The sequence below is a fragment of the Balaenoptera physalus genome, assembly GCF_965194825.1.
Source record: "Balaenoptera physalus genome assembly, chromosome: 1".
Taxonomy (NCBI): Eukaryota; Metazoa; Chordata; class Mammalia; order Artiodactyla; family Balaenopteridae; genus Balaenoptera; species Balaenoptera physalus.
Genome location: NC_138882.1, coordinates 194,853,169 through 194,965,849, shown reverse-complemented (window position 1 = coordinate 194,965,849; position 112,681 = coordinate 194,853,169). Strand labels below are relative to the sequence as shown.

Below are 112,681 nucleotides of genomic sequence, written 5' to 3'. Positions count from 1 at the left end.
GCTCCCGGGAAGGGAAGGGGCGCCGAGGTCCCTCCCGCGGCGGAGGCGGAGGCGGAGGGCTCCTGGCTCAAGCCTGCCCCAGCCCCGGGTGTGTGCGGGGCACGGTGGGTGGGGACAGCCAACCTGGGACCGCCCCGGCCTGGGCGGGCCTTCAGGCACGTTCTGGGAAAGGGGTGGGGTTACGCTGAGACCAGAGGGGCGTCACCTTCCGGGAAGCACCGCCCCGTGGGGGGGGGCAGAGGCCGGCCTCACGCGGAGAGGGACCAGAGAGGAAGGTCAGCGGGCAGGGGTGAGTGGTGACCACAGCAGCCTGCGGCCGCCTTGTAGATGCCGCTGCTGCCTCTGTGTCTGGAGCTGCCCCAGATCATGGAGTCATGAGCCGCTCCCACCCCCATTAAGGTGCCCACCTCTGAGCCCCCTGGTCTACACTCAGGATTCTAGTTACCCTGTCTACCAGCACATCAGTCCTTTGCGGGAGGGGACATCCCCAATGGGCCATCCCTCTGCCCCGTTCCCTGGCATGCAGTAGGTGCTTAATAGATGTGCGCTAAACAGAGCACGGCTTTCTGGAGGCTTGAGGAGCCTGGACTCAGGGTAAGGCCGCGCTGGCTCAGGGCCCTCCAGCTTCCCTTCCGGGGGGGAGGGTAGGCAGAGACCGTCAGCCACGCAGCAGGCGACCACTGGGTGCCTGGGCCGCTGCCCCCTCCTCTCCCCCCAGCCTATCTCAGGGCCTTTGCCCAGGGGCAGGGCTGGGGCCTCGGGCATGCCCCCTGCTTCTGGGTCACTTGGGCAGTTGGTCAGTGTGGCTGGCTGGCGAATCCAGGGATCCGACCTGTCCCCTGTCAGATATCTCAGCAGCAGTATGGGGGGGGGGTCCCCCTGACAAGATGGATTATTTGGGGGTCGATCGAGGGCTGTGCGGAGGACCTTCTGTGGGACACAGGAAGGCAGGTGTGGGAGGCACACGGAGTGGGGAGCGGGAGAGCAGCCCGGCCCTGGGTGTCACAGCGTCTCCACGGATGTGCGTCAGCGTGTCCATTTCACAGGTGGGTGGGGACTCAGGGCTGCCCCACAAATGCTCGAAGGGGCGAGAGAGAAGGAGTGGGGGATGGGGAGCATCTCACCAGGCTGTTGCCACACCCTGATCTCCGGAGGCCTCAGCCTGCAGAGGCTTGAAGCAGGATCTCGGTTCCCGGACCGGAGATTGAAGCCAGGCCGCAGCAGTGACAGTGTTGAATCCAGGCCCCTAGACCACGAGGGCCAGTGGCCACCGACAAGGCCCTGGCTTGTCTGCTTTGTAGAAATGAATTTCAACAAAGAGACGGAAAGTAGTGAAACAAGTAAAGTGTTTATTAGGAGGAAAAATGTACATGTGGATAGACACATACAGGCCGGCTCAGAGAAAGAGTCGTGCCCTTGGGGTAGTTTGAATCACTTATACGCGGCATTTCTTTCGGTTCCCTCTGGCCAGTCATCTTGCTTTGCCTGGCTCTGAGTCCGTATTTGGTTTATCTCAGGGTCCTCCCCTGTGTGCGTGCGCATCTCTTAGCCAAGATGGATTCTAGCGCAGAGGCCTATGGGTAGATTGGTATCACCTACTATGGGGTGGCGCTCCCTCCCTCTTGACCCCCAAGGAGCCTTTCTGCGCATGTGTAGTCGGGAAGGTCTCCTTGACCTCTAGAGTGAGGAATATGTGGTCTCTTTGTGTTTCATCTGAGCAGGGCTCGGCTCCTCCTTGCTCCTGTGATTATCTTTATCTTGGAGTATCTATCCACAGGGGACAGATCCCAGCTGCTCAGCCTGGGGCCCATCTATCTCCTGCCTCAACACCAACATCCCCTTCATTGTCCCAGGTTTTCTTTGTGAAATTACATCCTGTGACCATGTTTAAACAAAGGAGACAGGCCAGGGTGAGCTATCTTTTTTATTTCCTGATGACAAACATGATTATGGGGAAAAACATGTTCAAGGTTCACATCAAAAAAAAAAAAGGAAACTATAGCTCTTGAAGACGGAGGACAGGACAGGCACTCCAGGCCCAAGGGGCCCAACCCTCCCAGGTCACCTCCTGGGGACAGTGTTTCCTGTTTCTGGCCGAGGACCGAAGCTGGCGAAACACCCCGGGTGGCATCTCCGAAGGTGCGAGGTCCACGGCCCGTGAGCTTGGGCACCTGCTGGCCAACTTTTCCTTTGCCTCGAGTGCAAACTTCAATTCACAGTGCTTCCCTTATATTTGTATTCTTTTAGTTGAACGTTTTGTTTGGAGATATTCACAGGGAATTGTAAGAAACAACACAGAAGGATCCCATGCACCTTTCACCTGGTTTCCCTGTTAGTAATGTCTCGCAAAATTCTAGTACAGGGATGAGAGCAACGGGCACCAATCGGGTCGAGATACAGAACATTCCATCACCGCAAAGATCACTTCTGCTTTCTTTGGAAAAAAAAAAAAACTTTATTGAATCATTGATTTCAGATAGTGATAAAACATACATACATAATATAAAAGTTACCACCTTAGCCATCTGTAAGTGTACAGTTCTGTGGCCTTAAGGACATAAACATTGCTGTGCAGCCATCGCCACCATCCGTCTCCAGAACTTTTTCACCATCTCAGTAGAAACTCTCTCCCCATGAAACCCTCACTGCCCCTTTCCCGTCTCCCGGTGGCCCTGGTGGCCCTTCTTCCACCTGCTGTCTCTGTGAGCTTGGCTACTCCGGACACCTCGCGTATCTGGAATTAGTCGGGACGCCTCGCGTATCTGGAATTAGTCGGGACGCCTCGCGTATCTGGAATTAGTCGGGACGCCTCGCGTATCTGGAGTTGGTCGGGACGCCTCGCGTATCTGGAGTTGGTCGGGACGCCTCGCGTATCTGGAGTTGGTCGGGACGCCTCGCGTATCTGGAGTTGGTCGGGACGCCTCGCGTATCTGGAGTTGGTCGGGACGCCTCGCGTATCTGGAGTTGGTCGGGACGCCTCGCGTATCTGGAGTTGGTCGGGACGCCTCGCGTATCTGGAGTTGGTCGGGACGCCTCGCGTATCTGGAGTTGGTCGGGACGCCTCGCGTATCTGGAGTTGGTCGGGACGCCTCGCGTATCTGGAGTTGGTCGGGACGCCTCGCGTATCTGGAGTTGGTCGGGACGCCTCGCGTATCTGGAGTTGGTCGGGACGCCTCGCGTATCTGGAGTTGGTCGGGACGCCTCGCGTATCTGGAATTAGTCGGTACTTGTCCTTTGGTGATGGCTTATTTCACGTAGCCTCATGTCCTCGAGGTTCATCCACCCTGAAGCAGGTGTCAGAGCTTCATTCCTTCTTCTGGGTGAATAACCCTCCCGTGTACAGGGGTGCCATTCTTCTGTGGCTGGATTCCCAGGTGTCTTCCACCTTTTGGTGATGGGGTGACTAATGCTGCTTTGCCACACGGGTGTACAAAGCCCTGGATGTGGCCGGGAAGGGCTGGGCCCGATTCATTTCCGAACTCCGCAGTCCAGGGCTGAGGGGTGGGGGCCCAGCGTGGAGAGTGGGGAATGGGGGGGTGCAGCAGACAGGGAGTGCCTGGCAGGGTTCCCTTCTGGGGACAGCATGGGGCCCCCCGGGGCTGGCTTGGTGACCCAGCCTTGACCAGCAGTGAATGTTAATCTGTGTCCTGATCAGCCTTTTTCTTGTAAAAAGTGAAACTTACGATTACCAAAACTCACACCATGTGGAAGGGGATAGAGGAGAAAGCGGATGTTGTCTGTTGCAGTCCCCTATCCGCCCCCCCCCCATTTCCCCCCATCGCCCCCAGCCCCAGCCCCGGAAGCACACCTGGCGTTTTTCAGGACGTGGAGAAGCACACGCACGCAGGAGGGGCTTCTGTGGTCCACAGCCTCGGCCGGGCCTCTCTGTCCCTTCTGCCATCTCTTGGCCTCCCGGTCCTCATGGCTGGGATGTGTGTGCACACACGTGTGTGTGGATACTAGCGCACACTCGTGTGGGTGGGTGTCCCAGATCTTTTAGCAAGTCGATCCCCCAGTTCTGCCCCAAGGTGATCACCACAAGCAAGAGGAAGAGCGTCTGTTCATCTTGTTGCTACTTCACCCAAAGAACCCAGATATTAGCCAGAGCGCTGCAGCCAAGTGCTGGAAGCACACCCACATCCCATAAGGATGCGGTGATGGCCTGGCATGGTGAGGGTGTCCTGGTGAGGGTGTTAGACAGGAATTTGGGGTCTGGGGGTGTGCAGGGTGATTGGGGGAGGGTTCAAGGGAGCAAGCTGTGCTGGATGGAGGACTCCTGATGCCGAAAACTCGGCCTCTGTGCACCGAATCAAATCTCAGAGACAGAGTTTGGGTGAAGTAGAAAAGAATAGCTTTATTGCTTTGCCAGGCAAAGGGGCACAGTGGGCTCATGCCCTGAAAAATTATGTCCCAACCTGGGGGGATTTGAGGAGTTTTATAGCCATGGTTCAAGGGTGGGCTTGCTGTTAAGGATCAGGGTGTGTGCAGGGCCTGCACTCCTTTAATCTGGCCTCAGGTGGTCTCCTCCCTTGTCTCTGCATCCCCTCCCTTCCCTGATTAGCAACTGCTCAAATCTGCCCTTTGGAACTCAGGGAAGGTCATAGAGGCTGGAGTCTATTCCCTACAAACAAGAAACGGGGGACACAGAAAGGCTTCCGTGCCCAGGATCCCCACAGGCTCCTGTTCGGTTTCACTGTCAGGGGCGGGGTAAGTCCGTGATGGGGCATCTCAGTACGTCTCATCCAGGACGTCAGTGGATGGAGCGGGGCTGGAGCTGTGGTGTGGAAGGAAGGAGCTGAGGTCACCGCATCAGCCTGGTCACTTTTGTGCGGAGACGGTGTTTGAGTTCAGTCTGAGGTCAGACCTGGTCGGCATGTCCTTGCAGGTGTTGACGTGCTGTGACGTGGTTCAGTTCACCAGGAGGGCAGTGATGCTGGCAGAAAGCACCGGGTGGCTTTCCTCCACCTCACCATTGCCCAGCGGATTTGTTCCGAGTGCCCTCTTGATGCCAGGTGCTGGCGACATAGCACTGAGCAGGGGAGAGAGTTCCCTGCCCTTGGGAACTGGCGTTCTGCTCGGAGGCTGTTTGCTCTGAATTCACGTGTTGAAGCGCTGACCCCCAGGGTGGCTGGATCTGGAGACAGGGCTCTCAGGAGGTGGGTCCAGTTAAAGGAGCTCGAAAGGCAGGGGCCCTAATCCCATAAGACTGGTGTCCTTGTACGAAGAGAGACACAGGGATGTGCACAGAGAAAAGGCCAGGTGAGGACGTGGCGAGAAGGCAGCCATCGGCAAGCCAAGGAGGGAGGCCTCAGAACCAACCCTGTGACACCTTGATCTCAGACTTCCAGCCTCCAGACCCGAGAGAAATAAGTTCTCGTTGTTTAAGCCCTCCAGCCCCAGGTACGTTGCCATGGCGGCCCTTGCCACTAACCCCGGCCCCTTCCAGGCAGGCCCCAGCCCTGGTCCAAGCATCCCTGATCGGCTGTCACTCTAGATTATATCTGCCTGCTTCTGAATTTCACGTCCATGCAGCCGTGCAGCCTGGCTCCTTTGGGCCTGGTTCTTCACTCAGCATAGTGACTGCAAGGTTCCTCCGTGACGCTGTGCGTATCAAAATTCATTTTCTTATTACCGACTAGTATCCCATTGTACGAATATGCCACACTTTGCATATCCACTCACCTGTCTGTCTGGGTGGTTTCCTGCTCCTGGTTATTACCAGGAAAGCTGCTCTGAACTTCTATAAACGAGTTCTGGTGTGGACACGTGGTCTCATTTCTCTTTGTTATTTACCCAGGAGGGGAATTGCTGGGTCCTATGGTAGGTGTGTGTGTAACTTGGTAACAATTTGCCAGTCCGTCGTCCGAAGTGTCCGTTCCATTTTCCATTCCCACCGGGAGTGTTGAGAGTCCCAGCGGCTCCAAATGCTCGTCAACACTTGGTCAGACTTTAATCTCAGCCGTTCCTATGGTTGTGGTTTGGGTTTCCCAGCTGACTAATGACGTTGTGCCTCTTTGCTGCTGCTCTCTATGCATCTTCTCTGGTTTGAAGGATCTGTTCAAATCTCTTGCAAATTGGGTTGTTTGTCTTATTGAGTTGGAAGAATTATATCTTTTGGATCCAAGATATATGTGATGTGAATATTTTCTCCTGGCAGGGGGTTTGCCTTAGCTCCAGCCTCCCTACAGGATGGGCCATGGCCTGCACTGTGTCGCCACCCGCTCCAGGCCTCACCAGGAGTGGGCCCTGCCACATTGCTCAGCACACATCCTTCCTCAGAGAACGCCTTTCTCACCTTGTCCCTCCCACCCCCGCAGGGCTCCTAGTCATCCTTCAGAGCCCTGCCTGGCATCTGCTGCCTATAAGTGAGCCTTCACCACATGAAGCTACTCTGGCTTTTAGACTTGGCTTCCTCACTAGACCATTAGCCCCAGGAGGGCAGGGACCAGTCTGCTTTGCCTCTCAGCCCCATGCCCAGCCTGGGGCTGCCACAGAGCAGGGGGAGCTGAGGCTAGCCTGAACGCAGAGGAGAGGAAGGGGAGCCTCCAGAGTGGGGCTTGGGATGCCTCGTCCTCCCGCCCCCCAGGACTGTGGCTCATCTCACAATCTCTCTCCACCCTCAAGACCCTGGAAATCTCCCTCTCAAGAAGAGAGGGGAAATGTGATCAGGGGTTTCCAGGAGTCCATCTGGAGGTGTCTTGACAGGGTGGCCGGGGTGTTGGGTGACACAGTGGGAGAGGCAGCCCCCTGGAGGGCACAGTTGGGGCTGTGGGAGGATCTTGAGGGGACAGCAGGTGATGGGGGCTGGAGTTGGGGCTCCTCCAGCTGCGGTAGAACTGGGATGGGGGAGAGGCTCAGCCTTGTGTCAGGGTCTGTGATCCTGACCGGGCACAGCCCTCCCCTGGGCCCTGAGGGTGCAGGGGGGTCCTTGGCACAGGCTCTGGCTCAGTCAGGAGAGGGGAGAGGAGGCCCTGGGTCCCAGCGCCGCAGTCACACAGGGAAGTGGAAGGAGAGGACCTGGGATGCGGGCTCTGCCTCTATCCCCCCAAGTATAGATTGGGTGCAGATACCCGACAGAGCCTCAGACGGACACAGGGCTCTCTGGGGGACACTGTCCGACGCTGCCCTGCCTGCTGATCCTGCGGGCCTGGGGCCGAGGGAGGAGAGGGGACACCCAGCAGGTGACAGCCAGAGATGGGGACACATGGTGAGTGGGGAAGGGCCCCGGAAGGGCCCCGCCCCAGCCTCCTCCAAGGATGCAGGGGTGCCCCTTCCCCTTTACTGGAAACCCCCAGGTGGCCCGCAGGCAGCGGAGAGGTAAATAGCAGGGCAGGAGCCCAATCTGACAGGCCCTCCCAGGGGGATGGGAGCCTGTGCTGGTGGGCGTCTCACAGGGGCTCCCAAGCTGCTGGGTCACACTTGTCCTCCACCCTGCCTCAGACCCCTGGAGTCTGTGGGACTGGGCTGGATGTACTGGGGGAAAGGGGCTGGTGGTTAGCTCTGCGTCTGAGCTCTGGGAAGCTTTGCAAACAGGAAGGTAGTCAATCCCCCCCCCCCAACCCCTATGACTGCACCCCTGCCCTGTCCTTTCCCTGGCACCCAGGCTCTCCTCCCCAGGCTCCCCTGGGAATGGAAGTAGGTGGTGACCATGAGGACGTGGTGGCCGCTGGCCAGTTCTACCGGTGTAGCTCCTGCCGGGGGAGATCGAGGCAAAGCTGGCTGACCCCACGTGCCTGCAGCCTGGCGACCCGCGCACCTGCCGGTGGAGTCCCCACCCTCCCGGCGTCCTGCTCCGGTGTCATGTGAGGTGGGGCTCTTCACACCCTCCTTCTGCAGCCCGGAGGTCCAAGAGGGCGGCAGTGGTGGTCCCCACCCCCAGGCCTGCCCCTGTCCACCAGCTCTGAGGGCAGTGGTGGAGCTGAGAAGCCTGGGTGGGAGACCCCTGAGCCCCACTGGACGGGAAGATCGGGGTTTGGGTCTGAGCACAGTTTGCACAGGGGACTCTGGGCAAGGCCCGTCCCTTTCTGAGCCCCTGTCTCCCCTTCAGTGAAATGGAGCAAAAGTACCCAGCCCTGCCGCTTTCCAGGGGCAGGTGGGGTGTGGACAAGGTGGGGAGGCCCTCTGGTCATCGAAGATGGCGAAGTATGCCCTACCGCACTCCCTCGGACTCCGCAGAGCCGTGCTTGGGAATGCGCAGGAGGAGACAGCCGGACTCACAGCCTGGCGGGGGGAGGGGGAGGACGTGCATGGGGCACACTGCATGGGGGCGGGGACTTCTGTGAGGCTGGGACAGGTAAGGGGAAGCCAAGCTGGGCCCCCTTTGTGGGCTCAGTGCTGTGGGGTCAGAGCACCGGGGGGAGCGCAGATGACCTTTGGGGGGCCACCTGCTTCTACAGGAACAGAAATGTGGCTGCTAATGCACAGGGGCGGGGCCAGGAAGCTGGCACTGGGTGGGGCAGGAGGACCTGTGCCCGGAGACTGCACCAGTGGGGGCCTCACCTCCCGGCTTACACGCCCCTCCCCTCCCCCCCCACCCGGCAGTCCGCACCCCCCGCCTGACGCCGGTCTCCCCGCCTCTCCCCTGCACGCAGCCTGCACCCCCGTCTGAGCTGTCGCCGAGGGGGCCTGCTACCCCAGCAGCTGTGGGCCCAGGGGACCCTGGGGGCTGGAGAGCAAACACTTCCTGCTGCAGGCGACCCCTCCTCCCTGGCTTTCTGGGGGACTGCAGCCAGGGTATGAATGGTCCTGTGGAGGGACACGGAGCCACTGCGAGGCGGAGGGCTGCCACCCTGGTGCCCGGTGCCCAAGGCTAACGCTTGGAGCCTGGGGAGACCCCTGAGCCTGTCTGCCTGTCCCACCACCCAGCAGTGTCCCCACTCCTGCCCCCTGGGTGTGCGCCGGTGACCCCTCCCTCCCCATCACGGCCTGGGCCATGTTCCTGTCTGACCTCACATGGGCCTCTGTCCCCCAGTATCTGGCTCTCCTGGGCTGACCCAGGCCCTGGCACCCTGTCCCCCTGACCTCAGGAGAGCCAGGCCCACCACCGGCAGAAACTGCCCTCTGCAGGCCCCTGCGCCGCAGCCCCACTCAGGAGTCTCGGGTGAGCTCCCTGCCCTGGCTGCCCCTGGAAAGCCTGGCTGGGACGTGCCCTTGCGGTGGGGCCCTGCAGCAGGCAGCCGATCTCCAACCGCAGCCGGCAGCCCCGTCCTGGGTGATAAGTCCAGATGTTCACGCAGCGGGGCGGAGACCACCTCCTCCCGGCCGGTGTGGCTCCCCTGCCGGTCCAGATCCAGGCCATTACTCCTCAGGGAGGGCCCCTGACTGCCAGCCAGAGCCAGCCCTGGAACCAGGGCCTCAGCGTGGCCGCCCCCAGCCCCGGGCCCAGAGCAGCCTGTCTCCCCGGCTGGGCAGGCCTGGGGGCCTCCCCTGCTCTGATGCTCCCGGATCCCCAGGGCTCAGCAGGCCCAGCACGGGCCAGCAGGGAGGCTGGCATGCTGTCCAGACCACAGGGCCTTGGGCTCCCTGAGGGTGGCGTTCCCACACTGCCAGGCAGGGGGAGCCAAGACCTGAGCGGGGTAGTCATACTCAGGCGTTCCCGGAGCCTGTCCTGGGTCCACCTGTGGCATCCCTGCAGGGCATGGCCAGAGGCAGGGGCTGCTGCCCCATTTCACAGAGAGAGAGACTGAGGCTCGGTGCCATCTTCCTTAGGTGCTGTACCTCCTCCTCCCAGGCGGGCTCCCCTCTGGGCCCTGGCGATGACCCCGGGCAAAAAGGAGGAGGTGGAGGCTGAATGCTGCCCGAGTGCAGCCCTGGAGGGACCCTCTCTGTGGGGCTGGTTTGGGGGTCCAGCACTGTGGGCTGAGGACAGACCCCCCTGCCCATTTCCTGTCCAGGAGCCCCTCTGTTCACAGCGCCCACCACCAGGGGTGGCATGAAGCCCCTGGCAGGGGGCACAGACGGCAGGAGTGGGCCATGAGCCCCGTAGGGCGGCCCCTGTGACAGAACCAGGCCCAGGTGTCCCAGGAGGGCTCCACGTTCTCCCAGAACGATCTGACTTCCCCCAGCATGCTCACCATGGTGGGGGGGAAGAGCCCAGGTGCCTTTAGGTCACTGCGGATGGGGTCATACCTGCTGGGGGTGTCCAGTGATGGGTGGGCTCCCTCCGGCCCTCCCAGCCCTGAGTGCCCTGGATCCCTGGGCTGCAGGGTACCGGGTGAAGCAGCCCTGTGAGGAGTTGCTCCCTGCAACCCCAGGACCTCCATGGCCCACCTCAATGCCTGATCGAGGGTCTGCAGTGCCAAGTCTGTGGCCCAGGTAGGAAAGCTGACCCCAGCCCCTAGATCCTGCTACTGCCCCACCCCCAACATGTGGAGGACCAGGTGCTGCCCCTGGCCCGGCCCCAGCCTGCCTCCTAGGGATGTTCCCTGCCGGGAGCCTTAGACCTCTGTCCACACCTGTCTGACCCCCAGTGGAGGCCAGTGCCTCCAAATGAGGAAATGGAGCAGAACACGACTCTAATTCAGAAATCCCTTCCAAATGTGATAGTCACATAAAGCCACATTCAGGCCCATCCAGTCCAGTCCCAGCCCGGGGAGGGAGGTGCCCTCAGGTCCGTCCTCCGGATGAGCACCTGGGGCTCAGAGGGCCGCAGACTGGGGGGTGGGGCGCCAGGAAGGGCTAGTGGCTGCCCCCTCACAGGGCTGGCTCAGTGCTTGGGCAGCTCAGGAGTGAGGGGGGCTCAGGCCTCTTGCAATTGATGAGAAGGTGTGTGTGCGGGGGGTCTGCCAAGCCCCCTGAGCAGCGGCCCCTCTCTCTGCTGGGTGGAGTCTGAAGCGAGCTCAGGAGGGGTCCCACCAGCTCCCCTCGCCTCCACACTCGGGCCTGGGGGTGCTGAAGCTGCCAGCAGGCACGGCCCGACGTATCTCAGGCGCCTGCATCCCGGACCCATTTATCAGCAGGTCGGCCCCTCGCAGTGAACTCGGTTTCAGTGTCCTCCACAGCCTCTGCGGTGACATCCGGCAGGGCCTGCAGAGCCTGGAGAGCCGCGTCCACTTCTGCATCCTGCTGGACACACTCACCTCCAGCCCGGCTCCAGCCCCCAGGTGTCGCAGGGACCCCGTTTCTATGGGAGGAGTTGTGTCTCTCTTCCCAGCTTAGCAGGCAGGGCTGTAGACTAAGGACTCAAGACCATCAGAGGCCTGGGAGCGGCTACCCAGCCCAGCAGCATCACCTCCAGATGGGGGGACAGGTATTAATACCTGGAGGGAGAATCTCCCTTTGGCGGGTCTTCCTGTGAAACAGAGACACACATCAGGAGGAGCCAAACAGAGATGTGGGGCGTCTCCCCAGGCGACTGAGCTTTTCAGAGACAGGCAAGGCCAATGTGGACAGGGCTTCTTGCTGGCCTGACCCCCAGGGGCCCAGGACACATGAAGAGATATAGGCGCAAACCTGCCCACCTCCTCAGTTGCCAAACCCTGGTCCCTAACTCCAATTTGACCATCAGGCACAGACAGGGGGTCAGCACTTCAGAGGGGAGGGTCCCCCCCCACCCCTCAAGGAGCAGGTGCCACAGAATTGGGGTGAGAAGGGACACTGGCCACTGCCCGGCCGGTCTGCTCAGAGCCTGGAACCCGAGACCTCTCTGCACCCTGGGGGACTTGGGGTGAGGACACAGCAAGGATTTGCTGACACACCCTGAGATGGTCGCCGACCTCCCTAATTTGGATATCTTTGCTGAGTACCTGCTCCCTTTTGGGTGTGCATGAGGCATCCCAAAGGCCAGAGCTGGGTCTACACAGGCCGGATCTTGGTGTCCAGCTGGGACCTGGTGCAGACGAGGAGCCCAGAGTAGGGCAGATAAGAGAAGAAGGGAATAAATGAACGAACCAGTAAAGGAATGAAGGACACTTAGGCTCTGGGTGGGGACACAGCCTTGACAACGGGGCTTCTAACCCTTTATCCCAGTGCCTCTCCCAGCTGTTTGCAGCCTGCCCTGTGCCCCCACTGCCCCCTCAGGGAGGATGGGAGCTCAGAGTTCATGGCTGTGAGTGGGCATCAGGGAGGAAGAGGGCTCCCCATCCTGTCCCCCTACTATTGAGAGATCCCATGACACGGTGGCTCTGGCTCTGTGGGAGGTCCACATCCCTAAGGGGCAAGGAATGCTTGGAGATACTCTTGGGGTCTTCCTCCTCTAGATTTGAGGGATAGAGCATGGAGGGTCTCGGGGCTGTTACTCCTCGGGACCTGAGCCCTGACAGGACCACAGGCTTTGCTCACCAGGTAGCCTTCTGGTTTTCATGCGTTGCCAGTATATTATGACAAGTCCCACAGGAACGACGGGGATGGTAACCACAAGATAAATGCTCCAGGAGGAACATGTCATGCGACGTCGTGCTGCTGGTCCCGGGGTTTGCTTCCATCTCGAAAGGGCTGCTGCACTTTGGAGAGAGGAGAGGCGGGATGTAGAGCCGCACACGTGGCACCAGGATGCCTGATGCTCACAGAGATCCGGGAGGTGCCTCGGCCTCCGGGGGGCTGCACTGCTGGGTTTGGGAACTGTGGCATTTTCTCCTTGTTTCTCCTTCCCTGCTGGGCAAAGGGCCCCCTGCTGCCTGCCCTTTCTGCCTTCAATACCCAGAAACTGAAATCCTTCTCTTTTTGGCGTAGTAACTTGGTTTTGGGGCCTGGACCTTCAGCCACTCCCAGCACCCTCATCCTCCCAGGCCCAAGGGCAGGCTAAGGAGGCAGCAGCACCCCCTTGGGTCTCAGTTTTTCCCCTCTCTCTTGGGAGGTCCTGTGGAATACAGTGTGGTATCAAGAGGGGGACTCCCCTCTCCCCAAACCCAGGGCAGGCTGCTTGCTGCCCCTTCATTCTCCAGCCTTGTCCAGGGCCTGGAGTTGTCTGTGGGCCCTGGGGAGTGAGGCCGAGTGCCAGGAACCGCAGTCCCTCGGAGGGGGGCGGGCCATGCCCAGGTGGGACCCCGCGGTCCGAGTTGCGTTGCTCCACCCCTCAGCCTCTGTGCCAAGGGCCCTCATCCGTAAGATTGGGTGATACTGAAAGGTGTCAGAGGGCTGTCGCGAGGAAAAAACAAGACAAATTGGCAAGGCACCTAGTAAACTGCTGTTATCCCTTTCGGGTCCCTTTCACCCAAAGTTTGGGGGTTAAAGGCAGATATTTAGCTGGCCTGAAATTGACAGTATTTTATGATTAAAGCCAACACGGACGTGTAACTGAGAAAACGCTGCTTTCTCATGGATTTTCAAGATGAAACAAGACCAAGGGAAAAGCTAAGCCCTCGGACTCCTCCACCAGATGGGACCCCCGCCGGAACCCCGGGACCCCCACCGCTCCGTCCCTTATCACTCCCGCACTCCACGACTGACCCCGCCCCAGGCCGGGCGCTGCACTCTGCGCAGGCGCACCGCGTGCCTGCAGCCCAGACGCCAAGCTCCGCCCACTACCAGCGGCGCCATTCGCTGACGGGCTCATGCATATACAAAATGCGTGACCGGGAGCCTATTTTGCTTACGGGCAGCTGCGGTAGGCGGGGCCGGTGCCGGGGCAGGGGCCAGGGCGGAGGGGGTGGGCCGGGGCGGTGGTCTGGGGGCGTGTCCGGGGCGGAGCCGGGCCGCGCGCAGGACGGAAGGCTGAGCGGACTGCTGGAGAGCGGGCTTGCTGCTGCGATCCGGGGCGGCAGCAGCCATGAGCACGGTGGACCTTTCCCGCGTGGGCGCGTGTGTCCTGAAGCACGCGGTGACCGGGGAGGTGAGGCTGGACGGGCTCAGGGCGGTGGGTGCGCCCCGACACCTGGCAGCGGCATCCGAGGCCGGCGCCGGGGCACAGGGCGGAGCTGGGGGCGCAGGCTGGGCGTGCGCGGCGCTGGCCGGGGGCACGGGGCGCGGGAGCGGGGCCGGGGGTGAGGACGTGCGCACGGACGGTGGTCCGGCAGCGCCCCTCACCCGCCCCGGCGCAGGCCGTGGAGCTGCGGAGCTTGTGGCAGGAGCAGGCGTGCGTGGTGGCCGGCCTGCGGCGCTTCGGCTGCATGGTGTGTCGCTGGATCGCCCGGGACCTCAGCAGCCTGAAGGGGCTCCTGGACCAGCACGGCGTGCGCCTGGTGGGCGTGGGGCCCGAGGCCCTGGGCCTGCAGGAGTTCCTGGACGGTGGCTACTTCGCGGGAGGTGCCTGCACTCCCCACCCTCCTCCCCCTGCAGCACACACCTTCCCCCCACAACTGCCCAACCCGCCCTGAGACCCCTCCTCAAACTCAGGGCATTCGCTGCCTCCTCCTTGCCCAGCCTAGGCCCTTCTCTCTCCAGGAGCGGCCTTGATAGGCTCCTGTGTCCCCTCCCCTTCCCTCCCCGCCCCTCCCCTCCCTTCTCCGGCTGTGGCCTCTACCCGCCTGCCCCAGACATGATGTTCTTCCCACTGTGGAGGGCTCAGTGGTGACTCTGGCCTGCAATCCAGGCCAAAGGTCTTTACTGGGTCAGCTGCCAGCTCCTTGCCTCCCCAGGAGCCAGATTCTGAACTTCCCCGATGCTTTCCCCAAGGAGTATCTGGGACCAGAGCCCAGGCTGCGCTGCCTCCCGACCCCACCCCGCTGGACCCCTCCCCTCACAGAGCCCTGGGCCCAGTGGCAGAGTCCAGACAAGTCCTGCTTCTCCCTTTCCACCTGTACCTCTGGGCCTCTGCCTCTCCTCTAACAATGGGGACAGTCAGCCCTGCTCTGCCCCTCCTGGTCCTTAGTGGGCGAGCTGGGTACCAAGGGTGGACAGAAGGGCGGATGTAGGAGGGTGAGCCAGGGGGGCAGGTGGCCTGGGGCGCCCACCTGTGGCCTCTGCTTTTCAGAGCTCTACCTGGATGAGAGCAAGCAGTTTTACAAGGAGCTGGGCTTCAAGCGGTGAGCTGGGGGCTCGGGGCGCCACCGCTCCCTTCTTCCTCTTCTCCCCTCCTGCCTCTCCCTGGCCACACGGGCTCTGGGGGCATCCACTGCTCCAGCCAGCCCTGCCGGGCTCTCTTTTGGGTGCTGAGTGTCTATTATGGGCTGTAGGTTAGGCTTCTCACCCAGGGCCTCCCCACAGCTGGCTGCAGAGGGCACCCGGGCCTAGCACTCCAGTCAGGGGCCGCCCTAGCCACCTCGGTGCATCTGCCACAGGCTGGCCACCTCGTCTGATTGGCAGTGCCAGCTGAGCGAGAACCCCCGGGCTCACCCAGCCCGCACTCCCCACACCCTCTGTGGGGCCCCAGGCCTGCCAGCCCACAGGCTGGGTGCCCCATGGCTCTGGCAGCTGTTCCTGGCTGGGCCAGCTGCTGGCCTGGCTGCCCCGTGCCTCCTGAGCCCCTGGTGAGATGGGGTGGGGCCTGCTTGTCGGAACTGGTCTGTGCAGAGACTGGGGGCAGGCGCTGGGGCTCGGTCTTTGGTGCCGGGTCAGAGCCCGGACAAGCCAGCTGTGTCTTGGCAGGTACAACAGCTTGAGCATCCTGCCGGCCGCCCTGGGGAAGCCTGTTCGTGACGTGGCCGCCAAGGTTTGTGACGGCCAAGGTCGTGTGGGACTCAGGTGCAGGGGCTTCTGTCTAGGACTGACCTGGGCCTGCTCCCCTCCCCCCAGGCCAAGGCTGTCGGCATCCAGGGGAATCTCTCCGGGGATCTGCTGCAGAGCGGAGGGCTGCTGGTGGTTGCCAAAGGTGGGCCAGGGGAGGGGCGTCAGGGGCCACCGCGCGGTCACGGGGTCGGGGGTGTGGGGCCGCATACTCAAGAAGGTCTTGATGAACTTGACCCTGCCCTGCCCCTCCCTCCCTCTGGCTTATTGATCTCGGCACAGTTACCCCCTTGGTGGAGTGGCCCAGCTCTGAGTGTCATCCTAGCTGGGCGGGGTGTGGCCAGAAGAGCTCACTCATCTCAGTGTAACCAGGTGGGGTAGTGGCCACACAGGGGCACCCTGACGACCCCCCCCCGCCCCCGCCGGCTGCAGGTGGTGACAAAGTGCTGCTACACTTTGTCCAGAAGTCTCCAGGTGACTACGCCCCCCAGGAGAGCATCCTGCAGGCCCTGGGCATCTCTGCGGAGGTCTGTACCAGTGAGCCGCCCAAGGTGAGCCCAGGCCTGGGGCAGGCACCGGGCTAAGAATGCCCCCCCACCCCCCCACCAACTCCCCTGGGTTGAGCACTTGCTGTGGCCAGATGCTGAGCTGGACCTTGTTGGCTTTAGGTGATTCTGGGCTCACAGCAGCCCCAGGATGTCACTGCCACCCCACTTTGCGGTGACGGGCCAGGGGCAGGGTGGCCAGATGGGCAGGCACAGCAGGGCCCTCTCCAGGGGACAGGGGGCTGGTCAGGGGCTGCAAGGCAGAGGAGGGGCCCGTCCTCTCCGCCTGGGAGGGCTGGGGTTTGTCCCAGGTGACCGTTGCCCACGTTAGTTTAGCATGGTGCTGGTGGCCTCTCTCCTGTGCCCCGAATGGAGGGGACTGTCCAGCACACTCCTCTTCCACTTGGGCCACAGACCCCTGGAGGGTGGGATCAGCTGCTCTTGGCCCAGGGAGTGTGGCCAGGCTGATGGGGCCTCTGCTGGCTCCGCAGTGTGATGAGGAGGCGTGCTCAAGGTGAAGGCCCCGGGCCTCCAAGGATCTGGGCGGCGTCTCCTGCCCTGGGCACACTGGGAGTTGGATGTGAACAAATTCCAGAATCTCTGGGCTGGGGCTGAACTCTGCCTGGTCTGCAGGCAGCGATGAGCATTAAACTGCAGTTTCTGGACAGTGTTTCTTCATTGCCTCTGAATCTTGCGTCCTTGGCAGCCCTGGCCACCCCGGCCTTGATCGCTCTTGGTTTCATCCAGGCCAGGGGGGTGGTCATGCATCCCGAGGCGTCACCTTCCCCGCTAGCAGAGTCGCTTTCCCTGGTGGGTTGGTGGTGGTGGACGCGCCCCTGCAGCCTCCCTGGAGACCTCAGGCCTTTGGCACATGTAGGTCAGGGGTCTGAGCACAGGTCCAGGGTGTGGGAGACGAGAGTGGGATGGGCTCCGTCTCATAGTGAGGAAACTCCCCAAGCCCCAGGCGGGAGCCTGGCCTGGAGGGGTGGGGGTCAGAGCTCACGTCCAGTGGGAGCTAATGGTTTCCGGGGAGGAGATGGTTTCTATTCCACCCGCTGGAGTCTGGTGGACAGTCGGGGACTTTTAGGGAAAGGGCTGCTCTGCCGGCAGGCCCTTTACTCACGTGAGACTTGTCACGTGCGCCCCGCTGGGGGTGGGGGCTAGCCTGGAGGGATTGTCCAGCTCCCCCGATGCCCCGTCACGAGAGGGGGAGGTGACAAGCACCTCACACCTAACAGGTTTAGAGCAGAACTCCTGTCCTGCCCCGTCAGGAGCTCTCTCGTCTGAGTTCAGATGACTTTCTCAGCACCCTCCATGCCCCCTGGTCCAGACCTGGACAACCACAGTGGCCTTCTAGCTGGCGTCCCAGCGTCCCCGGCCCCCAACAGAGTCTCTGTGGTCATTTAAAAACTCAGGGCAGGTGACAAGGTTTAACCCCTCACTGGCTTCCAGTTACACAAAACCCAAAATCCAGATTCTGGGCTGCAGCTCGGATCCCCCCGCCCCCCTCCTGGAACTCGGCTCCTTCCTGGGTCAGGAGACCCTCTCCCTACCTGAACTGTGACCCCCGAGGGCGGGCATTTGGGGGCATCGTGGTCATTGCTGTGCCCCCAGCACAGAGACCCTGGGGAGATTGTCAGGAGCGCCCTACCATTTCCTCACTTGGCCACCAGCAGTCAGCGGCAGGTGCAGCGGGAGAGTGGGGCACTTTCTCAGGTACTGTCACCCTGACGGCCGGCCCCGGGCCCTGCTACACAGACAAGGCAGCCGACTGCTTTAAAGCGTTTACTTGGCTCAAGTCTGAAGCTCGTGGACATCTGAGGAGGACGCGCTTTGGAGAGCGGGCAGAAGACTGATAACTGTGTCTACAGGGCTGCGGTGGGCGGTGTAGACCCTCGCGGGCGGGCGCGGAGGGGGCTCAGGGCCGGGTCGCGCTCCAGGCCGGGCGCCGAGGCCGGGCGCGGCGCGGGTGGGTCGGCCGCCGGGAGCGGGGCGCACGCCGGGTCCCCGCTGGCAGCACTGTCTCCGCGCGGACGGGACACATCGGGTGGGCGGGTGGGCGTGGGCCGCGCAGCGCGGCTCGGCCTTGGCTACCAGACGCGGCATCGCACCTTCGGGTGCATGGGGGAGCCCCGCGCGCAGTGGAACGCGTCCGCGAAGGCGGCCAGGTTCTGCAGCGAGCCCAGCACCCTGCGGGTGGACGGAGGGGCCTGAGACGGCGCCGGCCCGGGCCCGGGCGCGGGGCGCGGGGGCGCGGGGGGCCACTTGCCTGTACTTTAGGGGGCTGTGGACGTCAGTCTTGATGGACTGGATGGCGAACTCGGGCCGGTAGGAGCCGCACCACACCTGTGGGCGCACGAGGGTCGTGGCCGCGGGACTTGGAGGAGGGGCGGGGGGTGATGGCGTGCAGGGGCATGGAGGACCAGAGGGCATCCTGGAGGGGGCGGCGCGGGCCTGGGGAGACGGGTGCCCCTAGGGCTGTGGCGCGGAGGGAGCGCGTCCTGGTTCCTCTCTGGGCACAAAGGAGTCCCGCCAGGGCCCCCGCTGCTCCTTCTTGGGTCGGGGGAGGGAAGCCAGCGGGTCGCCCTGATCCTTCCACAGCAACATCTGAATCTTCCCCAGCTCCCACGCCGCCACCATCCTTTCCCTCCAGGAAGCCTTCCTGGCGCACTGGTTCTGGTTCTGCCTGGCTTGCCCGCCAGGGTGTCCCTGGAGGCGTGCGTTCGTGGGGGCTCGCCAAGGACGCAAGCGGGGAGCCGGTTTGCAGCCAGTGGGGCAGGGGACTGTCTCGCACCTGTGCGTAGCTGATGAAGAACAGCTGCTCGTAGGTCAGCTCCAGTCCCGGCAGCTGCTGGTCCTTGCCGCCTTCCGCCACCCATTTCAGGTAAGCCTGCAGGCACCAAACGGGTGCTGGGCCAGGGCCTGCCCTCCTGGGGGCAGCACCGGGCTGGCCAGGTCTCCGGGGTCCTTGGATGGGGCGGAAGGGAGGTCTGGCTTCCGGGCCTCCTCCGGGGGGGGTCCTGCCCCTGCAGCGTGGGGCCTCTGAGAACCCCAGGGACCATCTGAGCGCCGACCCCGGGCTCGGTGGGAGCCCACGGCCCGGGCAGCCCGCCACATGAATGAGCGCCCGACACCCAGTGCCCGAGGCTGCTGGTGCAGGGGTGTCGCTGAGGCTGGCGGGCGTGCAGTGACTGTCACTGCCTTACTTGGCAACGGACAGTGGTCTCCCCAGAGCGCGGAGGCCTCAGCTAAGCTTGGGGTAAAGTGTGGGCCTGCCCGCCTGTGGCTGGCAGGCTCCCCCAGGGCTCTGCCGCCTCCCCGTCAGACAGAGAAGGGTCCCAGGATCTGCCTGGGCTTGGGAGGGGGTCAGTCCCTGCCTGGACCTGGTTGCTCCCCACCCCACCTCCTCGGGGGCCCTGCTTGGACGCACCTTGTAGGCCTGCCGCACTCCTCCATTGTCTGCGATGTTTTCCCCGAGGGTACTGAAGCCATTGACCTGCAGGCGGGAGACAGGATGGCGGGGACGCCCGGGCTCCCCTCCTCCGCCCTCCCCCAGGCCAGGGCTGCGGTGTGTCCGGGCCGTGGCCGCTCACGTTCTGGTCGTCGGCCAGGTCCCAGGAGTAGTTGCCATACTGGTAGACCATGCACTCCGACCGCTTGCGGAAGTGCTGGGCCGAGAAGTTACTCCACCAGTCCATCATGTTGCCATTCTTGTCGAAGTTCCGGCCTGGATGGGGGCGGGGGGCTGCCCACGAGGCCCGGCCTGCCCAGCGCCAGCCTCTCCCCCACGTCCTCCCGGGAACCCCGGTGTCTGGAGCCCACGTGAGCAGAGAATGGGCCCCCTGTCACGGGGCTGCTCGGGCCCTGGGGGACGGAAGGCTTCAGTGGTGTCCATGCCATCCCCCAGGTCAGGGCCCGGGGTCTTGGGTCACAGGACCCCAGAGGCACCGTGGACTAAGGACCCGTGCGGTGGCGTCCATGCTCTCTAAACCCCAGGGGAGGGGAGCACTGGGCCCTGGGGACACGGGGCTGCCCTCAGAAGGTTTCGGAGGTCTAGCCCTATGGGAAAGCCAGCCTCGGTGGCAGCTGGAGGCCCCTGGAACCGGGCAGGAACCAGGCAGGGGGCCCCCGCGCAGCGGTAGGCAGGGTGTGTTTGTGACTGGAGGTGCAGCTCTGACCCCCAGGCAGCCCCGTACCGTTGTCATCAAAGCCATGGGTGATCTCGTGCCCAATCACCATCCCGATGCCCCCAAAGTTCAAGGCCTGTGGCTGCTCCTTGCTGAAGAAAGGGGGCTGGAGGATCCCGGCGGGGAACACTGGGGTGAGGAGGCGGTGGGGGACGGAATGAGCTGTGGGTGGGCACACCCAGGCGTCCTGTCATTTAACCTCACAGCCGGGGAGGTAAAGGTTATGATCCCCTGCCCCATTTTACAGAGGAGAAAACCTAGGCTCTGAAGGCAAGAGGGCAGTGCTCGTGGGGGGCGGGGTGAACATACCAATCTGGTTTCGGTTTGGGGAGTAGAACGCATTCACCACGGCGGCCCCGATGTTCCAGCTGTGATAGACAAGTGGGTCATTCAGAGCCCAGGTCGCCCGGGCCTGCCCTCCAGGTCCCCCTACTCAGCTGACCAGAGCCCACCCTGACCCATGCACAGCGGTCATGCCACGGGGCCAGCACGGCCAACGGCCAGGTCAGGGTCTAGGCCAGTCCAAAGCCCTGGCTTCTCCCTGGGACCCCACAAGCAGAGGGCGGGTGCAGGGGGGCTCTGAGTCAGACCCACCGCCCTCCCCCGCTGGCCCATTCCCCCCCCCCCTTCCATCCCCACTCACAGGTTTTGGTCCACCTTCTCCCGAAGCTTCTTGAGGCTCCGCTGGGCGCCAGCCTTGAGATTCTGCAATCCGTTCTCAAAGTACAGGTGCTCCGAGAAGTTCAGCTACAGGAGACGGGTGGGCATGCGTGTGGGGTCCTCGAGGGGTCCGGGGGTAAGGGAGGTCAAGGGCGGCTGGGGACTGGCCTCAGGACTCCCCAGGCAGTCCCAAATGTGGCCCACAGGCTCTGGCTGCAGGTGGATTAGGGGCCAGCCCTGGCTCTGTGCATTTACTGGGCGAGATCCAAGGCCCTCCCGGCCGTGGTTTCCCCACCTGTAACGGAAGGTGATGCTAGAACCCCTAGAGCATGTGGCCAGGTGGCTGAGGTATGCACGGAATCCACCCCGGTAGTTGAGGGCCCAAGGTCCTTGCGGGCTGGTTCAGGGGCGGGTTGGGTCGGGGCGAGGGGACAGGTGGGCTGTCTGGGGTGGCACGCACATTGGAATACTCCTCGTCCAGGTGCTTGTTCCCCTCCTCCAGGATGTAGTCGGGATACCCAATCTGCTCCCGGATGCTCATGGCCTAGGGACGAGAGGGGGGCCGGTCCATGCCCGCCCCACTGTGGCCATCCTGGCATTGCCCCCGCCACGTGGGTAAGGGGCTAAGGGACTCGCCCTCCTTGCAGGCTGTGGGGAGGCTAATGGGGACAGAACGTGGAAGGGTGAGACCGACCTTCGCACCCGGCCGCCAGCCAGGAGTCTGGTGGGGAGGGGCCGAGCAGAGCTGCTTGGCTGCTGTCTGTCACACTAGCCCGGAGGGGCTCCTGCTCCCTGTGGCCGTGGCCACCCCCACCCATTGCGGGGGTGCTGGGGGGTCTCACCTCTGCCCACAGCCCCTTCCCGAGCGAGCCCCCCACCCCCCAGGCGGTGGCGATGATTACCCTGTGCCCCTCGCACTGGGGCCACCCTCCCCCAGCCTCCTGCCCACCTTCTCCTGGGCCTTCTTCTTGGATGACTCATCCATCCAGCTCAGCTCGTCCAGGGTCTCCACGAACACTGCCCGCAGCTTGTCGATGAGCTCTCCGACCTGGGGGGAGCGCATGACCCTGGTGCCTGGCTGATCGGCCCTGGGGTCTCTGCAGGGGGCCACTCTGAACGTGGTGGGGGGTTGGGGGCGGGATCTGACCCCCTGGGACAGGGTCCCCACGGCAGCACTTTGTCCTGGGTGGGCCTAGGGCCTGCCAGGCCCTGGACTCACGCCTCGTACAACTTGTCCCCTTCCCAGGCAGGCCCGCAGGGCTGGGGGTCGGGGCCGATAGCTGTTGGGGGGCCAGAGGCCTGGGGTGGGCAAGGCTTCCCCGCATCCCGCTGTGTGATGGGGCGCCGGGCAAACACGTGCTCCCCGGTACCGCTGAGCACACAGGTGCTGCTGGGGCGAGAGGTGCCACGGGCTGGTGTCCCCTGGCCCAGGGTGGGGTCGCCAGGCACGTACCATATTCTTGCTTTCCCCGGGGAAGGCCTCCTTGACGTAGAGTGAGCCCACGGCGCTCTCCATGTTACTGTTGACGTAGCTGACGCACTCCCGCCAGCGCACCTCCTCTACCGTCGTGCCGTACAGCGCCTGGCACGTTTCATTTCACCACGTTTACCAATGTCTGCTTCCCTGGCCTCGGCCCCAGCGTGCCCAGGGGCCAGTGGGGGACATTGGTGAACTCAGACACTCCCTTTGAACACCGCCCCTGGTGTGGGAGGACCGGGTGTGCAGTTTGGAGGCCTGGACTCCCGGCCCAGGCCGACCCCGGGGTGCGGGTGCCCTGCTTGGCCCCGAGTTCCTCCTTGTCCCCTGTCCCTGCCACCCTGGCCTGGCTGTCTGGCCGACTCGGCTCTCAAGGACTCCAGCCCTACCCCAAAGCACAGGCTGGGGTTGACCTTGGGGGCCTTGTCTAGCTCAGCCGTGAGCCGCCAGCTGTCTGGGCCCTGGTTTTCCCATCTCCAGAATGACGATGAGAATATGTCTGCCTGTCTGTCCCTGGGGACACGGCACAAGATGGAAATGTGTCCCCCGTCAGATTTCTGGCCCCACATCCTGGCTACCTCGGAGCTCCGCCCAGCATCTGGCCACACGTTCCGGGGCTGTGGGGTTTGCTGCCTCTTCGGAAGTCAGTGTGACTCATTCTCTGTCCTCTGAGCTCTGGGCTTCAGCTCCCTGCTCCATGCTTGGCTCGTAGTGTCCTTAGCCCAAGATGGCAAAGCAGGAGGCCTGATCGCCACAACCTGTTCTGCCCCCATCTCCCTGATCGGGGCCGGACCTCTGCCCACCCCATGTCCCTGGTGAAGAACCTCAGAGGCCCCCGACTCCCCCGTTCCTCATCCCCCCCCATCCACACCTCAACTGCCTGTCGTCAGCACCTCCATCTAGTGCCGACGCCCTGGTCTACCCTCCCCCCCCGATGATGGCACCTGCCTCCACTCGGCCTGTGCCCCCGCAGCAGCCAGAATGACCACACCAGCAGGGCATCGGACTGTGGTTCCCACTCTTAACGCCCCAGTGGCTCTCAGTGCACGTGGAATCCGCATGCTGCTCCGGCCCATGGTTGCCTCCCCCTCCTCTGCGACCTCATCTCCTTCCTTACCCCATGTGACCCCGGGGTCCCTGCCCCAGGACCTCTGCACTCGCTGTTTCTGCTCCTGGGAATCTGGCCTGGGTCATTCGTGCCTTGAGGTCTCCATGGTCACCTTCACAGAGAGGCTCTCCCTGCCCTCACCCCCTCCCCTCACATCCTACTTGCTGGTCTTGAAAGAGCAGATTGTGCTTTGTCGATGGCTTATTGTTAGGCTGCCCCAAGAGGGCGTGTCTCATGAGCCTGGATCACAGCTCTGATCCCAGGGTGGACTTTGGTGCTAGGCCCACAGCAGGTGGTCAGTGTTATCAAGGAAACAGGCCAGGCTCGGTGCAGGGGCAGGGCGTCGCTCACCTTGCGGTAGTTTGCGCGTGCATCCTTGAACCTCTGGCTCAGGCTGCTGATGCGGTCCAGCACCAGGCGCCAGACCAGGTAGTTCTGCATGGTCCTGGGGCAGGAGGCAGAGGGCAGCGGATAGAACAGGTGCATGCTGTTTGCCCAGGGAGAGGGTGTGGTTTATGGGCCCTTGGACAGCAGGCTCCACACCAAACAGAGACTTCAGGGTGGTGGAGAAAATCTCCAAGACGACCCCCAGATACATCCTGCCTGCCCCTGGATGACCCAAGGAAGGGTTCGCATCTCTAACATAAGGTTCCATTGGCCACAAACATTTGACCCCGTCCTGTCCCTCGCGCCTCAGAGTAATGCTTTATGGGGTCCTCTCCGGAGAGGAGGAGCTGTTGGGGATGAGGAGAGAGCAGGGGAAAGATGCTGACACCACCTCTTGGGGCCTTCCTTGAGCCTCACCTGGATGAGTAGACATCGATGATGTCTTCAAGATTCTGGAGGTAAGGGATGCCGTAGACCACCACTTCCTCATCTGGCAGCAGCTTGATTTTGACAGAGGATAGCACAGATTGTATGAAGAGAGTCCAGTTAAATCCCTGGAGAAGGAGGGAGTGAGGAGAAAGAGGGAGAGATGGAGAGGTAGACACAGTTCTTGGGCATCCAAGAAACCCAGCCCCCTCTAAAGAATATTCAAGAAATAAGAGAGAAGGTGCAGGTAATCAGAATCAGGAAAAAGGTGGGTGACATTACTACAGAGCCTACAAACAGTAACAAGAGGTTATGGCAATATATTGGAAAATTCAAGTGTAATGGAAGAATTCCTGGAAAAACACAACTTAGCAAAAAATGAAAGAAGAGATAGAAAATATAAATAGTTTTGTATGTAAGAAACTGGATTATTTAATTTAAAATATTTCCACATAGAAATTTCCAGACTCATCTGGCTTTTCCAGCGGATACTATCTGACATTTAAGGAAGACATACTGCCAATCTTAAACTTTCCAGAGAAGAAAAAAAGAGAAAACTCTTTCAACTTGATTTATGAGGCCAAGAATAACCTTAATACCAAAATAAGGATATTAAAAGAAAAGAAAACAATAGGCCAGTCTCATTTATGCTAATTGATACAAAAATTCTAAGCAAAATATTAGCAATCGGAATTCATCCATACCTATATAAAATGGATAATGTAACACAGCCAAATTAGATCTACTCAAGGAATACAAGTGTGGTGTAACATTTGAAAATCAAATCAATATAATTCACTATGATAACTGAATACAGAAGGAAAATCACATGGTAATTTCAATAGATGCAGATAAGGCATATTAAAATTGACTATTCATGAAAAAGACTCAGCAAATCAAAATGGAAGTTCTGTAACCTAATAAAAGGATCTATACAACAGCAGCAGTGACAACAAACAAAACCCCACTCTACAGCAAACAAAATTAAATGAAAGCTTGCAAAACGTTGCAAGCTTTTCTTCTGAGATCAGGAAGGAAACAAGATAGCTACTGTCATGACTTCAGCATTATGCTGAAAGTCCTAGCCAGTTCAATAAGACAAGAAAAAAAGAAAATCAACAAGGATTGGAAAGGGAAGAAATAAAACTTATTTTTTACAAGGGACATGATTCTGTGTCTATAAAATATTAAAGGATAAACTATTAGAACTACTACATGCTTTGAGTAAAATTGCTGTATACAAAGTATTGCTGTATACTAGCAACAAACAATAAGAGAAATTGCAAAATGATACCATTTACAATAATATTAAAAAACCAAGCACCTAGGAACAAATGTAATGAAAGATATGTAAGGCCTTGAAGTAGGAAACTATAAAGCTTATTGAGAGAAATGAAAGAAAACATAAATATATGGAAGTTTCATGGATCAGAAGACTCAACCTTGGAAAGATGTGAATCTTCCCCAAATTGATGCTTAGATTTCAAGCATTCCCTGTCAAAATCTCGGCAGCATTTTGTGTGTGTGTGTGTGTAATTGACTAGCTGACTCTGAGTCTTGTAAGAAAGTGCAAAAGATCAAGAATAATCGATTTGAAGAACAAAGTTGGTAGACATCAAGACTTATCACAAAGCTATAGCAATGGAGGCAGTAGGTTCCGGCACGTGAATAGACAGAGAGACCAATGGAACAGAAGACAGTTTAGAAATACACACACAGGTACAAACGCACAGACCCAGACGTGCACACAGGCACAAGTGCACAAAAAGACACTCGGTCTTTAATCAAGTTGGCACACAGTGCAATGGCTAATGGGGGAGTCTTTTCAATAAATGGTGCTAGATCATCTGGACAGCCACAAGGAGCACATGAAACAATTCCTTCTTCTCACTGTATACAAAAAATCAACTCAAGGTAGACTGTCGACCTAAACAACCTTGGCAGGCAAAGATTTCTTAAGCAGAGCACAATGAACGCTAGCCGTAGAGAAAGGATCCATCCGTCTTTGATCAATTGGACTATTTTAAGCCCTCCTTTAAAAAAAAGAACCAGTATGAAAGTAAAACAGCAGGCTGCCCACTGGAAAGGACATTTACTACACAGAAACTGACCAAGGGGTCACATCCAAGGTATTCAAAGAACTAAAAATCAGTGAGAAGAAGGCAGATATCCCAGTAGTACAGGTGGGCAAGAGACGTGAGCAGACACTTCACAAAAGGGGCCACCGTCGGCCAGTCAGTGTGAAGTAGTGCTCAGGGAAAGTCAAATCCAACCCAGATGAAATTCTGCAACATGTTCATCTGCAACACATCCATAGATGGGCTAAGACGGAAGGAATGAGCACCGCCAAGCTTTGGAGGGGGCGTTTCACACACTCCTGTTGGGGAGTGTAAATCTGTGTGATGATTTTTGAATGACTTGTGTCCTAAGACCTGGCCACTTCATCCCTAGGCGGACACCTGACAGAAATGCTCGCGTGTGCGTGCCAAAAGACGTGCATGAGAATGAACGTAGCAACATCGCTTAGAAAAGTCCAGAAGTGGAACTGAGTCAGAGGCCCAGCAAGAGTAGAACAGGGGCACAAGCTGTTGTGTGTTCTTAGGATCGATCGTACAGTGATCAGGGTGAGTGAGGGGTTGCTGCTGCCCCAGCGAGATGAGACGTAATGACGGTGAGATGTAGTCTCACCTACAGAGCGTAGAGGAAAGCAGCCCGGTGCGCGCGTGTGGTGGAAGCCGGGTGCTGGCTGCTTTGGGAGGAGGGCAGGGAGGGGGCTGTGCGGATGGGCTCACGTGTGGCGATTCTAAGCTCTATAAACGCATTAGAGTCCAGACGCCCCGAGCCCTGGGCTCCTGCATGTGGCCACCCCTGCTCTGGGGCGTCTCCACGGCACCTTCTGGCCATCTGCGTTCCCTTCCTCTCACTGCCCACGTTTGGTCCATTTGCAAGTCCTGCTGGTTCTCCCTTCCAAATGCATCCACGAGCCACGCCTCTCAGCACTTCCGCTGCCGCTGTCCCAGGCCGCCACCTGGTCCCGCCTAGGTTGTGCTGCAGCCTCCTGACCTGTCTCCCTGCTTCTGGCCCTCAGTCCCTTCCCTGTGTCCTCAGCAGCCAGGTTCTCTTCGCTATGAGTCAAGTCCTGTCCCATCAAAGCCGGTGCCTTCAAAATGGCCCCGGAGGCCCGACACGGTCCACCCTCTCTCCCCGGCCTCGGCTCGCGCCCAGCCACCCTGCAGCCCCGGCCTCAGGACCTTGGCACTCGCTGTTCCTCTGTCCCCCCCTTGCCTGCCCTCTGACACACTCTTTTTCCCCGACCCAAGCCCTGGGCGGGGGCTGCCTGCTTCGTCCATGGATGGAGTCGGTGCCAGAGCACGGCTGGCCCCTCAAAGTGCCCGCCTGGGAGGGGGCGAGCTGGCGGGGGTGCGGGGTGGTGTCACAGCAGGCCACCACTGGGAGCCGGGAAGGAAGTGTGGGGGACGATGGGGCCTTCTGGAGCACCAGGTGCAGGAGCCCCGGGCAGGGTCCCGAGTTTTCCCGTCTTGTTCTATGGCTCCAGACACTTAGGTTTTCTGGTCAGAGGAAGGAGCTTCGGGTCCTGCCTCTGACGGTGGGTTCCGTCCGCAGCTGCACCCTCCTCCCTCTGACTTGGGCCCCAGTCGCCGCAGTCAGCTGGCTCCATCCACAGGAGGAGGCCCCTCTGACCGCTCAGAGCAGGCAGAGTGAGTGCGGGGCCTTGGGGGGTGCAGGGCTGAGCTCCCCCTTCCCGGGCTGGGCTGCCCTTCCCCAGCCCAGGCCCCTGAGCCTAAGCCTGGCCAGCGGGAGGGGGAGGGTCCGGGGGTCCGGCCATGGGGCCCTCTGTCAGGGGCAGCGCTGCGCTGGGGCCCCGAGCTGGGCCTGGGGACAGGGAGCCCTGGGCGGGGGGCCTGCCTGACTCGGGCGGGCGGGTCAGCGACCCCCCCCCCCAAGGCCTCTCCCCTGCTCAGAAGACTTGGGACGTCGTAGCGGCCACGTCACAGGCGGGTGGCCCCGCATCCCCAGGCAGCCAGTTGACACCTGCCGTCCTCGTGGGGACATGTCCCCGTTTGGGTGACCGGTCCCGTGGGCCCCGCTTGGGGTGGGTGTGTTTGAGGCGTAGGGGAGAGAGGCGGGACAGGCACGGCCGGGACTCACCTTCAGACTGAACTTGCTCTGGAGCTGCTCCAGGTCCATCCTGTGGTACAGGGCGGTGACGTCGTGCCGCTCCTCCGGGGGGGCCGTGGCCTGCAGCGGGGCGGGTGGTCACAGGGGCGGGGCAGCTGGCCTGACCCCCCCGACCCCGTCCGCCCCCAGTCCGCGGCCTCACGTTGGCCAGCTGCGTCTCCAGCTCCAGCACCCGGGCCATGTCCTCCCGCACCAGGTCGCTGTTCTTGGGGAGGTTCATGTCCGCCCGAAGCATCGTGGCCACCGACACCATGAGCTGCAGGTAGGCCTCCCGCACCTGAGCCAAAGGATGAGGACACAGTCCGGCGGCCTCGTCCACCTGGGCCCCATGGAGCTCTCTGTGGGGGTGGGGTGGGCATGTGCCACGAAGCAGCCCCCGGCGTGCTCATCGGCTTGGGGGTTCCAGACGGCCCACGCCTCCCAGACCAGGGGCCCTCAGCGCTGGAACTCATGCTCCTGGCAAGCTGGTGGGTGGGGAGGCTGTGAGCCCCGTGGGTGGACGGCGCCTGCTCCCCAGACCTGCTGGATGGGCTGCTCGCCCACCCACAGCCAGACGCTCAGGGCCGGGCTCCCTGCTGCCTCCCTTCTATGTGTGACCCCGGTGCCTGAGCAGCTCGCACAGGACCGGAGACCTATTCCAGTGGACCGCACGGCTGCATATAAAGTGCGGGGCACACAGTAGGTGCTAGTAAAGGCCCAGAGCCATCGGGCGCCAGGGTTCAGACGGGCTGCCCTAGCCAGGCTCGCCTAGGCCGGGCATCAGGAGCTGGGCCCTGAGGCTGTGTGCTCCTCCTGGACCCGCCTTCTTGGGGCCTGTCTGGGGGGGGCGTTTCCTCGTTTGCAGGCAGGAACCACAGAGGACACCTTTCCCCAGTTACTTGGCATCAGGCTGGGCTGATGCCCCCAGGCCGGTCTTGGCCAGCAGCTGCCGGGCCTGATCCATGGCTGCCGGGCGTGAGCCCTTCCAGGGGCCCCAGTCCCTGCTGCTCTGAGTTGGGTTCCTTGGGCTGTTCTCCCAGCCCCACTGCCCACTCCACGGCTCCTTCTTTTGGCCACACTTGTCTTTTCTCTTGGCGGGACCCTCCCAGCCTAGCTCACAGCCCACCTCCTCCACGAGGCCCACCACACTGCTTCCAGGCCGTGGGCCACGTCACCCCTGTCTTTCAGTCTGCTGCCCCTCTTCCTCCCCGACCCTCCTTCCACACCCCCTGGCCCTGTCCCACGCGCCTTGCTGTTTGGTTCCCCATTTCTCTTCTCCTGGGTGCAGGAGTCGGGTGGCTCAGGGAGCGGGCTCAGGGCCCGGGTGGCCTGCATTCGGATCTCTACAGGCCCTGTGCAGTGAGCCGGCGGTGTGGACCGCAGTCCTGCCCTGGCGAGATGGGGATGGCAGGGTGTGCCCCTCGGGGCTGCAGGGCTGATCCTGCCTCTGGGGGTTCAGGGACACCCCTACGATGGTGACAAAGGCAGGGGTCCACGTCTGCGTGTCCAGCCCTCAGCGCCGGGCTTGAGCCACGCAAGTGCCCACAAAGGCTAGCTGGGGGGTTAGTGTCGAGTGGACACACAGGGAGCTGGGCCACAGGTGGGCCTGGAGTGATGGGCGGAGGGCGCCCAGAGTGGAAGGGGCCGGCGGGAAAGCGCCAGTGGGGGCAGGTCCAGCGTCGGGCTGCCCCCGACTCACCTTCTGGTCGCTGCCCGCACTGAAGTAGTGCTCTCGGGACGGCATGCCCAGGGTGGGCTGGTCTATCTGGAGACAGAGCGTGGGAACCTGGGCATGGAGCCGGGACACCCCTGGCCTTGCCGAGGTGGGCCCAGCCCTCTCCCCTCCACCATGCTGTGCCTGGCAGGAACGGGCGCTCCATCTGGAGCGTGTGCAGGTACTGGGCCCTGACCCCCGCTCTGGGGCTGGACTGCAGGTGGGCTGAGGGGTGGCCAGGGGGTGCGGGCCACCCACAGGGCCTCGGACAGCGCCCCTCCCAGAGCAGAGTGTATATTCCACGCGGGGTCCTCTGCGGCCTATCTGTGGCCAGTGGTGGCTCTCTGAGGTCGGGCTTTCTGTGCTGGTGCCAAAGGCCTGGACGGACCGTCCCGAGGACCAGCTCGGCACCTGGGCCGCCCCTCTGGTCAGGACACGGGCCCCGGGAGGCCCAGCAGAAACCCAGACCATCGGCACAGGTCCCCTGAACTGCAGGTGTGGATGATAGCAGGGCCCTGGGAGCGTACGCGGGCCACCCGCCCCCTGTGGTAACAGCTGTCCCCCCGCTGCCCTGCGGGAGCCCCCAGCCAGGCCCAGGGGACCCGGCCTACGCGGCCCCCTGGCGCGGCTCGTACGTAGATGATGTGCTGGCTGGAGTCATGGTCGTCGTTCCAGATGAAGAGGTCGATGAGGACCCGCCGGTTGAACCGCGCGTTCATCACGGCCAGCTGCTGTTCCAGCTCCCACCGGGGGCCTGGGGGCCAGCACCCCACGCTGGAGACCTGCCAGGACCTGGGGTCCTAGCCCCGCCCCTCGTGCAACAGGGGATCCCGGAACTATCCCCACAGAGCCCACGGGGATCAACAGGGCCCTGCGAGCAGCGCTGTGCGCCCCCCACCCCCCGAGTACAGGGAGCAGAGCCCACGCTGAGAGCCAGAGCCCGGGCCCTTCCCTAGGGCTCTGGAAGGAGCCCCTCTGCAGAGTGGAGGGCACCAGCCGCTGGGAGCCCGCCAGCAGCTGCTGCAAACTCTCCGGCTCGGGCCTGGAAGGTCTCTGTTCCAAGGAGCCCCAGGCCCAGGGCCACCCGCCCACACGAGGCGGCCACCAGGCCCTGCCTTACCTATGCTCTCGCTCCACTTGTCCATGGCCACTGGCCAGCCTCCTACCACCTCCAGGATGTCCAGCAGGGGCTGCGAGTCTCGCTTTTCTATCTCACCTGAGAGGGGAGGGAGCGGTCGCTCACCCGATGCCCTGGCGGGGAGGTGGGGGGGCGGGCGTGACGCCCGTGGGCACATGGACCCGCGGGGATGCTGGCGCCCAGCGCGGAGCCTGGCCCTCCCGGTGCAGACTCTGCAGCACAGGACACGCAGGGGCCTGGAAAGAGCAGAGACGGGACGCAGGCGGGAAAGGGCCTGGGGCTGATGAAAGCACAGGCGCCAGCAGGACAGGGGTGTGGAAAGGGAGGTCCCGAAGCTCAGAGAAGCCCAGGCGGTGCTCTGGAAGGCCGGGAACGGGCAGGGGCGGGGGTCCAAGCCGGCGGCTGGAAGCCCGCGAGCCCTCCAGCTCCAGCATCGGGTGGACGGAGCTGCTGACAGAGCACGGAGCACAGCTGCCCAGCATGGGGGCGCCCAGGAAGCTTGGGAGAACTTGGCACAAGAACCCGCAAAGGTGGGAATAGAGCTGGCCCGCTGCCGACGGGTGGAGGCTTCGGGGCGGGGAGGGCCTCGCCGGTTGGTCGCCTGACCTGGAGGGGTGGGCTGGGAGGGGAGCGGTCCAGGGGGAGGGGGCGGCTCCAAGGGCGCCCTGATGGGGGCTGGGGCCTGGGGGAGCGAGAAGCAGGGTGTCCCTCGTGGCTGGTGGGGGCACACTGGGCTTTCTTTCTTGGGTCCTGAGTTGGGAGCAGGGACAAAACCTAGGGAGCTGCCAGTGACGGGTCAGGTCGGCTTTCTTGGGCAGATCGTTACAGGAGTTACTGTTTGGCTTCCTGGGCTGCTTCCCGCAGGTGATGGCCTGGCCGCCTGGCTGCAGACCGGGGCTCAGAGTTGTATTTTTATACACGGTCTGGCCATTGTCCTGTTGTATATTTGGTCTCTCAGGCCAGAAACTCTATACAGGTGGGAACACAGCGCATTTCCTTCACCTGGCAGGTGCTGGCCAGACTGGACCACGTGACCTCCTGTTTCCATGGGGAGGAGAGGAGTGTGCCAGCCCAGGACCCCATGTAGACACCCCGATAATGCTGGGGGCCCTAAAAGTCTCGCTATTAGGTACACTAGAAACAAACCCCGCCCTCCAGGAGACCCCCGGGGAAACAGCCAGCCTCGAACCCTGGTGCCGAGGAGGGGAAGCGGTCCCCCAGAGCAGCCGGAACCACGGGCTGGGTTTGCAGGCCCCCAGGCAGGCGCCTGAGGGAAGACGGGCCGGAGGGGCCCAAATGTGTGAGTCCTCTTAACAGGAACCAAAGCACTGGGCAACTCCCCCCAACCCCTGCCGCACAACACACACATACACACAAACACACACTCAGACATACACACATACACACAAACTTACACACACATAGATATATATACCCATATACACACATACACACCATAGGTATAATGCCCATATGCACATATATATGTACACACATATACACACAAAACACCTAAATACACACAGACACACATATACACACATAGACATACACACATACCTACACACACATATACACACAAACACACATATGCCTATACACACAGACATACATATGCATATACACATATATACGTACCCACATATATACATGCATACACACATGCACATATAGACACACAGACATACACATAGACATAATACCCATATACACATATATGTACACACACACAAAAACGCATACACATAGACACACATATACACACATGGACATACACACACACACATACAGGCATACAGACACATATATATACCCAAACACACACACATAGACATAATACACATATACGTGTACACACATATACACACAGAAACACATAAACACACACATACATACACATCTTCCTACACACGTGCATATACACACACACAATAGACATGCATTTGCATCCACACACACACACACACACACACACACACACAGAGTATGATTATCTCTTGATTCTGTCTAAGTCAGGCTCCTGAACCTTCTGCTGGGCCCATCACTGCACCTCCTGGTAAAATCCAGTTTTAGCGAGAACTCCGCGTGGTCATTTTAACCAGAATGCCCCGCCCGCCCGCTGAATATCTGATCCCTCTCGGTAGCTGACCGGAGTCCTCGGCCCTCACTGTCCCCCAGGTGATGTCTGACTGCCCGGCCTGCCTTCAGCAAGAATCCCATTAGGCTAGTTTTGCCAGACATCACCTCCCCCCACACCCCATGTTTCCTGTTAGTAATCTTCCATTCACTGAGCCCCTCCTGCCCCTCGGCTATAAACCCTCCCCTACCTGCCCTTGCTGTATCTGGAGTGGAGCCCAATCTCCTTCCCCGTGCTAGACCCCACTGCAGCGACGCCTGCACCTACTGAGACGGCCCTGAAGAGTCTGCCTCTTACCGCCTTTACCAAGTGTCCTGAATAACGTTTCCTTCAAACCACACACAGGCACGCGCACGCGCACACACACACACGCGTGTGCGCGTGCATTTTCCCTGGGCCTCCCAGGCAGACTCTTCAATGTCTTCCTCCTGCCCGGGCACAGCGTGGCTGGCTGGGGTCAGGGTGTGAGCCGGTCCCGGGCAGCTGGCAGTCAGCCTGGACCCCATAGGGCACCTGGGCCCGGTGGCCAGGCAGGGGGGCACACAGCTCCCACCGGCACGAGTTTGGGGCGGCGCCCACTCCACCGTGCCCTGTCGCAGGGCCACGGGGTCCTGGAACAGGGTCCTGGCGGGGCAGCTCCATCGGCCACTCACTCTCGTTCATGCAGGAGCGGTACAGCGTCTTGGCCTTCTGTACAGCTGGCCGATCCTTGGTGGTGGAATTCTCCAGCACCCCTGTGGGCAGAGGAGAAGCTGGACAGAGGCCTGAGGAGGCTGCTGGGGAGGTCAGGTCAAAGGTGCCCGTGTCCCTGCCGCACCCAGTGGAGGCCTTTATCCCAGGGGACTCCCTCTCCCCGGTGCCCACTGGCTCGACGGGCTGTCCCCACTCCTCCGGTGGAGGCCGCGCTCACCTTTGAGAATGGTCTCCAGCTCATCCCGGAGGATGTCGAAGACGCTGTATCGCGAGTTGGTCTCGGGGACCACGTGGCGCCGCAGCCAGCCCCCGCACGCGTACTGGTAGAAGTCGTCACAGGGGTCCTTGGACGGGTCCATGTTCTGGAGGATCCTGGCGGCTGCTCGTCCCCAGGGGGTGCAGAGGAAGAGGGGAGATCCGGTGTGGACAGCCCGATGGGCTGTCGGGTATTCAGTCACGGCCCTGTGCCCTCAGAAGCGTTAGTCACCCCGGGACCTCAGGGAGGTCGGCAGCAGGGCCTCCAGTTCTAAGGACCCCGGTTATCAACCACGTGAGCTCGGACCCCGTGGCCTCTCCGATCCTCCGCTCACACATCTGCGAACCCGGGACGCCTGCGGTCCCACAGATGGCCAGGTGTTGGCCGAGCCCGCCCGGCTCACAGCCAGGGCTCAGCACTGGCCCTGCCCCTGGAGCCCCCTTACCGGTCAGTGTGTCTGTGGGGGAGGGCAGCTCTCGCCCACCACAGGGGTTTGTTTGCTCCCAGAACCCCATGTGGCAGGGACAGTGGGGGCCCCAGGTTCCCGGCAGGATGCTCTCTGCAGAGGTGGCCAGGCTGGACCCCAACCCAGGACCCTCCCTCGCCTTTCCGTTCCACTTGGCTGGGACCCCGCAGGGGGCAGCACCACAGGAGTCTATCCACTACCCAACGTGGGCAGAAAAATCACATTTCTGAGTTTTTACACTAGTGTTTCTTCATACCATTTTCACTGTGTTTTATCTGCAAATAATGGCACATGGTGCCCAATTTTAAGAAAAATTCCTGGGAGAAAACTTGAGAGAGTGTGTGTGTTTGTGTGACCTTCTTCCTGTAAATGCAAAAAAGAGCACCTGGGGTCCCTGTGCCAGCTTCACTGTGGTCATGGGGGCCTCTGCAGGCAGGGGAGCAGCTTCCTGGGGGGCAGGGGAGGTGAGACACCCGCAGTAGAGTCCCTGCCCCCAGGCGCATCCAGGGTCTGCCCACCAGCCCAATGCTGTGCCTCAGGAGTGGGGTGGCTCCCCGTGGCCTCGAGCAGTGCCTGTGCCAGCATCACTGGGGGTCCCGAGCCCCCTGGTGGGGCTGTGGAGGGCTCGGAGGGAAGGGGGCTTACCTGCCATCACGCAGCCAGGGGTGGTGCAGGTTTCGCCTGTGTCCTTGGGCTTTTGGATGTCTGTGGGCAAGGAGCAGTGTGGGCACTTGGCGAGGACGATCGGTGCCGCTGGGGCTGGCGGGGTGGGCGGGGCACAGGTGGGGTGGGGAGGGATAGGGCGGGCAGGGTTAAACCTCGGTCACCCCCACCCCCATGGGCGGTCCAGCCTGGGCCCTGAGGGCATCTGGAGGGCAGTCTGCATCCTCCCTGGGCGGCCCAGGCCTGGGGCCTTAAGTGAGGGTAAGCTCATTCTGGCTTGACCCCTGCAGTGACCTGGGAGCCCCTTTACACCCTCTGAGCCCCACGGCTGAGGGCTGAAGCTGGCCATTCTGCCCTCCTGCCTGTCGGCCCAGCCAGCGCTCACCCATCAGGCGTCACCTCCTCCAGACAGCCTGCCTGTGCGGCCCCGTCCCTGCACGCCCTTACTCTCTCCCAGCCCCCCACCCCCTCACCTGCTGGTTGTATCACTGTGCACCTGCCGAACCGCAGGAGCAGCTCCCTGGAGCTGCCGGTTCCCAGGCGCCCAGGAAGCATTCTGCATCCAGCAGGTGCCCACGGCTGCATCCCTGCCACTGCCCTTTCTCCCCATGGGACCCTGGTACCCTGGGCAGGGCCCCCTGTCCTGCCGCACACCCCCGGGCCTGCAGTGGAACCCAGCCTGGCCATGCGGGGTGCCATTTCCTAGCACCCCACTGCTCGGGTCGTGTTGGGAGGGAAGACAGGGCTACCTCGGGGTGTTCGTTTTACAGTGGTCTTCTCTTCCTTTGAGAAGCAAAGGCGGCTAGTAAAGAGTGGCAGCTGCTTCCCTGGGGAGAAACACAGCACTCAGCTTTCCTTCTGCCGCCACCGCTTCCCGGGTGCCTTGGGGCCGACCTGGGGCAGCACAGGCATTCTCCTGCGGAGGGGGGTCCTGGGGGCTCTGGGGATTCCTTGTGTAGGGCTGCGACCCCTTCCCGCTGTAGTGAGGGCTGGTCACCAGGCAACCAAGACACAGGGGCTCCAGCAGAGCTCAAACCTGAGCAGAGGGGGAGGGGGCTCCCCTGGCTTGTCAGCCCCACTCTCCAGGCCCACCGGCCCTGGGGCCGCAGCTGACGGGCCCAGAGGGGTCCTGAGGCAGAACCTCTTCCCCTAAGAAGTGCCCTCTGACATCCTCCTCTACCGCGGGGTCATGGGCCTCACCCAGGCCAGGGTGGGCAGCTCCTGGGGTCTACCAAGACAGGGACGATAGGCCCTTTAAGGGGGAAAGGATGTCCTCTGAGGGGTCTCTTTCTGACCCACTGGCCTCAGCTCCAGCCCCTCCACCTGTGCGGGCAGCTGAAAGCGCAAAGCCGCCCTCCCTCATTTGTCCACTACGTGGGGGGCGGGCACTGCCTGGTCAGCATCGGCCTGGAGGGGGTGCGTGAGTGGAGGGAAGGGGGAGGGTCAGGTCCAGGGAGAGAGCCCACCAGGCCTGGCCGCCTTCCCCATCAGGGAGACCCACGGAGAGTTGGGCAGGAGGGAACAGGGCCTCATCCAGGTCAGGGCCGTGGGCAAGCCTGGGACCCGGTTCAGCCCGGCCCCTGAGACCGCAGAGGGTGTAGGAGGCCCTGAACGTGCTGGGTGTCCCCTGGGGGCCTGGCCATTGGAGGGAGTGTTTATGAGACGTGTGATCTGGGGGGCGGGGGGGTGGGGAGAGGTGTTTCTCCTCCACCTGTTAGTGGCTGCTCTTTCCTCCCATCCATTTGTTCATCCATGAATCCAACATTTGCTAATATTATCGACCAGCCCTGGTGCTGGGCTCTGGAGATTCAGGTCTGAGTCTCACACGGGCCCTGCCCGTAAGGGGCCCCCAGTCCAGTGGAAAAGGAGAAAAGTGATGCATGGATTGAGGCAAACCGTGGACGGTCCCGTGGATCAGAAACAGAGATGCAGTGCTCGGTGGGTGCTACGTCTGTCTGCCCCACGGCGTCTGCTGGTCTCAGCAACCCAGGGCCTCTGGACAGGGGCCACGCCCTCGGTGGAAGAGTGAACTAGGCATCTGAGCTCTGGCCAAAGAGATGGTGGGGGAGAAGGGGTCTTTGCTTCTCATTAGGACGCAGAAAGTCTAAGCAGATTGTGGCTACCACCTAACAAGGACAGCAAGCTGGAGAAGCGACATGAGAGCTGAAGACATCAAGAAACCTGAGTGAACCGAATTCCAGAAAGGGCCGAGCCCTCCCAGGACCAGAGGGACCTGCGGCTATTTCACCTGCAACCGGGGCAGCAGGAGGGGCAGGCCTCCTCCAGGAGGGTCATGGAGTGCGGGGATTTTTAACAAGCCCTTTGCTCCTGCCCGTGGGCTGGAGGGAGGGATCCGGTTTCCAAGGAGCCCCTGTTACACAAGGCTCTGGTTCTTTCTCTGGGGCCTCCCATAATGCAAGGCGATAATGCAGGTGAAGGCAGGGCCAGGGCAGGAAAGCTGGGAGAAATCCTCCTGCATGAGGAAACAGGCAAATGTGGCCCATAACCAAGAAAAAAAACCCAAAACAGTTCAAAGTGGATTCGTTGGTGACCTGATGTCAGAGTTAGCAGACAAAGTCTTTAAAATCACCATGATAATTAAGATAAAGGGTCTTGTACAAAAGACGGAAAAATATGTAGATAGATGGTGAATTTTACCAGATAAATGGGACTCTACAAAAGAACTAAATAGAAATGCAATAAAAAGAGTGAGGAATTCATTTTTTAGGTTTAACAACACACTGAATACTGCAAAAGAAAGTATTAGTGTCAGCATATATAGGTCAGTATCAATGATCCAACCTGAAGCACAAAGGAAAAAGATGAAAAAACCGAATGGAGAAAAACATCTAAAAAACACCCAGAGCTGACATGGTAGTTAACAGTGAGAGACTGGGTGATTTCCCCTAAGACTGGGAACAAGCAGCACTGTCCTCTCTCATCTCTCCTATCCAACATCACATGAGAGGTCCTACTGGTTCAATATGACAAGAAAAGGAAATATAGGTAACACAGACAGGAAAGGAAGTAATACAACTCTATTTGCAGATGACATGGTCATCTATGTAGACAACAACAACAAAAAGCTCCTGGAACTAATAAGAGACTATAGTAGGTGGCAGGATACAAGATTAATATACAAATTGCTTTCTTATATATTAGCAACGAACAACTGGAATTTGAAATTATCAAAGCAATACCGTTTACAATAGCACCTAAAAAATGAAAAAGTTAGGTATAAATCTAACAGAATATGTACAGGACCTATATGTGGAAAACTATAAAACACTGATGAAAAAAATCAAATATGTAAAGAAATGGAAAGATATTCCGTGTTCATGGACCGGAAGACAGTATTATCAAGATGTTGATTCTTCTTAACTTGATCTACAGATTCAAAATAATTCCAATCAAAATCCCAGCAAGCTATTTTGTATTTATTGACCAACTGATTCTGAAGTTTGTATGGAAAGGCTCGAGTAGCTAGAACAGACAACAACAATGAAGAAGAATGAAGTTGGAGAGACACATGACTTGATTTCAAGACTTACGATAAGGCTACAAGTAAGCCTTGTAGGAATAAGGCTACAAGGCATAGTATTGGCAAAAGAAGAGACACATAGATCAATGCAACAGAATAGAGAGCCCAGAAATGGACCCACACAAATACAGTCAACTGACCTTTGACAGAGGAGCAAAGGCAATTCGATGGAGAAAGTATAGCCATTCAATAAATGTTCCAAAAGGAAAATTGGACATTCAAATACAAAAACAAACCAAAAAAATTAGACACAGGCCTTATGCCTTACACAAAAATTAACTCAAAATAAACCACAGACATAAATATAATATGCACAACTGTAAAACTTCTTGAAGAAGACAGGAGAAAACCTACATGACTTTGGGTTTGGTGATGACTTTTAAAATACGACACAAATAGCATGATCCATGAAAGAAAAAATCGACAAGTGAGACTTCATTAAAGTGAAAATTTCTGCTCTGTGAAAGTCTTGTTAAGAAAACGAAAAAAGAGCCACAAACTGAGAGAAAATATTTGCAAATACATATCTGATGAAACACTGGCATCCAAAAAATACAACGAACTCTTAAAACTCAAAAATAAGATAACATAATCCCAATTAAAAAATGGGCAAAGGATATGAAGACACCTCACCAAAGAAAATACACAGTTGAAAAGTAAACATATGAAAAGATGCTTAACATAATTTTTCATTAGGAAATTGTAAATTAAAACAGCAGTGAGAGGGCTTCCCTGGTGGTGCAGTGGTTAAGAGTCTGCCTGCCAATGCAGGGGACACGGGTTCAAGACCTGGTCTGGGAAGATCCCACATGCCGCGGAGCAACTAAGCCCGTGAGCCACAACTACTGAGCCTGCGCGTCTGGAGCTTGTGCTCCGCAACAAGAGAGGCTGCGACAGTGAGAGGCCCGCGCACCGCGATGAAGAGTGGCCCCCGCTTGCCGCAACTAGAGAAAGCCCTCGCACAGAAACGAAGACCCAACACAGCCAAAAATAAATAAATAAATAAATTAAAAAAAAACCCAAACAGCAGTGAGATACCATGACATGCCTATTTGAATGGACAAAATAAAAAACTGATGATGTCAACTGCTGGTGAGGGTGCAGAGCCCTGGGAACTCACTCATTGCTGGTGGGAATGAAAAACGGTACAGTGGGAACCGTTTGTTGTCTTGGAAGACAGTTTGTCAGACTCTTAAAAAACCAAACACTGTCTTACAATATGATACAGCAACTCCATTCCTAGGTGTCTAGCCAACTGACTTGAAAACTTATGTCTACACAAACACCTGAATGTGAATGTTTATAGCAGACTTATTTATAACTTCAAAAAACAAAAAACAAAAAACTAGAAGCAACCATGATGTCCTTCAATAGGATTATGAATAAACTGTATTACATTTATTGAATGGAATTATTATTCAGCAATAAAAAGAAAAAAGCTTTCAAGCCACAAAAAGACATGGATGAATCTTTTTTTTTTGAATGAAAAGGTAGTTTAATGTCAAGAAAATATATCAATAGATTGAAATCACCACATTTTATTTCTTTCATCTGTCTCTTTAAAAAATTGATAAGTACTTCTATTGCTCTCTCTTGTACTAGGCACTGTCCTAAGTCATTTACATATTTACTCCTTTAAACCTTCTATTATCCCTGGGCGAAGGTTCTATTTTGCTTCCATTTCTTAGCTACGACTCTAACCCCAAGGAAAGTAAAGCAACATTTGCAAGTTTTTGTGGATGGTCAGTGATGGGACCAGTACAGGAACATCCGAAGTCTGTGCTTGGAAACAGTGCCCCATGTTGACACTCACATTACAGATGAAAGGAAAGGAACCGTGCACTTACATTATAGATTAATACCCACATAACAGGTTAAAGGAAGAAAACATGTGCTTCTCTCAAAAGTTGTAAAGAAAGCATATCTATTTCTAAATATATTTCCCAATTTCTTTTGCTTGTTTTCTGACCTTTGTAGTGCATTTTGCCATGAGGAAAAATTTAATTCTTATATAATTAAATGTATCCTTTTTTCTTTGTATCTTAGAAAGGTATTCCTAATGAATAATTTACTTCAAGTCTCCCAGGTTTCTGATACTTTTACAGTTTCATTACTTTTTACTTTTAACTAGTTGCTGTATCTAGAATTTATTAATGATAGCCATATTTTCCCACTTCTATTGAATAAGTTTTGCTACTGATCCAAAATGTACCTTTTATTTTAATCTCAATTCCCTTATGCTCTTGCATCTAATTTTTTTTTGACATCTTTATTAGAGTATAATTGCTTTACAATGGTGTGTCAGTTTCTGCTTTATAACAAAGTGAATCAGTTATACCTATACATATGTCCCCATACCTCTTCCTTCTTTCATCTCCCTCCACCCCACCCTCCCTATCCCACCCCTCTAGGTGGTCACAAAGCACCGAGCTGATCTCCCTGTGCTATGCGGCTGCTTCCCACTAGCTATCTATTTTACGTTTGGTAGTGTATATATGTCCATGTCACTCTCTCACTTTGTCCCAGCTTACCCTTCACCCTCCCCATATCCTCAAGTCCATTCTCTAGTAGGTCTGTATATTTATTCCCGTCTTGCTCCTAGGTTCTTCTGACCATTTTCTTTTTTTCTTTCTTTTTTTTTTGTTTTTAGATTCCATATATATGTGTTAGCATACTGTATTTGTTTTTCTCTTTCTGACTTACTTCACTCTGTATGACAGTCTCTAGGTCCATCCACCTCACTACAAATAACTCAGTTTCGTTCCTTTTTATGGCTGAGTAATATGTCATTGTATATGTATGCCACATCTTCTTTACCCATTCATCTGTTGATGGACACTTAGGTTGCTTCCATGTCCTGGCTATTGTAAATAGAGCTGCAATGAACATTTTGGTACATGACTCTTTTTGAATTATGGTTTTCTCAGGGTATATGCCCAGTAGTGGGATTGCTGGGTCGTATGGTAGTTCTATTTTTAGTTTTTTAAGGAACCTCCATACTGTTCTCCATAGTGGCTGTATCAGTTTACATTCCCACCAACAGTGCAAGAGGGTTCCCTTTTCTCCACATCCTCTCCAGCATTTATTCTTTGTAGATTTTTTGATGATGGCCATTCTGACCAGTGTGAGATGATATCTCATTGTAGTTTTGATTTGCATTTCTTTAATGATTAATGATGTTGAGCATTCTTTCATCTGTTTGTTGGCAATCTGTATATCTTCTTTGGAGAAATGTCTATTTAGGTCTTCTGCCCATTTTTGGATTGGGTTGTTTGTTTTTTTGATATTGAGCTGCATGAGTTGCTTGTATGTTTTGGAGATTAATCCTTTGTCAGTTGCTTCATCTGCAAATATTTTCTCCCATTCTGAGGGTTGTCTTTTCGTCTTGTTTATGGTTTCCTTTGCTGTGCAAAAGCTTTTAAGTTTCATTAGGTCCCATTTGTTTATTTTTGTTTTATTTCCATTTCTCTAGGAGGTGGGTCAAAAAGGATCTTGCTGTGATTTATGTCATAGAGTGTTCTGCCTATGTTTTCCTCTAAGAGTTTGATGGTGTCTGGCCTTACATTTAGGTCTTTAACCCATCTTGAGTTTATTTTTGTGTATGGTGTTAGGGAGTGTTGTAATTTCATTCTTTTACATGTAGCTGTCCAGTTTTCCCAGCACCACTTATTGAAGAGACTGTCTCTTCTCCACTGTATATTCTTGCCTCCTTTATCAAAGATAAGGTGACCATATGTGCATGGGTTTATCTCTGGGCTTTCTATCCAGTTCCATTGATCTATATTTCTGTTTTTGTGCCAGTACCATATTGTCTTGATTACTGTAGCTTTGTAGTATAGTCTGAAGTCAGGGAGCCTGATTCCTCCAGCTCCGTTTTTCTTTCTCACGATTGCTTTGGCTATTAGGGGTCTTTTGTGTTTCCATACAAATTGTGAAATTTTTTGTTCTAGTTCTGTGAAAAATGCCAGTGGTAGTTTGATAGGGGTTGCATTGAATCTGTAGATTGCTTTGGGTAGTAGAGTCATTTTCACAATGTTGATTCTTCCAATCCAAGAACATGGTATATCTCTCCATGTATTTGTATCATCTTTAATTTCTTTCATCAGTGTCTTATAATTTTCTGCATACAGGTCTTTTGTCTCCTTAGGTAGGTTTATTCCTAGATATTTAATTCTTTTTGTTGCAGTGGTAAATGGGAGTGTTTTCTTAATTTCACTTTCAGATTTTTCATCAGTGTATAAGAATGCAAGAGATTTCTGTGCATTAATTTTGTATCCTGCTACTTTACCAATTCATTGATTAGCTCTAGGAGTTTTCTGGTGTTATCTTTAGGATTCTCTATGTATAGTATCATGTCACCTGCAAACAGTGACAGCTTTACTTCTTTTCCGATTTGGATTCCTTTTATTTCTTTTTCTTCTCTGATTGCTGTGGCTAAAACTTCCAAAACTATGTTGAATAATAGTGGTAAGAGTGGGCAACCTTGTCTTCTTCCTGATCTTAGTGGAAATGGTTTCAGTTTTTCACCATTGAAGACGATGTTGACTGTGGGTTTGTCATATGTGGCCTTTATTATGTTGAGGAAAGTTCCTTCTATGCCTACTTTCTGGAGGGTTTTTATCATAAATGGGTGTTGAATTTTGTCGAAAGCTTTCTCTGCATCTATTGAGATGATCATATGGTTTTTCTCCTTCAATTTGTTAATATGGTGTATCACGTTGATTGATTTGCGTATATTGAAGAGTCCTTGCATTCCTGGGATAAACCCCACTTGACCATAGTGTATGATCCTTTTAATGTGCTGTTGGATTCTGTTTGCTAGTATTCTGTTGAGGATTTTTGCATCTATGTTCATCAGTGATATTGGTCTGTAGTTTTCTTTCTTTGTGACATCTTTGTCTGGCTTTGGTATCAGGGTGATGGTGGCCTCGTAGAATGAGTTTGGGAGTGTTCCTCCCTCTGCTATATTTTGGAAGAGTTTGAGAAGGATAGCTGTTAGCTCTTCTCTAAATGTTTGATAGAATTTGCCTGTGAGGCCATCTGGTCCTGGGCTTTTGTTTGTTGGAAGATTTTTAATCACAGTTTCAATTTCAGTGCTTGTGATTGGTCTGTTCATATTTTCTATTTCTTCCTGGTTCATCTCAGAAGGTTGTGCATTTCTAAGAACTTGTCCATTTCTTCCAGTTTGTCCATTTTATTGGCATATAGTTGCTTGTAGTAATCTCTCATGATCCTTTGTATTTCTGCAGTGTCAGTTGTTACTTCTTTTTTATTTCTAATTCTATTGATTTGAGATTTCTCCCTTTTTTTCTTGATAAGCCTTGGTAATGGTTTATCAATTTTATCTTCTCAAAGAACCAGCTTTTAGTTTTATTGATCTTTGCTATCATTTCCTTCATTTCTTTTTCATTTATTTCTGATCTGATCTTTATGATTTCTTTCCTTCTGCTAACTTTGGGGTTTTTTGTTCTTTCTCTAATTGCTTTAGGTGTAAGGTTAGGTTGTTTATTTGAGATGTTTCTTGTTTCTTAAGGTAGGCTTGTATAGCTATAAACTTCCCTCTTAGAACTGCTTTTGCTGCATCCCATAGGTTTTGGGTTGTTGTGTGTTCACTGTCATTTGTTTCTAGGTATTTTTTGATTTCCCCTTTGATTTCTTCAGTGATCTCTTAGTTATTTAGTAGTGTATTGTTTAGCCTCCATGTGTTTGTATTTCTTAAGGTTTTTTCCTGTAATTGATATCTAGTTTCATAGCGTTGTGGTCGGAAAAGATATTTGATACGATTTCAATTTTCTTAAATTTACCAAAGCTTGATTTGTGACCCAAGATATGATCTATCCTGGAGAATGTTCCATGAGCACTTGAGAAGAATGTGTATTCTGTTGTTTTGGGATGGAATGTCCTATAAATATCAATTAAGTTCATCTTGTTTAATGCATCATTGAAAGCTTGTGTTTCCTTATTTATTTTCATTTTGGATGATCTGTCCATTGGTGAAAGTGGGGTGTTAAAGTCCCCTACTATGATTGTGTTACTGTCGATTTCCCCTTTTATGGCTGTTAGTATTTGCCTTATGTATTGAGGTGCTCCTATATTGGGTGCATAAATATTTACAATTGTTATATCTTCTTCTTGGATTGATCCCTTGATCATTATGTAGTGTCCTTCTTTGTCTCTTGTAATAGTCTTTGTTTTCATGTCTATTTTGTCTGATATGAGAATTGTTACTCCAGCTTTGATTTCCATTTGCATTTGAATATCTTTTTCCATCCCCTCACTTTCAGTCTGTATGTGTCCTTAGGTCTGAAATGGGTCTCTTGTAGACAGCATATATACGGGTCTTGTTTTTGTATCCATTCAGCCAGTCTATGTCTTTTGGTTGGAGCATTTAATTCATTTACATTTAAGGTAATTATTGATATGTATGTTCCTATTACCATTTTCTTAATTGTTTTGGGTTTATTATTGTAGGTCTTTTCCTTCTCTTGTGTTTCCTGCCTAGAGAAGTTCCTTTAACATTTGTTGTAAAGCTGGTTTGGTGGTGCTGAATTCTCTTAGCTTTTGCTTGTCTGTAAAGCTTTTAATTTCTCCATCAAATCTGAATGAGATCCTTGTTGGGTAGAGTAATCTTGGTTGTAGGTTTTTCTCTTTCATCACTTTAAATATGTTCTGCCACTACCTTCTGGCTTGCAGAGTTTCTGCTGAAAGATCAGCTGTTAACCTTATGGGGATTCCCTTATGTGTTACTTGTTGTTTTTCCCTTGCTGTTTTTAATATTTGCTCTTTGTATTTAATTTTTGATAGTTTGATTCATATGTGTCTTGGTGTGTTTCTCCTTGGATTTATCCTGTGTGGGACGCTCTGTGCTTCCTGGACTTGATTAACTATTTCTTTTCCCACATTAGGGAAGTTTTCAACTATAATCTCTTCAAATATTTTCTCAGACCCTTTCTTTTTCATTTCCTCCTCTGGGACCCCTATAATTCGAATGTTGGTGTGCTTAATGTTGTCCCAGAGGTCTCTGAGACTGTCCTCAATTCTTTTCATTCTTTTTTCTTTATTCTGCTCTGCAGTAGTTATTTCCACTATTTTATCTTCCAGGTCACTTAGTCACTCTTCTGCCTCAGTTATTCTGTTATTGATCCCTTCTAGAGAATTTTTAATTTCATTTATTGTGTTGTTCATCTCTGTTTGTTTGCTCTTTAATTCTTCTAGGTCCTTGTTAAACGTTTCTTGTATTTTCTCCATTCTCTTTCCAAGATTTTGGATCATCTTTACTATCATTATTCTGAATTCTTTTTCAGGTAGACTGCCTATTTCCTCTTCATTTGTTAGGTCTGGTGGGTTTTTGCCTTGCTCCTTCATCTGCTGTGTGTTTCTCTGTCTTCTCATTTTGATTAACTTACTGTGTTTTGGGTCTCCTTTTCATAGGCTGCAGATTCATAGTTTCTGTTGTTTTTGGTGTCTGTCCCCAGTGGCTAAGGTTGGTTCAGTGGGTTGTGTAGGCTTCCTGCTGGAGGGGACTAGTGCCCGTGTTCTGGTGGATGAGGCTGGATCTTGTCTTTCTGGTGGGCACGTCCATGTCTGGTGGTGTGTTTTGGGGTGTCTGTGGCCTTATTATGATTTTAGGCAGCCTCTGTGCTAATGGATGAGGTTGTATTCCTGTCTTGCTAGTTGTTTGGCATAGGGTGTCCTGCACTGTAGCTTGCTGGTCATTGAGTGGAGCTGGGTCTTGGCACTGAGATGGAGATCTCTGGGAGATTTTCACCATTTGATATTATGTGGAGCTGGGAGGTCTCTTGTGTACCAGTGTCCTGAACTTGGCTCTCCCACCTCAGTGGCACAGCCCTGATGCCTGGCTGGAGCACCAAGACCCTGTCTCCACACGACACAGAATAAAAAGGAGAAAAAAAAGAAAGAAAGAAAGAAAGAAGAAGAGAAAATAAAATAAAATAAAATAAAGTTATTAAAATAAAAAATAATTATTACGAAAAAAATTTTTTTAAGTAATAATAAAAAAAAAAGGACAGATAGAGCCCTAGGGCAAATGGTAAAAGCAAAGCTATACAGACAAAATCACACACAGTAGCATACACATACACACTCACAAAAAGAGAAAAAGGGGGAAAAATATATATCGTTGCTCCCAAAGTCCACCTCCTCAATTTGGGATGACTCATTGTGTATTCAGGTATTCCACAGATGCAGGCACATCAAATTGATTGTGGAGATTTAATCCGCTGCTCCTGAGGCTGCTGGGAGAAATTTCCCTTTCTCTTCTTTGTTTGCACAGCTCCTGGGGTTCAGCTTTGGATTTGGACCCGCCTCTGTGTGTAGGTTGCCTGAGGGCATCTGTTCTTCACTCAGACAGGATGGGGTTAAAGGAGCAGCTGATTCGGGGGCTCTGGCTCACTCAGGCCAGGGGGAGGGAGGGGTACGGATGCGGGGCGAGCCTGCGGCGGCAGAGGCCGATGTGACGTTGCACCAGCCTGAGGCGTGCCGCTCGCCTCTAATTTTAAGATGCTTCCTATTCCACTGGTTGTTTTGTCTATCTTTCGCACCGCCCTAGTCTCGAAGCTCCGCCACTGCTCCTCAGTCTGGTCCCCATGGGAGGCTGACATGGATGAATCTTAAGTGTATATTGCTAAGTGAAAGAAGCCAGGTTGAAAAACTAGGTACACTGATTCCAATTATATGACATTCTGGAAAACCAAAAATTCAGAGAGAGTAAACAGTGATTGCCAGCAGTTTGGTGGGGGATGTGATGCAGGGGTGGTGCTGGTGGGTGTGAAGAGGTGAAGCACAGGAATAGTCAGGGTAGTGAAATTATTCTAATACTGCAATGGTGAATACAATATATTAGGCACTTGCCAAAACCCACAGAACTTTATAACACAAAGAGTAAACCTTAATGTATGCAAATTTTACAAGAACATTTAGGAGGTCAGGGAATCCCAGGGTGAAATGCAGCATGAGAGTCTAAATATATCACAGTGTGTGCAGTAACCTCACTAAAAAGGGGTAGAGGCACAAGGTGCTGAGCTAAATCAATTTGGAAATGAATAGAAAAACTGTAAAACTGAAGGCAAAGGAGCTGTATGCAGTGCTGTGCTCTAGTTGATAAAGTTGTTCCCCATGGGAATACAGGTTAACAATTCTGAAACCACCACACATGTATGTTGGAACTGAATAAGTAGGCAAATGGCTAGCAGAAGGCCAGGCGCGTTACTGCTACAAGGGTAGTTACAGATAAGCAAGCGAGGAGGTGGAATGATCCACGTGGTCATGGATTAGAGGTGGAGACATCAGTATAAACTCACAGTTAGCTTATAGACACAGATGGATACATACACAAATACTTATAGATCATCAGCTGAGAGCGACCAGAAGCAAAAACAACCCAAAAGCAATGAGCAAATAGGCACCCAGATCTTGGTTTCTAACACTATTGTCCAAAAAAAGGAACCAACGATCCTTGGAGAAATGATTGATTCTGTAATTGGGGAAAGAAGTATACAAGGTGAACCTGGAATATCTTATAGTGCCACAAAGTAAGAAAGTGTTACCCTCCCCACCAAACCCCAAACACACAATGATAGGGTATGTTGAAGGGGCACAGAAGCCAACTGACAGAGCTCCCAATGGCCAAAGTTGGAACTATTTGAGCAACAAAATGAAGTAGTATTGGATTATAACTCAAAGTATAAAATAAATATCCATGAGTCCATAATGACAAATTGTTTTTTTAAATTGTTGAATAAATAAAAAATGGGGGTGGTGGTGGAATAGACAAGTCTTCCAAACAGAAGAATTCCAAATAGATTGCATAGATAACTCCACCTCTAAGGATGTGTAGTGTAACTCCCCTTGTAACTCATGCATGTCCTGCCTTCCTTCCAAAGAGGACAGTGTGGAAAGAGAGGGGACAAAGGTACCTATACAGTGGAAGAAGCTGACAAACACTACCTCAAGCCATGTGATCAAGGTTGACATCAACGTGGTAAGTCACTGAAATTATGTCCCCTTAGTCTGTAGGCTTCCTCCTCAAAACATCACCCCACTCTGAACATCAAACAAATGAGAGACATTCTACAAAATACCTGGCCAGTCCTCCTAAAAACTGTCAAGATCATAAAAATCAAGGGAAGGCTGAGAAACCATCACAGCCAAGAGTCCAAGGAGATTTGCCAACTAAATCATGTGGGGTCCTGGGACAGAAAAGGACGTGAAGGGAAAACTGAGGAAATATGAATAAAGCATGGACTGGATTAATAGTAATATATAAACATTGGTTCATTACTTGTGACAGATGTATCACACTTATGTGATAAAAGATGTGGTATGAAGTATTTGGGAATTGTGTACTCTCTTTGCAATAATTCTGTAAATCTAAAGCTGTTTTAAAATTTAGAAAAGTTGGACTTCCCTGGTGGTCCAGTGGTTAAGACTCCATGCTTCTTCCAATGCAAGGGGTGCGGGTTTAATCCCTGGTCAGGGAACTAAGATCCCACATGCCGTGCGGCATGGCCAAAAAAAAGAAAAAGAAAAAGAAAAAGAAATTTAGAAAAATTACTTTGAAACAACATGAGCAGAAGATCTTAGATCTGTGGAACCATATTAAATAGCTTAACATCCATGTAGCTAGAGCCCCACAGGAGAATGGTATGAGTCAGCAATCTTTGAAGAGATAATGGCTAATAATTTTTCAAAATTGATGAAAGACATAAGTCTATAGATCCAAGAAGGGCAGTATATCCCAAGCAGGATGAATACAAAGAAAACCATGCAAGTAGCAGCATCAAGTCAAACTGCTGAGAACTACAGAGAACGAGATATTCATAAAAACAGTCAGAGGAGAAAAAAGACATTAATTCATGGGAGCTACAAGGAGAGTGACGGCTGGCTTCTCATCACAAACAATGGTGGTCAGAATGGTGGTCAGAAGACGATGGAACAAGCTCTTGAATGGCTGCTTGAAGAAAACAAACTAACTACCAACTTAGAATTCTATATCCAGCAAAAATATAGTTAAAAAGTGAAAGTGAAATAAAGACATTTCAGGCAAAAGCTGAGAGAATTTGTCTCCATTACACAGCACTCACTACAACAAATAACTAAAGAAAGTCTTCCCATAGAAAGAGCAGGTAACCAGTTGGGAGTCCAGGTTGGTGGGAAGGAATAATGACCAGGACCAGAAAGGGGAGCGCAGGGTAAACAGGGTGAATGAAGCATTGTGGGAACCCGAACAGTGCATCTGATTGATCTGCTTCCAGTCTAGTCAGACAAAACCAGAACAAACACCCAACACTGGGGTGGTAAGTTCTTGCCTTCTCCATGCTTATGTCCCCCTCCCATTTCCTCCACTGCATTCCCAGCACGGGCTGCCATAACCTTCTGGTTGGGGGAAATTCCTGGGGTAAGTTCATCTGATGCTACAGCTCAAGAGTTTCCTGAGGATGCAGTGGGCTCTTGAGAAAACATTTCCAAAATTGAATGAGACGAGATCACCATGTTTGTGCACTTTGCCTTTAACTTACACCACCTCATTTGTGAGGGTCACCACCTCCATTTTTCTGATGAGAAAACTGACAGGCATGTGGGCTGATGCACCCACGGCTGGTCACTAGCGACTGGTGGAGGTTGGACTTCCAGCACCCATATTCTCATTCAAAATCTGTTCTTCTGAGCAAGAGAAGAGGCAAACAGCAAGGCCTTTGACACAAAAGCTGAATAGAAATGAAGTCTTCCTCTAATGCTAAAATAGGATCAACAGGACACATAGCAAACAGACCGCAAACAGGGATATTTCCCCCCTTCATGATTCCAGAAGGGAGTAGACTTCCTTGTACCCAGTCGACATGTGTCTACTCTTGTTCTTTTTTATATTTGCTTGAATAACTTCCGTAATATGCCAATTATTTTCACATAGACTCTCTACATTAAAAAAAAAACCCTGACATTTCCTTTGAAAGATCTTTTCTCCTAAAGGTTGGCCTTGATGTGAATAATTTGTTTCCTCTTTCTGTCTCTGTCTCTCCCTCCCTAACAAAAGAGGGCTACAAAGAACTTTATTGGGTGGAAAATAACCGTCCTCCCTGGAGAATGTAGCATCACAGGCTGGTTGTCATGCAGGTGTGGGGTGTGAGCTTACATGACCCTGTGGTCAAGGAAACCACAAGCTGAGAAATTAAATTTAGGCTGGTAGCATTCCCAGGTGCCTGATGGAAACAAAAACACATATTCTCTGGAGGGAAACTTAGCCCAAGTAACAAAGGATTCTCGCAGATAAAGCCAATTTGAACATGGACTGAGGTTTATGAAAGGACCAGATTCCATGAGTGAGAAACAGCAAACAGCAGCACTAGAACCCCAAGGATCCATATTTGGGATCATCTGACCCATAACGTGTGGACGCTGGCATCACGGGCCCCAAACCTCAATGTCTCTCTGCATCTGTGCCTTTGCACATGCCATTGTAGTCGCTTCCCCTGAAGGGGCAGAGAATATTTCCTCTCTCTCTTCACTGTGGGTTTGCCCCTACGGCTTTGGTAATAGAATGAGGTGGAAATAATGTACTCCAGCTCTGAGCCCAGGCCCTAAGTGTGTTTCCACTTGTCCCCATGAGCTTCTGTATGGAAAGGGACATGCTTGCTGGTCCTTGTGGGAGGATGAAATTCATGGAACAGCTGCCCCAGCTGAGGCTGACCTACATCAGCTGAGCCCTGCAGCCTACTGATGGATGTGTGTCATGATAAATAAGTGTTGTTTTAAGCCCCTGAGTATTGGGGTGATTTGTTAGGCAGCAGTGGCTAGCTGATGCAGAAATAACCCAAGTATGTTTGAATCATTGAAAGAAATAAAAATTAAAAACAAGGGCAAAGAAAAAATTGAAAAAATCAATTTGTAAAAGAATCACTTGGAAACTCTAGAAATAAAAAGCATGAAATTGTTGAAAATAATTTTTTTTTTTTTAGAAAAAATCCAAAATGGATGGGTTAAGTGGCAGATACAACAGAGCTGAAGAGAGATTTAGTGAATTTGAATGTAGTTCTAAAGAATTTACCCAGAATGTGGGGCAAAATCAAAGAGATGGAAACTTTTCTCTAAAAGATACGGAAGATAGAGTGAGAAAAATTGAGTGCATATGTAATCAGAATTTTAGGAGAAAATAAAGATAATGTGGGAGATACAATATTAAAAAGACAGTGGCTACAAGTTTCCAAAATTAATAAATGTCATTAGTGCTCAGATTCAAGAATCACAACAGATGCAAAGCAGAATAAATAAAAAGAGCTTCATAGTTAGACACCTCATGGTAAAAATGCACAGTACCAGGGAGAAAACAGCTCAGAGGGGAAAAAGTTCATCTGACAAGAAGGCCAGTTAGATTGAACCAGATTTCTGAACAGCAGCAATGGAAGTCAGAGACAGCAAAACTAAATCTTCAAGATATTGAGAACGTAACTAAGCTCGGATTAGTGTAACCAGTTAAACTATCACTGAAGGATGAGTACCAAATAAAATCATTTTCAAGTAAACAAAAATGAAGGTTTACAGTTGAAAGAGTATTTTAAAGCCGTGCTCCCCAAACCTGCCTGATCACAAGCAAGGCCTAACATGCTGGTTACAGTACAGATTCGGAGGTCTTACCCTATAAGATTTCTTGGTTCTGCCCAGGTTGAGTCCTGTTATGGACTAAACTTTTGTATCTTCTCCCCCCAACCCACCATGCCTATGTTGAAGTCCTAACCCCCAACGTGACTGCATTTGGCGTTGGCACCTGTGAGGAGGTGATGAAGGTTAAATAAGGTCGTAAGGGTGGGGCCCTGATCCAGTAGGGCTGGTGCATTATAAGAAGAGGAAGAGACACCAGAACTTGCTCTGCCCACCACATGAGGACACAGTGAGAAGGTGGCTGTCTGCAAGTCAAGAAGAGAGTCCTCACCAGGAACTGAATTGGCTGATACCCTGATCTTGGACTAGGGGAGAATAGATTTCTGTTGCTTAGGTCATCCTGACTTATGGTATTTTGTTACGGTGGCCCAAGCAGATGGAGACAGGGTCCAAGGTCTGGATTTTTAACAATTGCCCCAGGTTACTCTGATTATCAAGCAAGTTCAACAAATGCTGTGTCCTAATCAGTGCTTCCCAAACTTTAGTGCAGATGAGTTACCTGGGGATTAAATGCAGATCCTAATCCAGTAGGCCTGGGATGGGTCCTGAGTTTCTGAATTTCTAACAAGCTCTCAGGTGAGGCCAACACCACTGGTCCATGGACACACTTTGTGTAGGAGTCTCCAAAAGCATGTACTTCAGAAAGAAGGAAAATGATTTCATAAGGGCTACCTGAGAAGTAGGAAGAATGATGAGCAAAGAAACTGATAAGGGACTTCCCTGGTGGCGCAGTGGTTAAGAATCCTCCTGCCAATGCAGGGGACATGGGTTCAACCCCTTGTCCGGGAAGATCCCACATGCTGTGGAGCAACTAAACTCATGCGCCACAACTACTCAGCCTGCGCTCTAGAGCCCATGAGCCACAACTACTGAGCCCATGTGTCACAACTACTGAAGCCCGTGCGCCTAGAGCCCGAGCTCTGAAACAAGAGAAGCCACTGCAATGAGAAGTCCGCGCACCACAATGAAGAGAAGCCCCCACTCACAGCAACTAGAGAAAGCCTGCATGCAGCAACGAAGACCCAACAACGAAGACCCAACGCAGCCAAAAATAAATTAAAAAAAAAAAAAGAGAAACTGATAAGGACTTGGGAAAATCGAAATTAAATTGAGTATATTAGAGAATGTTGCCTGTGTGCAGTAAATAAAAAATAAGATAGAAACCACGGACTTACCCACAATAACATGTGATCAGGGTGGAGGATGAGTTAAACTGTTCTAAATGCTTGTATTGTTTGGAAGAAATATGAAGATATTGACTAGCTGAATACTTTAAGTTAAATATGCATATAAAATTTAAGGTATATTACTTCTGCTTTCCGCTTATGACATCAAAAGCCAACTAGAGTATCATTCCCTTTCTAACAACAGGAAAAATCCAGATAGCCTACAGAAATCACAGCTTTTCTGGAGCTCCTCTAGGACCTGAGGTAAGAGGGTGACCAGGAAAACAGAGTGACACATCCCACCAAGCAGAACTGAGAACTTTGACAGGACCCAGGAGTAAGAGACAGTCACCACACAAGTGGATAAGAAGAAATCAGCTAACATTTTAATGAATTCTTGAAGGCCAAGTGTGAGTTAGCTTGTCAGTGTGGAACAGCTGGAGCCTCAACACAGGAGGATTTTGCACTCATTCACCAGTTATTTCCATGGATCCTTACCAGGTGCCAACGAGAAAAACTGGGGCAGGTCTCAGAAGACCAGAGAGTCCCCCTCAGTGGCACAGGCATGCAGGAGGTTATCTGCTTCTGCTGAGGTGCCAGCATGAGCCGTCTCCTGCTTGCCTGGACCCTCCTCTTGTAGGAAGCAAGAGCTTTAAACCACTGAGGGGAGGGTAGTAAACCCTCTCACTCCCATGGACCAGATGAAAACCTACTGGCCCGGAGGAGAGTCAGATGTAAAAATCCTCTGCTCATGGGAGAGGCACAGGAGACCCCTGTGGGCCCAGGATCCTAGACTGACATCAAGCTGAGGTCTGCTGCCACTAGGAGAGGGGCAGGGGACTCAGGCATAAGGCAAAGTTTGATGGACATGGGGATCGGGGCAGGGATACTGAGACAGCCCCACTCCAAGACTGAGACGGGGCCAGGACACCAGAGATTCCCCCATCCCAGCATGAACCAAGCACTAAAAAGCAAGGGCAATCTACCCACGGTTCTGTGGAGGGGCAGAGGCATGGAGAGAACCCCTCTGTGTTGCACACATCCAGGGACTGCTGAGAGCTGAGGCTGGGGCAGGAACAGCGGGGAACCTCTGGCCCCCCGGGCCCATTTCTCTAAGCACAGGTAATCATTGCTCACAGCCAGAGAAAGGTGAAGTCTGTGGTGCACCGAGGGTGACAAAAGTGAAAACAAAACCCCAAATCAGCTGACTCCTGACTAGATGGATTCAATCTCTCACACTAACAGACTGACAGAACAACTGTGCTTGTTTCTGGGTGCAAATGCTGTTTACCTCAGTCTCTGCTCTTTCTCTGGATGTTTAGCATTCAGTAAAAATGTATCACACACACACACACACACACACACACAGGCAAGAAAAAGCAATCCATTGCCGTGAGATAAAGTAATCAATAGAACTAGACTCAGAGATAGCTCAGGTATTGGCATTATCAGAGAAGGACTGCAAAATAACTACGGTTAATACGTTAATATGTTTCCATCTAATGGAAAAGGTGGATAACATGCATGAACAGACAAGAAATTTCAACAAAGAGATGGAAACTATAAAAAAGAGGGAAATGGAAATATCAGAAAGAAAAAGCATGTTATCAGAGATGAAGAATTCCTTTGACTGGCTGACCAGCACACTGGATACAGCTGAGGAAAGAACCAGTGAACCTGAAGACTAATTAGGGTCAAACTCTTCAAACTGTACCACAAAGAGTAAAAGAATGAACAAAATCTGAACAGGGCACCCAAATACTGTGGGATAATATCAAACCATCCCACAGATATGTATATAGAGTCTGAGAGAGAGAGAAGAGAGAGAGAGAGACAGAGAGAGAGAGAAAGAGAGAGAGAGGAGGCGGGGGGAAAGGGGCAGGAGAGAAACGAAACTCCTTAAACAAGATAGCTATTAATGATAAGAAAACAAAATAATAACAAGGAAAGGAAATGTAATCCAACTGTTCTTCATAGCTCAGCTGTGAAAAATACTCAGTAGAACTATTGTAATGATGCATATGGATTTATCCAAAAGCAATGATGTACCTATACTGGGACAGTGGAAGCCTGGGTGGCTTAAGGAACTAAATCTGCCTCCCATTCGGGATGTCAATAACAATATTGATAGGGAATCAAGGACAAATCTAATATTTTATTATGAAATCTGATCATAGATAGCATGACAGACATTTTTCTAAGTGTTATTGATGTATTAAATCATTGGACCCTCCAGTAAGCCTCTATGTTATGTTCCATTTTACAGATAAGGAAACTGAGGCACAGAGGTGTGAAGAAAACCTTCCAAGGTCACACAGCTGGGATCTGGGGGGCTGGCAAGCCCAACCAGGCTGTCAGATTCAGGAGCCTGGGTATTAACCACAACCTTACGACGCCTCCCTGTGATCTAACACTGACAATAAAGAGAGAAGGGTCCACAGATGAGGCTTAGACACTCCAGTCCAAGGGTTGGCAATATTTTTCTGTAAAAGGCCAGACAATATATGTTTTAGCCTTTGTGAGCCATATACAGACTCTGTCTCACCTATTCAACTTAGCGCTTGTAGCCTGAAAACATCCACGGACAATACATAAGTGAGTAGACACAGCTGTGTTCCAATAAAGCTTTATTTACAAAAACAGGCAGTGGGCCAGATTTGGCCCACAGGCCATAGTTTGCAGACCTCTGCACTAGACAATGAATATGGCTCTTTCTGAGGAGCAGAATTCCAGGAGGCAGGATTGTGGGTGTAGGATTGTATTTCCCACTCAAAGTTTTATTAAAAAAACACTCAATTTTCTGAAAAAGGTTTATCTATAACTTTTGAAATAAATATTAAAACAAAAAAATCTAAGGTAACCATTAAAAGGATTAGAAATATAAAACTTTCAAGATAGTTGCAGGAAAACAGAGTGAAAAATAATAGATCAATCCAAAAGAAGGCAAGGAAAGAGAAAGAAGAGGCATCAGAAACACAAAAGAACACAACAGAAAAAAATCGTACATTTCTGTGTGAATACACATAGACTAAATCCTCCAGGTACAAGATGGAGACAAAATCCAGCTGTACACGGTTCCAAAAGACACACCTAAAGCTAAAGAGATAAAGTCTCAAAGAAAAAGAATGGAAAAAAGAGAGAACAAATGCTAATTCATATCAGACAAAACAGAATTTAAAACAAAACATATTAAGGCAAAAGGCACTGTTAAGATATAAAGGGGCGCTACATAATCATACAAAGTGAAGATACACTGATTCTAAATTTGCATCCACATAATAATGTGGCTTTTTTTGGCCGCATCCTCGGCAGTGAGAGCATGGAGTCCTAACCACTGGACAGCCAGGGAATTCCCATAATTTAACCTTAAAATACACAAATTAATACTTGGCATAACTACAAAGAAAACTGATAGTTCTCAAGGGCAAGGTTTTAGCACACACATCTTTCAATAATTGAAAGGTCAAGAAAATGGAAAAAACCAAACATATAGACGATTTGATTGACCTAATGGATGCATCTAAACCTCTGTCTGTATCTCCACTTTCACCTAATGGTGATTGTGTGTACTGCACGTGCACACGTGGATTATTTATAAAACTGACCGTGTATTAGCCCTAAAGCAAGCCTCAGCAAATACCAAAGAATCAATATCACATAAACCACAGTTGCTGACAACAATGCAATTAAATTAGAAACCAATTTAAAAAGGTAACTAAGAAAAAGTCTCCAAGCATCTAGAAATTTTAAAAAGAGAGATTTCTAAATAACTCATAAATCAATGAAAAAAAAAACCATAGTGGATGAGAAAGTATTTAGAAATAAATAATAATGCAGCATTTAAACTCTTCCACGGGCTCCATCAGGACCTGAGGCCGAGATCGGCTTGGGTCATTTCGGGGGGTGGTGGCACAGGACTCCTGCCTGAGGGGCCCTGGCAGAGACCCCACTTGTACTTAGGGGACCACGAGGAGGAGGCAGGCTGGGCAGGGAGGGTCCCTGCTGTCAGGGTGGTACCACCTAGATGAGGACTGGGGTGGGGCGGGGGGTCAGCCCTGTCCCCTGGCAGCCTCTCAACCAGGTGTTTGAGGCCCAGTAGTCCTGGACAGAGGTTCCCTGGGGTCTGGGCTCTCCAGGGCTCTCCAGGGCTCTCCGAGCAGTGAGCCGTCCCTCCCCACGGCCCGTGCCCATGGAGATGAAGTGTCCATCGACCCTGCCAGGAGACCCGGAGGGGCCAGAGACGGCAGCGGCTGGCAGGGTCCGGCCAGGCACCTGGTCAGGTGGGAGCAGCGCTGGGCAGGGGCCGCCCACCACATCTGCAGGCAGCACCCGCTTCTGGTTCTCAGAAACAGCCTTGCCCAGTGATGGACGGATGGTCCCACCGCAGCGCAGGTGGCTCTGGCCAGTGAGGGAATATTCTAGTAACAAAGCCTGTGCTGCCCTACTGTTGGGGCCATGGGGAGGGCTTCTCCTGCAGATCCTCCTGAGTCCTGAGCCCACCCGGCCACGCACCCACCCGCAGGAGGAACCAACTGCACCTCCCAACTGTGCCCGAGGCTGTGCCTGCCGGGAGAAAGGTGCCTCTGGGATTTGACCCGGGCCACCTGGTGCCCAGGCGCAGGTACGCGAGCACCTCCCCCCGCCCCCGCAGTGCCTCCTGACCCAAGGGCGGAACAGTCCAGGCTCCTCCACTGTGGCCTTGGGGAGACGGGGGAGGGAGTGTGAGCGGGGGTGTTCCTGCAGCGTGGCCCTGGCATCCCCATCTCCCTAGGACCCCGGCCTGGCCCCCACCCACCACTGTGCAAAAAGCAGAGCCTGGGAAGCCACGAGGCCCCGGGGACCCAGGCCTTCAGGAGGCCGGGAGGGGGATCCCAGCAGGTTCTCCGCAGGATGGCAGCCCGGGAGGCGGCAGGCGAGCCCCGCTGGATGGAGGGATACTGGGCCGCGGGTCCCCAGCGCTGGAGCGCGGGCTCCTGCTGCTGGGCCGGCCGGGAACTGCAGCGCCCTGTGCGGCAGGGGAGGGGAGGGGGCCGCGCAGATGCGGCAGGGGGAACCGGTCTGCCGCGTCTCGGGAGTACCGCAGGGGCCCGCCAGCTCAGAGCCGGCAGAACCAGCCTTGTGCCAGCCGGCGCCTGGGCAGAGCCTTCTGGAAGGGCCCCGGCCCCCGCAGGTCAGTGCCCCTTCTCTACGGGCTGCAGCACAGCCCGGCAGCCCCCGCTGCCCCGAGCAGACCCCACCTGCCCGCTCGATGGCTGGCTTACCCAGGTGGGCGGGCACGCAGGCGCTGCCGAGGCCGCGTGGGGAAGAGGGGTGAGCAGGGTGTCGGTGGCGCCCGAGGGGAGGGGCGCCCTCACTCACCTCTTCTGTCGGCGTAAAGGAGGCCCAGGGCGACCAGGGCGCCCGTCACCAGGAGCAGCAGCCCTCCCTCCAGGAAGCCTCGGTGCTTCTGCCCTGCGCGGCCTGCGGTCTCCACCGTCCCCGCCCGGCTCTCGGGCTTTCTCATTGCAAGTCTCTAGACGGGGAAAGCGCACAGCTGAGAAGCCCCAAGACCAAGGCCAGGGCGGCGTCCACCCAGCCTGGGGCGCCAGGGCCGGGAGGACGCGGCGGGGAGCTCCTGAGGCCCTGCCTGCCGCTGGCGGATGCTCAGCGCCTCTCTCCATCCCAAGGCCACAGCCGGTCGCTGCCTGAGGGCTCTCCTCTCTCTCCCAGGGCCGGAGTCTGAGTGCCGGGGGTGGGGCAGGACTGGCCTGCTGGCCCTGGTGGCCGTCCCTTCTGGAGGCAGTCCCCTCCAAGCTTGTTCTCTGGCAGGGGCTGGTCCGGGGCCGCTCCGCTCACAGCTCGCGGTGGGCATGCGGGACCCAGAGGCCCAGCTCCCAGGCTTGTCAAGGGGCTTCTGCAGCGGAGCCTGCCTGGGTTCTTGTGCTGAGCGGGGGTCCTGGAGCTGGGGGCCTGGGTGCATCAGGGACACGCTCTGGGAGGTGGCTTGGGCCACTGGGCTCCCTGCCCACTGTTCCTGCCTGGAGCCCGAGGGGTAAGGGGGACGCGAGAATGACTGGAACCTTTGCAGAGGTGACCACACAGGCCACGACGGGCCCCGGCAGGGCAGCCCCAGGGGTCACCTGGCTGGCCCGCAGTTCCCGCCGTCCCCCCACCCTGTCACTACAGAAGGGACGCCTTCTCCAGCCAGTCAGGGCTGCTGCTGTGTGCAGGAGAGGGTGTGCTGCTCCCGTCAGGTGGGGACAGCGGACCAAGGGCTGCACGTGCTCCCTGGTGCGTGAGCGAGCATGTGTGCCTGCACAGGCGTGCACGTGCTCCTGGGTGTATGTGTGTGCTCGTGTGCATGCCTCTGTTGCTGGCACACAGAGCCCTGACCCAGAAATGTGCCCGGGCCCCGGGGGAGAGCTGGCTGCCCTGCCGAGCTTCGGTCCTCACACAAGCTCACACTCCTGAGGTTGGGGTGGGAGCCCAGCCCCGCCCCAGGACAGAGGACAGACCCTGTCCCACCCGCCCGCAGGCAGGTAAGCGCAGCCCAGAGATCGCCCAGGGCTGGGTTAGCTGTTCTCACCTGCCAACACCTGTCCCGACTCACTGGGGGGTGGGGGGGTGGGTCTCTCAACCTCCGGCATCACCTGTCACGTGAACCAATCAGAGAGGAGAAGCCAGGCCCGCTCTGATCTCAGGAGCCTCCTCGGCCCCCATCACCCCTCTCTGCACTTCCCACCCCAGATCCCCACCTGACCCCCTCACCCCTGGAAATCCATGCTCAAGGTCACCTCAGCTAGGCCTTCTCCGGGTCCGGCCCCCACCTGCCCCCAGACCTGACCTGCTTCACCACCTCACCTACGGTTCAGCCTCTACGGCCCTTATTTCTATTTCTGTTGCCCACTGCCCCCTTGGGAACGTCAGTGCCGGGGGAGGGGGCTCCTTCTGCCTGGTCTCCGGGACCTAGACGGGTGCCCACGACCTTGGAGGCATCCATCGACGACTGTCGAATGAATGAACGGCCGGGTCTGAGCCTCGCCTGGCACTTGTGGCTCTGGGGTCACCAGCGTCTTCCTTCTCTGATCAGAACTAAAGACTCCACTCGTCACTCAGTTAATCCACTTCACTCTGTCCGCTGACTTCCGGGGCGCTGGGCTGCCTGCCCCACGGCCTGGGAAATGGGCCGGCGCTTGGAGAGTGTTCCCCCGGCCGCACTGCCCAGGAAAGCTGGCCCGGCTCACCTGCGGGTCACTCGGACAGGCCGCTACCCACAGGCAGGTCTCCGAAGGCTGGGGGGTCGGGAGGGCTCCCGGGGGTGGGGCTGTGAGAGGCCGGTGCGGCTTCCGGGCCTCCTTTGTGATGCGGGCTTGGGTTCTCTGGAGGCCTGGACGGCCCCCTGCTCACAGCTGGCAGGTTCCATCCGGGTTTGGTGTGGGGGGAGGGGGCTCGAGGCTCCCTGACGAGCGGTGTCCCTCGGGGGCTGAGGGCCCCACCTCCTGCCCCTCCTCCCTCCTTCTGGACCCCTCAGTCCGAAGGGGCCGCAAGGCTCCTGGGAAGGACGGCCGGACCCCTCTCCTCACCCTGCCCACCTTGCCCGAGAGAGGTCGGAACCAGAGGAGCGCCCTGGCCGCGGGGTCCTTTCCCTTCCACCTCCAGTGAGGCTGGTGGGCTCTGGGGGTCTTGCCGGGGTGTCAGGGAAGGAGGCGTCCCTGCTCATCATGATGGGGGGTCCCCACCCAGAGACACCCACATTCAGCTGGCGTGGGGCTCGGCTGCCTCTCCGCCCCTGGGGTGTCTCGAGGCTCAGACCCTAACCCCTAGGAGGCAGGCGGCCCTGGCTGGGGGACAGGAGGGGCCCTCCGGGCTTCGCAGAGGCACCCCAGTGCTTCAGAGCGTTAGGCGGGCGTCCCTGGCCCAGGGGTGGGGGCCGGGTTGGGGGGCTCTGCGTGGAGTAGGCCCCTGTCAGGACCCAGGTGTCCCTTCTTTGGGCCCGACTCGGTCATCAGCATGGTTCTGCCTCTGTTTCAGAATCCCATGGGCGGAGGGATCCTCCCAGGCCCCTGGGACCCTGTAAGGGTGTCCAAGGCCAGGGGCCAGGCCACAGAGCCGGGGGTCTGAGGGTAAACAGCCGCTCGTGCCACCCCCTCACCGCACTGGGTCTCGTTGGAATATTCCAGTCCACGTTCAGGTGGCCTCTTAGGTTGGCCCCCTCCCTGGGAGGAGGGCAGCGCTTCAGGGGCTCAGATCCAGAAACCACCCTGACCCCCAGGGAAGGCTCTCCTCAGCCCCCCGGCTGCCCTGGCAGCCCTCCACTCCCCCGAACAAACCCAGCCAGAGCAAGGAGCTGGCAGCCTGGCCTGGAAGCTGTCTGGGCTGCTGGCCTGAATGGGGATGAGGTCAAGGTCAGGGGACTGAGAAGCTGCAACTGCCCGTCCTGGGAGCCAGAGATGGGTCAGGGTCCAGCCTGCCAGCTAGAGACTCCTTCCCAGAGTGTGACGGCCCTGGGGACCCACGCTCGATGCAGTGCAGCCAGAGCGGCCCCCATCCCTGCCAGAGGCTGCTTGGATGCAGGGGCTGGCCGGTCTCCGGAGCTCAGCTGCGCTTTCCCACCCACACTGCCCCTTTCTGGGTCCTCCCTGTCTGTAGCTCCATCAGTGAGAGATAGAAACTGTGAGGGAGCAAGGAGCCTGGGGTCCTGGCCCGGCCTCCTAGCAGGCATTGCACTGAGGCCGGCAGGTTCTGGGGGGAACCAAGCCTAGCAGTGCTGGCTCCCTTCGAAGAGAAGCTGGGAAGCGGGCTGGGGGAGTCCACAGGCCAAGGAGCTACAGACGCCCAGCCCCAGCCGGGTCCCTAGACAGACAGCGACCCAGCTGCTCAGGACACCTCCGCCAGGTGGATTTTAGTCCTTCCTCCTAGGTGAGCTCAGGGGCCCGTGCAGGCTCCCTGCCCAGCCCTCCCTGTCTCTCAGGCAGTAGATGCGGGATGTGGAGGTCTGAGGCCCAGCCTCAGCTCTGGGGTCCAAGAAGGCAGCGCCCCATGAGGGTAGGGGGTGGGCATCCCTTCCCTCATCAGTCCTGGGACCGTGGCAGCCAGGGAGCAGCCTCTGTTCCTGGGGCCACCCTCAGACCCTGTAGACGCCTGCCCTTCACTGCTGGGTCCAGTCCTTCCCTGCCCCACGCTCTCAGGCTGGGTGGTCTGGGGCAGGTCCTGTCCTCTGCAGGAAGCCCAGCATCCCCTGGCAGGCGTGTTTCTGGGCCTCAGCACGACGGGAACCGGACCTCTCCTGGCCCTGCCCATCCACGCTCCAGGCAGGCACGAGGTGCCCCGCTTGGAGAAGACCTCCAGGCTGGAAGAGGTTAAATAGTTTTGAGGCAGTTGGAGAGCTGGGATAGGGGCCGGGCCTCTGGGAGCCCCCGCACCCCCTCCCTGCTCGCTGCGTCCTGAAGCCAGGCCTTGGGCCTCCTGGGCAGAAGGGAAGGAGCCAGGGCGGTCTGACTGTGCCCCAGGGCTCCGTCACTGAGTGCCCAACCCAGCCCCAATAGCTGGAACATTGGTCCCCTCCCCTACAAGGTTTGTCACGGAGTCAGAGGAGAAGGCAGATGTGCAATGTCTGGCCCAACAGTGTGGTTGGGAAACACCTGGGGGCAGGAGGGGCCCGTGCCAAGGGGCGGGTTGCCTGTCTTGGAGCTCGGCTGCTACTTCCGTGATCCCTTGAGTTATTTTACCCCCGTAACTAACTGTTCTTTCTATTAAATTCTCGCTATTTGAGTCACTGGGTGTGGTTTCTGTCTCCTGAGTGGACCCTGATGGCACATAAACTGGCACCAGGAGTGGCCCCAGGAGGTGCCTCCAGAGATGGGGTTTGGGGACTGGCCTGGTTGTGTCCTTGGGCCTGAGGCCGTGGGAGATGTGACTCTGGCACGTGGTGGCTTTGGGAGTGACCGAGCTGCCACCGAGCTCGGCTGTGATGTGACAGCTGAATCTGGGCCTCGGGAGCTGAGGGCTGTCCCCACTGTTGATGGAATGACAGCAGCCGCGAGGTCCCTGGTGTCCTGGACACTCGCGAGCTCAGGTCTGCACTCAGCTCCAGCCACAGCCCTAAGAGTCCCTTATTCCTCACCAGCACAGGGCTGATGTGGCTAAAAGTCAAACGCAACATTTGATCCTGTGAGTAGGACAATCCCAGCAGTGTTGGTGCCTTCACAGCCTCACCAAGTTTCTTACGAGGAAGTTCGGGCATTGATTGGGAAGGAATGGGACCCTGAAACGAGGGATGGGGTGTCTGGTCGGGCTCAGATGAAGCTGAGAACCTTGAATCCCTGGGGTCCTCTGAGCCCCTCCAGGGCCTGAGGAGATGAGCCCTTCTTCACTATAAACCCTGCGAGAACCTCACGTGGATCAGGTGCCTAGAAAGAGGACCCTCATTCTACTCAACCCCCAGCCCCTGCTGACCCCAGACCCATAAGCAGGATCCAGTCTCAGCGTGCTCAGGGTGGGGGAAAGTACGAAATCTGTCCCAGAAGGAAGTAGCATATCCACCCAAACACTTTCAAGATATAATTAATTGACACTGAGGAACCTGAGGATTATGTGTGGGGATTGGGTCTAGGGGTGTCAGACCACAGTGGAGGGAGCCCGGCACTGGGCCGGGTTGGCTCCATTCACATGGGTGCACCTGCCGAAGATTCTGAATCTGTGTGTTGGCTCACGGCAGCTGCGGGTAGTGTGCTGCGGGTAGTGACTCTATCTGGACTTAATGGTGGTCTGTAGCCAATGAAGCTGAGGTGCCAGAACCTCCCTCGTGTGCCGTAGAGGAACCCAAAGGCGCAGGGAGATGACATGTTGGAGTGGACTTATCACGCGTGACCCGTGCCCCCGCTACAGACCCAGGAAGGGTCACGGGACTTACTTTCTCCTTAGGTCTATTTCTGTGATAAACTATATGAACATCTTTCTTAATTTTGAACCATCCTTGCATTCCTGTGTACGTTGCTTGTGGTGTGTTATTCTTTTAACGTGCTGTTGGATTCAGGTTTGTTGGTATTTCATTTAGGGTTTCTGAACTGGAAATCTCTAAATGAAATTGGTTTGTGGCTTTCATTTGGTTGAGATTATGCTTTCTTCAAAAAAGAACTTGGAAGGGAACTATAGTCACTATTTTGTAATAAGCTATAATGGAAAAGAATCGAAAGAATACAGATATATACACATATAACTGAATCACTTTGCTGTACACCAGACACTAACACAATATTGCAAATCAACTATACTTTGATAGAAAAAAAAATAACTTGGAAGCTTTTCTTCTTTTTCTTGGCTATGAAGGAGTTGAAAGCAATTACGAGTTGACTGTTCTTTAAAGGCTGGCAGATCTTCCCTGACACCATCTGGAACCGGAGCTGCTTTGGGGAAAGCTCCCTAACAACCTTCTGTTTCCCTCCATGGTAATTGTCCTGTGTAATTTTTACGTCTACTCTGGAGTTAGTTTAGTTAAATAATGTTTTCCTAAGAACCTATACATTTCATCCAGGCCTTCAAATTTATTTGCACAGAATTGAGAAAAGTAATGCCTTATGATTCTTTAAATTTCCTGTTATTTTGTCCTTATTACTTTAAAAAAATTTGTCTTTGTGCTTTTTCCATCTTTCTAGATTAAGTTAGCTACTGGTTCATCTATTTGATTTTTGAAGAATTGTATTTTGCATTTCTGAGTTCTTCCATTTTTCTATTCCTAATTCATTACTTTCTGCTCCTATTGTTACTAATTCCTACCTGCTGATTTTCTCTATTTTACTGTCTTTTTTTAACTTCTCAAGATGAGGATGTGCTTCCTATTCGTTGGTCAGTTATATCCTCAGGGTGTGAACTTCCCTCTGGACACTGTATCCCTTAGGGGGCTTCCCTGGACTATTTTTGTCACTGTTATTTTTTCCAACATTCTGCAATTCCAGATTTGATTTCCTGTTGGATCCAAGAGGTGTTTCATCTGCAGGGAATTAAAAAAAAATTAATTTATAGCTTCATCGTCTTGAGAGTAGGTAATGCTCTCTATACCGCATCATAAACATTTTCTTGGTACCCTGAAACGTGATTTTGAGAAAACAAGGTGCAGCATCTGCTCTGGGGGAAGAGTGTAATTTATATCAGACCCGCCTGGTCATTCCGCTACGGAGGCCGCCCGGCGTCCGCTAGTCCTTGGCCACTTGAGTGCCACGACGGGAGGCTGGGACAGCGGCCTCACACGTACCTGCCGATGTGAGAACGACCCCCTGTCCAGGTGGAGGTGGGCGGGGACGACTCGGGGCAGGGCAGACTTTGCCCGAGGAGCTGGGAGAATGAGCCCCTCTCTGCAGGTCCCGTAGGCCTGTCTTCTGTTGAAGCTGCCCGGAGAGCCGGGAGCTTGGGTGTGGTTCCCAGACATCCCAGCTAGCTAACTTGACTGTGACCACGTGTGAATCTTTGGACCTTTCCAGCCTCAGCTTTCAGACCAGGACGAGCTTACTTTAGCCTCCAGGGAGAAAAAGAAAGCAGTAACACATGTGAAAAGCTTCGGGGAGATGCGCTTGGTGGAGAGGGGCTTGATAGCAGTTAGCTCCACCTTCCCAGCTTCTGCCCTGGAGGAGGGCGGAGAGGAAGCCGCGGGCTGAGAGGCCCACTTGTGAGCAGTCCTGGTGCCCAGCAGGGGCAGGCGATGAGGCCAGGCGGCCAGGCTGCAGGGAGAGGGCTGCTCTCTGTGCCCTCTGTCGGGACACATCCAGGCCTGGCTTCTCAGCCTCCAGCTCAGCAGTGAGGAGCCGGGGGTGGGAGGCACGTCGGGGGCTCTGCAGAGCATCAGGTCCTGGAGAGCTGTGGCGCGTCGGGCTCCCGCAGGCTCAGCGTGAGGAGCTCTGGCCTTGAGGGGACGGATGAGGGCAGGACATCTTGGGGGGAGGACAGCAGGGGCGAATGCACCCCCTGGCCCCTGGCTTTACCCGATGGCCTGTCCAGCAGTTGCGTTCGTGGAGAGAAAAACTGTGTAACTCAGACCTGGCTTCTTTGAAACCCCTGGTGATGGGACAAGGGTGGGCTTCTCCGCTCCCTGCAGGAGAGAAGGTTTTCCAAGCAAACTGTGGTGGGCGGGGGTGGCTAAGTTTAATCCACGAAGGAAGCGCCTTGACATCAGGCAGCTTTGCCGGAGACCTGCCGAGTAGACGCCTGGCTGCCCTGCTCATCGGGGCCCCTCGGGGGGCGGAGGGCTCTGCATGGCAGGTGGGGGAGGAGGCACTGGGTTCCCTGGAGAGCAACCTTGATGAAAGCGTGGGTTCGGGGCCCAGCTTGGAAGTTTTGTCCTTGAGGGGGCCCAGGCCCTGCAGGAGGCTGGCCCGAACGTCAGGCCAGGGTCAAGGGCTGCTTCACACCTGGAGGAGGGTTTCCTGGGCTGGCACTGTCTCCCCAGGGCCACGAGGGGCCGGCCTGAACCCCGTCCAACCTGCAGGTCCCAAGCCAGGGACAGGACTGGGGCTGCTCTCTGAGGCCCGAGCCCCACGTGTGGGCCAAGAGGGCCGCAGCTTTGGGGACCAGGCTGCTGTTGAGGGGAGGGTCTCTGAGCCTCCTGGGATGCTGACTCAGGCAAGTGGGGAGCTCTCCGCTCTGCTTCCCGAGGCTGGTTGTCACCAGCCCACCCCAGGACTGGGAGGAGAGGGAGGGTGGGTGAGCACCTCCCCGATCTGGGGGCGGGGTGCACCCCAGGGTCCGGACGAGAAATGCTAACGACAGGGTGGCCCCACGGCTGGGCCTGGGGAGCGCTGGGTCAGTGGAGCCGGCAGCCCGAGGATGTCTCCCTCCGGATTCTCGCCTTCAGTCTCTTCAGGCCGCTGTGCTCCGGGTCCACCAGGAGGCCGCCCTCGGCCGCCGTCCAGGCCTCTGTGTAGCGCTGCTCGTCTAGGCAGTGCTGGGCCCTGCACAGGAGCGCGTGGGCAGCGGGGGCCCGGCCTGGCCGCTGCCACAGGTTGCTCTGGGCTAGGGCGGGCGCCAGCCTGAGGGCCTGGGCAAAGGCCCCGGCGGCCCCGGCCTCGTCCCCCAGGCTCAGAAGCAGGCGGCCCTGGGAGCAGAAGTCCTCCGCCCGTGCCTGGAGGTCACCGTCCCCTGACCCCTCTCGGAGCACGTGGTCCAGGTCCCCGAGTGCCCGGCCAAACTCCCGCAGCTCGGCTAGGCAGGCAGCCCGCCGGCGCAGGTGACAGGCGCTACCGCCACCCGCCAGGACGGCCAGTGAGCAGTAGCCCAGCGCCTGGCCGGGCCGCCCTGAGTTCACGAGGGTGTCAGCTTCCCGGGCTGCGGCCTGCACAGAGAGGACGGAGGGAGGGAGGTCAGGTCAACCCAGAACACTGAAGGCCCCTCGCGGGCTGCCCGCTGCTGGTTCCCCAGGCAGAAGCTGCCCGCTCCCTCTGGAAGCGGTGGAGGCACAGGGCACAGGCCACCCGCTGCAATCCCTCCACCCTGCAAGCTCTCCCGCAGGCAGGCCCTGCTCAGAAGGCGTCCCCCCCTTCTCACAGCCCTACCGCCCCACCTGCGGCCCAGCTTCTCTTACCTGGGTGACCTCCTCCCTTCCCTCCCCTTCCCTCTGCTCTTCCCAGCAAAGCCACCTCCGCAACAGGCCCCCCACCCTCCCGAGGCTGCCCGGGCCCCGAGGACACCGGCAAACGCCGCCTCTGCTCAGCCTGCTCCTCGAGCCTCCCCCGCGCCCCGGGCCAGAAAAGCAGGGTCTGCTTTGCGCTACTGTGCTTCTCACTTTGCTAACCAACGAGCTGCTCCCGCAGGCCCTGTGGAGCCAGAGTCAAGGCCAGGGACACACTCTCCGGGCGCCCCCTGCATTGCCAGCTCCTGCCAGCATGGCCCAGGGGCTGGGGTTGTGTTTGCTCCCCTGGGACGGGCAGAGCGGTGCATGCAGGAGGGCTGTGGTGGACCCAGCCTCAGCCTCGCTGGATGCTGCAGGGCAAGGCCAGAGATCAGAGGGCGCTGTCCACCCTAGCACTTCTCTCCCCGGGGACTGCTGGATTGAGTCCCCCGCTGCCTCCGTCTGGATGGCGCAGCCCCGAGGGCCGATGCCTCTCCTCTGCCCCCCAGGCTCACTCTCCTTTTCTGAGTGTGACTGAAGCCCACTCTCCAAACCTGCCAGAACGCCTTACCTCTTCCCCCGAACTGCCCCGGGTAAATCCACTTGCCCATTCGGCGGCTCCTCCTGCCCCCAAGAACCCACAGTGGCTCCCCACGGACTGAAGGGGCACATTCCAGACCCTCCCTCTCCTGCTGACCCTCCCTCTTCCACGCAGCCAGGTGGTAGCAACGCCCCCGCTCCCCGCCTGTCCCCAGGAGAGCACAGGGCACCCGGCACCCGGCGGGGTGAACGCGTGGTCCTGTCTTCCCACCAGCCCGACCGCGCACACAGGCTGGCGGGCGGCCGGAGCCCGGGCTGGAGCCAGCTCGGCCCTGCTGTGCGACGCGGACCGGCGACCCGTCCTTTCCGTGCAGCGCCCTCCCCACGGGTTCTGCGTGGGCCCCCCGGAGCTGGGGAGAAGCGTGGAGCCACCGGCCGCGCAGCCGTACTATCGCCGGAAACGGGGCGCCACTACTTCCGGCTCACTTCCGGGTCGGCCCTCGTTGCCCGGCCACGGCCCAATGTCGAGCGAATTCTCGCGGCACCGAAACTGGGCCCCAGGCGGCCCTGCCTAGTGCTCTCCTTCGGGCCCAGCCCGTCGTTTGAACTCAGAGACAGAGCCCTGCCCAGCCCCGCCTTGTGAACTCAGAGACCCTCACCTAGCTCCCCCCTCCCAGCTTAGAGCCCCCCTGCCCCCGCCTCAAGGCTCTGAGACCCCAGCCAGGCCCCCTCCTCCGACATCCCCGGGCTCCGCGGCCGCTCCTTTGAGTTCTAGGCCTTGTTAACACGCTCCTTGGCCCCCTCAGCCCTACGAGGTCTGTCCCCCCTGCATGACCCTACGAGGGCTGTCCCCCCTGCATGGCCCATTGCTCGCTTCGCTCCGTCCGTCCCTAATGCTCATTTAGCCACCTCCCCTATTGACTCCCTCGTTGAAACACCTAGTGCGGTGTTTGTTTTCCTGAAGGACCCTGAGTGATAGAGCCCACGGAAGCATAAGGAGGAGAAATACTTGCCCCAGGCAGCGCAGGGGTCTGATTCACCGGCTGATGCTTTTGGCCCCTCCCCACTCCAACCTGCTGGTCCCTTCACCGCCCGCCCCCTCCAAAAAAAAAAAAAGGTTAAATTCAGCCACTGCAGGGAAATCCACCCTGCAGTTTCCATTCCCCCAGCCCTGCCTCTCCTGCTCCTGCCTCCAGCAGGTGAAGGGAATAAGGTGGCCAGACCAGAATGGAGGACACCCTTCCCTCTGCCCCCCACCCCAAGCCCCTCCTCCTGCACTCCACACCAGCTGCATTTTGCCCACCTGTTTCCTGAACACTCTGAGATCCTTCCTGCCTCCAGGCTTTTGCCTTGGCCTGTCGCCATCGTGGTCTCACCTCCAGGGCCGCCTCGCAGCCCCAGTGCCCTGTCTCAGGGTCTTCCTTACACTTTCACCCCCTGAAGTGAACTCCCCCTCCCCCCAAACGGTCCCCCGCTAAGTTGCCAGGGCCACAGTGCAGGCAGCGGCTCCACCCGGGGCCTGGTGGAAGGTGCTCTTTGTTCTTGTCAGATGAGAAGTGGAACAATCACCCACCCAGAGAGGCAGCAGCCCCAGCCCAGCATGCCTTCAGGGTCCCTCTCAGCTCACCAGGGGCAGGAGCTGGCCCGCCACCCACGTGCTCACTGGGAGTGACACGCCTCTCCTGGCCCGACCTGGGGGTTGGGGCGGGCTTCCAATGAGGGCCAGGTGTTCCTGCCTGGCTCAGTCGGGCTCTGCGGATGGGGTCCCCTCCCTCTCCCTGACCCCGAGTCAGCTGTGGCTTGTACGCCTCATGTAAAGAAGCCCTGAGGTCTCTGGGGGTGTCAGGGCTTGAGCTGGCCAGATCCGGGTGCCTCCCGCTTGAACCTCCATCCCACCCCACGTCCAGGTGAGATCAGGCACACGGGGAGTTCAGCACTACCCAGAGCCCTGGGCCTGGGGTCTCCCACCCGAGATGCTGGAGAGGGGCTGGTCTGGGGCCTCCGTGGGGTGCTGTGCCCACCTGGGCGAGGCTCTGCCTCTCCGAGGCCTCCAGGAGATGCAGCAGGAAGCCGAGGTCCTGGGCGTCTGTCTCTGCCAGACGCTGCAGGTCCTGTGTGGCGGCCGGCACATCACCCTTCTTGAGCCGGAGCAGGCCACGCCGGGCCCGGGCCGCCTCTGATGCAGGGGCGAGGTGCAGGACTTTTTGCAGGCGGGCGCCGGCCTCCTCAAAGCTGCCTGTCAGGGATTGGGGAAGGACAGTCAGCGTGGGGCTGGGGCAGGGGGGCCACTGGGAAGCCCAGTTCAGCCTTTCTTGGGGCTGGCTCTGGGAACGGCTGGCTGATGGAGGGGCTCAGCACCAGAAGGAAGCAGCAGGGAGCGGAGGGGCACGGTGACGCCATGTTGCTCACACGGACTCACCTGGTGACCCAGCCCCTCGACTTGGGGGCGGTCACTAAACTCTTCGGCCCCCAGGTGAAGTAGCAGGACTCTAAGCCCCCTCACCGTGGTCCCTGCAAGGACCTGCTCTCTCGCCTGAGCGGGGCCGCCTGGGGTCAGAGCAGCCCCGGAGGCCCTGAAGGCCATGGTGGGGGCATCTCACAGGCTTGGAGGTGACGATGACAGGCCCGTGAAACGCAGGCTGCAGAGAGGTCTCCCCTTTCAAATTAGTGCTGAGATATTTTCAACATTTTGCAGGAAAGACCGACACATGTGGGCCTGAGACAATCTCACCTAGAAAAGGGCACTCGATAAACAGCTGCTGAATAAATGCATGAGTTAATGAGGGGCCTGAGCATCTGAGCCTTTTACGAAACCCCAAATCACTCCTTTGTCTCACCTCCCAGGGGCAAAGCCACACGGAGGACCCATACGGGGACCAGGTCCTGGGATTCAGGGTGGAGGGGACCTTAGAAGCCATTGAGCCCTGAGTCTCTTTCTCCCATTTTACAGAAAAGGATCCAGGGGTGGGAGGAGCAGGGACAGACGCCCACGTTCTTCATGTCTGGGCCGACACATACCCACTGCAGCCAGCACGTCTGCCAGGAGGATGTGCCAGCTGGGCTGCCCGGCATCGATTTCGATCAGTGCTTCCCCCGCGGCCAGGAGGCTCTGGGCGTCCTCGTTGCTCAGGCGGGCCCCTGTGTCCGGCAGCTGGATCAGGAGGTCCCGGCAGCGGGATGAGAGGCCCTGCGTGATGAGGGCCTGGACCTCTGGCTTCAGAGAGCGGATCTCAGGGACCGCCGTTCTTGGGCTGAGCTTCAGAGCCGAGAGGATGTCGTCCACAGCCTCCTGCAAGGGGAGGAGGGCAGGGTGGGTGGCAGAAGTGGTCCCAGCTGGGTATTTGTCATGTTCCTCTTGGTGCCGGGTGTTGGGGACACCAGAACAGGCAGATGGCCCAGCTCCTGCCCTCCCACCGTGGGGTGGGAGTGGGGGTCAGCCAACATGAGGGCCCGTATGGTGAGCATTAAAGGAGGGCGTGGTGAAACTGAGGCAAGCGTATCAGAGTTCTGGACGGAGGAAACAGTCTGGAACCCCGGAAGGGCCACACTGATAAAGAACCCGCTATGGCACAGAGGTGGGCTTGGACTGGTACCAGAAGGGCCATGGGCCAGGGGCTGAGTCTGCAGCTTGGAGTGGCGGGGGAGGAGTCTGGAGGCCCTGACTGTGCTGTGGAAGCACACGAGGCCGGGGGGAGGCTGGGCCCCATTAGGAGAGCCTTGACCCTGGTGAGTCATTTGCATCTGACCTCTGACCTGGCCAACAGTCCGCAGCCATGGAGTCACCTTCAGGTCCAGCCTCCTGTTGGTTTTCTAGGTGTCTTTTGTTTTGTTTTGGTTTTTTCCCCTCCCTTTCTGCCTTCTTTTGGGTTAATTGAATAGTTTTAGTATTTTATTTTAGTTCCTCCATTGGCCTTTTAACTCTGCCTCTCTAACATTTTTTGGCAGTTGTCCCATAAGGTGACAATATGTACCTTTATTTTTTATTTTTTGGCCCTGCTGTGTGGCATGTGTGATCTTAATTCCCTGACCAGGGATCAAACCCGTGCCTCCTGCAGTGGAAGCGTGGAGTCTTAACCCCTGGACTGCTGGGGAAGTCCCCACAAGATGTATCTTTAAAGACACCATTCCATCGTCTTCTGGCTTCCATTGTTTCTATGACACGTCAGTCATTTTTTCATACTGCTGTATGTAATGTTTCTTTTTCCCACTGGCTGCCTTGAATATGTTCTCTTTATCTTTTGTTTTCAGAAATTTGATCAAGGTGTGCCTAGGTGTGGTTCTCTTTGTGTTTATCATCTTGGGATTTGTTGAGCTTCTTGGAAAATTTTCTGCCATTATTTCTTCAAATACATATACATATACATATATACATGCATGCATATATTTTTGCCCCATTCTTTCTCCTCTGGGACTATAGTTATACATATACTGGACTGCTTGAAATCATCCCAGAGGTCATTGAAGCTCTCTTCATTAAAAAAAATCCTTTTCCCCCTTCTGTTCTTCAGACAGGATAATTTGTATTGGTCCATCTTCAATTTTACTGACCGTTTCTTTGGCACTTTCCAACCAGCTGTTAAGCACATCCGGTAAATTTAAAATTTTAGATATACTTTTCAGCTCCAGAATTTCCACTTGATTCTTCTCTATAGTTTCCATTTCTCTGCTAGGATTCCCCTTCTGTTCACTCACTATGAAAAAATTTTGCTTGAAGTTCTTCACATGTTTACAATCACTGTTTTAACATCCTTGTATGCTAATTCCAGCATCTGAGCCATCTTGAGGTGGCTGTTCAAGATCAAGATCTGTTTCTATTGAGTACTTAGTTTCCTTATTATTGGTCACATTTCCCAGTTCTCTGTGTGTCTAGCAGTTTTTGATTTTGGGCTGGACGTTGTGGATGGTACATTGTAGAGAGTCTGGACTATGTCACCCTCTCATAAAGGAGGTTGTATTTTATTCTGGTGGGTCATTTGGTTCTGCTAGACTTGGTTTTGTTCCTTGTGAGGGCAGGTCCATTTCAGTTTTGAACTTAGTCCTAAGATATGACCTTTACTTAGGGTGTGGTCTCAGCTAAGTGCCCAAGATATTCAGAAAGGTCTCTGCTCTGGTAAGGTCAGAATTCCAACATCTCCTGCCACGGGTGAGCTCTGCTGGGCCCCTGCATGTGCAGCCCAGACTCAGACAAGAACCACTTGGAATCCCATGAAGACTTCTCTGCACAGCCCCATGTTCTCCGTCGCCTTTCCTTGCAAATTCCAGCTACTGCAGCAGCCTGGAACCCCAGCCTCTGCCTCCTCAGCTCAGCAAGCTGACTGCCCCACCTCCTTGTGCAGTAACAGGAAAGCCTCCCCAGGCAGAAAAGTTATCGTGGGGCTCCCCTGTGACTCCCCTGGTGTGGTTGCCCTTTCCTCCGGGATGGCCGTTCTCCACTGCCTGTTGTACAGGGCCTGAAGACAGTTGTCATGTATTTTATCCAGATATTTTGTTTTCAGCAGCCCAATACCAGTTACCCTCTCCTAGCCAGCACTGGAAGTTTGCCCAGATACTTTTAAAGTCCAGGGATGGGGTTCTCCTGGAGCAGGTGTGTGGGGGATGAAGGTCTTGGAGAGAAAGAGCCCTTAGATGGGTGGATGGAAAGACGGTCCTCTCCGATCCTTCCTACACTATGACCGGGGCCCTACGTGACCCTGGTGCTGGCCAGTGGTGAACCTGATCAGCTGGGAAAGTCCAGTTCTGTGCTGGCTCATGGGGATTCCAGCTGCCACATATGGAGCCCTCATTAGGGACCAGGCACCACGCTGAGTATCTGACAGCATTGAATAAGCAACCCCCTCAAGGCTGAGCGTTGATGGCCTTGAACAAGCACCCGCCCTCCCTCCCCTTATTTTACTGATGTTGAAACAAGGCTCAGAGATGTTACAGGACTTGCTCAGAAAGTTAGAGGAGGGGGAGCAGGGTTCTGGATTCTGGACCCCGGCAGGCTGGCTCAGAGCTCCTCTCTTGGTGAAGGGCCAGAGGGTGTGTGAGTGCTTGGCCTCAGCCCATCTCCAGGAGGAGGAAGTTCATGTGTGTGACGATGTGGGGTTGCCCCTGCTCCCTCATCCTGACTCACAGACATCCAGGCTGACTTTCCCTGCCACATGCCCTGCTGCCCTGGACAGAGCGGCAGGAGGGATGTTTCTGAGGCACCTCTTGGAGGAGTTGCTGGCATGTCGAGATCACCCAGGGGTGGGTTTCCAAGGGGTCTGCCTCCTGCAGTAGGGCCCTCCTGGCTGAATCCCGTCTCTGTTTAATGGGCTTGTCCCTGAGAACTACAGGTGCCTTCCCAGCACAGGAAGGGGCCTGCAAAGGGTTGGGCTCCCAAGCACAAGTGTGTGCCCAGCTGGAACAGAAATCAGGCTGCCAGTGCCCTTGGGGGAAACACAGACAGCCTGACAGGCAGAAGCACCATCTTGAGAGGCTGTCATCCCAGTGGCGTCTTGGATCATTTTTCCTTGTCTCCTTGGACTCCAACCCTCAAGAAATTCAGAAACCTGGCAGGCAGGATACCTCTGGGCTGTACTTTGGCCCAGCGAAGCATCAGGGCAGACAATCGATTTCAGTTATTCACCAGTGACATTGCTCTTGGCTGCAGAGTGCCCTTGTCCAGGGCTGTTTGTTTGTGGCTGCACGTCCTCCCTTTGGAAAGTACCTGCCCTGGGCCTGCAAGGGACCGCTTCCCACCCCTGCCCCTGCACGCTGACCACCCAAACCCACAGGCCCTGTGTAGACAGCTCAGAGTGGCACCCAGGGGGGCAGCGGAGGTCTCATTACTGTAACGTGGGGGCCCCCTAGTACTCCTGAGGCTTTGCACATCAATCCATGCTGACTGAAGCCGGCGGGGGGGCACGGGGACTCTGCAGATGGAAGGGAAAGACTCCCCCAAACTGGGGATGTGATGGTGAGGCTCCCGTGAGCCCCAGTGCAGGCGGGGTTTTGATGGATGACTGACGCTCAGATGGCCTGGCCCTGCTTCCTCTCTCCGGGGGTGCTGAGCAGGAGGGCAGCGCCTCCCCTGGGCGCCCCCACTTGCCCAGCCCCAGGTGGGGAGGGTGGGCCCGTACCTTTTGCTGGTCCAGCGCCAGGTGCAAGAGCGCCCGTCCGCACAGCGCCTGCACGTTTCTCGGCTCAGCCCTTAGCACGGAGGTGAAGTCGAACATGGCTGTCTTCTTCTGGCCCAGGAACCCGTAACAGCGGGCGCGGGCGAGCAGGGACTCACTCGCCTGACTCCCTGGAGGAAGCGCGTGTGGCGTCAGGATGCGACCTCGGCTGGGCACGGCCAGGTTCAGTGTGTCTGCCCCCATCCAGGAGTTACTGCACCTGTCCTGGTGCTCTAAGGGGCAGGCGGAGGGGGTGCGGCAGCTTTGGGGTCACCTAGGGAGCTCACAGACTGCTGGGCACCACCACACACCAGGGAGCAGCAGTGTGGATTGATCCGGGGGCCCTGGCTGAGGGACACGGGGAGCTCAGCCAGGAGGGGTGGCATCTGGGAGGGTTGGTGGACAGTCAGAGGGGGCTTCTGAGAGGAGGGGGCACTGCAGCTGCATCTGAAGCGAGGCCAGGGGAGGGGCAGGGGTGGGGGGAAGGGTCCACGGGGCAGGTCACAGAATGACTGCAGCCGTGAAGGTGCCAGGCTGAGAAGGCCCAACTCTTTGACCCTCCTGCGCCTAGGGCAGGGCGCGGTGGGTGGGCTGGGCGAGTGGGGAGACCAGGCGCACACACACAGAGCTGCCCCCGCTATTCCTAAGAAGGGCTTCGGGGGGTGGGGCGCTCATCCCCCACGGATGGAGGGAGAGGGGTTGAGCTGGGAGAAGGGCCTCAGCTGAGTCTGGCCCTCCCACCCTCAGGGCCCTGGGTGTGTGCGATGGCGGCCCAGGATTCAGGAGAGGGTCGCAGCTCAGGTCCCAGCTGGTCGGGCCCTCTCCTAGGCGTTAGCGCGCTTGCTGCAGTGAATGGCCCGGGAGCACGCCACACCCCTGAGCCAAGCACATGCTCAGACTCCCTGGTGCCTGACCACACCCCCTCCCCGCATGGCAGAGGCTCCCCTTGCCCCCAGGCACCTGGCACAGGGTAGGGGCCCCGGGGGTACGAGGGCGGCTCCTACCTGCAGCAAAGATGGCCAGAGAGAGGTAGGCGATGGCCTCCCTGGTGTGGGCCCTGCCCTCGGCGCCGCCCGGTTGTGCCTGCAGGATGGCCAGGGCCCTCGCGTGGCAGTGGCCCTGCAGCAGCTGGCGGTCCTCGTGGCGGAAGACGTCCAGGGTGGGCTGGAGGCAGGCTGTGTCTCCAGACTGGACCACCTTCTTCACCAGCTGCAGGGGCAGGGGCGTCACCACCGGTCCTCCCTGTGCCCCAGGCCAGACCACTCCACCCCCATCCTCCGTGCAGGGGTGTGGCTCAGGGATGCAGCCCGCAGGGGCGTGGCTCGCGGGGGCGTGGCTCGCGGGGGCGTGGCTCGTGGGGCGTGGCTCGTGGGGGCAGGGATTGCGGTTGCCAGAGCTGAGCACAGGGAAAACTGGGTCGGGAGGTGTGGGCCCCGCTCTGGGCTGCTCCTTTGCTGAGTGTCAGGATCTGGGGAGGGCCGGTCCCAGTGTCCCTGAGCCGCGCCTCCTTCTCGGCGACATGGAGACCTCGCCTCACGGGCCCACGCGCCACAGGTCTAAGAAGTTTGGGGAAAGGGGGCTTTCAAGCCGTAAAGTGACAGAGGGCCCTAGGAGTCCTTCAGAAGGTGCAGAGCAAAAGCCCTGGAGTCAGTCCCTGCTCTGGGAGGAGCGAGACCCTCGGGGAGACAGAACTTCGCAGAGGCCTGCCCGACGCTGCCCTTGCTGGCTGCACCTGTGCGGACGCCGGTCCCAGAGCATCCTTCCCTCCCACCCCTACGGCCCAGCACAGGGAGACCAGAACCCAGACCAGTCCAGAGCGGAAGGGGGACGCTGACAGGCCCCACAGCCCTGCCCCAAAGCCTGAATAATCTTCTGCCGCGTTCCCACGGGAAGCCCTCATAACACCTGAGGGAGGGGAGGCAAGCAGGGCTTGAGGGCCTGGGGGCGCCTCTGCTCGTTCCCTCCCCGGGACAGGGTCACCTCCAAGCCTAGTTTACTTGGGAGATTTGGGACTAAGCTCTGCTTACACTCAGCTCATGGCCCTTTTTCTTCATAACACGAGAAAGGCAAATACAGAGCATCACTGCATGCTGGAGACCTGCTGGGCCCTGGGGTACCTGCCGCAGCTAATTCTCATGAGAACCTGGAAGACCGGGGCACAGATGAGGAGACTGAGGGTCAGAGAGGTGAGGCACCTGCTGGAGGCGGTAGAACCGGGCCTGGGACAAGCTTTGCCTGTTCTCAAGTCTGGGCTGCAGGGTGTTGAGCGAGGGCCGGTGGAGGCCTGGTGCCCTCCGCAGAGCTATGCCCTGTTTCCATCTGCCCTGCTGTGGCCCACCGGGGCCCCCTCACCTGGCTGGCATCATAGGAGAAGCCCCTCCGGAGCTGCAGCAGGGCCAGCCGCACCAGCACAGGGGTCGTCTGAGGCCTTCGCGAGAGGGCCACCAGCAGGGCCTTGTGGGCGTCGTCCAGGCGGCCCAGGCGGTACAGGGCATCGGCCGCCAGGAGGCGCGAAGCCTCGTCCTCCGTGTCCAGCTCCATCAGGAGCACGGCCAGCTGGTACACGCCACGGGCGTCCCTGCGGAGAGAGCAGCTGGGAGAGGGCTGACCCTCCCTACACCCCTTTCAGCTGCCCAGGGAGGCAGGCTGCAGGCAAATCCTATCCCCTGCACCTGGTCCAGGCGGCGCCCTTCCCGCTGGACCTCAGAGACCGGGTTCCTGCTGGAAGGACCCTCGTGCCGTCCCCAGAGCGCACGGCTGCCCTTTCCGACATACAGCCCTTGGCCCTCACCCCCCATTCTCCCCCACCCCTTAGGGCGGGCCTTTTACAGATGAGAAATCGAGGCTGTATGCTGACCCCCAGCCAACCCTGCCTTAGTTTTCTTTTCTGCAAAAGCAGCATAAAAATGCTGGCCTTGCAGGGCTCAGGGGCGCCGTAGGCAGAGCTGGATAACACCCAGGCTGCTCTTGGAATGATCTCGGCGCCCTCTTGGGAGTGAGAAGGAGCTCCCACTGGGAGAAGGGGCCAGAGCCTCAAATTTGACAGTTCCCAGAGAGAAAAGATAGAAAGGGCCCCAAATCTCTTACAAGAAAGTTCCTCCTTACCATCAAATCAAAGCAATGCAAATTAAGGAACTAGGGGGCTGAGGAAGCCTGCGTGTGTGCGTGCCTGTGCGTGCGTGCGTGTGCGTGCGTGTAGGGGCGAGGGGGCTGACGTCAAACATGCCCCCCCAGGGGCCCCTCAGCTCAGTGCTTTTAGCTTTGCTAAAACACCTTCCTGCCACCTCCCAGCTACCAGAGAAATGCAAGTCAAAACAGCTGCAGGTTCACCCACTGGGCTGGCAAAGAATTTTGCGAAAGGAGCACGAGGGCTGGAGCGTGTGGACTGATGGGCAGGTGGGCAGCTCCAAGGTCAAGGGCCTCACGGGGGCTGTGTTGTCTGACCCAGGAGCTCCACCTCTGTCTCCATCTGCAGCGCAGAACATTGCATAGGCTGGAGGTTACCCGGGATGCGTTATAACTAAGAGCAGACATACTGGAGTGCCCGAAGGATCGATGGCACATTCACAGGATGAGCTATGGGGCTGCCCAAGAAACGTATCTAGTGACCAAAGAAGTGTTCATGATCTAGGGAGTAAAAAAGGTGGGATGCATTTGCACATAGAGCACAAATTCAGTTTTGTGGACTCTATTTTATATGCACAAGGAGAAACAACAAGGAAATGTAACAGTGGGATGACAGGTAAGTTCTATTTTTTCATTCCCATTTTTGCGTTTCTAATTTTCTTTGACAACTAAGTCCATAATGCATCCTGCCCTTTGGGACCGAGGGTCCTAAGATCCGGGCCCCGGAGCTAAATCTGCCACCAAAGCTTTAGGGAAATCACCTAGCATCTCCCTGCCTCAGTTTACTGTAAGGTGGTAGGAAACACACCGCGACTAACTTGGGGGAGACCAGGATGAAGCAGCAGTCCCCGGCGTGCGCGGGTCTAGTTTTTACCCTTCCTGCACAGCGCGGCTGTCGATCTCCGCAGCCTTGCTCCTGCAGCCCGGCCCGCTCTCGGATCCCAGCTCCGGCCTCTGCTGCAGCATCCTGCGGCCCTCCTCCCGCAGCACGGTCATTAGCAGTCCCCGCTGGTTCCAGGGCACGTAGGCCTTGGTGACAAGCAGAGCTTCCTCGGGCCGCAGGCGGCAGGCGGTGACATAGTCCAGCGCGCCCAGCAACGCACTGCCCGCCAGCACCCGCAGCAGCCCGCGGCCGCACAGGGCTCGCACGCAGCTGCCAGGGTGCGGCGGCCCCAGCTCCACCACCGCCTGGAAGTCCTCCCGGGCGCGCCCCGCGTCGCCGGCGTGCAGCGCGCAGAAGCCGCGCAGCGCCAGCAGGGGCGCGCGGTCCCCGGCCCGGTCCCGCGCACGGTTCCCGGTGCGCCAGGGCCGCAGCAAGCGCTCGCACAGAGCCCGAGCGCCCACCGCGTCCCCCCGCAGCAGCAGGCACTCGGCCAGCCGGGTGCCCAGTGCCGGGCGCGCCCCGGGCGGTGCCACGCGCCACAGGACCCGGAGCGCGCGGGTCACCGGGGCCAGCAGCTCGCGGCCCGAGTCCTCGCGGAGCTCGGGGCGGCTCCGCACGGTCTCCTGGAAGCGCGCGAAGCCTACGTCCGCGGCCTCCTGCACCTGCGCCCGCAGACGCTCCCGGTCCCCGGCCGAGAGCACGGCCTCTAACTGCCTCCGCGCTCCTGAGGGCCTCTCGCAGAAGGCCTCGTGCAGGTCCTGAAGGAGGTCCTGGGCCCCGCTGTCCAGGAGGAAGGTCGCGGCAGCGCGGGTGACCAGCAGGGTGGCCCGACGCTCACCTGCGGAGAGAACAGAGGTGTTGGTCCTGCCTGTTGGGCCACGTCCTCCAGGGGAGCCACCTGCAGACCCCAGCCGTCCAGTGCTGGGACCGTCTGAAGCGTCTCACGGCGATTCCCTTGAGTCTCCCAGAAGCCCAGGACATGGCACCGGAAGGATGAGTGCTGGCAGGAGGCCCTAAGCCCGTCAGGGACAGAGCAGGCTCAGAAGGGGGGAACCAGGGCGGGCCTCCCCAGCGCTGCTCGCCACGTGGGGTCAAAGCCAGCACAGCCGCCCTGGACATTTCGTCACAACACCCCTGGCACTTTCAGTGATGGATTTTAGGGCTGAGTTCCCTCTTCTGAGAGCAACCCCACCCCACCCCTGCTCCCCCAGGTCAGAGCTGAGGTTCTGAGCCTGTGACGGTTTAGGGGCCAGGTGTCACTGCAGCATCTTTGTTTCATGCCTTCTTTGGCTACAGTGGGACCCAGTGCCTCCCTCTTTGAAATGAGATCCCCCGTCAGGTTCCGGAAAGACAGATGATGCACCCAATGCCGCTTAAAGAGCGGGGGACGTGGGGATTTACTGCATCTTGCTGTGCCTCAGTTTCCTTTTCTGCTTTATAGTGGGAGTGAGGATGGTCTCCATTCACAGGGCTGCGAGGACTGAATGGATTAATGTGTGTCCAGGCCTGGAACCAGGGCTGGTGGGTGGCGTCACTCAGTGAGCTTTCCCATCAGCAGCGGCCTCACCTCCACCGTCCCTATACTTTGTATCCGAGCAGTGTAAACATGCTTGTGTGAATGGGGGCTTTCCGACTGGTAAAGAAAGCCAAGCCACCCCATCCCTGCCAGGCAGGTGCATGCCGTTGAAAGAATCGCAGAAAACTCAGTGCTGGTAGGAGCTCAAGGTCATGGGTGCCCACCCTTATAGTATTATAGGTCAGGAAAGTGCTGGGGATGGGAGTTCTCAGGGCCCGGCAAGTCACTGTGCTGGGGCACTGAACCTCCACTTCAGTGCCTTTCGCACGGACTCCTTCAGAACTTCTCCTTATAACCTAACTCAATAGCCGCAACAGTAATAATCCTTTACACTGAAACAAGAGAGGGCAAATAACCTTCACGTCTGCACGGAAGCAAAGTTGCTGCTGCCCTGCCCTGTTGCCATTGTGGGTAAGTGTCACAACACAGCACATAGCCAAGTAAAAGAAGCATCTTGCACCCTGAGATCAACCAACCAACCAACAACAAGGTCACCCAGTCTAGTCCTGGTGGCCAAATTTAAAGAAACTTTGAGACTTCCCTGTCATTTACTAAGTCCTGAAGAAAACACCTGTATCCCTGATTTTTGCAATAGTTCATGGATCCTAGGGAGTTGCAGCAGACGGAGAGCTCATGGGGCCTGGGGGGCCGGTTATTATTTACCCGCATGGAAGTGTGTTCTCTGCTCTGTTTCTGAGACTCCAGTTGCACACATTAAACTTCCAGATATTGTCTCATAGGTCACCAAGGTTCTGCTCATCTTCCTTCTGTTCTTCCTATTGAGTATTTTCTACTCTATCTCAAGTTCACTGGCTCTTCTGCTGTCTCCAATCTGCTCTGAATTTTATTTCAGTTGTGTTTTTCAATTCTGAATGTCCACTTGGTTCTTTTTTTTTTTTATAGTTCCCACCTATCTACTGAGATTCCACAACTGTTCATTCACTATGACCATATTTTCCTTTAGTCCTTGAATATATTTATAACAGTTCCTTTAAAGTCCTTAGTCTGCTAATTTCAGCCCTGGGATCATCCTGAGGTCAGTTTCTGTTGACTTCTTTTTCTCCTGACTGTGGCTCACCTTTTATTTTCCTGTCTCTTTGCATGTCTAGTAATTTTTTAAATTGTACACTAGACATCTGGTTGATTCTCTGTAGAGACTCTGGGTTCAGTTGTGTTCCTCTGAAGAGAATTGAATTTTGCTTTAGCAGGCAGTTAAATTGGCTAGGATCAAACTCCAAATTCTCTGTCTTCTTTTTCGGACAGCAGCTGAAATCTCCATTTAGTTCTTGCAGCTTCCAGTTGTTGCTTTTTCAGGCCACCCAGTCTCTCCCATGTGTGTATAGTTCAGTGGTCAGCCGAGAATTTAAGTGGATTTAATACACAGATTTGGGGTCTTACCTCCCTTCCCTCTTGCATGTGGCTCTCTCTTTTTCAGGATTTCCCTTCTAACTTTACAGTCACTTTTCTCATCCCCAACTTCTGTCATATGATATCTCAAGCCAGTAAAACGGCAACTTTCTGTCCTACATGGATAAAACATGGATTGAGGAGGCAAAAAGCTGCAAGCCTGCAAATCTTACCTTGTACAGTCTTCATCTTTTAAGGGTCAGTCTCCAGTTTCTCCCTGCATTTGGTCACTGTTCGGTTGCCACATATTTGCAGTTTATATTTTGCCCCAATTTTATAATTATATGTGGGACACACAGTTTAGTCCAGCTACTTCACCATTGTTGAAAGCCAGAATCTTTTATTGTTAGATTTAAAAATTTTGAAAATCTGGCGGTGGGGGAATATAAAATGCTATAATGCTACCCCACTGTTGTTTTAATTTTCATTTTCCTGATTGCTGGTTAAGGCTCATTTATTTAAAAAACCTTTCTTGCCAATCTGGTGGTAGAAAGTGGTGTCTCATTGTTTTAATTTGCATTTGTATCATTACTATGATGTTGAACATTTTCCGCACGTTTATTAGCCATCTGTGTTTTCTCTTTTGGGAAATGCATTTGCCAATTCTTGTACTGGATTTTTTTTTCCTTATGGATATGTAGGAATTCTTCAAATACTCTGGGTACTCATCTTCTGCCCACTGAATATTTTGTAAATATTTTCTTCTGTTGTGGATTCTCTTCTCATTTTCTATAGTTATGGGCAAAACAGAAGTTAAAATTTTCAATTTAATCAAATGTATCAAATTTTTCTTTACTGTTTCCACTTTTTTTGTATCTTAAGAAGCCCAGCTGTACACAGAAGTCTTAAGATGTTCTCTCATATTTTCTCTTAGAAACTGTAAAACTTAGCTATTAACATGATTCACCTGGAATTTACTTTTTTTTGCATGGTTTGAGGTAGAGAATCAGCCCCATGCATTGGATAATGGTCCTCTTTTCCCCACAGATTTGCAATGCACACTCTCACATATTAAGTTCCACACAAATATAGGTCTATTTCTAATCTCTTTTATTGATTTTATTAGTTTATCTATCCCTTAAGTCAATATCCTTCTGTATTGATTAACATAGCTTTGTATTAACTGGTAGAGAAAATCCTTGTACCACCACCTTCCTCTCCATCTTCTCCTGCTCCCCCACCCCCTCTCTCCCCTCCCCCTCTCTCCCCTCTCTCCCCTCCCCTCCCCCCTCCCCCTCCCCTCCCCCTCTCTCCCCTCTCCCTCTCTCCCCTCCCCCTTCCCCCCTCCCCCTTCCCTCTCTCCCCTCCCCTCCCCCTCTCTCCCCCTCCCCTCCCCCTCTGCTCCTGCTCATTCTCCTTTGTCTTGTCTATTATTGGTCCTTTTCTATTATAATATCAAGTGTTCCTATCAATGGACAGTAACTCTCTCTGCTTATATACGTATAATTTATTCTCTTTTAATAAAGTTTTATAGTATTCTCCATTAAGTCATATGACTCACTGAAATAAATTATTTCCTTTTCCTACAGTAAATGGTGTATTTTAAAACCATAAAGTTTGCTAATACATACATATGGAAACTTAAAAAAAAAAAAAAGGTTCTGAAGAACCTAGGGGCAGGACAGGAATAAAGACGCAGACGTAGAGAATGGACTTGAGGACACGGGGAGGGGGAAGGGTAAGCTGGAACGAAGTGAGAGTGGCATGGACTTATAAATACTACCAATACTACCAAATGTAAAATAGATAGCTAGTGGGAAGCAGCTGCATAGCACAGGGAGATCAGCTCAGTGCTTTGTGACCACCTAGAGGGGTGGGATAGGGAGGGTGGGAGGGAGATGAAAGAGGGAGGAGATATGGGGATATATGTATTTGTATAGCTGATTCACTTTGTTATAAAGCAGAAACTAACACACCATTGTAAAGCAATTATACTCCAAAAAAGATGTTAAAAAAAAAAATCTAAAGAAACAAACAAACAAAAAAACCCCATAAAGTTTCTATTTGTTGCTGGTGTCTATAAACATAAATACTTTTTGTATCTCCTGTTAAATTCTATTCCTATATCTAATACATTTTTGTTGCTTCTGTTGGGGTTTCTACATAGCTAATCATATTGTCTGAAATAATGGTTGCTTTATCTCTTCCTTTCTGGTCTTACATTTTTTTCCCTCATTGCCTTGGCTAGCATCTCCAGAGCAATGATGGATAAATGGGGGAGTGGGCAGCTGCCGTGTTCTTGATTCTAAAATATCACATTAAGTACGATATTTTGGTAGGTTTTGATAGATTTTATCTTCTGCAATTAAGTAAGCTTTCTTCTATTCCTGGTTGTTTACATTTTGGAGATGTTAAATATTATAAAATACTTTTCCCTGATTTATTGCAATGATAATATATTCTTCTATCTTCCATTAATGAATGTAGTAAATTGTGTTATTACAGAAACATAAAACTATAAGTCTTGCATTGTTTAACTCAGTTTTGGCTAAAGGATGCATCAAAAGCCAATGCTTTGACTCAGTATGCAGTTGTATCAGCTACTATTGCTGTGTAACAAGCTGCCACAAAACTTAGTGACTTAAAACAACAACCATTTCTATTTGTCTGCGATTCTTCTTCAATTTGGGCTGAGCTGGGAGTTCTTCTGTTGGTCTTACCAGGGATCACTCCTGTGGCTGCGGCCACCTGGTGGCTCAACTGGGCAGGAGGGTGTAAGGTGGCCTCACTCACATGTCTGGGGCCCTGGTGTTGGCCGTGGGCTGAGCCTCCCTCTCTGTGTGTGCCCTCGTGGTTCACTACTTAGCTTCCTCGCAGGGCACTGGGAACGTTGCAAGAGGATGGAGGTGCGGCCTGGCCTCCAGAACCACACAGCATCACTTCCACTATTTTCTGCTGGTCCCAGCAAATCTCAAGGCCAAGTGAACTCTGTTTCCATGCTGGGCAGAGCTACAACCATGGCTCTGTCTCTCACCTACCCCAGTAGCTCTTAATGAGGAACCTTGAACGAACTGGAGATGGCTGCCCTGGGGACTTTCAGAGGATAAGCAGTCAGGGAACTGAAGCCCCTGGGGGACGTGAGTTAAAGCTACTCTTGTTCTGTATCTTGTCCTCATACACTGAGTGTCCTTGTAAGTCCACGTACTAAGAAGGACTGAGCATATTCCCAAATATGGAAGATTTTGTTCGATGTTTCCAAGGACTTTGGATAAGTAACCTGGAGATTAGAATGCATTTGTTATAGGAATCTACATTTGCAAAAAGTTTGTTACAGGAGAATTTATTTGTTCACATGGTAAGCCATGCTGGTGTGAGTGGGGATGATAAGGTGACTCCCAGTGACATAAGTGACTTTGTCCTAATGAACACAGCGCTCCATAGTGAAGGCTCACCTGTCCGCTTCAGAGCCCAGGTGGGACAGACAAGCTTCCTGCAGTCTCTGGGGGTGGGGGTGGGGAGCAGAGTTTTTCTAGAACACTGTTCCTCAAGGCTGCAGCCCTTTGGGGATTCTGGATTTCTGCAGGGGCTTTTCTGGCCATTAAAGTGGAAGACCCCCTCCACCCCAGGGGTTGCTGACCGCCCCCAGCGCACAGGCCGCTGCATGTTTGTGCTTTGGGCACCAAGGACCTCCTACTAGGGATTCTCTGCGACTCTAGCGTTTCTAGGTAATTTATAGCAGGAGGGTTTCAGGGTATCTGGTCTGGCATATTTCCAGAAAGAAATTGGCCCGCTCAGTTTTCAGTTCTGTCTGGCCCCCCTCTCACCCTGGGGTCACCAACAGCCTCGTGGGACACACAGACACGCCCCGCCCTCCACGTGGGCTCGGCTGAGGCAGCTGGGAGCTGGTGCAGCTCTTTATCTCGCACACACCCTCGCCACTGCCCTGCAGGCTCCTGAGTTTCCCCCTTCTTCCGTCCTCCTGTCCCCTTTGCTGGGCCCTCTTTTGGTGGAGAGCAGTGCGGTGGGCAGTTAGGAGCACCCGGGGGTCAAATCCCAGCTTCCGTGAACGCCCTGTGTGCCCCTGGCCGCCCCACGGGCACGTGGGGATGTGCCTGCACCCGCCTCCGAGGGTTGCTGTGTGGATGCGACGAAAACGCGTATCAAGCCCGCACAATGGGTCCGCCCGCTGAGTGAATGGCAGGCCCCCCGGCCCCCCACCTCTAGGTGTCCGGCTGCCCCACTCTCTCCCGTGCTCCCTCCCGATCTAGACCTTGACTTTAAACCCCTTCCTTGTGTGGACGATCCCCAAACCCCTTCTTCAGACCCAGCCCCCACTCATCTCAAGGCTCATGCGTCCAGCTGCCTAATGACACGTCCACTTGAGGGGCCCAAGGGACACTTCTGGGGAGCGCTTAGCGGGTGACAACATTTTCAGGGCTTGATACACAGTTTCACTGAATCTGCACAGCAACCCTCAGAAGTGGGCGTGGCCACCACCTTCACCTGCGCACGGGGAGGCGGAGAGGCGGCAGGGAGCCGGGAGTGCGGCGGCAGGCTGGCGCGCGCTCCGGGCTGCTCCCGACCACACGCCCCACGGCCCCCGCCCCCGCCGTGAAGGAGGAGCCAGCGAAGGGGCCTGGCAGGAGCGGCGTCTCAGACTGGGGGTGCCTCCAGCCCCTGATGCCGCCTTTCCCGTCCGCTCCTCCCCGGCCTCTGCAATCCAGTTGCTGAAGGCGAACTCTTAAAATCATTGCTGATCCTTCTCTACGCCCCCGTCCTCTCCCCGTCATTACATCTGGCCACAGTCTTGTCGTTTCTGTCTCAGTGATGACTCAGACCTGGACCGCGCCCCAGCCTCCAGCAGGTTCTGTTCTCAGTCTGGCCCCCGTGGCACGTTCAGCGCACAGCAGCCAGAGGAAACTTTAAAAATGCAAATCAGAGCACCTCACTCCACAGTTTAAAACCCTCCCATGGCTTCTTGCTGCCCTGAGGATAAAATCCAAAGTCTTTCAAGGCCAGGAGGGCTTGGCCACCACTACTGTCTTTAGCGTCTCCCGGCTCCCTCTGCCCCCATCCCCACCCCCCGCCAGCCATTCTATCTCCATTCAGTGGCAAGGAACCCCAAGTACTTTCTCACATTCTGTTTCTGCTGCCTGGAATCCTTTGGTCTCAGCTCAAACGACACCTCCTCCAAGAAGCCTTCCCTGACCGTCAGGCTAGAGCAGCGCCTCTCATAGTCCATTTTTCAAAGCACAGATTTTGTTTTGCTTCTTTTCTTGGTGCTGCATAAGGTCAGGGGTCTTTCTGTTTTGTCACTGTGGTGTCCCCAGCCCCAGCACAACTCCCACCCCCACCATAAGCAGGACTTAACCATGCAGTGAAGCGATAGTGAGAGCAACCTTTGCCCCGGCCCTTAGGGGGTGTGGAGGGCACGCCTACCTTGGGGTCTGCTGCCCGCTGAGGCGGCCTCCAGGGCCCGGCTGCAGGCCGCCTGGCAGTCCTCATACCTGCCACCTTGGAGCAGGGCTTCGGGTGACGGGGTGTTGCTCCAGGTGCCCACAGGGTCCAGGGCTGCCAGGAGTCCCCGGCAGTCGGTCTCCCGCTGGCTGGCACCGTCCCCAGCCTCCTGGCATCCCGAGATGTAGTCCTGGAGGGTGCTGACCAGAGCGGGGAGGTAGGGCTGCTGGTGGGTGTGAACGAAGGCCACCATCCGGTCGGCGCTGGCTGCAAAGGCCTGGAGGTAGTCGGCCACCCCGGCGTCCACCCGTGTCCTGGACAGGACCCAGGCCAGGGCACGGGTCAGCCGCAGCTCCAGACTTTGCTGGGAGTGGGCGTCCAGCAGGGCCCCGCAGCGCTGCACCACCTCCCCGTGGTGCCCGTGGGCCAGCAGGCCCGCCAGGGAGTGCAGGGCTGCAGCTGGGTGGTCGGGGCAGAGGGTGGCCAGGAAGGCGCAGGCCAGGGTCCCCGTCAGAGAGACCACCGCCATGCCGTCCCAGTGGATGGCCGGGATCTGGCTGTCACCTCGGCACCAGGCCTCCAGCGTGGCCACCACGGGGGACCCCTTAGCCCCGGCCAGGGCACCTCGGACGCTCCGCACGGCCGAGGGGGCGTGGCAGCTGAAGGCAGCCAGGTAGAAGGCAGTGGCCAGTGGTGTCTCCCCCAGGGCCAGGTGCTGGTCCCCCTGCCAGCAGAGGCAGGCTGCGAGCTCCTGGGCCGACATCACGCCCACACCTCAGATGGGCCCATGTCCGGTCCTCCCAGCACCTGGAGGGGGGAGCGTGGTTAGTGGGTGGCCGGCAGCCCACCTGCCCTACGGCCCCCCAGCCGTGCTCCAGAGAGGCCTCCTGCCCCTCCCCATGGAGACCCCAGGGTCAGCACAGAGCCCCCGAGTGAAGGCAGGGTGGATTCAACCGTTAAGAGGCATTGGGGGTGCCTGCCTTGCAGGCGTCTCCATGGGGCTGGGGCACGCCTCCCAAGCCAGGCCCCCAGCTGGCTCTTTGCCTCTAGGCCTCTGCTTCCTCTTCTGCAGAATGGGGCCGTGACCCCGCTCAGCAATGGGCCCTCTGTGGACATCTGACCCCTGAGGATCCACGCAGGGAGGAGTTGGGTGGCCCTCACTCCACCTGCTGCCCCTCCCAGCACAGAGACCCTCAGGAAGGGGGACCCCCTCCCATCAATCCAGCTCACACAGGCCTTCTCGACGCCTTCTCAGGGCTCTGAGTTTCTATTGTTCACCCAACCTCAGAACCACAGTGGTGCCCACCTCCCGCACGGGGGCAATGCGGAGGGGGGGAGCCGGTTGCTGGGGTGGTGAGGGGCACCTGGCCGGCTCTTGGGTGGCAGCGGGGAGCCACGATGGCCCAGCCCAGAGGGTCAGGTCTTGAGGTCAGTTCCAGGACCAGCCCTGTCTCGTGCCTCTCCCTGTCCCCAAACCTTCTGACCTGAAGAACCAATTGCTTGTGGCCCTTTCTCTCCTGGATCCCAAAGTGCCTGCAAACAAGCCCCCCACCCAATGTATGCTCTCCGACACACACTGAGACACAGACACACACACGAGTGTGCACCCACACGCACGCACTCACATGCATGTGCACACACAGGCGCCCCCCAATGTGCAAACGCGCTCACACTCGCCTGTGCTCCGAGACTGTGCGGGGCGCGCGGGGAAGGGAAAGGCTCGAGCCACCACACCTGCTGGCGGCCGGGTGGAGGGGCGGGGGACGCGGCTCTGCCCGAGGGTCCGCGCGGCTGGGCTTCCAGAGGCGCCCACCGCCGCTGCGCCCGGGTCCGGAGGGCGGGTCCGTTTCCCGGGACACCGTCAACACCCCGGCGGCTCGGCGGCTCAGCGGCGCCCCCAGCGGCCAGGCGCGCCCCCGCCTCGGACCCCGCCCCGTCCCCCAGGCCCGCTGCGCCCCGCCGACCCTGCCCCACCAGAGCACAGGGAGGGGAGGGGAGAGACGCCACCCCAGGACCAGGCTCTGGGCAGCCTGAGCCCCGAGTCTGGGGAGGAGGGTGGGGGCTATGGGGCCCCTGGGCGCCGGGCAGGAGCTGCCCGCAGTCTGGGGCTAGCTGCACACGCGTCCTCATGACCCTCACAGGTGAGGAAGGAGCTCCGGAGAGGTGCAGGAGCCCTGGATCCCTGCCATCCCCAGAACTGTCGGGCTGGTTCAGGGCCCCTTTCTATGGGCTGGTGCCCCCCCTGCAGGCTGCTTCCTAGGAAGCCGGCCCCCAAGTCGCCCCGACCACCTGGGCTCCTGTAGGTCTTCCTACTGGCCCTGGGTCTCCCTCCCCACAGGCTACTCCCAGCCGGGCAGACAGACCAGACCCTTGTGTACACACCCAGCCACTTCCACTCCCAATGGCCTCCTGAGCAGAGGGCCTGTCCCTTCTTGAGATGAGGCCCAGAAGGTGGCCTTAAGGGGCTGTGACATGCACCTGCTGGCCCAGGGTCACCCGGACTGTAGTGCAGGAGGGCCGGCAGCATGGGGTGGGGGTGATATTTTAGGACTCACCCCTTCCCAGCAGCAAGGAGGGTAAGTGTGAAGAGGTGCAGAGGTGGGCACGGCTGCTGGGGCGGTGCTGGTGCACTGGGGTCCGAGACGCTGAGCCCAGCCCTGGCAGGGGCCCCTGGGCAGGTTGCTGAGTTGCACGTCCCTGGAGACGTGGTCCTGTTTGGGGCTAGGGCCCCTCCCAATTCAAGATGTCAAGGTTCCCAGATGCCAGGAAACCCTGGTCCTCTGTGGGGCTCAGGGAATCAGGTGGAGTGCCCACTAGGGCACTGGATGCTGTGGGGCAGGGTGGGCAAGGGCAGGGGAGGGGGGTGCTGCATCTCTCATGTCCTCCCCAGGGTCCTGGCCGCTGGGATGTGGCCCACCAGCCCTTTAGGGAGGGCTCCATGGGCAGAGTCAGAGTCTGGGCTCAAGGTCTGCAAGGGTCAGGCAGGTGTGGTCAGCAGGGCCTGGCCCCCCCGGTCCGGCTCCTGGCCTGTTCTTTAGCTCCTTGACATTCACAAAGGCACAATACCCGAGCTGAGCGGTGAGAGATCTCCCATGGCTTTGATTACTTTCATTTTATTACCCTAATTAGGCAAGAGTGGTAATGGACCTGGGCTGTCACAGGGCTGTGGGAAGGGCCCGGGGCATGGAGGCGGCAGTCCTGCCTGACATTCGCCATCACATTAGCCTGATTGGTCCCCCGAGCCTCTGCCCTGGCACATGGTGCCCGTGGACCCTCGGGCGCTGGCCAGATGAGCCCAGTGGTCTCGGTGGGCCAGAAGCTGTGATCGCAGACCCTACCTGGGAGCAGCACACCTGGATACAGGTAACCCCAGGGCAACTTTAGGATGCTGGACCAGGCGCAGGTATCCTGTGTGCAGATGTGTGTTGCTTCAGGCCATGGTGTGACAACTGAATTCAAAAAGAAGCCGCTTTCTCTCCGTTACAGTGGGGTTCTCGCCATTTCTGACCGGTACCCAGATGGAGATGATTCAGTGCACTTGCCCTTCACACTGCTGTGCCCCTCAAAACCTTGACACGCCAGGCCAGGCCACATCTTTGTGGGGAGTTTGTGACTCATCCACAGTTTTAGGGGCACACGGGGTGTCATTGTGATGGAAGCGTTAAGGCTCCAACTGAACACGCTTGGATGGATGCCCCACGGAGCCAGGAATGGAGTAAGAAGCAACCCGGAGCCGACAGCCTCCGAGTGCCGCTGCTGCCCCCCGTGAGGACGCTCTGCCTGCCCAGCCGCCCCAGTGTTCGCGGTCAGACCCGGGCGGGTTTAGGCGGGCCGCCCGGTGCCCCGCAGGGACTCCCTACGCTCCCCGAGATGGCCATGCGATGGCTGCCCCAAGGGACGTGGGCGCCCATGTCACAGTCCCTTTTCCAGATACCGTCCTGATCACAGCCCTGACTGGGATAAAGGCCCACCAGCTGGAGAGAGCGCTGAGGTCCCGTTTCCAGAACCGTCTTTGGTGTGAGCAGGAGCACGGCAGAGAAGTTGGGAATAAAAGCAGCTCATGAAAGTGGACGGTTGGTGACGGCCTTGAGGCTGACCTTGCACTTGCGTGGCTTTTACCTCCTTCGAGGTGGGGTGTGCCGGGCACTCCTGGGCCCTTTGTATGGAAAGACACGGAGCAGTGGGGTCGCTCGCCCGGGGACCAGCTCCCTGGCCCTGTTGGGAACTCATTCTGAATCTTCACGAGCCCCTCCCCCGGGGCTCCTCTGAGAGGGGCCGGGGGGCATCAGTTTACCCATCACCTCCACAAAAGCAGGTGCATTTACTCACCCTGGCCCATTCCCTGCCTTTGCACCTGCCTCCTCAAGGTCAGGCCTGACCCCAGCGCTGGGCCCAGAAATTGGGGGGCGGGTGCTGGGTCTGGTCCTGCTCCTGCTGTGGCGCTGCCTGCAGACTCCGCTGTGGCCCCGGGAGGACCAGAGGCTCGGAGGGTGCTGCTCCTCGGCCGGGGGCGGGGGGCGCGGAGGCTGGGCCTCCTGAGGCCCGTGAGCCGCCTCCACGGCCAAGGCTCCAAGCAGGGTCCCTGGAGGCAAGCTGGTCTTGTCCACCCTGCACACGGGGGAGGGGAGGGCCCGTGTAGCCCCTCCTGTCTCCCTGGGAGCTCTCCTGGGACCCCCAGCCTACTGGCCTCCAACGTGCCTGCCCCCTCCTCCCCAGGCACCAGCCAGCAAGTCAGGCTCCCTGCTTCTCCACCGACCTCGGTCAGAAAGGGGGGCTCTTAGCAACAGGCTGTGACTGCACCCCGCTCCCCCAAAGCTGACCTTGGGCTCTCAGGGGTGCCCTCCTCTCTGCCCAGGCGCCAGGAGCAGCTCTGGTCATTTCTCTGGGCTCAGCGACCCCCACCATCCTGTGCTTCTCAGGGTGCGCTCCCAGGGTGTGTGAGCCACCAGAGCCCCCTGGCGGCCAGGGCTCAGGACGACCCGCCCCCCCGCACCCACCCCCGGCTCTGAGCAGCCCCCCGTCAGCCCTGGAGGCTCACCTGTGGAGCAGTGGCCGGCCACACCAGAACAGCAGTGGGGGACACCACAGGGACACCGCTGGGATCCAGGGGACCGGGGTGGGCCGGGGCTTGGTCGTCACCAGATGAAATTTCAGCTTCTCATCCCTCCTGCCAGATCGGCAGGAATTGCAGGCCGCACAGTCCTCTGGAGTCCGGAGCCGGGAGCCTGGGACGGGGAGACCCCTCCTCTCGGGCCCCTCCCCCTCTCTGCTGACCACCCATGGGCATGGACCCCTCCCTCTGCTGGCCTCGCCCCGAGCTTCCCGCAGGCCCAGCAGCGCTCAGGCCGGCACGGGGGCCACGCCTGTCCAGATCATCATCCCTCCATCAATAATGCAGCGGGGGAGGTGCGTCCCCACCGCTCTCCTCACCCATCGCCCACCTGTCTCTTAATCTCAATTACAGTGGCTGTGGCTTGCCAAGGGCGCCTCCGCCTTAGGGGCACCATTGTGGGTGAAGCTCTCTTTTAGAAGGAGCAGGTGTGCGATGTTGAGGTCCTAGGCTGATGGAGAAGGCCCCTCTTTTTATCAGGGAGGCTTCTGGGGCTCCCCTAAACCAACAGCTCCTGCCCCTGGGACCTGCCCCGCCCAGCACCCTGGTCATTCGGCCAAGCCACACTGGCCCCGTTGTTGGGCCCGCCCCACCCCGTACCCTGACAAGCTTGTTCCTGCCCCAGGCCTTTGCACTGCCTGCCCCTCTGCCGCCACACGTCCGCCCTCACTTCCTTCTCTGACCCCCTTTCATATAAAACAGCTCCCTGTTCCCCTCTGCTCCCATACCCACTTCACTGCCCAGCCTCATCCCCTTGTCTGTTATGGGATTTTGTTGTTGGAATGTTGGCTCCAGCAGGACAGGGCTGCCACTGCCCAGCAGGCACCTGCCTGACAGGTGGGAGGGAAGGAGGGAAGGAGAGACGGAAAGAAGGAGAGAAGGAGGGAGGGTAGGAAGAAAGGAAGGAGTGAGGCCCGGCCCGGCTCCCTGAGAGGAGGCTGGCCTCGAGTCATAGGTCTGCCCAAATTCAGCACCTTAAACAGTTACCAGCTGCCGTGGCTGTGAGAGCAGATTCCAAGGAACCAGCTGCTTAAAAGCAAGAAGTTCGGGAAGTTCTCCTTCCCCCAAAGCTGCCCAACTTTCTCCTTTGCCTTTTTCCTTCCTCCGAAACTTTGTAGCCATCAGGGGAATGGGGGGAGATTAATGGGCTGCGCCTGCTGGCCGGTTTGTGTACGGAGCCTGTATTGGTTTGAACTAACGAAGTTTATCAACCAGGCATGGAAGCATTAATCACACAGAAAAATAACACAGCAAAATGACTTTTCAAAATGTCGTTGGTATAATTATCATCTTGCCCATTACACTAAATGCCGCCATTTATATCTGTGATGCTTAAGTATGCAAACAGTAATTAACGTGGTAATGAACTGGGGGCCCCAGAGCCTTCCCTCCCTGAGCTAATTTGCATGTTAATTATCATTAGCGACCAGGGAAACAAGTTATAAACAGCCTAATTAGCAGGCAGATCATTTTTACAGAAATTGCTGTGCACCTTGACACGTGAGCGAGCGTTAGATTAATGAAGTCGGGCCGAGCTGCCCTCCTGGCGGGGGTGGTGGGCGCCCTCATGGAGTTGGCGCCATGATCGGACGCACTGCGGCTCGATGAACAGGCGTGCCCCGAGTCTCAGGCTGGCCCCTGGCACTGTCTAGGGTAGGGCCCCTCTCGGACGTGGGCTGCGGTCTCAGGATGGTCAGGGAGAGCTGAGGCTCTGGCTGGGGCCGGGCGAGACCAGGGTGGGGGGGTCGCTGTCAGAGAAGGCATCACTCTGACCCTTGTTCGGATGGTAAGGAGGTCTTCCCTCAGGACTGCTGCAGCAGGGGAGAGGGGTCAGCCTCCCGTCCGCGTACAACAGGACAAGGCGAGCTATAGCCGCAGAGCAGGACTGGGGAGGGGGTGGAAAATTAGAAGAGCAGACACTAAGGGGGGGGATTCTTGCTGAAGGGGGGCCAGGGTGGGTGACATCAGGGTGGGGGAGAAGGAATTTGATCGGATATCGACACTGATCAGGTCTCAGGGCTGGGGCCACTCTCCCCTCACTGATTCAGGGGGGATTCTTGCTACCCCTGGGCTGGGCAGGCTGAAGGCAGGGCCCAAGGACAAGGCCTAGTGGGGGACGGGGCTCCAGGAGGCCGTCTGAGGCTCGGCCAAGAGGACAGTCCTTGTCAACACAAAGTCCAGATTCTCCAGGTTTGCACCTCCTCCCTGTCGTGGACCCGCAGCTCCTCGGCCAACTGCGGGTCCTACTCCTCACCAGCTCCTATGATGGGTCCAGCTCTGTGCTGCCTCTTGTGCCTTACACCCCCCTCCTGCCACAGAACAGCCCTGTGAGGGGGTCACCGTGGTGTCTGGTGAGCCTTGGGTCCCCTCTCTGACTGCACTGCTCTCCAGGGGCGTTCCTGCCCCGGGGCCTTTGCACCTGCCTCTCCCGTCTCCCAAAGCACCCGCCCTCCAGACACTGGTGTGGCTCGCTTGTGCCACTCTGAGTCTGTTAGGGTTCTCCTCCCAGAGAGCCTGCCTGGGTGCCCCAGCCAGAACCCACCCCGTCACATGTTTTACTGTCTATCTCTCTGGCTGGAAGGTCAGCTCACCAGGGCAGGGTCCCCCACAACCCCAGACCCCCGTCTTCCCGGAGCCTGGCACAGCCTGGCACGCAGCAGGACTCAGGGAGCCCTGGGGAGCTGGGGCCAAGTCTGGCTGCGTGGTACTCCAGAGCAGGGGTGGCCCCGAGAGTGAGGAGTTTACGATTCATGGGTCAGGTCTCTGTTGCCACAAGCCAGCTCTGCCGTTGGGGCACAGAGGTGGTCACAGACAAAGGTCAGCAGGTGGACCGGCTGTGTGCCAGTAAAGCTGCAGTTATGGACACTGACACCTACATCTCATTACTTCCCTGTGTCACAAAAGACTACTCTTCTTTTGATATTTTCCAACCATTAAAATGTGCATAAACCATTGATAGCTCACAAGACCAGCCAGTGGGCCAGATTTGGGCATTCTTTCATGCTTCCCTTTCCGTGTGGACTTAATTTTATTTATTTTTAAAAATTTATTTATTTATTTTTGGCTGCGTTAGTTCTTCATTGTTGCACGCGGGTTTTCCCTAGTTGCAGCGAGCGGGGGCTACTCTTCGTTGTGGTGCACGGGCTTCTCATCGCGGTGGCTTGTCTTGTTGCAGAGCTCGGGCTCTAGGCGTGTGGGCTTCAGTAGTTGTGGCGCACGGGCTTAGTTGCTGCGCAGCATGTGGGATCTTCCCGGACCAGGGCTCAAACCCGTGTCCCCTGCATTGGCAGGCGGATTTTTAACCACTGCGCCACCAAGGAAGTCCCTTGTGTGGACTTTAAAATCTGATTGGTTCCAATAAAAAGCTGCATGGCATATTTTAGGTGGATTAAAATTTTTTTTAATAGAAGTGTAGTTGATTTACAATGTTGTGTCAGTTTCAGGTGAACAGTAAAATGATTCGGTTAGACACATATATGTATCTGTTCTTTTCCAGATTCTTTTCCATTATAGGTTATTACAAGGTATTAAATATAGTTCCCTGTGCTATACAGTGGGTCCTTGTTGTTTATCTATTTTAGGGGGATTTTTATTAAATGTACTGATTAGTTCAGGAAGGCTGGCCAGTTTCATCTAGATCTTGCACATTTCTGAGTCACCCCGAGCTACTTAATCTTTTTTACCAGTTGCTATTTTACACAGACATTTTCTTCCATTGTAGCTTTGGGTGGGTTGTTTGCCTGTAAGAGAGCCACGGGCTTCTCTACATTAATTTTGACCAGGTCACATGGCTGACTTTTCCTGCGGCTTAGAACAGCCTTTAACTGATTCTGGTGGATTTTCCGGCACTGGATCATGCCCCTGGAAGCACTTGGCTTTCCTTCCTCCTCTTAATGCCTCTTACTTCACTCTCCTGCCCGCACATCACCTGAGCTGCTGTCCGGTGCTGACTAACGGGGATGGGGCCTCCCCGTCCAGCCCTGGCTGTATGGCCAGCGATGACCCTGTCCGAGTGTCACCCTGGGCAAGCCTGGGCCCCGGCCTCTGGGTTCTGCACCTGCTGTTTCAGATATCCCCACACTCCACGCAGACGCTCCAGCCACACCTGCTCTCTTCCCAGCCCACGGAGGTGTGAGCTGTGACACCTCCCGGCCCCAGAAGGCATCCTGCTGACGCTGCCACAGGGCGGTGCCCAGAGTCTGCAGAAGGGAACACCCTGAGGGCGGGGAGCTGAGACAGTGGATGGCCACCTCCCCTTCCCTGCAGGAGGGAAGGCCCCAGGCACAGGCCGCTGTGCCATGGAGGCCTGACCTGGTGGCCACCCGCCTCCACTTCCCTCCCCACTGCTCCATGGTTAGACAGCAGCCCCAAAGCCTCCCTATTAGGCTGTGTTTTCTGCAGGGCCCAGACCCAGGTGGCCCTGGAAGGCAGACCGTCAGGAAGGCGTTTTGGAGCTGATCTCTCGTTGGTCTGGAGCCCTGGTGGGGCTAAGGCTCTCAGCGGGGGCAGAGGTACAGGTGGAAGGTGAGAGGCTGGGCGTGCAGTGACCGTGGCAGTGACTTGAGCGAGGGTAACAGCGTCGATGGGGACCGTGGCAGGACAGCCTCTGTGTCCTGTGCTGAAAGCCTCAGCGAGAGAAGGCTGTGGGTTAGGGTGGCTGATGGATGACAGGGCAGTGGGACGGGGAGGGACGCGGTCTTACCAAGTTCCCTTGAAACTGCGGGCAGACCCCGCTGAAAGCAGGCCCAGGACGTAACGGTGGGTGGCAGGGCTGCAAGGGTGGCTGGGTGCTTGGCCTCTGAGGGTCTCCTGTGACATGGGTGGGGTTGTGATAGCAGAGGACCAGGACCCCGAGAACCCGACTGGGGACACACGGTGGGGGCACCTGAGGCTCTGGGCCCGAGGGTCCCTAGTCCTCTGGCAGCAGAGGCAGACCCTTGACCCCTAGAGGAGCACAGACCCCTCCCCTTGCCACCCAGAGACCTCAGCTGAGGCAGGTGCCTTGCAGGACACCCCTCTCTCCTGGAGCCCCTCCCCCATGATCTCGGGGTGGGCTCAGCCCTGCCCTCGAGGGATACGGAAGGAATCGCAGGGCCAGCAGATGCACAGGACGGGGGACCACGTGGGCGTGGACCCTGCGGGTGCTGGGCTAGGGGCGTGGAACGTGAGGCTGCCCACGTGGGTGTTCTCCTGCGCCTCCGGGGTCCACGGTGTCAGAGGCTGTCGGGCGCCCCTTGGAGCGTGTGAGGAGGAGATGCCAGCACCCGCTTGTGTGGTCCTGGTCGGGTGGCTCTGGGGGGCGGGAGTGCTAGGGTTCCAGGACGGCCCCCAGGAAGCCCCGTTCTCTACGGCAACCAGGAAACGGGGGTGGGGGAGGGGGTGAGAGGGTCTTTGAGGAGAACTGTTCCCTAAGTGTAGTGGTGGAATCGTGTCCCCCCAAAAGACGTACTGGAGTCACACCCTCCCCTGCCTCAGAATTCAGCCATATTTGGAGGTGAGGTCTTTATGGAGGTAACCGAGTGAAGAGGAGGTCATTAGGGCGGGCCCCACTCCAATAGGGCCGTTCTTGTAAAAAGGGGTAAATCTGTACACAGACACGCACACAGGGAGACGCCACGTGAGCACGGAGGAGAGGGATCGGGCGATGCATCTACAAGGCACGGAACAGAATGCCAAGGGTTGCCGGCAACACCAGAAGCTGGGGAGAAGCCTGGACCAGATTCTCCCTCACAGAGTCCAGGGGCACCAACCTGCCAACACCTGGGTCTTGGACTCCAGCCTCCAAACTGTGAGAAAGCAAAGTCCTGTTTAAGCCTCCAGGGAACAGGTGCACTAAGGTTCTGAGTCGGGGGTAACGCGTGAGGGGTAGGGGCGGGGGTTGACAAGACGCTTCTTCACCCGGGTAACCAGTGATGGGGGAGGTTCCGGACTGTCGCCGGTAGGGGTGCTGGGGCGGTGCTGCTGCCGCGAGCCTGGCTCTGGGACCTTGATGCCCGTAGAAAACGCCAGAGCTGGGCAACAGGGCCATGTTGGCTCCCACAGTGGGAAGCTTCAGCTCCCCTCTTGGTCCCCTGTGCCCCCCACCCGTAGAAGGGGGGCTGGTCCTCTGGGAGGGGACCCCCGGCACCACTCCTAGTACATACAGGGTACTCGGCACGGGCAGAATTCGCCGTGGACACCCCGCAGGTTGCTGGCCCTCCCTGGAGAAGAACCAGCCGTGAAAGCCCCCCTCACCCACCTCCTCTGCTGGGTCACCTGGGCCTCGGCTGGCCCCGCCTGGTCGGCCTGGCTGTGGGGGGCTGCGGTCTGCTACACGTGCCCTCCCACCTTGGAGGGACCCAGGGTGATGGCACAGCCCCATGCGGGACGTGCCAACATCTGTGCGTGCCAGCCTCTCTCAAGGGAAGCAGGGACGTGGTGACCCAGGAGCACAGGGGGACAGTGGCCACCCCGGCACGCAGGGGGACCTCTTCCAGAGCACGGATGCCAGCCCCTCCACCCCGTGCCCCTGAGGGCTAAGGAATGGCACTGGCGCGGGGCACACAGACCTGAGGATGGTCACCTGTGGTCTGGCCCCATGCCTCTACCCGAATCCAAACTCTGCCATGGCAGCCCCCACGTTCTTGGGCCTCTGGCCTCACCCTAAAGGCCGTTGAACAAAGGAGGTTCCCGGGCTCCACAGGCAGGTGAGGTCGATTCACTGGATCTGGAATGGGGCCCCGAGACCCACGCATGAGGATCGCCCTGGGGTCCTGATGCTGTGGGTGCAGGAGGGCTCTTTGGGGACCCCGTGGAACCTGGGGGCCAGCAGCCCCGGGCTGAGTGCACAGCATTCTCTGTGCCCCCTGGTCTGACAGTCTGGGCCCCTCCCCCCAGGCCCGAGACCTGCCGGTGGTCGGCACGGCTTCCTTGACTGAGGGCCCTGATCCCGCTCTGTGAGCACAACCTCACCGGTGGGGTGAGGGCGGGACCCGAGCGCCTGCTTCCCGGTAGGGGAGCGGGCTTTTGTGGCCCACGGGCTTCAGGTGTGGCCGCGCGACAAGCTCTGGCGAATGGGGTGTGAGCGCACGTGCCCCGTGGCTCCATCAGCAGGAGATGAGACGCAGGATCGGCTTTGCCCCCCATCCCTTCCCCCTTCTATCAGCTTCCTACAGAAACACTGAGGTGCGGAGAACAAGCAGAATTTATTCTCTTACAGTTCTGGTGTTCAGACGTCCCCAATAGGCTCACGGGGCTAAAGTCAAGGTGTGGGCAGGGCGGGCTCCTGCTGGAGCCTCCAGGGAGAATCCGTTTCTTGCCTTTTCCAGCTTCTAGAGGCGCCCGCTCTCCTCAGCTCACGTCCCCGTTCTCCATCCTCACAGTGAGCAGCCCGGGGTCCTCTCCCCGCTGGACTCTGCTCCCACTGTCATTTCTTCTCTTTGACTCGGATCCTCCTGGTCCCTGGGGACCCTCGTGATGACACTGGACTCACCTGTATAATCCAGGATAACCCCCGTCCCAGGACCCTTCACCTAATCCCATCTGCAAACTTCCTTTTGCCGTGTCAGGTCACGTATCCATGGCTTCCAGGCATCAGGGTGTGTATGTGTTTGGGGGGACATTATCCTGCCCGCCACACCTCACACGAGATCATCACGGCCCCGAGGAAGGCTACCCCTCGGCCTGAGGTCTGGAAAGAGAAGATGGGGGTGGTGTGGAATCAGGCTGAGCAGAGCTGAGGCCAGCAGAGGCTTTTCCAGGTGTGTCCTCTTCACCTCAGTTTCCTGCTAAGAGCACCTCCACCCCATCAGATGGTGGGCACCCCGTTCTCTGATCTGGTCTTTGTCCCCAGGCCGAGTCTTAATCTGAAATCTTTTGCTTTTATTCAAGAGAAGGAGTTGCATCTTGGACCCCAGAATTTCTGGATGCCCCTTTCCCCCTTCCGTGAACAGACCCTCCTCTTGTGGTACCTTCGATCAGAGGCAGCCGATTGAGGACAACTCAGTGCCGAGGACCTGCCTCTGAGCCTCTTCCCCAGGGCCACGTGCTCACTGGGTGCGGGGTCTGCCCTCCCAGTCATCACAGGCATCTGTTTCAGGGATTGTTTGGCTACATCGTGACATGGTCTCCGCTCTTGCAGCCTCCTATGAGTTTTCTCTACACCAAAGCCAATGTCACGATGCTGTCATGGTCATCATTCGGGTACCACTTTCTGCATCTGTCAGCTTTGGCTGCAGCACAGACACGCCCAGCATCTCAGAGACTCACAACAGCTGCTTATTTCTTGGTCACATTCCGTGAGAACTGGAGGGCAGAAGTCAGAGGCCGGAGCCCAGCAAACAGCACACGCACTCCACCTCCCTCAGCTGAAGCAAAGTGGCCAGGCCCCATGTCAGGAGGGTGGAGAAGCTCTGACCGTGGGGAGCTTGGGAACTGGGGGGAAACAGATAATTGTGAACAAATAATACAGTCTTCAACAGGGGTTACATGAAAACAATGTAACACGTTGGGGAAAATACAGGGTTAAATACAAGTAAACGGGTTTTCTCATTGCAGGACTTCTCAGAGCCTTTAATAGTCTAACGTGTTAGGACGTTCCCGAAGGGTGAACAAAGCCTCTGCCAGGTACCTTTAATCAGAAACCACCCCCCTGACCCCTAGGACTTCCTGACATGCTGCCGAGCCCATCTGGGAGATGCTGCAAGGTGTGATTTTGGAACTCACCACGGGCACCTTGGGGATCTCTCGGGTTCGGTTCCAGACCACAGCAATAAAGCGACTATTGCAATAAAGCAAGTCATGCGAAGTCTTTGGTTTCCTAGTGCGTATAAAAGTTATGTTTATATTACACTGTAGTCTACTAAATGTGCAATATCATTTTGTCTAAAAACACCATGTACATACTTTCACCAAAAAAATACTTTATTGCTAAAATGTGCCAAAGCAATTACAACAGTAACATCAGAGATCACAGGTCACCATAACAGATATAATAATAATGAAAAAGTTTGAGATATTGTGAGAATTACCAAAATGTGACGCAGAGACATGAAACGAGCAAATGCTGTTGGAAAAATGGCATCGATAGACTTGCTCGGTGCAGGGTGGCCACCAACCTTCCGTTTGTGAAAAACGCAGTGCCTGCAAAGCACAGTAAATCCAGGAGTCCCTTGCCCAGTGACTGACGTGATTCTACGTAGACGTCAGTGTCGCTACCGTCAGCAGGATCTGAAGCCAAGGGAGATGGCAGAGTCCAGAGGCGTTCTGTTTCCTGTAGGAGCTGTGGTCCTGCCCCCGGGGGCAAGGTGAGGCGAATCCTAGCTGAGTGAGAGGGTGCGACGGGGCTGAAGGACGTCACGAAGGTGTCCAGTGTCCTCCGCTCAGGCTCAGAAGATGCTTCAGTGTTTCCAGAGGAGCAGAGACAGGTGCGGTGGTCGCTTCAGCTGCAGGAACAGCCCCGCCCAGCATCTCAGTGACTCGCGACAGCTGTTTCTTTCTCGGCTGTATCACGTGAAGGCTTGGTTGGCCGCAGCTCTGCTGGGCTCTGCTGGTCTTGACCAGCTGGATTCCAGGAATGAGGCCAGCCCCAGTCTGAGCAGGAGTGGCCAGCTTCCCTAGGGGCACTGAGTGATGACCGGATTTAAACCCACGGGCTTGGACTGTGAGACCATCCCTTTTTAGGGCTGGAGCCCACTGCACGGCGGCTATAAAAAGCTCAGCCGCTTGGATCATGAGAAAGGTCACTTGGGAGTGGGCAAGTCATCGTTCCCTGGTGAGTAACCAACTCTGTCCCTTCGGAGAACAGGAATCCAGCAAGGAGATGACAGTAAAGCAAAACTATCCACAGCTTATTGTTAAATTTAGAAATAATTTCTTTTTGGTATTTTATGTACTTGCAATATTTAAGAGAATTTGGTGTATTAGAGTGTCCGACAGAGTAGCCCTGGGCTTCTACTTTCAAATTATAAATAATTGATTCAGGTTTGTAATTTTAAGCTGAATGACACAAGATAACTTTACTAAGTGTGAACAGTATTGGAATTTGAAGAGAATTTAAAGATTTTTCTATATTTATCAATTTAATTCATTGGAATTATAAGGGTTATTTAACAAGTACTTGGGGAGGTTTGTTTCATCAGAATATGGAAATATTTTCAGAGGAAATACAATTTATTCCCTTATTAATGTCTAAAATGTTTACAAGCATTTAATTACTCTCCCTCCTTTAAAAATTATGGTTGCAATTTTATTTTCTTAATTTTTATTCTATTTATTTATTGAAAAATATCTATTTATTTGGCTGCATTGGATCTTTTGCTGCGGCATGTGCGTGGACCCTTTGTTGATGTGCGTGGGCTTCTCTCCAGTTGTGGTGCGCGGGCTCTAGAGTGCACGGGCTTAGTTGCCCTGAGGCATGTGGGATCTTAGTTTCCCGACTAGGAATCAAACCCACGTCCCCTGCATTAGAAGGCGGATTCTTAACCACTGCACCACCAGGTAAGTCCCATGGTTGCAATTTTAAAGTCAGGAAAATGATGGTAAGGTTTCTGCGTGTTACTCAAGAGCTTAAGGAAGAAGAGCTGGATTTTAACTTTTTAAGGACATGTTTAACTTTTTAAGGTCTTTTTAAGGACAAGACCCCTGGGCTGTAGCAGCTGTGGTGTGCGGTGGGGGTGGGTGGGGATTAAAACAAAGTATCTTGTACAAAAAGTTAATGCATGTAAGAACAGCTGGACAAAAGCTCTTTCTGTGTCTCAATACTTTAGAAAATGGTGAGGAGATTGCTGTTTCTCCAAATGTCTGTCTCTGACCCTTCTGTCTCCAAGTGAACCTGTCTGTATCAGTTAGCTACAGCTGCATAACAAACCACCCCAACACTCGGAGCTTAAATAATCAGTGCTGACTATTGTTCACATCTCTTTGGTTAGCAGTGGATCAGGTAGGGGAGCCTGCAGGCCAGGCTGTGTCCCCCCCACCCTTGGGGGTTGGCTGGTTGTAAGCTGGGCACCTCAGCCTCCTCCACAGGCCAGTCTGAGCTGTTCTCAGAGCAGAAGCAGGGTGAGGAGAGAGACAGAGAGAAAGAGAGACAGAGAAAGCACAGATCACCCAGGCTGCTCTGGACTTGCATCCTTCACCCCAGATCCAAAGGGTCAGGGGCAGGATTCCACCTTTGTGGGATGCTTGCAATAGCAGCTTGCAAACGAGGCAATGAGGGGAGAGGAGAAAGGCCATGTTCTGTGGCCTTTGAGAAGCCCTCAGTTTTTAAGGGACTCCCCTTTTTGTGCTGGCAGCAAGTCATCATTGTCGTTTAGAGAGAGTTTCCTCTCTGTTCCCTGGGTTTCGTGTGGTCTGCATGGAGTTTCTGATGCAATTATACAGATATCGCTCCCTCTGCCATCCAGCACAAACTTCACCTTGCTGGGACTCCTTTGGACTGGAGCTGGGACTCCTCCTACACAGCCGCTTTCTGCTGCAGCTGCATGCCTGCAGACTGTGGGCCCCGAGGGCGGCCGGTCTAGACTTCTGGGAAGCTCTGTGTGGGTTTCTTTTTGCATAAACCGAGCATTTGAGGCATTGATCCTGACCTCATGATGTGAAAGGTGAGGTTTGGAATTTTTAGAAACACTGAAATCATGGCAGTACACCTGCACATCTTCCAGGGTCTTGGGTCTTAAAAAGAGTGTGGCATTATGGGATGCCAAGATACAGGGGTCCCATAGAGCAGGGTTGCCTTGCCTGGGCCGAGCCTGCTGGTCAGCGGAGCCCCATCCTGTCGCTGTTTCTCCCCTGAGAAGCCCCGCCCAGTGCCTTCCCATGGCCCCAGGGACGAGGCCCCCACTCCCCGCAAAGGCCGCACGCTCTCGCCTGCTGTGGCGGCTCTGACCTTGATCCCACAACATTGTGGTCTGCCAGAACGTCTGAGAGCGCTTTTTACTCTCGGACTCAAACAAAACCATGTCTTGAGCTTGTCTGGGTAGGTGGGGGGCGCAGCGTCCATCTCTTCCAGGGCTCCCCACTCCGCGGTGTTGCAGAAGCCTCCAGGCCCTTCCTAACTCAGAGCTGGGGCCACACGTGCCGCTCCCCTCTGTCCCGACGGGCCCTTGGGTGCTGACTGGGGGCCTCGCTGCTTCGGGGGCATCTCAGGACCCCCGTAACCAGCACTGCAGAGACCCAGGCCCATCCACCCACTCCTCTGCCCTTCCTCCTCCTCACTGGGATGCCCTGAGCTTCTCAGAGCACCGGAAACATGGATGCTCTCTGTGCACGTGCGTGTGTGTGCTGTGTCTGCATGCGAGTGTGTGGGGCTGCATTTGTGTGTGTACGTGTGCATGTGTGTGTGTGCATACAGTACACCCATGTGTATACGTTCATGTGGGTGCATGCACACACGTGTGTACGTGGGCATTTGAGTGTGGACACAGATGTATCCACGTGTGTGTGAATGTGCGCACGCTGTGCGTAAATACGCATGTTCGCATGTGTGTGCCTGTTGTACCTGTGAGTGTGCATACGTGTGTGTGCGCGTGTGGACGCCCAGGCTATGAGTGAGAGCTGACACCTGCCTTAACCTCAGGGGCCTCTGTTTGCTCCTAGTAGCCGTGACCCCGAGCTCACGGCAGTCGACAGGCTCACGTGAATCACCGGGTGGAGGATTTCCTGGGGGCGAAGGTGGCCTGGCCATCCTGGTCCTCTCCCACGCGCATAGGCGGGGCTGGAGTGCCAGGCCCGGGACCTGGGGCCTAGGGACCAGAGAGCTGGAGCCATGGGGTGGTCCTGGGAACAAGGGGCTATGGGGCTGGGGGTTGGAGGTTGGGGGGATGGGGCGCTGGGGGACAAGGGGTGGGGTGGTGGTCAGGAAGCTGGGGGGCCGGGATGGCAGGAGGCCTGCAGGGGTGCTGACCCCACGCCCCCAGTGAGCCGGGCGTCGGGGAGGGGCGGGGGTGAGTTCAGTCTCGGATGCGCAGTCCTGGCTGGAGCCCCGGCCGGTGTCCTGCTGCAGCCCCGCTCAGGAGCGACGGCACGGTGGTCAGAAATGGCCCAGCTTTTGCCGTCAGGACAGATAAACAGTCGGCCTGCTATTTACTTTTGCCGAGACCACCAGCCCTTCTCCTCAGAGTGGGGGGAGTCGCCTGTGACGTGATGAAAGAAGCTCTTCGTCTGCCTGGGACAGCGAGCCCTGCGGGTCGCCCGCGGGACCTGGCGTCCCGGGGGGGGGCCGTCGGGGCGGAGCCTGAGACCTGAAACCTCCGAGCTGGGCTCGGTGTCGGCCGGGCCTGGGTGCCAGGGAAGGGGTGTTGGGCCGCCGGGGGCCTCTGGTGGTGTGGCGGCCCTGGACACTGGGTGGTGGGGTCAGGCCTTGAATGCAGAGCCCATATTGGTGAGGGCTTGGGGAAGCACCCAGGAGGGGGACGGCTGGAAGGATGGCCGACCATGGGGTTGCGGGTCCGGGGGGTGCGTTCCAGGAGAGACCCGGCAACAGGCAGAAAGGAGGCCACGGGGCGACCCCACGAGCCTGCAGCGGGAGCCTCTCGCTCACCTGTCCCGCCCCACCTGGGCTCCCGGCCCCGCCCACAGCTGCTTTGGGGATGAAGTCTTAGGGGTGTGAGGGCGGTGCTGGGCCCCCCTACCGGAGTCCACCCCAGCTCCTGCTCCTGTCCCCAGTCGCCTCCCTCCCAGGAGCCCCAGGCCAGCAGCCCCCACACCGAGACGCTGCAGAGGGAAGAGCGCCCGACCGGACCAGCAGGTGACTCGGGGCCTGCTCCTCAGTCTCTCTGCCGGGGCTGTGGGCGGAGGGTGACTGATGACCCTGATGCCTGTGTGGCGGCCCCTGTCCAGAGGGGAGTGGCCTCTGTAGAGAGGGGCCCCCACCCGAGCAAGCCTCACCTCGGATCACCGCGTCGCCCCTCTGTGCCTCAGTTTCCTTCCCAATAAAACAGTCTAACGATGCCCCTCGCGGCTGCGGGGGGGTCAGGGAAACTGTTCCCCTGGGACAGCTCAGGGAGGCCTTGCTCACGGTGAGCGCTCGGCAGATGCAGACCGTGGTCAGCACTGGCCTTGGGGGGCCGCGTCTGCAGCTCTGTTCAGCTGAAGGGGGTCTGCCTTAGGGGCCCCATGGTCCAAGGCCTGAGCCCCATTAAGGTGGCCACCCGCTTCCTGCCCTGGTCATTGCACACAGGCTCCAGCAGAGGGGGGCCGCGCTCCATGCACAGCTCCGTCCTCCCGGCGGAGGCGGCCTGTGGTGTATGCAGGAGGCTGGGTGGAGAGTGGACCCTAGATGCACAAAGGCCATCTGCAGGGACTGGGAGCTGGGGCCTCGGACCTGGTGTCCGAGATGTCACCGTGAACGGGGTGGGGAGGATGGGGGTGAGGGGCCGCTGGCCGCACGCCCTCCTGGCTGGCCTGCCCTCCGAGCGTCCACCCTTGGCCTTGGGGAGCTTGGTCAGGTAGACGGTGCACAGAGAGGTGTTTGGGCCACCCCAGGCTGCTCCCCGGCACGGGAGGGGAGACCCAGGCAGGCGGGCCAGGGGCTTGATCAGGGCCACACAGCCTGCAGCTCCTATGGGTCTTGGACTGGAGACTGAGTTGGCTGCCACTTCTAGGCTCTAACCCTGGGGGTGGTCCAGGGATGGCAGAGGGGTTTTGACCTTTAATACCCACAGAGATGGGTTTTCTGCACCATCCTGTTCGGATCACAGGCTTCTCGGTTCCGCTGGAACCAGCGCTGGTGCAACGTGCCTGGGGTGGGGTGGGGGGCCGGTCCTCCCCCGCTGTGGCCTGCTCCGCGTGGTCCGCGAGAAGCCACCTGTCCTGGCCGGGGACTGAGTGGACAGAGGCCTAGAGGGAGCCCCTCAGACCAGGAAGGAGGGCAGCCAGGCCGTCTGCCGAGAAGCTGGCACCATTAGGGCAGAAGAGCCCATGTGGCTGGCGGGGTTCTGAGGCCGAGGGGACACTGGCTCGGGACCTGCCTCTGGCCTCGGGGAGTGACAGCCTCCACCCGCTGCGATAAGCCTAGATTGAAGCAAGCTGTCTTTCAAAGCTGGCCAGGATGCCCTGAAATGAGCAAAGACCAGCATCCCCTCCCCCATGCAGGGTTGACAGGGTGGGGCTGGGACTTTCGGAAATCATCACAGCAACTGCCTTAAAAGCAGCAGAGACCCCGCTGCTGGGAATCCGTGCAGAGGCAATAATGCGGGACAGGAAGCGGGCACTGAGGACCTGGATGTCCCCCACAGGGCTGTTTATGACGCCCCCCAAATGCCCACCGCTGGAGGGACGGCTGAAGAATCGCTACGTAATCATGGGATTCTATTCAGCTAACAGAATGAGTTATATTAAGCGGAAAAAAAGCCAGACTGCGTGTATTATTTTCCTGTGGCCACTGTAACAAATTACCACAAACCTGGTGCTTTAAAACAACACACATTTATTATCTTAGAATTGGGGGGGTGGTGTCAGAGTCCTAAAGGTGTGGACGAAACCGGGTGCCTCCTGGAGGCTCCGGGGAGCACCTGTTCCCGGCACTTCCAGCTTCTAGAGGCGCCTGCATCCCTGGCCCCACTCTCCATCTTCAAAGCCAGCAGCGAAGCATCTCCCGATCTCTCTCGATCTCTCTCTGCCTCTGCTTCCATGCTCACATCTCCCTCTCTGACTCTCACCTTCCTGCCTCCCTCTCATAAGGACCCTGGTGATCACATTAGGCCCATCCGGTTAATCCAGGAGGACCCCCCCCATCTCAAGGTCCTTAAGTTCATCCCATCTGTCAAATCCTGTCGCCAGGGTGATGGTTAATTTTATGTGCCAGCTTGGCTGGGCTTTGGGGCGCCCAGACATTGGGCCAAACATGAATCCAGGGGTATCTACAAGCATGTGTCTGGATGAGATTAGTATTTCAGGAAGCAGACTGGGTGCAGCAGGCTGCCCTCCTTAACGTGGGTGGCCCCCGCCAGTCCGCTGAGGCCCGAATAGAACAGAAAGGCTGAGCCTCCCCTGGGGTGGGGGAACTCCTGTTCCTGCTGGCCTTCGACCTGAGACTCTGAACTGACACATCGCTCTTCCTGGGTCTCAAACCTGCTGGCCTTTGGACCAGAACTTACACCATCGCTCTGCTGGGTCTCCAGCTTGCTGACCTTGGGACTTCTCATCATCGAGTGAGCAAATTCCTTATGATAAACTCTTTCCGGGTACACATCCTATTGGCTCGGTTTTCCTAGAGAAGCCCGACTCATACACCACGTGAGTGGACGTAGTCACAGGTTCCGGGGCTGAGGACATGGCGTCTTTGGGGGCCATTGTTGAGCTGACCACATGGGACGCGATCGTCATGATTATTTCGGAAAATGCCGGAACCAGGCTGGTGGTGCTCATTTCTGGGTGCTGGGACTGCACTTGACTGTCTCCCTTCTTTTGATGTTTCTGGGGTTTTCGGTCTTTCTGTCTTCATGGGAAGACTAGCTGCAGGTGGGGCATCCCAGCCAAGGGAGAGGCAAATGCTGGGACCCCGTGGGACGGCCTTGGGTGTGGGGCTGCCCCTGGGACCACTCACCTCCCTGTGAGCCATGGCTGAGTCTCCCGCTGGGTCTGTGTCGGGACCCTCTGAAATCACCGTGGTTCATTCTTCCTGCAGAGTGTGCCTGCGAGCATGGGGAAGAGGAGACGGGCGAAGATGCTGCCCCAAAGGGTCCCTGGGAGAGGAAGCCCGGAGCGCCCCCTGGGGGGAGTGGCTCACGCTGCGTCTGAGCCCCGGGTCGGGGGCCAGGAGCGTGTGTGGTGGAGCCTCCCCCGGGGGGGGGGGGACGTCTTTGGTCACAGGGTGACTCCAGCTGTGGGGGACATGCGTGTGGTAACCTGCCACTGTGCGGGGGGCAGCTCGGCCTCCCTGGCCTGCCCTCTGCGGCCCAGTGCAGACCAGGCGGCTTAAAAGGAGCTGGATTCTTGCTCAGTCCTGGAGACTGGATGGCTGAGGTCGGTGTCTCAGGGCTGGCTCCTTCTCTGGCCTCTTTCCTTGGTGTCCCTGTGTCCTTATAGCCTGTAACTGGAATGTCCTCTTCTTCGGGGCCACGTGCCAACAGGTGGAGGCCGGGTGGGCAGTGGCGGGCATTTGCCAAGTGGTCAAGTGAAAACACTTCTGCAGAATTCCCAGTACTTCCGGGGCCAAAATGATTCCGTTGACCGCTTCGTGCCAGCCCTCAGGTTCTCTGAGATTCCCCGACTCCAGGGCCAGCTTTTCCTCTGTAAGCCCCCCTTCCTGTGGCCTTGGGTAGAGAAGTTCTCTGCCCTGTGATGCCACAGGCTGCGTCTGGGGGGAGCGAGGCGGGCAGGCTCGCTGCGCTGACCTGAGCGTGTGCCTGAGTGTCCAGGAAATTTACAAAGTCCAGACCCCAAGGAGCAGAACAGGAACTCAGCCAGACGCCACTTCCAAGCCCTTCAGGGCCGGGTAAGGGACATACCAGGGTGTCCCGAGGCTTGGGCCACAAGTCCATGTGAGCAGGGTGCGTGGGGACCACACGGTCACAGGTGACAGGATGGCACTGGCTTCCAGGCAGCAGGTGGGTGGGCTTCTCTCCCGGGTGCGGCCCGTCCTCACGCCGGGGGAGTCCCGCTCCCTGAGCTGAAGCCGCCACCACACGCCCGCTAACAAGCCTGGAGTTTAGAGCATGCCCCTGCTTCCCCAAGCCCTGTCCTAGCGGGACTGCTGAGGGTTCTGAGGAAAGCTTCTCCTGATCCTCAGTTACCCAGGCTGTCCACACTGCCTGGAGGCCATCGCATGGTTGGCTGTGGTTTAGGCGGTGTAGACTGGACTTGTGGGCGTCCCCCTCTTAGGTCTGCTGGGGAGACCTTGGTCCCATCCTCGAGGAGCTGGGTGGGGAGGGGCCGGGGTTGTGGACACAGGCCTGAGCTGAGGGTGAGATGGTGGAGACCTAGTGGGCTAGGCCCCAACTGGCCGGAAGCGTGGTCTGAGCTTTGGGGCGGTGGAGGCGGGGTCCCTAGCTGGAGCTCCGTTAAGGCACGTAAACTGTCCCCAGGTAAGTCTGTCCGCTGGTGACCCTCACCCTGTCCCCTGCTGGGCCACCTGTGGTGTGAGCGGGGTCCAGCTCGGGGACAGTCACACCTCTCCCTGCCCTGGGGGGCTGGGGTCGCAGCCGTGTGCCTGACCTCAGCCCGGCGTGACTGACGTACTTCCACGCTGGGGAAGCCGTATTCCTGACCGTCCCCTGTGTGCAGGCTGGCTGGGAGGTGCCAGGTCCCAGGCCTGGCCTCCAGATGAGTCAGTGGGCTGCGGGCGGGCCCCAGAGCTCCCAAGAAGGAGGCACGGACCTCCCACCTCTTGTTCCCTCTGGGAGCGCCCACCTTCACTCTGGTTGGGCGGGATGAGGGCAAAAAGGATGCCCTCGTGAAGGTTCCCACCTCCCCAAGTGGACGAAGGGGCATTGTGACACGGCCGGCTCTGGAGGAGGGGGTGTGGGAGAGGAGGGGGGGAGAGGGAAGAGGAGGGGGGGAGAGGGAAGAGGAGGGGAGGGAGAGGGAAGAGGAGGTGGGGGAGAGGGAAGGGGGGGAGAGGGAAGAGGAGGTGGGGGAGAGGGAAGAGGAGGGGGGGAGAGGGAAGAGGAGGTGGGGGAGAGGGAAGAGGAGGGGGTGTGGGAGAGGAGGGGGGGGAGAGGGAAGAGGAGGGGAGGGAGAGGGAAGAGGAGGTGGGGGAGAGGGAAGGGGGGGAGAGGGAAGAGGAGGTGGGGGAGAGGGAAGAGGAGGGGGGGAGAGGGAAGAGGAGGGGGGAGAGGGAAGAGGAGGGGGGGAGAGGGAAGAGGAGGTGGGGGAGCGGGAAGAGGAGGGGGGGAGAGGGAAGAGGAGGTGGAGGAGAGGGAAGAGGAGGTGGGGGAGAGGGGAAGAGGAGGTGGGGGAGAGGGAAGAGGAGGGGGGGAGAGGGAAGAGGAGGGGGGGGAGAGGGAAGAGGAGAGGGGGGAGAGGGAAGAGGAGGGGGGGAGAGGGAAGAG

The 112,681-nt window shown here is 56.4% G+C and overlaps 3 protein-coding genes across 8 annotated transcripts; 1 reads left to right on the top strand and 2 right to left on the bottom strand.

Annotated features, from left to right (window-relative positions):
* The first annotated feature begins 13,239 nt into the window (after nt 1-13,239).
* Nucleotides 13,240-16,750, top strand: PRXL2B (peroxiredoxin like 2B). Of its 2 annotated transcripts, XM_082464921.1 has the most exons (7): nt 13,610-13,768; nt 13,977-14,181; nt 14,849-14,900; nt 15,463-15,526; nt 15,610-15,685; nt 15,973-16,091; nt 16,577-16,750. In XM_082464921.1, exons 1-7 carry the CDS (start codon nt 13,706-13,708, stop codon nt 16,601-16,603), a joined length of 606 nt encoding a protein of 201 aa, XP_082321047.1. In that variant the 5' UTR covers nt 13,610-13,705; the 3' UTR covers nt 16,604-16,750. The 2 variants fall into 2 exon arrangements, with proteins under 2 accessions (XP_082321046.1, XP_082321047.1); XM_082464920.1 differs by lacking the exon at nt 13,977-14,181 and having other exon boundaries at nt 13,240-13,768.
* Nucleotides 16,751-17,180: 430 nt separating this feature from the next.
* Nucleotides 17,181-59,862, bottom strand: MMEL1 (membrane metalloendopeptidase like 1). Of its 2 annotated transcripts, XM_082462961.1 has the most exons (23): nt 59,316-59,862; nt 36,326-36,403; nt 35,559-35,618; nt 34,409-34,570; nt 34,152-34,232; nt 31,344-31,439; nt 30,859-30,977; nt 30,209-30,274; nt 28,673-28,807; nt 28,501-28,590; nt 24,322-24,458; nt 23,869-23,962; nt 22,386-22,514; nt 21,882-21,980; nt 21,393-21,476; nt 20,916-21,019; nt 20,582-20,640; nt 20,282-20,401; nt 19,679-19,812; nt 19,516-19,581; nt 18,880-18,975; nt 18,355-18,431; nt 17,181-18,275 (listed from the first exon to the last, which is right to left on the bottom strand). In XM_082462961.1, the coding sequence occupies exons 1-23, from the start codon at nt 59,458-59,460 to the stop codon at nt 18,176-18,178; spliced, it is 2,331 nt and encodes a 776-aa protein (XP_082319087.1). In that variant the 5' UTR covers nt 59,461-59,862; the 3' UTR covers nt 17,181-18,175. The 2 variants fall into 2 exon arrangements, with proteins under 2 accessions (XP_082319087.1, XP_082319086.1); XM_082462960.1 differs by lacking the exon at nt 36,326-36,403.
* Nucleotides 59,863-63,299: 3,437 nt separating this feature from the next.
* On the bottom strand, nt 63,300-90,449 carry TTC34 (tetratricopeptide repeat domain 34). Of its 4 annotated transcripts, none has more exons than XM_082432267.1 (9): nt 90,281-90,449; nt 88,586-89,410; nt 80,215-81,061; nt 78,567-78,792; nt 77,219-77,423; nt 76,179-76,345; nt 72,091-72,361; nt 71,094-71,308; nt 63,300-65,925 (listed from the first exon to the last, which is right to left on the bottom strand). In XM_082432267.1, exons 2-9 carry the CDS (start codon nt 89,364-89,366, stop codon nt 65,794-65,796), a joined length of 2,844 nt encoding a protein of 947 aa, XP_082288393.1. In that variant the 5' UTR covers nt 89,367-89,410; nt 90,281-90,449; the 3' UTR covers nt 63,300-65,793. The 4 variants fall into 4 exon arrangements, with proteins under 4 accessions (XP_082288393.1, XP_082288391.1, XP_082288390.1 ...); XM_082432265.1 differs by having other exon boundaries at nt 65,839-68,256; nt 90,275-90,449; XM_082432264.1 differs by having other exon boundaries at nt 65,839-68,256.
* Nucleotides 90,450-112,681: the final 22,232 nt, after the last annotated feature.

Coding starts and splice junctions, on each gene's coding strand:
- PRXL2B (XM_082464920.1), top strand. CDS start 13,255: ATGGATTTTCAAGATGAAACAAGACCAAGGGAAAAGCTAAGCCCTCGG. Junction 14,901..15,462: donor AAGGAGCTGGGCTTCAAGCG/GTGAGCTGGGGG, acceptor GTGTCTTGGCAG/GTACAACAGCTTGAGCATCC. Junction 15,527..15,609: donor TTCGTGACGTGGCCGCCAAG/GTTTGTGACGGC, acceptor CCCTCCCCCCAG/GCCAAGGCTGTCGGCATCCA.
- MMEL1 (XM_082462961.1), bottom strand. CDS start 59,460: ATGAGAAAGCCCGAGAGCCGGGCGGGGACGGTGGAGACCGCAGGCCGC. Junction 19,582..19,678: donor ACCTGGCCGACGACCAGAAC/GTGAGCGGCCAC, acceptor TCCCGCCTGCAG/GTCAATGGCTTCAGTACCCT. Junction 18,432..18,879: donor TCTTCATCAGCTACGCACAG/GTGCGAGACAGT, acceptor GTGCGCCCACAG/GTGTGGTGCGGCTCCTACCG.
- TTC34 (XM_082432265.1), bottom strand. CDS start 89,366: ATGTCGGCCCAGGAGCTCGCAGCCTGCCTCTGCTGGCAGGGGGACCAG. Junction 81,062..88,585: donor AGCGGGCAGCAGACCCCAAG/GTAGGCGTGCCC, acceptor TTCTCTCCGCAG/GTGAGCGTCGGGCCACCCTG. Junction 77,424..78,566: donor TCTCCTATGATGCCAGCCAG/GTGAGGGGGCCC, acceptor CTGCCCCTGCAG/CTGGTGAAGAAGGTGGTCCA.